Source organism: Phaethon aethereus (assembly GCF_964289735.1).
Source record: "Phaethon aethereus genome assembly, chromosome: 8".
Lineage (NCBI taxonomy): Eukaryota > Metazoa > Chordata > Aves > Phaethontiformes > Phaethontidae > Phaethon > Phaethon aethereus.
In genome coordinates this window covers 32,685,697-32,829,875 of record NC_138584.1, presented here as the reverse complement: position 1 = coordinate 32,829,875, position 144,179 = coordinate 32,685,697, and the positions used below count along the sequence as shown (strand labels likewise).

Genomic DNA, 144,179 nt, shown 5'->3' with positions numbered 1-144,179 from the left:
AAGGGTTCAGCCTCTGGTGCATGTGCTCGCAGACACCAGCTAGTAAAGCCATCACTCCGGGTGCTGGGAGTCACCCCGGCCGCTGCTGCCTGCTGCCCTGACTTCTGGCAATGGCACCTCTGTAAAACCCACCGGACTGGGAAAAGAAATCACCGAGCAGCCGTTCGGCGGTTGGGCCGATTTCTGCTCCGTGTACGGCTGCGCTGGCTTTTGTCGGTCAGCTCTTGTGATGTATTTTCATTTTCGTGCAGTGGAAACTGCATGCAGAAATCAGATATTGCATTACGTAAACTCGGGGTAAAGATTAAAACCCATACGACTAGTGAGACATCTGGATCTAATTGGGCTCCTCCAGGACAGAAGTCTATAGCTTTAGTCTGAAGAGAAGCAAAGAAAGAGCAGGAGTAATTTTCCATGCAAATACCCATCTGCGCAGAGGGGCCGAGTCTCCGCAAACACCTCCGTCGCCACGTCTTTGGCAAGGGCGGCCCATTAAGTGCCATACGGGCTGACCGTGTTCCTCTGTTGTTGCACGCGGTCGCTTACTTGGAAGGCATCTGCTATAACACAGCCCAGGGGTAAAAGTGAATTTCCTGAGAAAATTATGACTAACTGAAGCTCGGCGCGTTGAACAGAAGTCTCCCGTATTCGGCGCTGTACCAGTTATCCTTAACCACCAGCCACTTTTCCGTCATTTGCTGTATATTCAGAGACTCGCTGGCACTCAGGCAGCTGCCGAGAGCTACGCCCCGCTCAGCGACCCGGCGGGCAAATCCACCCGGGCTTCCCCAAGAGCGAGCTTTTGCCCGTCGCCGTCTCCCTCTCCCGTGCAAGGCTCCAAATCGCATGAGCTGAACGGGCACAAATTGTCATGGGGGACAGGGGGGAACAGTTGGGGCTCTGCCTGTAGGTGCAGTGGAAGGGAACATTTGGAGGAACTGTGGCCAAGATAAAGCCACGGGAGTGCAGGAAGGTTTCCATCCCCTTCTGAGGCTGCTGAAATTCAGGAGCCCCGGGAGAAGAGAGCTGCATGCTGCCATCGATGAGCAGGCAAGGGAGCAGTTTTCAACACACAGCGCTTGAGTGGAAAGCACGCACGGTTCCAGCAGAAGGAACTCAGGACTGACCTGCTTTACAAAGAGGCCAACCATACACTGTGGGGTCACTTGGTCACGCAATGCTTAAACGGCAAATTAGAGCAGCCGCGTTGTTTTTCCCCCGCTAATCCCGGCTTTCTGGTGCAGTGCTTCGCAGCCGGCGGCGGGGAAGCCTCCGAGAGCCCACCCGGCCAAGCGAAGCGCCGGGCTGGCAGGCACAGAAACACACGGCTCTCCCAAAGGCGGGCACAGGCTTTCCGCGGGCCAGCAGCCGCCGCCGCGCCGCTGGGTGACAACGCTGTGCACACACGCGCTCGTGCGCACGCCAGCGGCTGGCGGGCCGTTTGCAGAACGCAGCCCGCGGGTCCTGCCAGCACAGCGGCTGAGCACAGCCTGCCCGTGGGCAGCAGCGCTTCCTACCTTGGCTTTTAGCCTTTATTAACATCTCCTTTTTTCTCTTTGCCCTGAGACTGATCTAGATCATTTTACTGAGCAGCTGTTAGGATGCTTACACGATTTCCAAAACGTATTGTTTGCAATTCTAGTTTATTTTTATAACCAAATCAGACTGAAGCTCGATGGTGCAAATGTAAATTCTTTTGTCTCTTAGCATATTTTATAATCACCAATTTACATTGTTTTCAAGTGTGTTATTGGCTGACTGAGAGATCAAATGTTTCTGTGCCATATGTGTCCCTACAGAAGAAGCTGTCAAGGAGATTTAGGCTTGGCCTTTCAAATGCTTCAGAAGAAACGAGACTCCCCAGATCGATTTGGAAGCTTCCTTGCTGACTGCATCTGCGCTTCCCTGGCTGCACGGCTCACGCTGCCAGACCAATTCATTTGGCAGCAGTCAGAGGAGCGCCTGCGCTAACGATGCCCAACACACGGTATGGAAACAGTCTCCTTCATTAGAGCCTCAGATACTCCAAACATTTTCTCCACTAAAACAATTGCAAACCTCCTCTGCAGATTAAAAAGGGCTCCGTGCTGCGGAGCGGCAGCAAAGAGAAGGGGACGGAGCAGAGATGTGACAAGAGCGGTGAAAAGCAGCGGGGTTTGGTTCCATGTCCCTGATGCTTCTCTGCTACAAGTGCCATTGAAGTGTGAGGCAGCACAAGAGGGGGACATGCGGTCCTTGCCACCAAGAGAAGGGTTGGAAGCAAAGATTTGCAAGTGAGAGGCTCCAGGTTTCATTGCCAACCTTCAGCTCCAGCCATGCATCTTTCTTGACAGAGGAGATCAAAGCTGAACAGAGCACCCAGCTCACACCGTGGATGTGCCTGGATTGCGCAATTTCACTTTGATATACCTTTCCCTTACGAGGACAGAAGTAACGTATATAAGTTGACCGTATTTAACTGCCCTTTGCTGAGTTTGACGTGCAGCTCAGGTTTGATTTAGTGTTTTTTTTCTCCCTTTTCTCCCCTTAATGGAGAAGCCACAGCATTTGCTGGCATTTTGGATTTCTTTAGTTGTATTTTATTAAGCGGCGTGGCACAGCTTGCTCTGGGCAGGGCTTCTGCGCTCCCTGGGAGCGGCGTGCGCCTGCTGCTCTCCGCACCTGTACTGCCTCCGGGAGGTTTTCCTTTTGCTCGGCAGATCGCGAGCGGGAGGAATCAGTGGCTCCGCAGCGGCCGCGGGGGGAAGAGGTGCAGAAGCGAGTCCCACGGGAGCCCGGGGCACAGCGGTTTGGGCGAGAGCCGTTGGCCACTCAGCACTTCCAACACATGGACTTTAGAGACACGTGAAAAAACACTTTGGCATCTGTTTTTTCTGAAGATCCTGATCACCAAAGCTCCTCTCCCCCACCACGTGCTAGGGTGGAAACTGCTCCGTCTCCAGGCACATGGGTTGTTTGGGTTTGGTTTTTCCTTTTTGCCTAAAGAAACCCACGTGCCAGCGCTGCTATTTCTCACTGAAAACAGGGATCCTTGTCGCTACAGTCTGTGGCCAGACCCGGAGCACAAGCATTGCTTCCTCAGGCAGACGACACAGGGGTTCTACAGGTCATCGCCTGCGTTGCTGCCCTGAACCCATCCAACACAGAGGCTGCGGCTGGTCCAAACCCTGAGCACGGGGTGGACCGTGCTGCGGCTTTCCCCCAGGACCGTTTCGCTGTGCATCCCTGTGGGCAGGGCTGGCCGGTGCAGCCGGGCTGCGGGAGTGAGCGGGGATGGGAGCTCTGCGCTACCAACCCCGCGACATCCGGCACCAGGGCGCAAGCAGACGAGTGGCAACAGGCTGTGAGGATTCCTGGGTTTTTAATATGCTCCACACCAAAGCGGCTCTGCCAGCAAAACTGTTAGCACAGACTGAGCCGAGAAGAGACGTCACCGCTGTGAGGGAGACCAGATAAAGAGCCTTTTGTCAGCACATCTGCATCTACCTCAGAAGCGTGGCTGGCAGCGTCCTGGTTAGGGGAGGGTGGGATGTTTCACATTTCTGGAAGACTGAGCTGCTCCCTCAGGCCTGCCCAGGGACCCAGCCCGAATTTCAGCTGCAGTGGCACTGCCCTGCGCTGCCGAGCCCAGCCAGGGCAGAGCGCAAGATGGGGCGCGAGCGTCGCAGGGATTTGGGTGACCAAGGCAAGCAAACCAAAAGGGGAGAGTCATCTAAACTCATTCCCATTAACGCAACTACTTTTATTAACACAGCTTAAGCCGTAACAGCCTGGAGACAGAGGGAATAAACGAACAGAGTCTTGTGGATTTATTTACCTGGGGTTATTCTCCACCACCGCTGCCGGAGGGTGTCGCCTCCATGGGTGGTGGCACCAAGTCAGCGGCAGGAGCACGTCTAGTCCTCTCCAGGACAAAGTCAGCCAGTCGGGCCAGGAGCAGGAACACGGCTCAGTGCGGAGACGACGGCTTCCAGGAGAAGGGCAGGAAGGTGCAGCTGCAGGTCATTAACACCAAACAGCTACAGCTGTTTCCAAAGTGACCCTCTCTAGGCCCTTAGGTAAGATATTGCACATTAATGCCTGCAAATCTGGTTATTCCAAGGATTTTACCATCCACGTTCAACCAAATGAGCTCATCGAAACAATCTTCTATTCTTCAAAAGGGAGCCCATCATGATGTAAGAAAATAAAAGAGCACTGAACAGTAAATGTAGCCCAGACCACTTTAATATCCTGCAATGCTTGTTACTGCTCATTTCTGTGTGGAGGGTGTGTTGTGGGTTGTTTCTTATACAGAAGGCAAATGGAAATTAATTTACATCATTTGTTTTTTGAAAGGGAAAAATCCACATAAGCAAAAAATACTCATCCTTAATACACAGCCACTGCTTATTCAGGAACATCAACATCTAAAAGACAAGGGTAAAGTATTTGTGCTTCTTTTCCAGGAAAGTTTCCAAGATAGAAAAAAGCCTCTGTATTACTAAAGAATTTAGTCTCTTTGTTATTTCTAGAGCCTTTTGTTTAAGGAAAAAAAAAAAAGGACATATGCTAAACCAAAAGGCTGTGCTAATGAGCACCATACACAAATTGCCAGCAGTGCTGTGTGACGCAGAAAAGCAGCACAGCAACGTGCACACGAAGTGTTGACAGAGGCTGGGTTTTTATTTTCTATCCTTGGCAGTTCAATAGTGTTCTTAAATACAGAGATAAAATTAATATTCCTCTTTTAGTGACAGATTTGACAAGAAGAGGGGAGACAGGCTGACTTCCTTCACTCGGTGTGCGCTCCAGCACGGCGTCAGACCAAGCCTTTATGTTATGACGGTCGGACCGGTGCGGCCCGTTCTTTCATGAAGCTGTGAAAGTTTCAGTGCAATAGAAATGAGAGGTGCCAACATGACCTGCAGAAAGGGAAGAGACGGCTCAGAACCACGGAGCAGAGCGGCACGTGCAGCCTGCGCACATCGCGGCCACCTCGCGGGCATCTGGTGGGACATCCCAGGACACCCAAAGCTCGGCACTGCTGATCAAAGGACTGTTTTGGGTTCGCAACACAAGCTGCGGCACCAGCGAGAGGAATGGCGCGGTGCGGGATGCAGCGTTACGACCGCACGCAGGTTGGGAGAGGAAACCCAAGCACAGCTCTGGTGCTGCTGCTGCCACCCTCGCTGTGCCGTACTCCGCCGCACCATCGGCACAGGACGGTTAAATCGCAAGCTTAGTTTGTGCCTCTCAGAACGTGGGCTTTTTGCAGTCTTTTTGTCAGTAATGGCATAGTAACTTATGCAAAAAGAGCTCAAAGACTCTTTGCTGGGGAATATAAAATGAGGATGTTCTTCCTTCCAGTGCCTACATGAAAGGTCAACAGCATTTGTTAAATGATGCTGTAAAGCACACGTATTAAACTTAGTACAGAACAGGTCAGTGTCATCTTACATACGACTACATCCTTTTACCCCCAATTTATTTGTTTTGAACAAGTATTTCCCAAACTCGGTATAGGAATGAGGTCATTCTATCCCTAGTGATGCAACATTTCAATGAGAAGGTCACTTCAGGACTGGAACAGTGTCCTCCCACACCTGCAACCAGCCACAGATGTAACATAAACAAACAGGAAAACTAATGTGCCATTGCGGGAGCAGCTGTGAGGGATTCTGAATAAGCAGCACTTGTTCCACACACAGCTTTTTTGTTTAATACATCTATTTATACTGGGATTAAAGACACCAAAGCCCTTGCTTCCAAAATACCTCGCACCTCCACATAGCTCTAAGCAAAGCAGCGCTAAGCAAAGATTCACACTTTAAGCAAGGCTGGGAACCAGCGGTGGCAGGACTGAGATGCAATGTTTACCTGTGGGTCTTCATGTATCTTCTGAGCATCTTTCTCATAGCTGTCGATGTACAACCGCACGGTTGCCCCAGCACTGCCAGTACCGCTTAGCCTGAAGATGATGCGGGAGCCATCAGAGAAGATGAGCCGCAAGCCCTGGTAAGAGAGAAAGAGAGAAGAGCCTCTCAGCTACGAGCCTGTCAGGTACCCAAGGTATTTTCCATGAGACCCAGCATGGCTGCACCTGACCTGCACGATCCCAGAGCTCCTACTCTTTGGGGAGCCGCAGCAGGCTCCTCCGTTATCCTCTCCCTGCTCCTGGAAGAACAAGTGTCCCTCCTCACCCACGCTGGAGAACTTGCTAGAGCTCCTCAACATGAAGCGTCTTGCTGCTGTCAGGTCCCTCGCCCCTGTGCTTGCTTGGAAACAAGAGCCAGGGACTGATTCTCTGCCGGACACAGCATTACCAACGCACTGCTCTTCCACAAAAACAGGACGTAAAGAAAATACCCCTGTCATCCCACAGGCAAGGCAATCATTCCTGCAAGATTTCTCCATTATTCCTTGCCAGTTACTATGCTTCCACATTATGCTGTCAAACCAATCCATCTACAGGACATTTTTATTTCAGTAATCTCTGGTGTCAGGCTGCTCATCTCACGTGTACTTAATAACCCCCATGACTTCTGGAGCCTGGAACCCAACCCCTGTTAGGGCTGCCCTGCACTGCTGCCTGCGCTTAGGGACGTGCGCACGAGGAGTGCCATCAGCCCAGGGACAGACGCATCTCGGGAGGGTTCTCTTGCAGCAGCCCGGGGGTCTGGTGCTAGAGACGACACCTGAACGGGAGGGTTTGTGCCTCGTGCTCCGGAGGGGTTTCAACCCTTCTCTCGGCACAACCCGTTTCTCAACTGCTGACCCGTCACACAAAGGATCCCACTCAACTCAGCTCCGTCACTCCTTCCCCTCCAGGGTGGCTCTGCTCCCCCTCCGGGCCCTACCGGGGCTGGAGCAGCCTCCAGACCCTTCCCTCTCCAAGGCAGCAATTTCTCTCACACAGGGCAGGATCCCACCAGCAAACACAATGCAGAAAAAATCTTCCAAGGGACGAATGCAACGTTTGGCTTTAAAGCAGGTGAAAACGCAAGGGACAAAGATTAAGCCCAAAATATACGGCGCAACACCGCTCTGAGGTCACGTTCAGCCCAGGCGAGGCTATGCCCACCTGGTTTCTGGAGATGCTTCCATCCACGGGATCGTTGTACTCAAAATTATCAGCTTTCTCAACCGTGTAGACTTTGTCACCGCATGATAACTGCTTCCCCACAAAGGAGCGGTCAAACATCACAGTCTCCAAATCCTTCATCATTTTGTTAGCTGCATCGGCATCCACCTCTTCATAGTCATATCTACAGCCAGTCACCACAAAACAAAGATTAGGAAGGGGAGGCTGTAACAAGTAGCAATGTTTCGTGCTGCCTGTGTTTAAACACTGCGGTCTGCCCCATAGATGTTCTCTACTCCCTTCCTGGAGGAGAGGACAGGATGAAAAGAGAGGAGGGTCTGTGTGCAGCAGTATAGCTACGATCCAATACAAATCCGTGGGATACACTGCAACCTGTCACAGGCGTTCGCGTCAGGGGAGATGAAAGCGCAAACTGTGCCGTCTTGCGCTAGACATGTTGAAGACAGAGGGCTAGGCTCCAACAACGCTGACTGCAAAGAATTTATTTTAATCCTGCCAATAGGATCTCAACAGGTTCCTCACGATAACAATTTTGCCTGAACATCCTCGTGTGCATCCCCACAGCAAAATGCAGGCGTGATTGCAGCCCGTGATAACATACCAGTGCCAGCTTTGATCTCACTAACCCGGGTAAGAGAGGCAGCAGAGAGCGGCTGAAGCACACGTCGGGATCCGAGCCTTTGCACTCCGATTGCCAGTGTGATTTGCGCCGCTTTTATTTGCCCGGATGGCTAGATGCAGCACGTACAGGCTTGCTGACCTGCCTACCGCTGCCCTTAGCTTGCTATGCAGACATACCTCTGGTGCTAAAAGACTGCCTTTTTATTCTAGACTTCGGCATTTTTTCCACAGGTTTAAATGTCTCAGATGTATGCTGGCTTTGTGGTGGGGGGGGCGGGGAAGAAGAAAAAAAGGAAAAGGCAAGTTCTTTCATTTGGCAATTTGAGACAGAATTCTCATGTAGGTCTTCCAAGCTGAAAGATTTCTGCCTAACGCTTTTGCTCCAGATGGTGTCCCCATCTCTGCTGATGCGCAGGTTGGTTCTCACTCCTTCCCTTTTCATCTTCCAGATCTACTGCAGTTTAAATTAAGAGTATTTTGGGACTGCACAGAAACTCAACCAGGTAAATAACAGCCTAGGAGCAGGGCATCCATTCAGTAGGACACTGCCATCGCTGAAGATATTACAAATTAACTTGTGATTTGTGGTCTCAAGGAACATACTGTTCCAATGGCAAAAAAGACTCTTGCAAGAAAAAAAAAATCTCCATTAAAAAGATACCTTGCATATATACAACGTGCAGACTTTGATACTCTACGTCAAGAATAACAAGCCCTACACTGGACATCATGAAAGGGTCAGTTGAATACCCACTGTTTTATTTAACCCAGATATGTTGCATACTGCAGCAAACTGCTCAGGGAATTTTAAATTACTGCAGCGGGACAGAAACAGCATAAGGAGGCAGGAACAGCCCTGCGGCAGCCCATGCCGGTGCCATCAGCGCTTGGGGCTCTGACCTCGGAGGGTCGCGCGCAGGACAGAGGCGAGTGCGACACGTCAGGAGCGCTTTCCCCACCTGGTGAAGAAGTTCCTGCCGTATTTCTGCCAGTGATCCTTCATGATGTCCTCCACGCTCTGCTTGCGGGCGGCCAGGATGGACAGCCACGCCAGGACAGCCCACAGCCCGTCCTTCTCACGGATGTGGTCGGAGCCTGCAGAGAGCCACAGCAGAATCCCATTTCCCACCTCCTTTCACACAAGAGTCTGTGCTACGGCCCTACCTTGCCTTCTCTCCTCCATCCGACTGGCAGCCGTACAAGCTCACAAATGGAAGGCATTTCATGAGCTCGATCCCTGCTGTATTGTTAAAACAGTTCAAGATATCATCTGCTTTTAGCTATAGCCCAAATAAAACATTCGGCCCCTTTTAACACACACACTCATTGTTCACAGATCCTTAATTCTGTTCCCAAGGAAGTAATGAGGAATGAACAGTAAAAAGGTCATTAAAAAAAAAAAAAAAAAGGCAAATGCAAAGGAACAGCTCGGGAAGGACTAACATCAACCCCTTCAAGCAGCTGTCACCCACCGTCTGCCAGATCAGCATACTCTGATCAGCACATATTCTGGCTGAGCACCAAGAAAAATGTCAGCCCTCGCTGAGGAAGCCAAACCCTAACGACGCCAAAATTACGCTGCAACGGAGAGAAGAGCAGCTTGTTGGATGGCAAACAGCACCGCAAGGAGGGACTTCGTTCACGTGCGGCAACCAGAAGAGAGCCTCATGCTGGCTCTCGCTCCCACACGCCAGGCACCGAACGGCTGTAAGAGACCCTGTTTTGGCTAGAAGAGGACTCCTCCAAAGCAAGCACTGCAGGAGAGCAGGAGGCTGTTAGAGGCCAGCCCGGCCCGGCCCTGGGGGCACACTGGCCCCGGCAGCGGTGGGGCAGGGACTGCACAGCACCCAGGCCTGCGGGAAACCCGAGAGGGTGTTGCAACTTAGACAGCACCCTGAGCGCCTAAATTAATCGAGGGATCAAATGCCAGCCCAGAATACCTCCGACCCAGACTCCGTGCTTCTGCCGTGCGAGTTGGGCACTGCGCTCCGCCGATGCACAACTTCTGAGTTTTATCCTTTGAGCTCTGGAAAACTTCCAAACAGGTGTTAACGAAATCCCAAGGAGCCAGGGTACGCCTGCTAAATGCAGGGAACGCTCCAGAGCTGCCATTTTACCCTCTCAAGAATTGCCAGAGTAGGCAATCATCTGGGGAAAAAGGCTGGGGGCTGGGGCACAGGTTATGTGGCGCTTTACACAAATCCCACTATTGTGGATGTGGCGATAAATTATCCTCACGGTCCTTTACCGCGGAGAGAGCTGTAGAGAGGTGATGGGGAGGACTGCTACACAAACAGAAGTCCCATGTGATGTATCAGCTTATTGCTGGCATAAAATACCCAAGAAAGCAAGCAGGAATTCTGTCATGTCACATTACTCTAATTGCTCCTGGACTCCGGTCCCACCGGGTCACAGTTTGTTTCAATTTTTACTGGGTCTACTTGGCTGCTCCTTCACCTCTCTCCCCTTCAGTACTCACATTCTGCCCGGCTCCAAACAACTCCTCATTAACTTACTATCAAACAAGCTGCCTCGTCCCTTTTCATTCCCTAAAGTGCATTTGCCAGATGGACAAACCCCCTTTGCATCGCCGGGGGTGTCCAATGCTCCCAGGCCCTTTCTTAACCTGTCCCCCCAAAAAACTGCTGTAGTCCCTGGCCACTCAGATGTGATGCTGCGTGGCCAAAGTCTCAAACCTCTCTCTCAGCCCCTGCTGCAAATGGAATCAGTCACTTTTACTTGTGATGTAAAGTCTCTTACCTATTGGGGGATGGAGAGAAACTATGAGCTCATTGCTCATACGATAAAAGATGGAAACAATTTTAGAGAGCTGCTCATTAGAGACCATCTCCTATCAGCAGCTCCATGAATCATTTGCTGCTTTTTTGTTTTTATTTATTTACTGAAATGCTGCTGCCCTCTCATTAGCCAAAGTCCAGAACATAAACTTAACGCAAACTGAAATCATTCAGGGCAAAACTCCAAAAAAACCTTTCTTTACTGACGATTTCTTTACAGAGGTACCACGTTTTCTGAAATTCCCCTTTCCTTCCAACCTGAGGCCAAACCCCGGGTATCAGAATAGCATTTGATTGCGAAAGCATCACCACCGAAGACCGCCTCGGCCCCACAGCAAACTGCTTTCAACCAGAGTCTGTGATGCCATTTCCTCAGCTACAGAAAAGCTGGGGTAATCCTGTCACGTCACGTTCTGCACCCCAGTTCCACAAAGCACTTAATTTCAGGCATTTCAGGATTTAAGGCCATCCCTGCTCTGAGACACCCACGCACAGGCTAAAATGTTTTTCTGAAATACGGAGTGGTAGAATGAAAACACACAAGGTTTGAGTCTGAAGTCATCCAACCTAAATTCCCTCAAGACTCTCTGCCTTGCACGTCCTACCAGCTGCCCCCCATCTTCAGAGGTCTTCAGAGAATGGGAAAAACAAGATCTCAGGGAGAATTCCGACCAGGTAAAACTCAGCCTTTGTGCATGAATTAGGTGCTGACCTCCTGCACGCAGGGAAGGTCCCATTTCCACAGTCAGGGCATTAAAACCATGTGGTAGATGCCACAGGAGAACTCAGAAACTGCCGAGGCCTCCCGGGAACACCGGCATTTTGAGTGTGCCGCTCCGATGCGGAGCAAAATCTGCTCACTTTAACTTCCCTGCACAAATAATAGTTTTGTGTCACGTGCACACCCCTAGTAAATTCCTTAAGATGTTCACTTTGTTTTTCAGTAACCTAATAACTTGCTTAGACTGTTCAAAGGCAAGTGTTAATTTAAACTTTATAAATCATACCTTGTTTTTAGAACAGGAAAACGAGGGCCCTATTAAGCTCAGAGATTTAATAGTGACCTGAAACCTTCCCTAATAAAACTGCATGCTCCAAACCATATTTCTTTCCAGAAATGAAAACATTTAGAAGGTTTTCCTGGCCACCAAGAGTTGAAAAATACATTTAACACTGCACTTAATCCCCACAGACTCAATGACCGGGCTAGTAAAGAGGCCCTTAAACTTCCTGCGTATCTACATACGCCTTCCTAAATAACTGAAAGGAGAACTAGCTCCTGCCTGATAAAACTTTTAGCATTGTGTTCGTCTCCACCAGTGATTCTTGCGAAGCTTTTTTCAATTTTATTATTTTAGAAGCATTAAGAACTACACATGAAAGATAAATCCCAAGCTACCCAGCACAATAAAGATCTAAGAGGAGGAATAATACCATCATTGGTGAAACCAGGAACGCCGACTTACCAGTACCAAAACTTTCCTCTCCACACAGAGACAGCTTGTTTGCATCCATCAAGTTTCCAAAGAACTTCCAGCCAGTTGGAGTTTCATACAAAGCAATCTTTGTAGCGTGGGCCACCCTTCAAAGGTAAGAAGGCTAAAGTCACATCACAGCCGGACCCTTAGCGCTCCCAGGTGAAATACTGCAACAGGAGCTTCAGCTGCTACCAAGCGTCTCCTCTCGGGCAACACCGAAGGCAGGTCATGCCACTGTTCAGTTTTTTACAAGGAACAACTCTTTGCACAGCAATCCTCTACCTTATCCCGGTGTAACGCTTGGGAAATGGGGTGGGATGTGCACCAAAGAAAGATATAAACACATAGGTCTTGTAAAGCAATTTTAAGTTGTAGATCTCAAAGCATTTAACAAAGAAACTATCACTATCAAATTAAAAAAAAGGGGGAGGGGGGTGAGTAGGATCATTTATTTGGGCTTATCTGTAGAGAAAAAGAGCCAAGAGCGCAGCCCAGCTCTGCCATGTCCCCAGACAGGATTTCATTCATGCAACTCCCCTGGCAGCCAGCCCGCAGCGGCCCTGGCACCGCTTCACCATTCAGGCGGGCCACGCGCTCACACCCCACTAGAGACACGCGTCAAACCACAAAAAAGGGACAGTCCCTCTCCTTGGCAGGAGGGGAGGTAGATACTACCTATCGAGAGCCCCACTGGTGGGCATGCTCCGGGCAAAGCCACGGACTCCGGTCCGCTGGAAATAAGGGATACTGAAGATATTGGCTGCGATGACGGCGACGGAGTCGGAGGGGTTCACAAAGAAGCCGTGTTTCCCAAGAATCATGTTGCGATCCTGGTGAAGACAAGAGAGAAACAGTTCTCACCCCTGCTTAGCACAAAAAGGCTGCAATGGCAGAAGTTGTTCTCCTTGGCAGGCGCAGCCTATAAAGCCAACCACTCAGAGAGATTTTTGACTGCGCTGAAATAAATACAGAGTTATGAAAAAGTTAAATAGCAACACCTGTAGAGTATTTCACTTTCTTGCTGATTTTTCACAGCCCTTAAAGCTACTTAAATACAGTTTGGACTTCATTACTAACACAGTAGTCAACTATTGCCATGGTGGCAAACTGCAGCAAGAGGTTCACTTCTATTCACAATTACAGAAAGGAGAGAGGGAGGAAAAAAAGGTCTTCGCCTTCACCCTCCTCTGCTTAAAAGCAGCTTAGTGGCCACTCCCCCACAACCAACTAGAGGGCAAAAAGGTAAATACGGAACAGCCCATTTACCCCGTCTCCATCAAAGGCAGCTCCAAAGTCATACTCTCCCGTCTTCATGGTCTGGACCAGGTCAGCAGCGTAGGTTAAGTTGGGGTCGGGATGGTGACCACCAAAATCCTCTAGCGGGGTGCAGTTCACAGCTGAATTTGCTGGGGCTCCGAGCTCCTCACACAGGATTTTTTTTACATAAGGGCCCACAACTAATCACAGCAAAACATGAAGAGGAAACAAGTCAGCCTCTACCCTCAGGCAGCTCTGCACCAGCCACGTTACCACCCAGGCCTCCAGTCTGCTCACTTTGAGTCAGTTTATATGGTTTACAGAATCACAGAATCATTAAGGTTGGAAAAGACCTTCAAGATCATCAAGTCCAACCATCAACCCAACACCACCATGCCCACTAAACCATGACCCAAAGTGCCACGTCCACACGTTTTTTGAATACTCCCTGTTCCAACGTTTGGCCACTCTCTCAGTTAAAAAAGAAAAATTTCTTTACTAATAAAGAAATTAGTTACTTGGGGAAAAAAGAGATCAGCACCCACCTCACCACAACCCCCTTTGTAGTTGTAGAGAGCGATAAGGTCTCCCCTCAGCCTCCTCTTCTCCAGACTGAACACCCCCAGTTCCCTCAGCTGCTTCTCATAAGACTTGTGCTCCAGACCCCTCACTGGCTTCGTTGCTTTCTGGTACTAAAGCACGAGCACTCGCACCAAAAGCCCCAAGCAGCACGTAGGTGTGCTTAAGCCCGATCCACCCAGGCAGACAGGCTCTTGCCAAAGCAAGCTTTTCCACTGAGGGGCTGTCCCACTAAATAAGTGAGACCACTCACAGGTTTAGAAGGGAGGATGAGCCTACGCCAGGGGCTCAGCACGTGAGTCAGGACCCTACTGCGAAGGGCTTACACCCCAAGTGCACCGAGGTATTAGTACGACAGCCCCGTCTAACAGAACTGTGATTCACAGACATCCAGCAGTACGATAGGGTTTACTGCTCTCAAGCGTTAACAATGTAGACAATAAAAAAAATAAGTGAGTCCAGGATTGGGAATGACCTGGAGACAAGAGAAACAAGATGCTAAGAAAGCTAGGGTGCTCCTGAAAATGTCTATTGAAAGACACTCACAAGCTTGGCATATATATTAAATTATATAAAGCAGTCCAACGGTCCCATTTTTGTACTCCCATTTCTACGGGCAGACCATGCCTAACCACTGTGACCGCCATGGGACATCGACTGACGCAAAGCCTGCCAGGGCAGCTCGGATCACAGCGTCGGCGCTAACCTCCTGTCTCTCACGTGTGGACGGACATGTGCGAGCCAAACAGCAGCCTTCCCGAACCCCAAAACACCACCCAAGTCCAAACAAAAGAAAATAAAATAATGCCATAAAAAGTTTGCCCGCAAAAAGAAAAATGCAGCATGTTGCAAAACAAGAAACAAATTTACAAAAGATGGATATAAATACCAGAAAAAAGTTTTCTCTCTGAAGTAGGTGGCAGAGCACCCCCAAACCCAAGCCCAGCTGTACCTCCGTGCATAGCGTCTATGCGAATCTTCAGGTGGTTTTTCCCCGAAAGCAGTTCCTTTAACGCGCTGAAGTCAAAGATGTTCCTCAGCATATTCGCATAAGCTTCTACGGAGTCCACAATTTCCACTGGGAAAAAAAAAAAAAAAGGTAAATAGAGATCAACACTCGGAGCCTGAACTCTGCAGAAAAACAATTCTGCTACACACAGCAGTGACAGTCCTTAGTCCAAAGGGCCATGGCTCAGCATAAAGCTTTTGAAGATCCCATAGAAACATTTCATAAAGACAATAATAACGGTCCTATATTTAGATCTTCATTACAGGCTGTCACTGCTAATTGGGTTACAGACCAAATGGACTAACAAAATCCTTAAGACAAGCACTGTTCCCAGCTACAGCTCCCCGCACGACTTTCGAGAGGCCTCAACCCCACTCCACTTACCTGGAAAGTGGGAAGGGGAAAAAATAAAAACAGATCTCCGATTTCCACCAAAGTCAACGGGAACTGTGCACCTCAGAGTCTGAAAATCCCATTAACATAAAAATCCCACTACACAGAAATGGGGACAGAGAGAAATACCAAATTCTATAATCTTTTGATTGAATTTTTTTTTTTTATTACAAGCACGGGTCACCAGGAGATGGTAAAAAAATACTTGCAGTAAGTGCTTTTCAAAATTCTTTTTTTTAATGTATTTTCACATTTCACTGCTAACTGACAAAAGTCACGTGTGAAATGTAATGGCTTTCCACTCACAGAGAGAACTTTTAGACATGAAACCATGGGTGAAAAAAGTTACAAAGACTAAACACTAACAACTGTAATTTTTGATCAGGAAAATGCACTTTAACTGCAGAGCTGCTGGTTTCACACATACATGTTAATGGTAGCTTTACAGATAAAACAGTCTCTGATTTTAGTAAGTATGATGAATCAGATTTACCTACTGAAGTACAACCTTTTGTAGGACAGAAATAATGATATAATTAAAGTATCTACAGAAGGTAAGATGCAGGCAAAAAAAAAAAAAAACCAAACAAACACCCAAAAAACAATGCCAGGATGCCAGGGTGACCAGGAGCGAAGTCCTTGCTTGGCTCATCCAACAGATGAGAGTCCGAATGGCCACGTCTGTCCTTCAGAAATACAAAACGTCCTTGCCCGTTCATGGCAAGTCGACACTAACTCCACCTGAAAGGAAACCTTCCAAGAGGAAGAAGTCATTTACCTGTAAATGGTTTAAATTTGTTCTCCAAGTCAAACTGCTGTTTCCCGATGGTGCTCAGGTCCACCTGGAGATCTGGGCAGATGGCATACTCTTCAATCTTCTTGCTGATTTGGAAGATTTTGTCTGTGATACCTTCAGGAGCAGGACCTGCAAGATAAAACATTCGAGGGAGAAGACATTAAAGAATCAGACTGCAAGAGAAATGCACTTCAGAAGTACAGTAAAGCATCTGGGGCTGGGAATACCTCCCTTGGAGAGGAATATCAGGGTATGAGAGGAGCAGATCAATCATTTGCTCTGTTTAGGGAAACCCACTGCTCAGGGCACTGAACCTCTATGATATTAAGACAGTTAAATTAGGCTCCTCGGGGTCAACACAAGAAACGGCCAAACAGAAACAAAGCAAAGCAAAACGAACAAAGCGACCTTACCTCCATTGGCAATATTGAATTTAATGCCAAAATCCCCATTGGGCCCACCGGGGTTGTGGCTAGCCGTCAGAATGATGCCACCGATGGCCTGGATTTTCCTGATGATGCAGGACACCGCCGGGGTGGAGAGAATGCCGTTCTGCCCAATGACCAAGCGGCCAATCTGAAAATTAAAGAGCAAAACCAAACTACTTGCAAGTCCCAAATCCCAAAACCAGTACAACCACCGAACCCCTAAAGGCTGGCGACAGGTAAACCAGAGCCTCCAGGAGAGGTGCTGCTTCTCTGCCAGCAAACAGCTTGTTCCCGGGAGGCTGCTGACGCTCTCGTGAAGGTCAGCATCTGACCCCGCTCTGTTGTGCCTTTTTAGCGTTTTCCTTTATGAATGCTGCGGCTCAGCTGGAAATGGCAGCTTGCACTGAAGAGCTGAGTTTTCCAGAGGCATCTAAACAACAACGACGACAAAAAAAAAAAAAGCACCCAAACCCCTGTGGCTATGGTCTTGAACTTTGCTTTCAAAAGACACAATGGGACCGAGAGAAGCCAAAACAAAACAAAAATCGAACATCATCACTAGTCCCATGGGACCAGCTGCAGATTCTCACTCGCAGCGGGTAACACACCTCTTTCCCAGAAATTGAGTAATATCACTGAGATTAAATCCAGACCAGTGTGCTACAAGGTACCCAGGATCCGGTTGCTGGAGCTCATGTAATAAAACAGAAGATTAATATTTTTCTGGAAGAACACGCTCCTTACCATAGCCCCCAAACGAGGTGACAGAGACTTAAAAAAAAAACAGACTCCCCTCCATCAACCGAGGAGATGAGACCCTGGGTACAACTGAGAAAAGGAGGAAGAATTTCATTCAAACACCAGATAAACCAGAAAACAAAAGGCAGCGCTCCCAGACGGAAGGTCCACGTTCGGTGCTAAGCCAAGGGCGCTGGATGACTGCGATTCCTCTCCCGCGGCACTGCCCGGCGCTAAGCCCTGGCTTCGCTGCCGATGGGTTATTACGTGCTACAGCTGCCACAGACCGGCTGGGCGAGCCAGGCGCCGCTAGAGGAACCGCACCTCTAGCAAACAGCGAGCACAAAAGTGAAACGGCAGTTTATAAACCCAAACCGAATGCCCTTCTCTCAGCTGGTCATAGGAGCTAATATTACAGCCTTCACAGCGCCAGCCTACCAGGGTGATCGCACTAGTTTAGTACACACCATACATTTAATTTGAAGTAGCCCAGTTTACACGGGTTTTGCTTTTTTCCCCCCATTCTCAGTCCAAGCCAGCACACCTTGTCTCCTGTTTTATTCCAGCCTCCAAGTCTTCCTCCTCAGTTTCACCGAGGATTAATGAAGTCTCCAGGAAGCTCCTCTCTAAAACGTCATCTTTCGCCTCCCATCTTCCCTTCGAGGGTCACATCCAGCCACAACGCGCTGCCGCATCGGTGCTGTGCCCTGCCTCGCGCGCAGCTCGAGGGATGCTGCGGGGGACTGGCAAAACCAGGGATTTTCTCTCCCAAAGCACCCAGCCCTCCTGCAGCTGCTGCGTGAGCACATCGAAGCCGTTGTCCTCTCCCAGCCCGTCCTCCCTGCACACCTGAACCATGGCTTTGGCGTGTGCCTTACTGCTCCCGCAGCGAGGAAGGAAAAGCAGCAAAAAACTGGCCTCCATACAAGCTGTGCTCTGATTTGGGGTCCTCCTTGGCTGTCAGAGGTTTTCAGCTGTCATTCCGCACCCATCCAATGCTAAATCCTTTGTGGTAACCACCAGAAAACGTTGCTCAGTTTACCAGCGTGCTGAGCAATTTACACTTAATCTTTTTTAGTTCTCTGGAATTTCTTACAAGAAAAATCTAAGGATGTAATGACGCAGAAAAACCTTTCACAGAATGCTCCGAATGGACCTGTTCACAAACAGACCCGCTTTGTGCAGCGATTTTGGGTTACAGCACTTTGAAGCAATCCAGGCAACACTTCCACCACCCCGGTTTTACTGAAAGCCCCACTAAGACGCTGCTGTCTACAGCTCCATCATGTCATCAGCACAGTCCTCTTCTGTACGAGAGATGCCTTAGAAGAACAACCTCACCAATCCATACACCGTGCCACAGTTAGAGCCTCTGAACAGACCCTTCTATTTACACAGGTTAAGTGGACAAACTACCTTGGTCGTAAAATCACAGAATCATTAAGGTTGGAAAAGACCTCTAAGATCAACAAGTCCAACCATCAACCCAACACCACCATGCCCACTAAACCGTGTCCTGTTTTTTTGAACACTTCCAGAGATGGTGACTCCACCACCTCCCTGGGCAGCCTGTTCCAATGCTTGACCACTCTCTCAGTAAGGAAATTTTTCCTAATATTCAATCTAAACCTCCGCTGGCACAACTTGAGGCCATTTCCTCTTGTCCTATTGCTGGTTACTTGGGAGAGGAGACCAACTCCCACCTCACCACAACCCCCTCTCAGGTAGTTGCAGAGAGCGATGAGGGCTCCCTTCATTTTCTTTAGCCAAATAATCATCCTTTAAAACATGCAATGTGATGCTACTGACATAGCAAGTGCGTTTGGCACGATTCGGAAATCCTGCTGACCCCACTTTTGTAGAGGTAACAGTACCTGTCTCTGTCACACACGGACAAAGAGACTTCTGCACACTTAAAACAGGATAATGCATTTTTCGTATGTGAAAACATTCTTGGACTCATCCCTTCTATTCTATAGAGCAAGATGAGCACAATGCTGGTTCTCACAGGCATTAGACAGACTGTATAAAAACAATCAATGAAAAATACCAAAACCAGCAGTGAAATTAGATTTTGGCCAGACATGGGCCACACCGCTGGAAAGAAATCCATGAGAAAAGTCTCAGCTGGTGAAGATCAGTCTAATCTCTTCTTTACCAGCAGAAAATCTGTCCTAGTGTTAAGCAGTCCAAGCAGCAGGCCTGGCGCTTTGTGCACATTTTCCAGTTCTTCTGCTCAGCCCATGAACTGACTTAAGAGGAACACATTAATTTGAGATGCCAAAGGATTTTTTTTTTCCAAAATGGAAAACATGTAGATTAAAAAAAAAAAAAAAAAATCTCTTCCTATTCATCCGTTCATTACAAATTACCCTGTTATGATCAGCTAAGTTTTTCTGTCAAAGTCCTAAGAGCCAGGTCTCTTAGCATAAAGTTTTGCTCTGCACTACGAGATCCGGGACAGATAGCAGAGTCATTTCTTCTTAAAGAGCAAAAGGAAAACCCCAGTGCCCAGAGTCCCGCAGTGCACGAACCGTGCTCTCCTGCAAACAGACAAGCCTTCTGTTCTGCTTCCAAAACACAGATTTCCAACACAGCCAGAGATCACTGTAAAGGTTGCCACTCACTTGCTAACTCTCATCTTATTTCAGTTTTCAAAGGCTCCCAGCGTACTTATCACACAGCCACAACTTATACCTGTTGAGAAAAAAAAGCACAACCCTGCGTTTTGCCTTTTCGTTTGCTGAGCAGCGCAGATCAATGCTGGAAGAGCTTCTGCCAAGCTGCCGCTGAACAGCGAGCCAGGGCTCAACCAGTTACTTCACTTCTTAACACCACCAGGGTTTTATGATCTGATGGAGAGACTATGAAATCCGCAGGTGCCAATAGCTTGTGGCATGTCAAAACACAAACTGAGAACACACAAAAACCCAGCAGTATTTATTTTCTTTGCTACATGTCTATTCCCACATATTTTTATCCAACTGCATCACTTGGAAGTGAAAAACCAGTAATTTCTGTACTACCAAACTGATTTTCCATTAAAAAGTTAACTATAAGCAGTTGAATAAAGTCTGGGGAAATTAAATCTCACAGTGACTAATTTATTATGGTTTTCTGCATTTATCAGCTACACAACTATAGGAATTTAGTCATTTAACGTTTACCAACCCCGTTGGCAGCAGCCATTTGGACTATCAGTTCCACTGCAGACTTATTAAGGTATCTCCCATCACCTCCAATTACCATAGAAGATCCTTGTCGATCTCTTAGGTCTATGGAAAAAAATATACTCTGGATAAAATTCTGCAAATAGTTCATCTTGGATTCAAAATAAAAAGTCTTCTTCCGTAATCCACTGGTTCCTGGCTTCTGATCGTTGTAAGGAGCTGTTGGCATGGTCAAGAGAGGCAGAGGAGCGTCTTCCATGTTCTTTTTTGATACAAACACATTTAAAAAATAAGTTATGCCAAAATACAAAAACTAATCTTGACACCAGCAATGGCCCACCTATTAGGCAGAAGTTCAGTGAAGTTGCTGAGCACCCAAAAATAGCCCCTTGAACCTCGAGCTGAATGTGGTTCCTGTAACTGAAGACGTTTTCTTGCACTTGTTGTGGAGGATCAATGTCACAGAGAATACACAATCCCACGCTGCCGTCCCTCACTGAAACAGCTGGGTAAAGGGGCTTTTTGTCTTCTTTATCATCTGTTCTCCACAGGCACAGCTCCTTGCCATTCCCTGCTATCACCCACCGGACCCCAGCACCGCCAACTGAAGCGCTTCTCCCTTAGGGCAGGGGCGACGGAGGGAGCAGCGCAGCCCTCCGCTCGGACGCACCGACGTGCCGCCCCGGCGCGGAGCCCGGCGTTTTCGCCGGCCAAGCAGATCTGCACGGCGGGGCCGGCCGTCACGCCGCGCCCCGGGGCGGCGGGTCCCCGGGAGGTAAGCCTCCAGCGGGCACGGCAGCGCTCTGCTGGGGTTATTTTGTGAAGTCCGGCGAGTTAAAGGTCACTCTTAAAATGGAAGGCAACGGATCTGTTGCCTACAGTTTGCTCTGACAACCCGACTTCTCCACGGGCTCCCTCCCAAACACAGGGACATTATCCACGGTGAATACTGGGTCAACCTTTGTTTGACTAAGAAAAATCCAGAGTAGCTAAAAAGCCACGAGAGCAATGGTTTCAACTGAATACCCACACAAGTCTCACCGAGGGCAGTATATGCACCAGAGTTACCGAAAACACAAAAAAAACCCTATCAAATGTTTTGGAAAACTGCATCTGATAAAGCTATTCATTTTGGAGCGGCTTAAACACATACAGAAGAGACTCAGGTACCAAGAAGCTTTTATGAAGCATCATCTTCCTGAACATGGGGAAGCTAACTTTGAATGCTAGACTGAAATCAGAGTTTCCTCCAAACCTCTTCCATAACATTCACATTCCTCTGTCCAAGCCACTGGAAACAATTTATAGATATTACTGGAGCAATTAAAGAACATACACTTCGTAATGACTCGGTTTGTCCCGTTACTGAAAAGCAGAGGGGAAGGAGATGTGTTCACAGCTGAATTGTGAGCATTTACGAAGGCACCCACAGGGCTGTTTCCTGAGGCGCTGATTCTGTCATTGCTCCAAAAACCGACAGATTTTCTTCCAAGGGGTAAAGAGATGTTGTTATGTTCATCAGTACATTAAAAACGAGCTGGGTAATTTGTACGAGACTGAGGGGAAACCTCAGGAGCGAAGGCAGGAAAACACCTTTGGAGAGAAAGGCTCCACCTGACCTTCCGCAACGGCGTCAGGTCCCCGAGGGAGCCGCGTCTACTCCCTAGGGCGGGGATTTAATTCCCAAGGAAGGGGAATTTAATTCAGGTTTGCTCTCAGAAAGCCAAGCTATTTCAGCCATCTGCGGCAACGCCGAAGGCTGCTGCCCCACACAGCTGCCCACCCAGGCCGGCCCGAGGGGAAAAAGCCGGGATGCTGCAGGGCACCGGCCCGAACGCACCGCACGTGAACCCCGCGGCCTGACCCGCTCAGAGCCCGCTTGTTTCAGAGCCCCAGAGGCAATTTATTCCGCGTGGGCTCAGAATTGGGATTCCTGAATTCCTCTCTTTTCCCCACCAAACCACACTGAAGCATGTGCGCTGCAGAACTAGGACAAACACATATTTCACAGCAACAGCGAGACTGCCTGGGTCATGCAGCTAGAAACAGTTGTTTTGTATTTTACACATCCATGCCATTTCGGCGTCCCGCAGCTGAGACACCCTTTATTTTCACGCGAAGGCCCAGGTTTCCCTCTAGTGGCACAGAGAACAAAATCCAGCTCCCAAAACGAGCTATGAGGAGCCTCCCGCCAGACAGCGCCCTGGCAGGAAAAGGCCTAAGCCAGCTCTTCCCCTTCTTATTCCCGGCGAGACGAACTAACCACGGCGTTAAGTGACCCGGGGAGGGCACAGGCCACCTACCAGCTCCGGCGGCTGCGCGCAGGAGATGCGCACGGGCTTACGGCAGGGAAAAGGCCTACGCAGCGCTAGGAGTCTGCCCGTGTCATTAAGTGCACGTGTATCGGACAGAGGAAGCAAACTAAATTAAGCTTGGGAGGAAGATGTTGGTCGTTAGTGCGATGCTTATGCACCTAAGATGAAACACATTCTATCAAACGACACATAAAATAGGGCATATAAAGCACAGGGGCAAGAACCAACCTGCCTTTGGGTGCTTACCTGGTCCCAGGGCTTTCCACAACACCTGCATCACTATTTGGGATAAACTTCATCACCAGTAATTGGCCAAGCAGGACTGGTACAAGGGTTGGTAATCACATGGTTGCCAGAAGATTCAGAGGTGAAAAAAGCTCACCAAAGGTGGTTCCTGACCACCTTCAGGACTGGAGCAGAGGCTGGGGATGGGTCATTTGATCTGGGAGGCTTTGCTTGCATGACTGTGTTCATTACAGATCACGTACAGGCTGGAAAGGAACTCAGCAGGTCATCTGCTCCCTCCCCAGAACTGGTGCAGGATCACATACACCTAGGGCATCCTCCAGACAGCTCATATAACTTGTTCTTCAAATCTTTTTCTCCACGTAAGCTCTGCCAGTGCTTAATTAGCCTTGTAGTTAGAACTGCTTTCCCACAATGTGCTATACATCTGCCTTGCTGTGGTTTAAGTCCTCCTGAGCTGACACAGAAAACAAATTATCATAATCCTCTTCCTGACGACTTCTCACACATTAAAAAAGCCTTTAGCATATAGACTCTGACTGCCCTCTCTTTGCTACAGTGAACAACCCCAACCTCCTTAGCTTTTCCTTGTGGTCATATTTCCTAGGTCTCTTACTCCTCATGGCAGTCAGAGGTGGTGAGGGCGTTTTCCCCCTCCAAACGTCCGACCTGCCGCCGGCAGGGACATTTGCTAGCTTAGGTCCCCCTTCTACTGTCTTGCACTTCAGACATGCAAGAGCAGAGATGAAGCTATGAACTAACTGTTGACTTTGATTAATGATAGAGACAAACAAGACCATTTTGAGAGGACAAACTCCAGTAAAACATTGCAGAGCAGGCAGCTCTTCCCTTGGTTCACCACTGCCGGTCCCTGCCCCATCCCCTTTCCTCCATGAAGCAGCCCTTCTTCTCCTCTCCTTTCAGCTTCTTCCCATTCCTCTCTCCCACATCTCCCTCTCCCCATTCAGTGGGCAGATAAAGCCAACGCACCTCACTGTGGAGTTGTGTTTAGATGAAAACTTTTTCTTGCTTCTCAAGAATTTTTCTGACAGCAAACACGGTGATCAGCATTACCTCCTTATGCTCTTTTTCTGTGATTAGTCGAAAAGTTACACTGCGTGAAACCCCAGGGGAACAAATGGAGTCAAATGAGGTATTTTATACTTATTTTGCAACTTTCCTTTAAGACAGAAATCGCATTTCCCTAACTCCTGCCCACGGAAAAGCGCTAGTCCCTGCACTGCTGCCTGCGCACTCACCGTGAGAGGGTGCCAAGAGCCCTGAACAACGCTGCTGTTCAGCTGCCAAAACCACGCACTTTCTGCCCGAGTACAACCCCGGTGCAGGCAGCCACTGCTGTGTGTGACATTTGGCGACGCCAAGACAAATGGAGCCAAAGTAAAATAAATAGACCACCTGCAAGCCTATCAGTCATACAAGGAGTGTGGCTCCAACTGCAAAACTCTTTGTTTCCTTAAGAATTAATTCAAAATCTAGGTTTTGAAGTTGCTGTAGAGACTGCAGAGAGGCAAAATATCTGGCACCATCTTGACAGCGTGAGTGCACATACATGCAACCACCTACACAGGAGTCACGCCAGAATTAAGAGACATTGCTCTGTAGCTACATTGCACCCTGCTTAAAATTAAGCGACAAGCTAGATGGGTGGCAGAGCAAGGGCTCTGCAGGGCCAGGGATGAAACCACGCTCTGTAGGGCTGCTATATACTGTGACGGGCTCCAGGTTGGTCACTGTAGGTAATGACTGATTCTCCCTTTGCCAGGAGAGAAGAACACACCAGCCACCAAGATTGAGAAACTTTCTGTTCAAAGGCCAGCTCTGCAAAGCACACCCAAATCTGCATATGACCTTGGACTGCCCTGGCGCTTGCAGTCCTGCCCCTGCACCAGGAGACAGGAGAGGGATTCCAGATGGTTTACCTCGAGCAGACCCAGGAATGCTCCGGGATTTCTGGCCCAGCCTGCTGGGATATAGCCCCTGTCCCCAGATCCTCTTAGAAAACAGCACCTGAACCCAAAAAATTCAGAATTACCAAATGCAGACAAGGTTGAGGAGCGAAGGGAGGGCACCGGCTGGCTCGGCCAGACGCCAGCGTGAGGAGCAGAGACGCATCTGGTTAAACCTTGCAGGATCAGGGGCAGCAGCTCTGCTCTGGTGTACAGAGCCAAGCTGCTGTCTGGTAGCAAGCCAGTAACCCACAGCATGTATATGCGACGAGGAGGCGGCTGTATACGTAGCAGGGAATAACGCAGATAGACGGGGAGAGGGGGAGACAAACACGCGTGTTTTCTCACAGACTTACGAGGAGTGCTAAAGAAGCTTCGTCTGCAGGCCCAGGGGTAAAAAGCAGCTGAAGTACAGTAGCAAGAAAGAGGGCTGGAAGGACTGTGGAGAGGTCACCTAGGCCCTGCCCTAGGCAGGTTCAACCCTACCCAAACCATCTCATTAGAGGTTTTCCCAGGCAAAGATTCAATGACTTCCCCAGGCAACGCGCTCCTTTCATTAGTCTTAAGCTTCCAGAATGCTTTCTAACGTTTCTAACCTAAACCTCTGCTGTTGCAATTTTAATTCTTGCCCTAACCCCAGCAGGCCAGAGAACAATTTGCCACCTTCCCCCCTGCAGCATCATTGCAGACGTTCGCAGACTGCCAGCATGTCTCCCCATCTCTAAGGCAAGTTCACTCCTCCCTCACCGGCCCCATCTGCCCAACCTGGGGTCACTCCTGCTGGAGTCTCCCCCAGGCAGACCGCATCCCCTCTGAAGGGTGGCACCCCAGATGAGGACTTAATGGTTCCTGGTGAGACTTTACTTCCTGGGTTTCACTTACAACCACCTCTTTAAAAACCTAGGGATGACATTTGTCTTCCTGGCTAACGGGATGATGCTGCCAGCACTCTTTGTGGTCTGCTCCGATCATCAGATCTCCTGCTTTGTATGTCACCCTGCGACTTGCATTATGATCATAAATGTACAGATTACATTCACATTTCATTACTTCCACCTATGCATGCTTCTTTGCACGTCTTACTGATATCCTATGTTATTTCTGTTTATTTCTAAGATATGTTTCAGTTCATCATTTGAAGCATTAATCAATATATTGATTAGCTCAGACAGGATGGCAAGGACCCACCACAGCACATTTCTTGATCCTGATGCAGCTCAGTCTCGGCATAAGACATACGGGTAGCACCTATTCAGTCCAGCTCACCTAATCCCAAACTTTGCCTTGAGAAAGAGAAGGCATTAGACTTCGTCCTGCTGCCCTACCAGCACAGCCAGAGCTGAAGTCTCTGGTTATACGTTGTCATTGTTCCAGGAGATTACAGTTAAACCCCTGTTAGTACGAATTTCAACTCTCTCTGCTGGATTTGCAGAGATTAACTGCAAAGCACCTTAGCTCTTCCTTCGAGCTGGAGTTTCATTACCATAGAGTTTAAAATTCCAAAAAGGCGCTAGAACTGGACAACCTGACCACTGCGTTAATAACCTGCAACTGTAAACTGATAGAAGCCAATTAACTTTACAGGCAAAGAGAAGCTAGGCTAGTGTGAAAGCAGTCTGCAAGCGGTAAGAGCTGGTGCATGCATGGCTGTCTTCTAAAACGCACCGTAATCTGAAGCCAGGATGTCTCTGCATGGGAATGCTCCTGGCACAATTGGTATCTATTTCCTTACTTCAGATGTCACATCTCAATTTCTCCTTCTGCTTCTGAGAAAAACCGTAAGGTAAGAAAGACCAGAAACTGAGGTTTTACTTAATGGCCTGTAGGGTCTAGCATCACTGCGTCTAATTCTGGCACGCAGGGACTGCTTTTTGGAAGAACTTTCTTTATGATCACTTTAGTCTGATGTTTTTAATACCGGGAGCTTTTACTTAAAGGGAAGATCTGACCCTGAGGACGAAGGGAGTCTATTCTTCAGGATAACGCCACCGATTGCTGAATGAATGCAGGTCTGTAAACCAAGAAGGTCTAAGGCTGACTGCACAGTGCCGTGCAGAGACAGGAACAAGAAGAAGAGACGTCGGGAACAGGTTTCTTAAAAACTAGGTAAGAAAAAGAAGTGAGGCTGAGATCGGGGTGAGCAATAATGAACACCTCCCATCAGCAGGCCCAAAGTAGATCGCAGACGCGCCGGTCTCGCTATGCCCCTTCCACAGCTGGGATGCTGAGGCCGGGAACGTGGGCACGCTCTAACCAGGACCAGAACGCGGCTCGCCAGCCTGCACTGCACCGCTTACAACGGGCTCAGCAACGCCGTCAGAAAGGGAACTGGTCTGGAGGCTACAGCAGAACAGCACACAAAAAGGGAGCAGAGCTACAAAAGCAAAGCAGTGGCAAATAAAGAGCTGCTGGGCAATGCAACAGAGTTTAAACAACTTGGTTTCCCTGGGATAATTGAGTGGGGAAAAAGGTTAATAGCAGCCAAGCCAGGAAACCAAACTTTCTAGGGTACAGAGCAGTACTTCTAATAAAAGAAGTGCTTGTCCTGCAGCTGCAAAACAAAACCAGGCTAGTATTTAACATGCAAAGCACTGCCTGGCATTCAAAACACCTTCAAGCAATTCGCTTTACTGTAGCTACTTTGCAGAACTTTGTTTATTTAAGAAGGAAGTGGAGTCAGAGCAAATTTACTGAATAGCGGGTGACAATGTTAGTGAATCAACCTGGTGCTAGCTATATGATCCAACCTGGATTTATACCTTCAATTCTGTCATTTTTACATGCTTTTGACAAAGCTATTGTACAGCCACAATTCTACTCTGACAGCTGATGCTCCGACATGAGCTTTTAAGCTTTTATTCGTGTAATTAAGGAGTCAGACTCACTAACTATGTGGGAATAACATCAAGGAAACCTGGCACAATAGACCAAAACAAAGCAGGTAGGCTATGCGGGCTGCCAACAGAGAATGGCAAAACCAACAATCTCTATTTTAGTTTACTTACATAAATGCAAACTTATAAATAGGATAAACACTCCTTAATCACGCAACTACAAATTGAGTTGTTGCTAGTCAAATATAAGTACTTAGTTAGGTATGAACCATTCCAGACGGAGACAAAACTAAACCTCACCTTAGCATCCTTTCCTTTTACTTTGTAAAACTAACAATCATAAACTGTGGTCCTCAGCCTTCCCCTGTGGCTCGAGAGGACCATTCAACCAGATCTTAAAACCACATGATTTTAAAGTATTAATCCAATACCTCTTAATCCCTAGGAACAGAAATACGGTTTTCCAGCACTTGCTTTGGCACAGGTGGCTGGCTGGCTGATTTTAGATGAGCGAATACAGCCTGGTATAACGTACCTTGTCAATCAAGCAAACAGCAGAGCTATGTTAGAAAAGCCTGTAGCCCAAACTTACCTTCATTCTATCTTTTTTCCTTACTTCTCATTTTCATTTTTTTCACATTCATGCTGTAACTATATACACCAGTCCCTCCTCACATGCATTGTAATCATCACTTCTCTCCAGCCAAACAGCACTGCCGGTTCAGGTGTCCAGACCGGGCAATGCAGCCACCCCTGGCGTTTTCTCTGTATTTCTCAGTATTTCTCTGCAGGAGATAACAGAGTCTTTCTCTGAGACCTCACTGCTGGAATCAGGAGACCCCCAAGAGTCCACAGACAAATCCAGAGTCTGCAGGAAGAAGTTGCCATGCGTTCCCTGTTCTGCACTACGCTTTCTTACCGGTTAACAGAAATAGTCCACCCTTCTCTTTGAAGGGTCGGCGACTTCCAGTTACTTCACACGTATTATGAAGAAACAGGATTTTCATAGGCCCTTACTCAACTACACTATGATAACTATCAGGGAACTAATACTTGCAATTATAGAGAAAAACCACAAAGCAAGCATCCCCAACCATTCCAAAATAGGAAAGCAAGTACATAAAAATTTATTAAAAACTAGCATTTTGCATTCACTAAAGAAACTTTCTATTTTTAGTCACCTCATTTCTTGGGACCTGATGGGTTTGCCATACTTTAGTTTAGCAAAGCAACACTTGCACCATCTTATCTAGGCCAGTGCCACTCAGACAGCAATGGTATATCAAGTTTTCGATGGCTCTGTATTCTGCAGATCACTTCACTGTACCCCCTTCTGGTTACTTATTCAGGCTTTACCTGCTGTCTATTTGTTAAAAGAATTTGGGGGATATTTTGCTCTTCTCTTCAAAGCTCCCTTATGAGGTCTTCTCCCCCCTCTTTTTTAAATGGGATACTTAAAGCTACGATTTTGCTGTGCTTTTGTCCCGCCAGTCAAAAGCACAGCAAAAAAAAAAGTCCCCTCTTTGAATCTCTGATGGGGAAAAAATGGGGCAGTTTCATGGCACTCTGCCACGCTCTGGCAAGCCTATACCACTGCCTCTGTTCTGCTACAACAAAGGTCTAGAGAACCTGCCTCAGTAGATCGCTGGTAAGGCTATAATATTGCCAAATTTCTCCTTGAAATAGCCTTCACATTTTGTCTCAGGCCATGGCCATTATTTTGTCTTATAAATCAATGATTCAGAGCGAAAAGCTTTTAAAGTAAAACTTCTCACGTCATATACTAGTGTCTTGGCTCTTAACCCACGTACTCTTCCACCTCTTTTCTTCCTCAACCTCACGTTCCCTTTCTTGCCTTTCCACAACATTTCTCTGACTTCAGAGCCAATTCTGTCCCAGCACTTTGAATTCAGGTGGACAAACTACCAGAAAGCAAATGCCCGTTAGCAAGTGCACCCCTTGGGACCTGCTTCTGCGCCGCTGGCGGAAAGCTCAGAGCTGTAAAGCCGCACGTACACGAGGGTCTGCACGAGCAGGGTGGGGGGTTCGAGCAGTGACCGGCCCTCGACCCCTTCCCAGGAAGACACCTCATCAGGACCTAGCATGGCCTACCTTCAGGCCCTTGCTCACTGCTGGAATCAAGCTGAGACACCGATGACGGAGAACTCCTCGGTGCCTGGAAGGCTGCCACATCCCAGGGTGCACATCCAAAAACCTGCACAAACTAAGGCTTTATCCCGGGGAACAAGTCTCCCGGTCTGTTTAGGGACCCAAGGTCCTGTCCGTGCGTGCAGCCAGGCGTGAAGGCTGCACCTTTCACCTCCAACCCCTTCTTAGCCCAAATAAGAGAGGGTCTGCTGCCTTTCCCCTCGGGGAAGGCTGCACGATCCACCACTTCCACAGGCGCGCACAGCCAGGCTGGCACTGCTGAGGGATGCTGGGGCACGGACCGAAAACTGGAACAGCTACAGCCACGAAAGGCAAACTTCCACCTAGCTTAAAAAGAAACAGTTATTTGCTTCTTCATGCTGTAAGAAGGCGGCGATCTCAAATTAATTTTAATTTTTTCTTAAGAAGCCAGACATTTGAAGGCGTTGAGGCACCTGATGCTACTGGGAAGCCAAAACAGGTAACTCTAAGGTTTTACCCTAATGTCCGACCCAAGCCACCAAGCATTCTCCACTCACTCTCCCTGTGGGCCTGTGAGGAAGAAAGCTTGCAGCTGACGAGGGGGAGCCCCAGGAAAAGGGGCTGTTTTGGGGAAAACCCCAAATGTAGGGAAATTCCTCCCTTTGCAAATTCAGCCTCAGCGCAGCTATCCCTACCGGCGCCGCTCTCCCCGCCGGGCTTCTCTCGGGCTGACCAAGTGCCCAGACGAGACGAGGCACCAGGGATGATGTCTCCACGCAGTGCCACCGCTTTGTGCTGTTGGCTGGAAGACACAACTACGGTCCGAAGCACGAAAAAGCGGCAAAGGCAAAGCTGCGCTTCCAACCTCCGCGCTCGCTGACTGCTCCCGCCCCTACGGAAGGCAGATAAAACTACTAGGTCAATTTTACCGCCTGAAAACACGAGCCGTCGCCCGCGGTGAGCATCGTGGGTCAGTCACCGGTTTAACTTCCACGCCATGGACATGCAAAGCGCCAGCGATTTCCTGCTGCCGCTGTCAGCTCGTCCCCCCGCCGCGCCCCGCGCAGCCCGAGCGGCCTCCGCCCGGGCGGTGAAGGCGAAGGCCGGGGAGCGCAGCCCCGCTCCCCCCCAGCCCTACCCCGTTGGCGGCGGCGATGCGGACGATGAGCTGGATGGCGTCCCTCATGTAGAAGCGGCCGTCCCCCCCCACCACCAGCGTGGCCTCCGGCCGCTCGGCCGGCGGCAGCGTGGCCAGGATGCTCTGGATGAAGTTCTCGGTGTAGCGGGCATTGCTCTGGAAAACCGTCACCCGCTTGCGCAGCCCGCTGGTGCCGGGTTTCTGGTCGCCGTACGGCTCGGTCTTCACCGTCACGATCCGCACCATGGCCGGCCGCCGCTGCCAGTTCCGGGCGGCCGCGGCGGGAGGGGGGAGCCGGCCCCGGCCCCGCCATCGCTCCCGCCCCTTAAAGGCGCCGCCAGCCCCGGAGACGAGGTGGAGGGATCTCGCCCGCCCTCCGCCGCCTCGTACCGGCGGAAGGAGGGGACGCGGCGGCGGCGGCAGCCGGAGGCTGAGGGCGAGGGGCTCTGTCCCGCCCTGGCCTGGCACTGCCCAATCGGCCGGGCCCCGTGGGCGTCCCCACGGCCCGGCTCGCGCAGCCCGGGCCTCTCCTGAGCGCCACGGAGACCCCCCACGTGGGGGGTCGGGGAAGGCCAGTGTTAGCAAAGGCAGGAAGAAGCTGAGTTTTGTTACTATAGCCCTACTGCCCAAAAGAAAGGTACCAGTCCAGAGATTCAAGTTACGGCTGTTACACTTCCCCCCTCCCCCCAACTGTCTCCCATTATGAAGCGGGGGGGGGGGGGGGGGGTGACACCGGTGTGCGGCCTTAAAAAGGGACGTTTTTCTATCCTGGTGGTACCTGGGCTTAGAGCAAACTGGAAATGACTCCGCAGAGAGAAGCGAGATCTCTATTCTCATCTCCTCCAGGGCAGGAAAGGGAGCACCTACCACGGAGAGCTAGCCGATGTTCCCACTTAAAGAGTTAGATAAGGAAACTCTTCCTAGCAGCAAGAGGATCAGAAAAGAAAAAAGGTTCCACACTCTATTGCTGTGTCATGTTTAACAAGACCCTAACCTGCAGCAAAACCAAGTCTTTTCACATGCAATGATTTCTCAGCTAAGTACTTTCAGTTTTAACCATGCCTTTCCTAAAACGCAGAAAGAGTAGCATACGGATTCCTGCCACATCTAACAAGACGGATTTTAGAAACAAAAGAAATGCAAATAATGGAGTGCTCGCTTTGTGCCTTCTCATGTACACGCAGAGCGTCTCATGACTTCCCAGCTCCTTAGAGATGCAGCTAGGAACTTCTGAGGTACCCACACCTTGCCTGAGGCAGCATTTTACAGAGCTCAGCTGTTTGCTAGAAATTACCAAATATTTGTAGGGCCTCTTAATACAACTTCTTTTAGACAGTTCTGAAAATGAAACCGGTACCTGCTGTACTTGCTAAGAAAAAAAAGAAACCAGAAAGATCACCAGTAAGCCTGCCTGAGCACCAATTGCTGCAGTGTGTGAAATCACAGCCGGCCTCTAGCAGAGCTCACATTTTGTAACTGACATTTACTTGCCCGGTGTACGGTTACAGCAGTGTAACAGCAGAGTGCAGGAGTTGCTGGCAGATAAGTATAGCTTTTCAGGACTACTTGCTTGCCCTTGCAGATGAGGTCACATACATTTAACGTCTATTTTAAACTGAGAAACTTTTTAAGCATCCAGTGACCCAGGGTCATATTTTTTTCCCACATTAACCAACATTTAGAAGAACTAGAAAAACATAATAGGCTGTATATTTTTAGTACCTCAAAGTTGTTTTTCATTGCTATTGAAGCTTAAACATAGTGGACTTTAGTTCCTTATTTCAGCTCCCCTGGAAATAACTAATTGCTGTTAACAGTCAGGAGCCTAAAACAAAACCTTCATTTTCCTCAAATAATGTTATTTCCTTATCGCATACGAGACGGCAGACTTTATTTTATATAAAAGAGTATAAAACCAGTCAGTAATTATTCAGAACAACTATAAAATTAGTATTATCAAACAACCAAAAAAAATTTAAAAATTAAAAAACACTTTATCAGGTGACAAAATAAAATCATCAACCCCACCCCGTTATGCTTCTCACATCAAAACCACAAGAATGTTTAATTAGGAATCCATCAGACCCATTTAACAAAGTAAGTTTCTCTTCAGCGAAGCAGTTCCAGCATGTGATGGAACTATATTACATGTTGTTGAAAACAAGAGCATGTTTAGGGAAACTAGCCTTAATAAAACACAATCGTATTACAACTGTCAGCTATATTACTGAACAGCACTAATTTTTATGGTGTCTCAGTGTTTTCATGTGCATGTCTTTCATTAGACCGTATGTGATGAATGCTCTACCCTGTCAAAGGATTTTACATACTTACAGTTATTCCATCCCTAAGCTATCGCTATACATGTTTCTGAAAAGCCATTAGCAGAATTGCAATACCAGAAATAAGTAAGTACTTCTGTGATTCATTTGCTCTAACAAATCAAGCTGTGTGAAGTATAAGCATATGCCAGCTTTTTGAGAAGGACAAGAGTAGAAATTGCCTAGAAGATGCAAAAAAAATCTCCTGGTTTAGCCTGAATGCTATCGAGAAACAGCTCTCTAACTAGGATGTTTAACATAAGAGGGAATGTACACAATTATAAAGCCATTCTTCCTGCTCGTTCAGTGGCATCACATGCTGAGAAACCTGTATACAAGAGAGAAAACAGAGGTGAAATAGCTGTTTATTGTAGAACTGTGTGTATGTTACCTAAAGTGCTATGTAAGCAAAATGAACTCTTTCAGTACTTATATCACTAAATGATGAACATTCAGCATCTATAATGACAGCTGGTATTCAAAACTTACTGTTAAATTTAACTGCATGACAGCAAAATAGCCGTAAGGGGCACTAAGCCTACAGCTTATACTGAATGAAGCCAAAATTAAAATTAATAAAACCCTTACAGGATCAGGCTAGAGATACCTAAAGATGTTAAATGAGATTTCCTTTTTGCTTAGACTTTAAATTGGCTAAACAATAAAAATCTTACCATCATGGACTTTGGTGCCACTTCTACAGCAAAAACAGTAAGTCCCCTATTACTTAGGCAGTTCTTGCTCTGCTCATTGTTGACATGAATAATCACTTTGTTTTCAGACTGCAAGTGAAAAAATATGAAGGAACCTATTAGTCTTAATGGTCAAGTGTCTGTTCTTTATGTAACACCTACACATGCCTCTTACTTCCTCTGACTTTGCTATTTTACAAGATAGAAATGCTTAACTATGCTGATGTCTGTTCTCTTTGAAGAGTAAAAATTTCAAATGTACCTTAGCATCGTCAGAGCCCAGATCCATTGTCAAACATCATTTAAGACTTGTTGAAATAACTTAAGCACTTTTGAAGATGCAACTTGGGAACACCATTGAGTGAGAGGACTATTTGCCACAGAACATTACTGATGCTAACAGTTTACATAGCTTCAAAATGTGACTAGGCAAACTTATACTAGAAAAATACATAAAGGGATTTTAAGTACAAATTAAATATTTCTCACTCAAGTAATCCTTGAACAGCAAATCACTAGGATGGCGATCCTTAAAAGTGTCACTGGATGCTTGCCCAATTTCTGTACTTGGAACATCCCCTACAGGCCATTTATGGAGACAGGATACAGACCCAGAAGAATCTTTATCTGTCATTTTATGGCCATTCTGATTTTCAAAAATCCTATCCCTCCAGTAAAAGGCCATTTCCTCAGGAGCTCATATTACATGTTCTTAAATTCTCACCAACCATGCAGGGATTCAGTGGAAACTAGGCTCCTAACGACTGAAGTTAAATGCCCAATGTAAGCAGTAGGAGCATCCTTCATATTCAGTTTCCCTTCATAATAAATGACCAGGATTCCTCACAAATCAAAGATACATCTCACAAAGGTGCTTGTAAGAGACACTCATCAAGATGTGACCTATCCCAATCTGCTGCACATGGTTTGTTTCAAACTTTCTTTTGAAAAAAACAGGTAGCCTTAATAGAAATTTAAAAAAATATCTGAGAAAATTAATGTAAGTATAATCACTTAAAAAACAGACGTTCTTGCTGTGCAAATGTTTCCAAGAAGAATCCAAGATACAAAACTGAAAGCTTGGGTAATGGAAAATTCATTAACCACCAGTCTATCCCAGGCAATACTCAGACACAAGACCTAAGGACATACTATACACCCTGCTATTCAGCTGTCTCTAGATAAATTTCAATTTGACAGACTGAAGACGTTGGGAAAGATTTGATTCCTAGACAATGCTATCCAACATTCTCTCTGTATTGAGAAACTGAATAGAAACACGGTTACTTTACACAATCAGCCTTACGCAGCAAAGTAGCTACCATCAGACTGGTGAGGATTGACCGCCCAAAAAAGTTGTCTCTGGTGCTCACAGTACAAAGCGTTTGTGGACAGCAGTGTAAATATGGTAATTCTTGAAATATGGTATTGTTGCAGAAACATAAACACTAGATCGTGTTAAGCTGCTTATGACTTTGATCTGTCTGTTCTGGAATCACTTTGGTGAAGCCCTTATTTCTCCATGGCAGTGAGATAAAGGAAAACAAAAGAATTATCTGTTGCCTAAGTATCTTCCTGTAACAGGAAGAAGGTCACAGAGATTCACCTAGCACAGAGGGTATATTATAGTAAGTCTGTGCTTTGGATGATAGGAAATGCCTCATTAACTATTTCTTTCGGCACACAATAGATTTGGTACTGCTTACTTCGAGAAATTTGAAGCTCTGTATATGCAAGGTCTTTTAATCTCCCCAGCTCGCACCCTGACTAGGGAGTGTTAAAAGACAGACACCTTTCTCTGCCCACTGATTAAATACATATGCAAGACTAAAACAGAATCCCTCAGGAACTAGCATATTTCCTTAATTTAATTACAGAAATAACAAAGAAACAATTATTTCTATTGAAATCATCAGTACAATAACTGAAGACTATAATCAGACTGCTTGCACTGCAGGAAGCTTAGAAGAAGGAGGATGCATAAAATTGCATTTTTATGATTTCTTTCCAGACATTTACAATGCAAAAAAGTCTCCAGCCTACAAATTCTAATGAGATTTTCAGGGAAGTGCAACTATTTGCTCCAACACAGAACAGTGGTATTTATGAAACCGAAATGGTATAAATGGCAGTAGTCAGTGATTTTAATCAGACAGCATCCAGTTGCCTCAGTACAGACCTCATCTCCTTCTCTGACATATCCCCAAACATATAAATAACTCCAGTATATCTACCCTAAAGGGCGAAGTGCAGATCTAAACCCGTAGTTCCAAGGAGCCTCGGCATCCAGTCCTAATATTAGTCCACCGACCCTCCCCCTTTTGCTTGTTTGTCCATTTAAAAATATACTTCTTGCTGTGATCTTTTAAGATTTAAAGCATCTTAGGTTTAGCATCTTACTGCACTGTAGTTATTTACTCAAAGTTCCTGATATAAATGAAACTCCGAATGAACAGCACATTCATTACGATCTATGCAAAAAAATTCACAATCTCTGATTCTCACCAACCACTTTTGCTAGGATTTACAATTCTTAGCTTGGATTAGCAATAAAGTAGACTTGTAAGACTAGCCAGTTAACAATTAATCCATAATATGCTTCTAAAATACAATCAATGCAAATCACTGCTCTTCTACTTTCTTCCACACACTGAAAATGTTAAGTAGTATAAATGCTGTAGCCTTTGGTCTTTCTGTCATTGTATTTCCTGTTTTGAGTATTTGTTTTCTGGCATTATGAACATCTTATGTCTTCAATAATCATCAAAATATTGAAAAATTGGAATCTGAACACAAACAAATATTCAGATTCTATATGATAATTAAAACTGCTTGCCTCATTGTAGTAAGATGTCCCTTTCAACAGACTCTTTTGAAGTCTGAGTCATATGTCAAAAAGAGCTTTGCATCAGGCACTTTTTTTTTTAGTGAATTACATACAGAAACTTGGTATCAGAAATATCAGAAAATGTAATTCTCAAAAATCATGCAAGGAGGGAGGAATAACAGACATCAACACAAAGTACCTTACAGAAGTGTCATGCCATACCTTATTTTCAATAACAGAAGTGATTCTCCTGCCCGCTTTGTAGGTATAGATAATTATATTTTCACAGCCATCCATTACTTTGGCCTCTCCTTTATTAACAACGGACTTACAAATAGCCTTGTTCAGTTGCCAGCTCCCTGCCTCCAGATATATGGCTTTAATTCTGGGTTTGCATTTTTCTGCATAGATGTCAATGACAAAGGGGCATGCCTGCAATGGAGAAAATTAGTTTTATCATCACTTTATCTGTAATTTTTCCCCCTCAGATTTTCATCCACAGCTCCTAAATATTTTCATATATGCTCCAAAGTAGAATTACGCAAATACAAGTATGTGACTGAATATTCAATATGGAAAACCTGAGAGCTGTGGCAATCTTTTAAACCAAATGAAAGCTCAGGACAAACAAACGTTTTTTCAGGCCAGTCACAGTACACTCAATACGCAGTTTGGTGCATTCAGCTCCAACATAGCAAACCCTTCCTTGGATAGCAAAACGTACAGGAATTAACATGAAGTATGAATGTATTTCTGAAATGTGTGTCTGAAACAAATGTGTCTCCTTTATCTGTCACACTCTTGCTATTTCTGCCACTTCACACAGATTTAAATATCTGCAGTGTTGCATTAAGCACTCTGCTCTTACAGTATCTTGGCTAAGATTAGTACATGTAACAACCAGAAGTTTCCATTTTCTTAGACTCAGTAATAACAGTTTGGTTTATTTCAAACAGCTATTGGAATCCACTAGGATTTCTCAAGTTCTGTCTTTAATTTGTTAGAGGGTCAATGCTGCTGCAATATCAATCTCTTAAATCATCTGAAATTGAGGAATTAAAGGGTTAAATTACAGACACAAGCTAAGTAGATGCACATTTTTAGATGAATGACTAAAGCGTTCGGAGAGCTACTTTGTTCTTTGGAAAGCAAAGGCTATAGCTATAAACCACAGCTAGTATGTGGCATAAAATACCTTTTTGAAATTTCTAACTTGATAAAAACCTCCCCCAAATCTTCTTTCTTAGAGGATAGCTCCCTCTTACGTCTGAAATGCAGAAAGACAGTTTGTAGTTGCTCTGTTAACCATACTCGCAGGGAAAGGAGAAAGTGCTCATCATTTAAAAAAAATCATTCACCATGATCTCAAGATTTTCACTGAGAGAAAACTGTTTCTCAATCATACTGAGTGTTTTGGGGTCTGCATATATTTGCTTCACATACGTATATTTTATATGGTGACTACACTGACCTGTTGTAGTTTAAAGAAACAATATAATCAGACTAGGATTTTTTAAAAATCAGCTTTTCTTGGGAATGAAACATAAATGATTAAATTATCTGCACATTTAATGTTTTCTTTAGTTTTTCATAATTTTTTTCTCTTCATTAAAGAGATCCTCTTTCTTTAGTGAGAATTATAAAGACTAACACTGATACTGTTTCTGTAAAAATAAAATAAATTAAAAAAAAAAAATCTATACGCACACAGAAACATCAGAGAAATAATCTCTGGCCCTGTAAAGTAAACAGCGTGCCATCCAAAGCCCCTTCATTAAAATGTTACGTTGAACACCTTCAGATACTCTTGTGAAAGGCAACAGTAACAGAAATAGCCATGCCTGAAAATGACAAGTTCTGAATCACAGAGGAAAAAAGTTATCTTATCCGCTTCTGTTGTGGCTTGGGCCAGGAAAGTGACTTTAAGCAGAGCAAGTCCTGCATTTTGTAGATTTGCTGACTGGTCACAATTTATCATCACTGTCTTGTTATCACTTCCCACCAGCAAGGTGCATGAATTCTTTCAATAGGGAATAACCCAAAATTCTTTCCTCTTCAACCCCACAAAATACTGGCTTTCTCTAAAGCAAAAGGCAAATTTCCTCGTTCAACAATGTCAGTGTTATCCTAAGAAACAGGATACCATGATGACTGAAAGACATAGTGTAACCCCTGTATTAACAGTGTTTGGACTGGATCACTGACCAATTGAAATCAATTTATGACAGACAGAAACAGTACTGCAGTTAAACATGTGCACCAAGCTGTATGTGAAGCAGTTATTTTTGCTATATGGCTATCATACCTCGGTCATTTCTAATGCTTTATTGTAGCCCAGAGACAATAAAGTGACCCAAAGGTCACTAGGATCCCCTTCACGGTCATTGGCTTCCATGAGATTCAAATCCATAAATCCTTGTCTTGTTAGTTCATTTTTTTTCATATCAAAATTCTCTGTTTAAAAAGAAATATAAGGTAGCACTTAAATGTCTGTTCTCTCTGCCAACACCCTTTATTCTTCCAAAGCCAAACTCTCACTTACATTAACCAGGTTTAAAAGATGGAGCCATCTTGCAGCCTCAGGCTCTCCAATACTATTTGGGAAAGAATGTCCTTGACCAGATACGTGCTCTTTGCAGAGCTTCCCTGTGGATTTTAGATAATGACTAGAAACAGCTGGCCCCTCCTATAACCCAAAAGAGGGTGAAATTTCAAAACACCATGTTGGGTGGTTTTTTTTTTTTCTTTTTTTACTAGCAGTATTTGTTGTGGTTGAGATTTGCAGACTGGGTTATATTAGGAATAGGAAATGAAAGTCTGCTGGGGCCAGCACCCTTAGTGCTTGAGGCCCTTGATATAGAAATGATTTACTTAGTTCCTAAAAAGCAGTAAAATGCCAGTAATCCTAACACCTCTCTCTTGATAGAATATCACAGATTGACCACTCTAATGTCAGCAAACACATAATTGAAATGTCCTTGTGTCAGAGATTTTTAAAAATGGTTTTCTCATCTTCATAACAATGCTAAATCTTTACTATATATTATTAAAAAGGGATTACCAATTTAATAAATCTATCTAAGGGTACAGATGCTATAATAAATGGCTTGAACTTTGGTGTTGAGATTTATGATATTCTCCTGAACCCTTCAACTGATTAATGACCTGGTAAAACATTCACCATATCCTCTTCTTTCCTCTCTTACACACTGCACACACACATACACTCCTCCTACTCATGTTGAGAGCAGTGCAGAGAGGCGTAACACTGACAAAGTCATAAAGTGTGGAAAAGCATATACAGGGATGAAGCAGATGAGAAATTCATTTATTGCAAAGTATTTTTGTATGAGCTTTCCATCATTTAGGAAAAGAGTCCAATATCTTAGAGTGTTTTGGGGAGAAACAGTTAACAGGACTTGCCAGATTTAAAATATTTTGGCCCAAATTAAGCAATGTGTCGTAGCCTAAGAAAAGAATTATATCAAACATGACATGAGCTGATATATAATGATATGCCATACTAGCATTTCAGACATAAGTTGCTAAAAAACTACATTTCTTATAGAAACTTCTGATTTTCATACAGTGGCTTGTCCACTCACTTCAGATAAACTGCCAATGCTTTGAAACCACTGCTTTCATGCACTATATTACTAGAGCAGTCTACAGCCCCTAGTGGTTGTATTCTTCCAGCCCTGTTATGAGGTAAACGTGTCCATCCTCAAGGCCTTTGCAAGCTTAAAGCAATGCCGCAGAATTCCTTTTTTCTTCAAAATTGACATTTGTGACCTAACGCTGCTTGTGCAAGCTGGCAAGATGTCCAGTAACATTGATGAGATGTATGAGCGGACAGAAAACAAAGTACAGCTGGAAGAGTCTTAACTGTCTGTCAGCTTACTTGTCTCACTCATGGAAGTCTCAGAATCTCATGTCTGACGTATAGCACAATATGGACAAACTGACACATCATATATGAACCTTCACAAGACAGATTTTTAATGAAAAACTGCTTACACCTTAAGAAAATATATAGTTACAATAGGCATTTTCTAAACAATCACCATAAGCTCTAGATGTCATTTTTAAAGCATCATAGACACACTAATTAAATGTCCCTCTCAACACTTTGTGAGATATGAAAGCAGTATCAGCTTAATCTGCAGAGAGGAGATTGATTAAACAAACACCTGTTACAGCTTAGTTCACCATATGATCCTTGATTAGAAAACCTGTAGTTTTTGGCAGCTATAAAATCTTTCACCTACAAAACTTCGCAATTAGCAGTGGGAGGAATTTTCTCAGCACAAGGTCAGTGGCACACAAAACAGAATGAAGCAAAACAAAGGACAAGAGGTTGGAAAAGGAAAAGAAAAACAGAGAGAGATGAGAATACTATCTACACGTGTTCTTGGTATAGGCTACAAAATGCTCAGTTCTTTTATGCTATATACATAGTAGGATGCTACAAACAACAGCTTACAAGTAGATTGATAGCCCTAATTAGTTATATCAAGCACAGCAACAAACTTACCCTTGCACACAGCCCATGCTTCCTCATCACATTTCTCACCACTAGTTCTCAGTTCAAAGAAATTGTATTCCTCCAAACTCAGAAGGCCATTTCCATCCAAATCAATTGTTTCAAATATATCCAATAAAGCGGCTCTAAAAGATGAAAAAGGCAGAACTATTTCCAAATACTTCTGTTTCCTTTACTGCCTCATAACATTGTTGATAACTATTCAGTCTATTTGAGAATATTTTGTACAAACAGTATTTTAGTAACATACAGCTTTTAAAAACTAGATGTTACTGAGAGCACACACTTTTGCAATAGTTGCCATGTCTATCTGGGAATATGACTCACCGGAACTCTTTGCTCAGAGCCAGCTCTCCATCTTCACCTCTATACACCAGTTTTGCTTCTCCAGTAATTTGTGGTTTTACTTTCTTCAACCTACAGCCTGTTGTGAATGGGAGTAGCCAGTAAATGCCTGATCCAAGCTCCCCTTTCCATCCAAACATCTACTCTTAAAGGAAGACAGACAAGTTGGTAAGTTACTTCTCAAATTATACTTTTGTATAAATATTACTAGAAATAAAGTGATTAATTACTTGCAAACTCTGGTAATGCTAGGTTCTTTCCTTAAAGAAAACATGTCTACAGCAAGATGCTGTGTGATGCCATTTTAAAGATACAGAAACTAGTGACTCTCTTAGTTCTAACAGCAGTTAGAAAAACATACAGGACCAGAGATGAGGGGAGAACAGTCATTACTAGAAGTGTCTAATAACAGTCCTATGATTTTCAGATTTGTAACACACTTAAACTTTAAAACAAAAGCTGCCAGAAGCAGGCTGACAAAACCCACCAAATTTTTAATTTCCTGCCTGATTTATCAGCTTTGTTCAAACTAGCAACAAAATTTTCCTATTTAAAAAGTCACAAGTGACTTAAGGCTTAAGAAGCAGGCTGTGTTCCCTGTGGCTTGGAAGGGGGAAGTAACTGAATGCTGCCATTTTTCCTCCCTTATTTCTGCCATAGAATAAGAACATTCTGCGCACTGTGAAGTTCAAAATCATATAGATGGCAAGGAGAAAGAACATTAAGGGAAATTTTAATAAATTTTACCTTTGAACTTTTGTTTTTGAAGGTGCAGAAATACAAGTGAGTTTCCACAGAGCATCTATACAGATAACCAGCAACTTGGCAATACTTGCCAACACACCACATGATAATATGGTCCTCACAGGAATTTCATTAAACTTCTACACAAGTGGCTTGCAATTCAGCCCATCCAAAGGGCATAACTAAGACAGTATTACATCTTACCTTGCATAAGTTCTGTCAATTTTGAAAGGGAACAAAATTCTCTCCTCTAGTCTGATTAGGTACAGTTTCAATTCCTTCCAAACACATGGGAACTCACCCATCCAGCATTAACACATACACTAAAGATATAACTATTAAAAGAGGAATACAACAAAAATATCTAACCTCTTTGTTTTGTTGTTCAGTAAAGCTCACAAGCTGTAGATTTTCTTGGGTTTCATTTTCCTTCAGAATATACAAAGCTGTATCCACTGACAACCAGTGACAAAATTTTCCTTAAAAGAAAAACATTCCCAACACAAATGCTTAATAACGGCACAGAATTGTTTTAATTTGAGCCCCAAAGTAGATATTTCCATGGTATTTATAATATCGATCCCTGTTAATGTAAGATGGGGAAGGATCATTATATGCTATCAGGATTTCCTTCCTATTTAGGCCAATCAGATAAAATGTTCCAAGTCTTTTGATTCTCTTAGAGATAATGATTACTATTAATAGTTCTAATAGTAAAACCTTTGGTAGTTAAGGAAGCTATTTTCATTGTTTTCTACCATTAGTACAACTTTATTATTTATTACTTTTCTTTATACTGAGGCTCCTAGATATTTGCAATTAAGGATGTTAGCAAAACTATATCATCTACTCTTCTCATGTTCTGTAAAATACTGGTAAACTCATCTTGACTGGAAACCCAGATTATGTGTAAAAGCTAGGGATACCAAAAGATGTAAATCTCAGAAGTGTAAATTTCAATCATTTTTAAGATTTAAATAGCAAGAACCCCCTACATGGGCATCATGTATGATTTGTTTTCCTTGGGTCGGATTGGAATGGAGGCCTCATCTTACGTATGTTGAATAGCTGCCACCTGAATCTCTAATTTCTTGTAACTGCTCCGTTCCTGAGGGCAATTTATCAATGAGTCATTAAGTGGTCTTCAAGTTAATCAGACCACAGCAAAACAATGAAAGACTTTCTATATACAGGACAATAATGTTGTGCAAAAGTAGAATTTTTTTTTACAAAAGGCAAGTAAGTACTCTTTTGGTTACACAGAATGTCTGGACAATCCTGCAGCATAACTATTCTAAGGCACAGTTTAAGAGGGTGCCACATGAAAAAAGAAAAGCACAACACTGAGACATTCTGTTACTCAAATCTGTTAGTATTGGACCACATTTCCTCACCATTAGAAGGCTGTTGATCAGCTTCCCATTTCAACCAGGTAGTAATTGGAAAAAATCAATATTTTCTGTCAATTATTTGCAGTGAATTTTTTATTACCAACCTCAGTCAGAATCAATTACCAGCCTGTAGCACAACAGCCAGTCCAGATAACTCTAAAACATCTTTGGGATCTAATGGCTCCTGTTTCACAGGATTAGAGAGGAAATAATCTGCTTTGGGAAAAAACTATTCCAACATGGCAACTAGATAAAGCTCCTTGGTAAATCACTGGAGAACAAAGCCAATAGCATTTAGAAAAAAGAGCACAAAGGCTGACTAATAACAGGTGGCTCTAATGCTGGGCTTCACTCCTTTAAGATGAAAATTGAAATAGGCAAAGTAAGCTATAAATCCCTCAGACGATTCATAATCAAAACATTAAAATAACATACTGCCAAAAAAAGCTATAACCTATTTTAAGTATTTACAAAAGTATTTGAGGTGGCGAATACAATATTCACTAAGTTTTGTATTGTTGTTTCCCACAAAGTACATTAACAACTTAAAGAGAGATTCTGCAAACAGTGCTAACATTTTAATTTTGTAATAAGAAAATTCACAAATCTATGGCCAAAAATAATCTAAGAGATTGGCTGACTCAAGGGAGAAAGATAATGGGCTTAGCTGATCTTCACTGCCCAGGCAGTGAGCACAAAATGACTAAGCAGAAAATATGGTGTGACAAGTTAAGTTATATTTTTAATAGGACTCTGTCAGTGGTGAAAAGTATCGCAGTATCGCAAAGTACTGCGAGTGAGAAGGGGAGAAATGTATCAGCAGAAAATATTTTTTATAGAGGAAAATTCTCCAAAGAACTAAAAATACACTTACCTTCTACCTGACGAACATTTAAAGGCTTGATGGTGATACATACTGTAGACCTTTGAGGTATGTGCAACTTGTACTTGTGACTAATGATTTCACCATCTTCTTCTAAGTAGAAGCATCCTTTGGATTGTGCACGTTGCCATTCCTGCAAACCAAGCAAATATTAGATGTTGCCTTGATCTTTGATCAAGATTAAAGCACCTTCTCTGAAATATATTAATTTGATGATTTAATGACTCCTGCATAAAATACACCACAAGATACAGCACTGATCTTTTACTCCTTTTTTAAAATTAATTTTCTCAAATAGTCCTTTTTGTAGTCAATTTTTGCAGAAGGGTTAGTAACATTGCTTCACTTGTGAAAATACTTGAAAAACATACAGATTACCCCATGCTCAAATAGCTGAAGTTAAATTTGAATTGCCATGAAGAATCAAACTGAACTCATTATATTCTCTTAACTGTGTGATTTAACACTGAAAGGCTGGAATTTTGCTACATTAGTTCAGGCCAATGAAAAAAGGAATGGAATTTATTAGCTGAACAATGAGGAGTTATTTGCTCAGACAAGTCACAAACACAAGTACTGGTCAGATTAAATGGTGGTTCTTGACTTCTGTTAAAGCTACTGGAAAGACATAAACTGAAAAATGTTGTATTTCTGAATAATATGGTTCCTAGAGAAGCCATGATTTTGCCAAGATGCTAAAACTGCTACATGCTTCAAATGTCTTTTTTTTTTTTTAACAGCAAGTCCCAATTGTCAATTTAAAATATAATTTGAATGATTTTGCTTTAGCAAAATAAAAATAAAGTCCTTATAGACACATTGTATGCCTTGAGGAATGGAAGACATTCAGATGTCAAATCCATGTTTGCCTTCCCTGGTCTGGATTAAGTCCATGATTTCTAGTCATTTTCCAAGCAATGGAAGATAGTATTTCTGAGTAGAGCCTAGCAGAAGGAATCTTTCCGTGTACTCAGCAGAGAGCTGTATCCAGGTGGCTATACCTGTGCGTAGTGTTCAGTGTAACAGTTAAGCTAACACACATTTGAGAAGAGAGCCTGTAAAAAATGGAGGTGTGCATGCAGCTGCCAGTAAGGAGGCTGGCTACTAACTCCAGCTAAGGCCAAACAGTCTTCATCAGAGTGCTACATTTCATTTCTCCTCTTAAAGAATCAGTTCTATTTACAACGCATTCATGCTCAGTTGATGGTACTTTACAGTCAATGACCTAAAGGTGTCAGGCAAGAACTGGACTTTGCTAGTGTACATACACCCAGGATGCCAAGTAACACACTTGGTAATACATGCAGCTGTGATCCTAAATTTAGATTTCTCTATTCAGAACTCTACGTTTCTTAAGAATATAGATCACTCAGGGACTTATGGATTTAAGAGCCTTCAGTCCTGTACCACAGTTTTGCCACTGATTTCTGTGGGAACAGGATCAACTCCTCTATACTAAGCATTTCTCATTCAAACGTTACCAAATTCATCTTCACTATACTCCTTTCTGCTTTAAGAACTTTTTATAAATTAATCAAAACAAAAAGAGATGTACTTTGAGAAAACTCACCACCTGTATTGGCATAGAAGGACTGCAGAATCTAATACTATCTCACTTCATTTTCTGCCTCTGAATCACTCTCATAAGTTGCACCCAAATAGCACAAACTCAGCTATGAAAAGAATCTTCACACTACAGGAATAGAAATATATCATGTTCAAAATATCAATGTGGATAAATACTAAGAATTGCGAATTTTATCTACCTGGAAGCTCTCTTAATCTCAAATTACTTACTATTATGGTAAGACTACCCTGTCCCATCCAAGATGTTGATCTAAAGGCAACAGTTATTTCATCCTCAGTACACCAAGAGTTTTGGTAGCATAGTGCATCATACCAATTTTGGATGTCAAATTCAGCTATTTGTATTTGCATACAGTTGGCAATATGGAGTACTTTTAAATACAAATATTATATACTTTGCAACTCACTTTCTGCTGTTCTTTGGAGCTTTGGGATTTTTAAAGAAAATTAAGACTTTGCTACGGAAGTTCTAAGAGACTTTAGAAAGTAAATACACTTCCTCAGAGCACAGGCTATCAAAAAGACAAAGATCAGTTAAGCTATCTAAAAAGAAAGTGGGACATCCAATCTGTGGTGGAAACTAATATCCAAGTCCCTCCTGTCCCATAATCTCCCATAATCTTTTCCAGTTAAGATAATATGTGGGATCCGGAACCTTTGACCTTTGTGGAAACCTATCTTCTCTGCCATCAGAGATGCAGAGGGAACAGCAGGCTGTTACAGAAACAATGACATCATCTCACTAGCTACAGCTACACTGCAAAATAAAAGACAGCAAGAAGCAAGGTGAAGCATTCAACACCATCATCTATACTGTTTAGCTGTTGGCTTATTCCATGCCTCTGTTTCAGATGACTACAACTAGTGCTCTTCAAGAACATGTGTATGCAGTTTAAAAAATTTTTCACTTCAGATACCACTTTCAAAACGGAATATGGATGTAACTGTCAATTTGACTTCCTGTGACCTACATGGTCAATATAATTCCATCAGGTTTTATAACCTTGCACACTCCATGCCATGACCTTCCCCACAGATTGTAACACACATTCTTGGTTGGGATGGAGAGACATAAGATTATGAATGGCATTGGAAAATACAATTTCTTAAACCCACAACACTACTACATGGATTCTAGGAAAAAAAGCAAGCCAAGTGCCATTTAAAGTAGACAAAATCTGCCCAAGAGGGTGCTAGGCCTAAGACTTGAGGGCGTGAAGCTGCCTATGATACTTGGTCCACAGAGTCAGACATCAGTCCCTGGCCACCTTTTATGTAGTGGTGTAGACCTAATTAACAAGGCCACCTAAAAATTTTATACTGAACTTTATCCACCAGACTCCATTTGTAGTGATGGGCTAAGCAAAAGGGGTCCAATCACAAAGAATAGTTAGCAAAGAAGGGAAAAGAGACAAAAAGTTACTGGGACTTAATGGTGAGGGTTAAACACTGAGCAACAGATAGGGTTCTCTCAGTCAAACAAGTGGATAATGGGAGTTGGTATTAACATTAGAGTCAATATAAATCAGTGCTAGAATCTGAATATGTAGCTTAGTCTATTAAATCATTCTAGTACTATTCCATTCTCAGTAAACTATTTATTCCAATACTTGCATGACTCCTAACTTGTCTAAAGTGTATATGCAGTAAGTGGAGATATTTCCTTAAAACTTGACACAGCTGAGGTGACTGGTTGTGAGCTCACTTAGTCTCTAAGCTTAATACCTTACAAAACTGTTTGAAAAATTAATGACATTTCAAAAAAGATCAAAGTCAAAGGGTCTGGTAATGAAGCAACATGGCTGTTCTTTGAGACATAAAAGTGCGTAATATAAGTTTCAACAGCAGTCCAAATGTGTTATAACTATTCAAAACAATACCGTGACAATTTTCATGTACAAAAATTACTTTAACAACCACGTCCTATTCCACTATGGCAGTGGTCTTCAAACCATCATCTCACAGACGGAGAGTAGCTTTGTCCCATTCGTTTACCTTCCATTTTTCTAGCTGTTATTTCAGAGGAAAGGCTATCTTTTTTGCAGTTTTGCATACAGATGGACATTGTTAAAACAGGGACATCAAACAGTCAAAGAAAGCAGTAAAAATATCTCAAGAAACAATGTGCAGGTTAAGATGTCAGCAACAGTAAGCAGAAGTTTGACATCACTTCAGAAATCAAATACTAAACTGTTATTCTTGCAGAGATCATAAGGTGGTGCTATATTCTCTGAATTATCCATGCCAAATTACAAACAGGTATGTAAATTTAGGAAACTAAAAGATAACTTTCTGGTTTGATTTTAGTATCTCACTTCAAAGCATAACAGCAGTTGTCAAATAATAGCTAACAGTGGGAAATGTTTGTATTAGAAATGTTAATCATGTAGAAATGTTAGGGACTACCTGCTGCTGCCAGTGCTGGTCACTGCCCAAATAATGCATTCCACTGCTATTACAATTTAAGTTATTATTGAAATTGTTGACACACTCATGCACAATTGCAAATAAAAAGCTGTGTTTGTAAGAGGAATTGCTCCTATGATTAAATCAAAGAATTTCAGTTCAATGCTTTGTCTTGTATAAACCTGTTCCATATGCACAGAAAAAGTCTTGCTAGTTCAATTGCATGAGGCTGCTTCACAGATATGAGTGTGAGCATATAGCTGTTTCTTTCAGGTAAAAGCCTTTTCTCAGGTATTTCTTTTGCTACCCACTGTGCGTACAGGTCTTTCACTCACTTCAGTTAGTGAATGCAAAGGTGAGAATCCTTAGCAGGGATAATTTAACTACCCAATGCAGAGAGAAGATTTTAGAACACGATACACTGCTTGCTTATTGTGTTAATGTCTTTCAATCTTGACTAAAACGGACACAAAGAATACTTTGCAGAAATTCAAGATCTCCATTAGCCATCTTTTAATTAACTGTGATTCAGCTACAGATGAAGCCAAACAGGTCAGCATGTTGTTGATGCACATCTGTAGCACTTGCATAACTGTCTTTCTTTTTTCTCCCCAAAGTTATTTACATGGCTTTGAACATGTTACAAAACTCCACTGACAAAAAGAAAGCACATGAAAGAATATACTATGAATACATTCCATGTTTTCTAATTTTTTTTTAAATTTAGATGTTCATCGTGTTTTCACTTCCACTGTTTTCTTCTATCAGAAATGTAAAGTTGGCATTGGTCCACCTTCATGATGGCAACACTTTCTTACCGTCCCAAAAGGACATGTGAACAGGTGCAGAAAAAAAATATATATATATTTCTGAATATAAGATAAATAAAAAGAATTTTTGGGTGCTAGATTCTGATCCGCACCACAAATGAATCACTGTGTATTCATTCATTGGTTTTGACAGAGTTTGTATTGTGCCCTTAATAATTTAGGGTTAAAACAAAAAAAGTAGTTCTACTTACACCTTTTCATGTTTATTGACTGATTTCAGTTTTTGTATGATGCTAATCAATAGTAATCGATATCTGCAGCTGCTTTTTTTCAGTCAGTTCTTACTAGCTTGTACAATGGAAGAGGAATCCAATATTGGGAAACTGTGCAATGGTTTTATATACTACATATCACGTTTGAACAAGGTGAAATTGCAGGTTAAATTGCATGGAGGTCCAGATACCTAAACAGACTGCAAAAAATTCCTTTGAGATTATGTTTTTAAATTTTAATATAGAACAAATGTCACTGTATAGCAATGTCGAAGATATAAAGGACTTCAGAGTTCAATAACAAATACAGAGTTGTTATTTGAAACAAAAATGTAACTCATGAGAACAATCAGTTCAGTTTTCTAGCAGCAGTTATACTATGTGGTCATAACCATTTTTTCTCTTTTATACAGGAGTCTCAAGGTGCACATTTTTAATGTATTCTAGCAGTTTCCAGTTAATGTTTTATATTTTTACAGCTATTATTTTCTGTTGAAAGAAAACTAGTAAAGGTTCAGTCAAGAAAGGGAAAACAAAGGAAGAAGATCAATATTAACACTCTACAAATATTGACTTAGCAAAGTGACTTTGTTGTCTTTCTCCCACAGGAATTTATATTGAATGAGTGATTTATTTAAAAGAAAATACTGATAGAACATATTAGTCTAACTAAAAATCAATATTTTCAGGCTACAGCGTATATTTACAAAGTAATGTCCAACAAACTGAATATGCTCACAGATCTGTTATTTATTTCCAATTACCTTTCATATAAAGGTTTATGATACACAATCTTTCAGACTACTTAAGCATTTAAGGTTCTTGCCAACCTAATAAATTATTAAATTTTAAATTTCTCAAAAAGTCATTAAACGTTTTATCCAACAGTGGTTTCATTTATAAAAAACACACTTTGTTCTATTAAACCTTCACACCTGAAAAATTATTTTCAATAACGAGATGTCAGCAAAACCAACAGTATATAAAAATGTTAATAATAATATGCATCAAGAAACCTCTCGGTAGTTTATAGCTGCCCTTGACAAACTATTAATAAAACATAAGCTAAAAATCAGAGAAAAACGGTTTCTTTTTTAAAATGCAATAACATATGTGCCTAGAGGAAAACAGCATAATTTCAATAGGACTAGCTTACATGATACCTTCATTGTGTCTGGCTCAATTAGCTTTGTGTTTCTGTTGCTACTGGCACCCATGCTGATAGTGGTAGAAATGGATGCTTTGCAACTTTGAGCTGACGAGGGTCTTGAAGGAGTTCTGCTATCACCTATAGACATAGATACTTAGTTACAATTACATTATTTCATTTATAGGCACACAGAGAAAAACTGTATGACAAGAACTTCAATCCGATAAGCTGACTTCCCTTATAATTATGTAACATTTAATAATTCATTAGCCAAACATCTTTACTTCCCTGACTGTACATCCCAGGCGAATGGGCATACGAATGGCAGAACCTTGGAACCAAATCTGCCTGAAGGACAAGAAATTGTTACCACATAATTCCATTTACTTTTGAATCAAGGTAAATCTGTCTTAAGTGGATAGGTTTAACCTGCTTCTAATTTAAAGTTATTTATTTTCATGACAATGTCATTTCCCTGCCAGATAGCACATCACTTATGCACAGCTGCCCAGTGCAATCTCCTCCAAGCCTTTACTTTCTGGTTCCTTACATTCGGGCAACTCTGCTAGTATGATTGTTGATTTAGCTACATAAACTCAGTCTTCATCACTGTTCTGTGATTTCTGCGCCTCTTCAGTATTGCCTAGAATTGAAGCAAGTTAAAGTAAACAGCGGACACTACATGCAAATATTTCATACATGGTACCTTGGCAGTCTGTTAGCCTGTGGTCTTTTTCCAGGTTGGGAAGGTTTTTAAGTATCTTTGTAACTTCAGGAAGAACATTAAACTCTCATATTGATTGTGCTTGAAAAGTAGCCTTGATAATTGAAACAAACAGACTGCTTAATGATAAATGTTTAAGGTTTCATCTCTGATCTGGGAAGGAAATAAATTACTTCCTATATCGCAACATCTGAGCATTCATTTTCTCTCTTCCCTCTGGACTGTGCCACAAGACAGTCAACAAAATGCACTCTTAAGAATTCGAGAGCTTCAGATCATGGATGCAGCCGAAGTCTATTTGAACATGGGGGTCAGATATCCTACTGAAACATTTATGCAATTGCTACAGTAGAAATGAGTATTAGTCAATAACATCCTCACTAATCTGAGAAAAAATAAACAAATACTCAGCTGTTCATTGACCCAGAGCATGATCTCCAACAGAATGAAAACTCCCAATATGAAATACAAATACCTCTTGGTGCTACTTTGTGATCAGTTTTCCTCGAGATTCTTGGTGGTACTTTTGACACTGGCAGTATGATCCCTTCAGAGGAACTTTCAGCTTGACTTCCAAACTGCTGTTGTCTCAATCGACTATCAACTTCCAGTTTCTCTCTTGCAGTCTTACAGCATTTCTCACTGGTTGTCATGTATAAGTCACAAAACTTTAGATGAAGATTAAAATGTAATATTAGCAAGGAAAGGACAGGTCAATACATGTAATGCATTTTTTCTTAAAGCTCAATATTAATATTAATTTTCATGAATCAGAGTGACCACTCAAGTGACACAGTAAAATGGAGCCAGGAGGTCCAATACTGAAAGAAAATTAAGTGCAACTTTCAACCCAAGGGGTGATTTATATTTATTTCTAGATATTTGAAGACTGATTTTTTTTTTTATGTGGGATTTTTAATAGTGGATCGGTTTTCCTCCTATGAAACTGTATTTGCGTACAAAACTTTGTGGACTGTTTGTTAGGTTCAAAACTTAGTTATTGCTTCGAGATGATGTCAGAAAAACTGATAAGATGTTGCATCTTCAAAATTAGATGTTCAGCATATCCTGTAATGTGCCCCAGAAAAGAAATTATGAAATGTCACAGGCACAGCAACTCTCACTGATTAGCTAAGTTTGCTGTCAATTATCATCTTTATCCTGCCATTCTCTTAACTCTTATCTTCACACATGCTGTTAAGTTTTGCGCTAATACATGAAGTTGACTTGTAGCAAGTGACCTTTTCAAGGATAATAGCCAGGGCAGTGTGTTGTGAGATACAGTGTAGGAAACAGAAATATATACCAGCCCATGTTCCAGTACACAGTTAGAGGGGGCTGGAGTAAGGTCATCAAAGGACCAACACATGAAGATGCTATGTGTTGCATTTGATAATGCCAATACTGTCAATAACATCAAGCCAGTAACACAAGAACAAATAATATCACTCTGTTTGCCATACCTTGTTGTAGTCAAGTTTGTCACTGCAGTTAAAATCAGCTTGTTTAATAATGGCACTCACTTCATCCCGAGTCATTTTTTCGCCTCTCTGCAATGAAAAACAACTCCGTTTGGGCTCCTAATCAAGCATGCTGTTCACCTACAGCGCACATTTAATAAAAACGCAAAGATTCTTTTACTATCCTCTCAGGGAATCTTATCTTGCAAATAGATTTAAATGGATTTTGATTTGAATCATCAAAATAGAGGTCAACATTGTAAAAAATTACATCCCTACAATGCTACTAAACACTGAACAGATGAATTGCATCAGTTTATGCCATGTTGTGGTGTCACCTACCATGAATGACGCTTGCATCAATTTCAGAAAAATCTTCCATTAAGTGGGGAATCCCAACTTTCAGTCATTTTTACTTACACTGTAGGCTGCCAACAACCAAAAACTAACTTTGCAACAGTTAGTTTCACTTGTTTACATGAGCTATCCTATTATCCCTACAGCGGGCCAGTCTACCTCTGCAGTTTAGTTCACTGGAAGGATTACTCCAGGCATGAATTTGCCACGCACCTCTCTGTACCTGGAATCATTAGTGTGAAGCCCAAGCAATTTCTCCCCTTTTGGAGCCAAGTCTGAACTGCATGTCAGAACACCATCTTGAGTGCCCCACTCGCAGTGTGGGCATAAGGTACGTCTTTCAGGAAGAAAGTATGTCTTTCAGCAATTTCCTCTACAGATGCACAGGGCTGTTAGCAATGACAGAGCAAGATATGATTGCTGCACAGAAATCTGCTTCACATCATTTTTCAACTATAAATGCATGGTGTAAACTTTGGACTGAAAACTAAGCTGAACTTCATTGTTGGTAAACATGTGATGTGGACATATGGTCCCGGAGCCATCGTGGATTGCAACAAATCAAATCCAGATCCTCCCCTCTTTGAGCAGCACCAGTTGCTACTGCAGGTACATCTAGCAAGTTCTTCAGTCTGGGTCTGTATAATGCAATGCCCTGACTTTATGTAACAATACAGTTTATAGCTCTTCATGGCACAACTACAGTAGCACTCAACATCTGTTACTTCTATCTTCTGTTATATAAAGACTATTTCCTTACCATTGCAACTGTATCTTCATGTAAAATGAGGATTGAAGGTTCTGCCACAACGTTTGCAGTAAACAAGTAATTTTTATTGTGTCAACCACAACAAATACAGTAGGTAAATTGTTCAGTCCTTCTATCCCAGTTTGCTCTCCTCTGCATTTCCTTAAAGTTGTTTTATTCTCACTTTTGAGCACTCTACTAGAATTCTACTACTAGTCCATTTTTAATTGTCACTGCTCCCTAGTGTTTGTGCTGTGCAGGATGGTTGGCTTTTACAGTGAAGGAAGTTTTTTGGCTGTACAAAGCATAAAACCTGACAGAACAGAGAAAGAAAATCATTGTACTCATCTATGATGTACATCCACGCAGTTTAAAGTCAGAGCATCAGCTCTATACCAACTTGGATGACTGTTTTGTTTCAGGGGGTTTGCTTGCTTGCTTTGCAGATCCTCAGAGGACCTGCATTTTAATCTTGTCAACACTCATCACTCTAACATACTCTTGCTAATGTTTTCTTTCGAGTTCCATCGCCTACAATCTCATAATATCATAAAAACCTCAGCTGCTATTTTTTTTTAAATTCTTTTCTATCCTTTCAGATGAAGCCTTAAAATATGGTGGCAGTTCAGCAGCTAAATAAGAAGTTCCAGATATTTTTTAAATGTCATCATTTTAAGTCACATCAATGACGTGTACAGGTAAGCCTTATGACATTTGCGTACTTTGGGTTAATAACACATAATCTCTAACCAAAGTATTGACCTACCCTAGCACAGCTTATCTTAAGACCCCAATGAACTAAACATAAGAGCCAGTGAAATCGCTGTCAAGAGAGAACATCATAGCTATGATAAAACTAAAACACCAATGATGATATTTTGGATATTATGGATAAACGTTATATTTTAACTTTGTATCTGAACACACATAGACAACTTGTGAGGGGAGAACAGCGAGGGTATGTCATTAACTCTCTTGGTAGAAATTTGTAACCCCAAAGGGCTGCAGAGGGGCCCTGTAGAGAATAGAGAGATTTGCACTAACTGAACCAAGGGAGAGACATGTACTTCCTCTTCTGTTGCTCCACTGCAGTACAGATAGTGTTTCATTCTTTGAGAGTATTAAAAATATTTTCTCTGCCAGCTTCCACCTTCAAGGCACGATTGCTGAAAGAGACTGACAAGTTATCAATTGCAAGACTATAAGGGGGAAAAAATGGAAGAAAAATTAGACATAAAATTGAAAAAAAAAAATACACAAATCAGTTATCATGTGGTTTTTACACATTCAGAATAATTTCCAAAATCTCTACTGATGTTTAAAGATGGATAATTAAGTTTCTACTGATACTTACTGTTGTAAGAATTTTGTAAAGTTCATCATGCAATATATATCCAGTGTTATCGGTGTCTATTTTTCCAAATGCTTCGAGCAACTCAGTTTTTGTAGCTGGTTTTTCTTTTTTTAAAATAGTACAAAAATCATCAAAATTCAGTGTAGTCGTTTGTGAAGTCCAATATTTATTAACCGTCTTCTGAGATGGATTTCTTCCAGCCTGTTGAAGTACTAAACAATAAAACACAATATTAAATATATATATTCCAGCTGTCAGCAAAGGACTTTTCTCAAAACATCCTTTAATCACTTTTAATTTTCAGACTCTTTTTTTTTTTTTAAGCCAAATCAACCCAAGGGAAAAGCAGGTCTGAAGGACAATTTTGCTTATAGTCTCAATCCTCTACTGATACAGACTGATTGTGACCTTCCCCAGCCCTGAGTTCTGCGGTTTGTACCAGAGAGGTTCAAGCAGCCTGAAGGGCAGATGAGCTCACTCACATACTCTTTTGAAAGGAGTCATGAAACAGGTAGTGCCTGGCATCCTAGATCATCCCTCACTAACTATAATCCAGCACAGAGATGACATTGCCGCACTGCATATGCAATCACACCCACTTTCTTCTACAGAAAAGTCACAGACTGCTCTCTGGTTTCTAACACAGCAATATCACAGGTAATATTTTGCTTAAAGGCTCACATCTGCAGCCTCCACTTACTCGTGTGCACTGTTCTACTAAACTCAACGGGAGTTTGAACTCTCCCTTAATCATTAAAATCAAATCATTAATTAAGCAAAATATCCATGAATTCAAAGACAGTCTCCTCAAGTGACAAGTGTAAAATTCAGCCCAATGTCTGTATCCCCCACCTTAATATCAAGAACCTACTATTTGTAAGCTTGTACATTATTAGATCCTATTTCTACCAAGATCTACACAAGTCTTTCCATTTACTTAGCAAAGAACTGAGATCTACTGTAGAATAGACCTTAAACAATCTTTCATGTCACTTCTATACATTGGAACTTATCAATTCAAATTATGCAACATGAGTTCCAAATGTAAAGGAAATATGATACCAACAGACATACATTGCTATGGCCAACAGCCAATACCATACATGCAACTAGTCCTACTGCTTCTACATCTGCCATTCTTCAAAATTAATTTGCTGGATTTAGTTACCTTCTTAGAAGTCTTTACTGAAAACATCCTTTCATCAGTTTTCAGTGTGAAGAAGGTATTATGTTAAATTGAAATTAAATTCAAATGCAGTCTATCTGAAGCTGGAAAGATGCTTTTATATCTTCCATATAAAGTTTTTTAGAAAAATACAAGAGATCCTTCATTTCTAGCTAGGCTGGCAGCTTGATTTTTAGCCAGCTGACCAGTGACCAAGTATACCAGCTGAGAGCAGTTCAGCAGCATCTGTGAAATGAGGTGGTGGCATCATTACAATTCTCAGCAGGCAACCATGTCACCATAAAAACAAACAAACAAACAAAACCAGACACCTTTGTTGCTAATCTCCAATTGAATGCCAAGGACTAAATAAAGATTTCTGCCCTGTCACCTCTACAAGCAGAGTGAGGAGAATACAGCAAAGCTTACATCTTTACCCATGCAACGCTTGGGCACATAGCAATTGTTCAAGGACTTCAATGACAAGGTCAGCCAAGGAAGGGCAGTTACTCTGTGTTTGTTTACATGGACAGCCGAGTTCCCTGGAATGTCAACACAGCACAATATTCACTTACATTTAACAGAATATCCTTCAAATATACAATTCTGTATTTTTATATATCCAGGGAGATCAGACCTTGCCATAGCCTACATGCCTCCCACATTTGTATTTTTGAAAGTTCAATTAGACTGCACGTTTTTATTTATATTTCTTTATAGATTGATTCTGCTAAATACCTTAAGTAATAGTACAACACAGGAAATGAAGCTACTGCCTATAAATAAGTAAAATTCCTACAAATATAATTTTGTAGAGCCAATCTCTAAGTGAATATTTGACCGTTTATAGTATTAGCCAAACGTCATGTAGCAATAGATGCTTAAACACTGGCCCCACTCATTTGATAAATGCCAGAATTTACTTAAGATGCAACATAAGGCTATAATAACTTTCAATGTTTACAAGTTTTAAAAGATGTTCTTAAAGATCTCTGAACAGACTGGTAGGCTGAGCTACTAACTACCCTTAGAGAGCTGACCTTGAAACCAAAATGCACAAACACTTGCTACGTAGCAAACTGGCTTATGGATAGAGATGAAAGCCAAAGCATCTATAGAAGAGATGACATTTGTTCACACCACTCCTATCTTAAAATCCAGATTATCCAAAACCTTCATTAGGATGTTATAAAAGCACTTTTATTACAGCTGAGAAAGCCTGGATAACACTAAGTCACATGCTGGAAGAATGCGCTTGCTAATGGGTAGAACTTCATGTACTGATACAGGGAAAGAAGCTAAAATCAGCGCACCAGTGAAGCACACTCAGCTTTTCTAGTGGTGGATTCCACGTGGACATCTCATGTATTTTAGGCACAGGCAATGCAGCCATTAATGAGAAATATATTTCTTCACATATGCAGACAAAAATAAGGTCCCTAGAGTTATAACTAAATTATTTGATAGCACAGCATGTTTTTGCCTTCAGCTGTTGTTTGTTTTATTACAAACAACTGCAATACCATAGTACACATACCTTTTGCTGGCATCATAATCTATGAATCTTGAGAGAGCAACCTGTAATACCACCAATCCCAAGTGCATTCTGAGCTATACTCCAAAACCCACAAAAGAGAAAACATTACTTTTTTAATTATACGTTTTGATTATTTTTATCTAACTGAAGGTTTATGTTCTCATGCTTGCTCTGTTAACCATGTGAACTGGAAACATTTGTTCCATTAAAGCAAGCTAAGATTTTCACATAATCACAAAACTCCAGGTAGAAAAAGAGGACTGAAAGACACTTTCACAGGTTCCCTAAGACAATCCCCGCTATTACATGCAACCACGAAACCATACAACTTTTTTACGAAAGGACAAAAATGTTCTAAGAAAAAAAAAAAGGGGGGAGGGAAAACACCCCCACAAAAAAACAACCCCCCAAAAAACCAAACCCCAAGCATGGAAAGGCATAGTACACAATCCTACAACTCCAAGAGATGGCGAAGTTGATATTATATTTGCTTGAGAAATTTTATCTGGGATAGTGAAACCTATTCCACAACTGAAACAGGTTATTACTCAGTCTTGTCTTATCTTCTTCCTTATCTCACTCAGCCACTAAGATACATTATAAAGTACTCTATTTCCAATACACAGTCCTAACTACCATTTTTCAGGTAAACTTTTGTAACTCTCCTAATAATTCCATGCAAGGAGCTTTTTGAAATTCCACAGGTTTTCAAAACAAATTTTATTAAGCTTCACAGCTTTCGGTATCTACTGACACCTTTACTTAGTACAGCTGAAGCATTCAGAGATATCTCTTTTTCCTGTTGTATCGCTGACAGCAATACTACTTATACACAAATATAATACAGAAGAAAAAATGAAAATTTTTATTTTAGTCTATGGGAACACTGTAATTCAGTAGGAGTTCAAATTGGAGTAAGAATTCTTATGAAACACCAGTGTTCGAAACAGTCCTTCCGATCACATAAAGTTGGTAAAGGCAGTATTTTCACCTATTATTTTAGGGGTAAATTACCATATCCATGCCTCCAGTAACAACCTCGCCTATGAGTCTGCAAACCTCTGTGTCAATTAATGCCAGTTATCATGGAGTTTTTCTGTGCCAAGGCAATTGCCCACTATAAACTGAACTGAGACCAACTCACTTAATTGTTTGTCAGGGATAGGAAAAAATTTGCAGAAATGTCACAATCAAAAAGAAGTACCTAGGCCCACCTCAAGTAAGCAACAATGCTACCCATCAAATTTGGTGTTGTTCAACAACTCACTTAGGTCCCCTGTAAGCTGTCAGCTGGTATTGACTTTTGCCCATTCATACTGGTGATTTAGAGATAAAAAGCTCTGTACACTATTCCCACTTCCACAAGTCATCCAACACCTAGCAACAAAGATTAAGGATTTGAGGAAAATGGAGAACATTGAGGAATGGTAGTTTCTATAAACTTCAAAAAATCACTATGTGACATATTTTATAGCAGGTAAATGATGAAAATGACTTCAAAGATACAGCTGCCAACACTGGAAATATGAACCCTATCTAAAATTACTGTAAACTCCTTAAAACAGTTACTGAGTTTATGCATTGGGATACTCTCACTACCGAATTGCTGACTGCTGTTTGTAAACTACCCACACACAATAGTTATGGGGAACAAAATACCTAATCATTACCTAAACTGAGTTGTTCTTTTGACTTAATATTTTCTAAACTGCTTTTTAAAACAGTTAGATAAGCTGCTCGGCAATTCATGTAAAAGATGGCTTCTTCTGCATGCTGGGACTTCTTTGCCTGGGAACTTTCTGAGCGTGTGAGTTTCTGAACGGAGAGGGACGTGTTACTCTCAGGACTGCTCGCCATTCTGTGAAGAATACAATTGCAGTTAGAATTTGTTATTCTCTTGCCTGTTTAATAATGTCTCTGCTTTGTTCTCTGAAACACAGACTAGCACAAATTATCCTAAGATCTAGGTCATATGTTTTCCATTCTCTAAATCTGGGATGGGAATACTTACCTACGCTTGTTAAGCACCACAAGATCTGCAAAAAAAATTAGCTTGAGCTCTACTTATTGTTCACAATTTATTCTTTCTTGGCAGTAAAAAGTTTCATTTTATTGTATTTTAGTTTAATTTCAGACATTTGATCTCACAATGATCGTATAGCTATGTTATTTGAAAGCATAAAAACAGATTTTCAAGTTATCTGCGATACAAACGATTGCTATCCCTGTTTAGAAATAAATCACTAGGACTTGTCCTTACTAGACATTTCCACTAGTATTTCTACTCTTGCCACTTTAGCAAAATTCTCCCAATGACACAAATAATGAGAGAATTTGTACAGAAGTGCACTTGTTGGTTCTGATGACTTCACTACCACTGTCTATGCCTAGCATGATTTGTCACAATGGTAAATTAATGAATATAGCATACCTACCACTGTTTTGCTCCCAGTGTCACTCTCATAGTTGCTACAGTTCACTAGCAGTAGCAAAGGTGGAGTGTTTTTAGGGAAAATATGCCAATTGAAACATGGCTGCAGATGTGAGAGGAGCAGAATTATTTGAAAGACTTTTTCACCAAACAACAATAACAAAGTAAATATTAACAAGAAGGGATGCAGTGCTTATGTCATTGGCGAGAGCTCTGTGGCTGCATGATCATGTCACGTGGGGTCCCCTATTATTTTATATATAACAGCAGAGTAAAAGCACCCTTTGTCCTCCAGTGAAAACTACATGGGAGCATGTTTATATTGAACTGCGTATTTGTTGGGATTTTCTCCCTCACTCAAAAGTTGACTTTCATTTTTCCAAAACTGATTTAGGTGGAAAACTGAGTAGCTTTACACAGCTTCAGCAGAGACGCTGTGTAATATCATAAGCACCATATAACATTCAGTGTTAAAAAAGCGATATAATAATCATTAAATTGATTACATGCTTTTTTCTGGTGCCAAATCATACCAGAATGGCCTTTTGTTTTCTGTTTTTACAGTTAGAACTCAATAAAACGTATGGCTAATAGTAAAATCGGTCAAAATTGTAACCCTTAATCCTTGAAGTATGTGAAGTTAAGCAGACAATTCTACTTTTAAGAGTTATCTAAGATAATTAATAGAAATAAGTAAGTCTGAAGCTAAGAATGGGCATAAAACTCTGCACAACGGAGTCCTTTTAAGTACCACCCATATAATTGTACATGAATGGAAAAAGATACAACATTTTTTCTAAATTATTAGAACGATTCAAAGCAGTAACTAATACTGTTTGCTCACCAATGGCCAGTAAACTTTAACAGCAGTTTTCTGCTTTTACCAAGGCTGATTAAGGTTTTTAGAAGGCCATCACAGAGGGACACTAAATCGTGTTGTACTGTTGGTCTAACAGCCTCTCATATTATTTTACCCAATGCTGACTTCAGAAAATATATTCTAGTATAATAAATTGAATATCTCAAGTTCAGCAACAAGACAACGACATCATAGGGTCCCCTTCAGGACTCATTGGATTTTTACTCAGGAGGCCTAAATCACTCGCACCTTCTTGAGTTATATAGGTCTTTTACACTTGGGAAAGAAAGATAATAATCGCTTATCATGGATGAAGTACCCTATTTATAATACACAGGCCGCCTGCCTGACACTTTAATATTACACTGGCATTAGAAGGACCCCATAGGGACCCTGTGATACAGTCTGGTTACTGCAAACGGGTGTCACTATAATTAAGCACCAGTGTTACACACACAAAATGGAAGTGGGTTAAAGTCAAGGAGGAAAAGAAGAATAAATGTTAATTTTCCAGTAACTAGTTTATAAAATGTGAACTCTCGTTTATACTCCTTACACTTCCCATTACCAAGATATTTCTTACGTGGGCCTCGGTTCTGCCAAGAAGTGCTACCGATACATTTTGCTCGCTCAGGAATCCAGCGAGCAATAGCTTAGTGGCAGCACTGCCAGGAGCCCCATGGCTTACGTTGTTAAATTTTTACTGGACAAATGACACTTTAGACAAAATAGACAGAGGGGAGCAATCCAGCCTCAGCTGAAGTGGGAGGATGACACAACCTTACTATTAGTTTCCATTTTAGTTGCTATGATTTCGAACAAATAAAAACCATCTTCCAACTAGGAATTAAGCCATTCCCTTCTTGGCAATACCGACCTTTCCCGCCGCGGGTCCGAGGCCGAGGTTCACCTCCAGCCACAGCAAAGGCAGGCCATAGGGAAGCTTCGCGCTGCCGTTTCTTAAACTTCCCAGCCCAAGCGCTCAGGCCTCACTCCCCTGAAACGAGGAAACTCTTTTACCACATGAATCTCATTACCACCCTCTCCGGTGGGCGCAGGAGGCTTCTTGGGCAAAATCTACCATCCGCCATCACGCAAAAGACTTACAGTCCCCTTCCCCCAGCCAGCCAGAGCGGAACCAGCCCTCCTGCCCCGTTCCCCGCAGCCCTGAGGGACCGGCTTTGGCCACACCTCACCTCCCGCCCAAGCTGCCTTCGCACAAACCTTCCCGAGGGGGGAGGGTGGGCTGCCACCGGCCCGGCTCCTACCGTTACACAGCACCGAGGGCGGGAGCAGCGGAGCCCGCCGAGCCGCCCCGCAGGCCTGACGGGCGCGGGCTCCCGGGCCCAGCCCGCCCCGCCGGGGCCGCCTCCCGCCCTCTCAGCGCCGTTTCCAGCCGGCGGCGTTTGGCCGGTGCACGGCGGCGGCGCCAGGCGGGAGATCCGCAAAGGCGGCGGCAGCGGCTCCGACCGCCGCAATGTCGTAGGTATCGGGCATGGGCGGCGGGGTGGGTAAGCCCGGCTCTAGGCAGCCGCTCTCCGCAGCCCGGGAGCCGCTGGAGCGGGGCGGGCGGCCGCCGGAGCGAGGGTCCGTGTGGGACGGTGTGAGGCGGAGCGCTTCTCCGCGGCGGCCTGCAGGCTTCCTATGTGGCGGCGGGCTTGTTCGTTGAGGACAAATGTTCTCCTCGGAATACCCTGGAGAGGGGAGGAGCACGCAGTTGCGCGGGGGAGGGCGGGTTTTGCTTCTAGCTCCATCTTCCAGTTGTTGGATGGGACCGGGAAGCATTTAAGATGGTTGTTCCTCGGGGCAGAGCCGTTATCCGGACGGAGTTTGGGTGGGCGATGCTCACGGGTATGGGTAATACTTTCTGCATGTTACGTGTCTGTTCCCGAGTTCCCCAGCCCTGTGGTAGGGGGTGGAAGAGTGACGGGAGCCATGTCATGGGTGGGTTGTGCTGAGTTTGAGGCCTGGGTTTTGACCTGCAGGCTGCTGTGGGAAGGTATTGCAGATCTGCGGTGCTAAGGGCATGACGCGTTCCATGTCCTTTTTCCATCAGGCTGTATGTCTTCGTGTTGTCTCCTGTGGGAATAATTCCTGTTCATATTTCTCCTATTCTTTGTAACTTACCAAGCAATAGTCATGTCAGCCTGATGCTATTCTTGCATATCTTTGCTAATCACGCACTTCTGAAGAGCAACAAAGAAAATGTTACTAACTTCAACACCAGGAAGGTGAGGACATAAGACTCATGCTGCCTGTCATAAAATCATAGAATCTTTGGGTTGAAAGGGACCTTTTAAGGTCATCTAGTCCAACCCCCCTACAATGAGCAGGGACATCTTCAACTGGATCAGGTTATATAGACCCCCAAGCTATATATAAGCTTGGGATGTTGTCCCAGTTTACAGCTTCTTAAGCAATTTCAAGGATGACTTATGTTAGACCTAAGATAGATTCCAACTTCTGCCAATCTTTCTCTTGACCCCTGGAAGTTGAAGTAATCATGCCAGACAGCAGTAATACAAAGGAAACTCATCAATACACAAACTGATTTTTTGGTGTTTAAGTCTCTCAGGGGTTACATACTGAGTTTAACTACCATTTAAGCTGAACATAGAAAATGATCATGTATTTTTTCTGCTTTTCCAATTACTAAGACATTTTTGCTGGCAGGTTTTGAAGATGAAGCAATATGTAAGTAGCATAGAGGTGGGGTTGGTTTGTTGGTTTGTTTGTTTTCCCCAGTAAAAGCAGAAACTTAAGAGGAAGCTGACTGAAGTGGCCTGAGAATGCACTACAATAATCCTTAGAGTATTTTTGATGAAATAGTCCCCAATTTTGTATGTTCTTTTTTGTCCATTATAACTGTATGTGACTGCTACCATTGCATTCATTCATAAATGAATTGTGAAACAGAAAGTTAAGTGTATGTGGAATTAAAAACTATTAAAAAAATCCATTTCTTTCTATAAATTTAAATTACATACCTAGACTCTCACTGTTAAGCCGTTCCTCATATAAGTGATTTCATCAGAGCACTATTCAAGTGAGTAAAGGTCTCCCAGTATTAGCAAGGAACTGATGATATGACCTAGAATGATAGATGAACAATACGCTGTAGAAGTAATACGTAGTTCTTTAACCTGATAAATATTATGGGCAAAATAATAACTGCAGGTTGTACAGCTAGATGTAAACATGTGCCATCATACTCTGCATAGTTAAGAAAATAAGTTAAGTCTTATCAGGGGATTTTGAACCAATTCAAGGGTCAGAAACTTGGGTAAATAAGTTGTTGTGTATTATCATCAAATACATTTCGTCTTTCTATCTCCTTTTCTTGTTCACCCGCTGACATTTGATTCTACACCATAGCCACAGCAAGGCTTTTCCAGCCATATAAAAAGGATAAACCAAACTAAAGCTGGTGCTCTTCCTTCATGGTGTTTCCTAAAATATTTCAGGAATTTTGTTTGCACCTAGATGCGCGTATTGGTTTTTCTCTGTGTTCATCTTTTGAAAGGTCTGAGAGAAGACACTTTGGCCAACTGGGTCTTCATGTTAGGAGTCTGGATGAATTTTGTTTCAGTGGTCCTAGCCAGGGACTATGTGTAGACTAAGAGCACAAATTTTAACTTATTTTGAATGACTCTCAGTTGCCCAGAGATTTACCTTTTTACATTATGGCATCAGAAAAGATAGTCATTAAAAACAAGCCCACAGGCAAACCAGGCTGATGGGTAGGATGGATTGGGAAAAGCAAGGCAAAGTTGTCCTGAAGCCAAAATTGTAACCATGCAGCTCCTTCCAGCGTTGAAATGTTTGCCTGGAATGAGGCTGCCTCTTCACCGCCATAGCTCAGGGTGTTTGCAGGGGTTTTGCAGGCCAGCAGAGAGAAGTTCAGGCTGTCTGTTGCTGTACACAGTACTTGACAGACTTTGAAGAACGTAGTCTTGACCAGTCCACAACTTGCTCTCTAAGAAATTTTCTGTTTATAATTTAGTGGGATTTTCCTGTAGTTTCTCATTTATCTTCATCCTACAGCTATGTTGAGTCCAGATTCTGCTTTACTTTGCCTTCCAGCTTCTTTTGAAGTCCATCATAAAAACTTCCATCATAACATGCCTTAGTATAACATGCAAATGCATTGGCCCCTAGAGCGTCCTTTCAGAGTAGATGTATGAATAAATATAATGTTTCTCTGCTGCCACTGGGGTGGAAGATGTAATGGAGTCTGTATTCCTTAAGCAATATGCGTTTCTATTTAAAAAAGAAATACATTGTAAAGAATTCCATCAAACTGTTACAGCTTTGACTGCCCTTTGGCAAGAATTTCACACAGTTTTTTAATTTAAATGTTACCTGTTTACTTGGCTTTGGAAGAGAATACTTTTCTTCCCCTTTCTGTAATAGAGATAGTTGTAAAACAGTATTCATGTAGGACTGTTGCCTGAGTTATATTTCAAAAATGTGTTTTCATTCTATTCTTCCAATACTTGAATTTACAGTTTTGGAATAATAACATAAATTTTAAAAGGATATGTTTGGAATGAGGTCATATTAATTGCTTTCAAGTCAAAACAGTTTCTTCCAAGATGAAAACTGTGAACTAAGTTCTTGAAATATGATATATTTTCTAAATCTTGTTTAATTTGGTGTAATATATATGTTTCCTGGAGACTGTTCTTACAAAGATTTTACATTTTTTTCCTCATTGTTTTATGTAATGCTTTAAACTATTGGTAAGATTTAGGAATGTACTTTAAAAGTTTCAGTTGTCTCTGGGAAAAATAGTCTTAATTTATGTTGACCTTTCTTTCCTTTGAGCATTTAGTCTGCATTCAATAAAATTTTGATGACTGCTCTTTAGAAGACAGCTGTACGATATAAAGTATTATAAATATTCAGCTTTCCTCTTCTAGCGTTGCCATTAACAGCTGGGCATCCAGTTCAGCAGAGCAGATTTTGCAGAGAGAGCTTGGCATGTTCCTGAATCAGTATAGTGAAGAAGACTAGCAAATAGTTTCTTATGGTTTGGGGACCTGTAAAGACATAGAGCATCTGTTCCCCAGTTAAGTCATAGTCTGGTAGCACTGAATCATGTTAAGAGCTAAAATGATGGGAAGAACTACTTTTTTCACCTTGGCTGTACCTGTGTTTTAAATGCCTAATACATTATTTCTACTAATGGTAAAATAATTTCAACCCTTGCTCAGAAGGTATGTAAATTATAATGCTTTTGCATTTTTTCATTGCTTATAGTCTTTGAGAAAGAGACATATACAGTGTGATTTCACTTCAGTGTCTTGTTTTTTTATCTCTAGTATAAAATGGAGAATTGGATTTTCTTAGGCAAACACTTTATCTGACTAAACAAGCAACGTTTTTGGTACACAGTATTTTAATCAGTTAATGTATTTGCTTTGGGTGACGTTAGTTTTCTTGTGTGGTATAAAAACCATGAAACACGAGAAAGGAAAATGTCTTTAAAATTACCAATTATAGACCTTACTACCAGAAATCTTTGTGTCTAGATGACCATAAAACTTGTCCATATCTTTCTCTTGCAGAGTTAAGAGAGCATTAAAGTTGGACACCGTTAAAAAAGATAATGTAAGTATTTTTTAGTTTTTTATGATTTATTTTTTTATTATTTAGAATCATCTGGGCTGTATGTATGTATATATATGTGTGTGTGTATGTGTATCTATATGCACACATATAAGTGTATATAAACATCATATTTCATTAGAGTTGCATTTATATTGTTACAGATTAGATGTTGTATCTTATCTAATCTTAACAAGGCACAAAATTACTGCTGAAAAATATTAGTATGAAATTTATTGTATTACATTTGTCATAGAACTGCTTGGCTTTAAGTAATGTACATCTGCATGAATTGCTTGAAAATCATGGAGAAATGTGCATATTTTTATTGCCATCACTATTTACCCAAGAGCTGAATGAGTTAAGATCCTTGGCGAAGTCATTTATTAGAAATTAACTCCATTATCGTGGAAGCAAATGTTCTGCTAGGTAATTGTACATGTAACAATATGGGATTATGATAATGCTGTAATCTGCATATTATAAACTGCAAAATTGAAATGAAAACATTAAAGGCATTTTCATGTCAAGAATATAATTACCTCCCTCAGCTAATCTGGCATAATGAAACAATAAAGTACTAACACTGCAATAAATTTCACCACAGTTATCACAATAAAAATAAAATTGTACTGTTGCTATTATTTTTTGTAAATGCAGCTATAGCATACTCCCAGTACCAGCATGTCATGACATATGTCAGTTTATTATCTGCTCCTACCAACAGTGGGTGTTGCTGCAGACATCAATACAGAGGAGCTTGTGAGGATGGCAGTGTTTAAAGGAAGGAAAATTTTGGAAAAGTATAGAGAGAGAAATAGCTGGTCAGCAAATGAGCTCCTAATACATCTCCACATCCATGTCATTTTGAAGAGATTTGTTTATATGCAGCACGTATTTGGAGGTCTCACTGGTATTTAGCAAAAGAGAAATTTGGAATTTTAAAATTTTTCTAGATACTTTTTTTTTTTTTTAATTTAAACAAAGGTGGCAAAATACCGCAGTGGCACTAAAAAAAATCATTAGCAATTTAATTAGCAGCTTAGTGTACCATTACCCAACTTGTTCTGCTCAGAATGCAGCTGTGACTGTAATTTTGCATCTGTTTCTTGGGCTGTGGTAACGTTTTTGTAGATGAGTGGTCCAGCTGAAATTACATGCAAATCTTTTTCTGCCTTAAAGCTATTCCTTCCCTGCCCCCTCCCCATAAGATAGAGAGATAGTTGATGGTTACCTGCATTCAGGTTCTTGTGCAGCAAAAAGCTTAACAAAAGCTCACCTGAATGATAAAAACTTTTACTGGAATCTTTGTAATGTAGGTTTACACTATGATTTTTAGTTCATACGATGCCTCTAACAGATACATGTCAAAGATTTAAAGTATACCACAATTAAATAATGTTACAGAAGGTAGGAAGGAATGTAGGGTAATAAGCAGACATGGTTTGTGTGAAGTACCTGTTTTAGCTCTGATGCATCTGTTGCTGTTTCTACAATTTCTTTCCTGTTATTCAGGAGGCCCTCATTCCACCTGCTGGTCAGACTAGCCAAAGCATGCCTGAACTAACCATGTCAGAAATGAATATTTTTAGATTTTATAATGTTAATGTGGTATCATTTAAAAATTGCATAATGGGACTAATACTTCTTCCTGGAAGAGAAATTCTTACTGCCAAACAAACACTGTCCTTCTAAGTACTACAGTAACTTTTTCCAGGTAATGGCTCAAAGAGGTCTTAGTTATATCCAGAAATATGGTGGCTGAGGTGGCTGCTGTTCAAGCAGGAAAAATATCCTGAAAGTGTAATCAGACTGGAGATGCTCCCTGTTACAGAAGAGATTTGATGACATTTAAATGCCTGAAGTGGTATTGATACTTTACTGTAATTAAGATTTCATTTAAAGATGATTTGAAACATTTTTTAACCTGCTTGAATGTTGCAAATTGTTTGTGACAACAGACTGAAGATTTCCATCAGGTATTGTTTAAATACTGATAGACTGCAAAAAAGAGTATAAACAGCTGATGCGGAATTATTTAGGGTATTCAAGACTAAAACAAGACAGAGTAATATCCAGGAGCTATAAGAAAGCTAGGTAAGTGGGCAGCAAATTAAATCTTTTGAAATACGGTGTAAGTCGTGTTACTGATGACCAATACTAACGTTGTTAGGTTCTAAATTAAGGGTAACCACTTGAGGCAGACTAGGAGAAGAAAAACATCAAAACTGCAGCTTTGTGTGAAAGTGCAGTAAGATATATCAGAAACAGACTAGCAAGCAGCACTGGAAGTATAATGCCATTGCATAAATCAGTATTTTGTCTTCACCTGAATTAGAATTGAAGATACTGTTACTCCATTTTAAAGTATAGTTGCAGAAATTATATTTGAACCTATATAATTCTGTGGAAGAAAATGAGTGTGAACATAGGCTGTGGTGTAAGTGGCACAAGAAATGCCATCAAATGAAGGAGTTTAAAAGATCAGGATGTTTTAATAGGACTTCAGTAGTGAAGAGCAGGAAGGGGATCTAAGAATATGCTCTATCCTTTTTAGAGGGGATATTGAACATTCTTTATACTTTTATATTATCAAGAGGAATTTAATAATACTGCAGTGTGGAAAACTGAAAGCAAATAATGGAGACTTACCCTGTATAAGACACATTAACTTCTAGAGCTCATCCTAAAATTTTGATGAACTCAAGAATGTAGTAGAAGCAGTAATAAAAACACTCATTCATGCAGATAACAAGAGTATGTGCATCCATGTAGGTGTGAAAAATAGGAGTGTTGTGCTTCAGGACATTTAAATCAACTGTGAACTGTCTGGAATTGTGAAGAAAACTTCTGAGGGTTATGTAATTGTCCATTATACTTCTAGGTACAACTTGTATTCCTCGTGTTATATTTATTGCCTCTCTAGATGTATACTTTTTATAAGCAGTTTCCTTATAACACCTCAACAATTTAAGATTAATTAGATAAATGTTAATTTTTTCTATCATTAATTTACTCAGTAACGAAATGTAGCCTTTTCCCAGGTCCTGGATTCCTGCTGGATTGTAGAGGCTTTGAGTCACCTTTGTATATGTAGCTTTGTGATCTGATATGACTTAACATCCTGATATGACTTGTGACTTTCACACGTGTTACCTGGTGAACCTGATTATTGACCTTACAAATACTGCTTTTGCCACCTGTACACCCTTTTTGAGTTCTAAAATTGCTGTAGTTAGATTTCCCGGGGAATATTTGTGAGACCTTAAACCTATGAGGTTCAGGCCTTCTCAGGGTTGTCTTTCCATTCTGTACTGTGCTCTGGACTCAGACTGCCTTTGCTCTCAACCATGTCCCCAGCAGACCCTTTTCCCAGGCCATGCAGGAAATTCCCCTGCTCAGGAATCCTTACTGGACTTGAAGATCTGTATGCCCTTTGTTTAATCTGGTTTAAAAAGGAGTAGCATGAGGGTCCTATTCCAGCAAAATGGGACAACATATGATTAAGTATGAAAAGGGAGTAAATGAGTTTTTAATTCGAAATTGCAGTGGAAATGCAAGTTACCAAAGTGCAAATATCAAGTTGCCTATTTTACTTAATATTTTCCCCAACTTGGCTTAAGTACTGTGCATTCTTTAATGAATACAAACCCCAGATCCTCACCTAGTATTTTGTTCATGGTATTGAAACAGTGTAATAGCTTACCTATTATATTTTTTCTAACATTAGTAAATGGAATAATAAATGGAACTTAAAGAGATTACGGAATAATCATGTACAATAAAGCTTCCAGTGAAGAAATACTATATGAAATTGAGTGCCTGTTACGAGTGACATGAAGACAAATGATAGATATTCAGTTCTATGGATGCAATGAGGCTCAAGTTGGTAGAAAAGGCTAGTTGTTAGGGAAGTGGATGAGTCATTCCATTGCCTGCTACCGTTGCAAAAATAGAGATAAATAAATTTGTTCTTGAAACTGAAAGACCCAGGTTTGTAATAAGTTTAAAAAATGAAGAAATCTCTTACTCTGTTTTTCTGTGGGATTTGCTTTGATGATACTATGTTTCCAAGCAGGGAAAAAAAAAATCACTAAACTGTAGAAAAAAGGGTATGTTTCACTGCGGTGAGACAGCCCTTCTTTAAGCCTTTGAGAAAATTTTGAAAGGGACTGGAAAAAGTGGGTTTGCCCAGAATGTCCCTTTATTCTTTGCATGACAGATGTTAATACAAAGAAATCAGTTGTGCACTACCAGCATTCTCCTCTTTAGAGGTGGCTAGTCTTGTTCGGAAGCAGTAGTTTACATCCCTGCTGCTCCTTGAAACGAAAGGTAGGTGAGAATGGGAAAGCTCTCATTCTAAAGCCATGTGTTCCAGCCTGCTACATGGTGTACCTTCCAGCTTTTTGTTTAATTATTGAATCAGCTGGTGACATAGCAGTGGAGTACTGTAGGTCTGGTAGTATGCATGTTGCTTAATACTTCAAATTCAGTTACCTGGAAGATCCTCTAGCCACTTGATTTGTGGTTTTTGAGTGTAAGAGGACATTAAGATGTTGCTGATGTCAGTGGAGTCTCCCTTAAGTGCTACCCGTGTTCTAGTTCTGTGTATGTCTCCTTTTTGACAGTCATTGATGGTGTTATTTAAAGCAGCTAGGCTTCTTAGCTGGAATCAGGTTGTTACTAGACCTGAAGCCCTTTATGTGCAAACAGAGTGTGCCTTTGGTTTGTTTTTTTCTTCTGTGTATTAGCAGTGCAGTAACAGTTTCTCAGAGTTACAATTCAGCATTCGGTCTAGAGAGTAAACTGTGCCCCAGGTAATCCCAGTTAATATTTCAGAATTGCAGACTAGTTCTTCTGAAAACCCCTCTGCACAATTCCTTTAACATAATTAAATCACTCCTTTTATATCATTAGATATATTGAAATCCTAAGCTAGATACAAAATTTTGGATTTAAGACTCACTTGGGTTTTTTTTTAATTAACACTTTTTTTGAAAATAATTAGAAATAACTGTATTTTGATAGAATTAAAATCTAAAAATACTTGCTTATAGTTTTTGTGTCTTAAATTCTCAATACTATAGGAAAAAAATCAGGTTTTGACTGCTTTTAAAAAAAAAAAAAAGGGTGTTCATACCAAAATATTTAAATCTCTGGAAACCACATGCTTTTTGTTTATGAAAACTAGGAGCCTAGTGTTTGAAAGGCTTTTCATTTCTTTGAGTAAAATAATGTTAACGAGAAGGGGAGGGTGAAATAGTGGCTTGGTGGGTACCTGGCAGCCAGCGAAGGTCAACCCACCACGACATATAACGTGGGCTTTCCATAAACAGGAGTACATAAAGTTAGGAATTACTTAGAAAAATCTATTACCAGACAGTAAATGTTCAGAGAGGCTTTGTCGGCTTTGGGGTGCAATATGTAACTACTGGTAGGAAAAGTAGAGGCCAGAATGTATTTAGTTTGCAGAAGGGAAGTTTACAACTGTTGTAGGTTTAGGTGGACGTAGGTGCTTCTGTATCTTTATCCAATATTCATGTAGATTCTTTGTCTTTTGCTACATTTTAGCCACCTGATGCAACACCTCTGAAGACCAAAAAGAAAAATCTAAACTCTTACTCACCGACAACAGGAACACGCCTAATGAGTCCATTTTCATCTCCCACGAGTCATAATGCACAAAATCTCAGAAATCACCCGTCAAATGGTTAGTTGAACATTCTGTCTTTCTTACTGCAACGTTTTTCTGGTTATTGGCTTGATTTAGTAACTTATGTCTCATGCGGTATATTTGGTTTCTTTTCCTCTTAAAAGAATTTTAATCTCTTTTGGAAAAGCTGATGTTGACTTTTAAAGCTTGAATCCTTTCAGTATAAATCTTGGGGATGTTTATGAAACAAGTTTTTGCTTTCTATTGATCAATATTAAAAATGTTTAACTTTGGCTCAGAAAAAATACCTGCACTGGCATTTTTGTCATGAATTCCATTAATTCCACATGTTTATGCTAGCAATGTCCTTTGGTTGTTTTCTTTCTAAGTCCCAGCTTTCATCAGCAGAACTGGTACTTGCTACTGACAGTGACTTTGTTCTACTTCGGATTGGGAGATGTTTTGAGGTTGCTGTGTGCTACGTCAGATTATTGTAAGGAAGTCCTGGTTTACTCTTGCAAGGTAGTGCAATCTGCTGTTTATAATACACAGCTGAGGTCTGGACTCTCTCGTGGTCCAGAGAGCTGGAAAGAAAAGATTTACGCAGTTGATGTATGTTTAATTTTGTGGTCTTTTGAGAACTATGTTGAGATTTGCAATGCAAGTCCTGGTTTACGTACTTCCAGGTTTCTGGCGGAGGGACAAGCTTAGCTGTTCTTGCCAGTAAAATCAATGCTTGCATGTATGCATGCATACATACATATAGCATTTCTCAGCTCTGAGTCTTTCTCTATGAATATTGAAAGTTATGTAGATTTTATCAAATCAAAGCTAAAAGGGAAGTACAGTTAATTAACTCTTGTGCTTTGCATTCTTTTATGTAACTTTTTTACTATTGTTTTTAAGAGTAAGGCACTTCAAGGCAATTTTTAATTAATCTAACATAACACTGAATGTTATTGGCTTTCAGAAAATACGCCTTTTTATAATTATATTATTTCCAGTTCACTTTAGGACACATGTCCGCTTAGTTACACAGTAACAGTTTTTGACGCAGGCAAATTACAGCAGCTCAAAAAGTATATTTTCAGTAGACTAACCTGCTTTTATGGCTGTATAGGTTGTAGTGTATTTAAGTGTTAAGGAACCATGAGGTCACCTGGTGTGAGTTTTTTATATTAAAAAAAAAAAAATACAAAGAGACTTTCTTGTCATCTTTCGCATATAGAACCCAAGAGCTTTTATTTCCTTACAGTACAACTCCTAGAAAGATGGTTAAGTCTGGATTTCAAGACTTCAAATTATTTGAAGAAGAATAATAATAATAATAATCCATCTCTTCCTTTGTTAGCAAATTCCTTGTTCAATTATCTTCACTATTAAAAAAAAAATCCTGTCTGATTTTGAATTTGTCTGACTTTAATTTTCAGCCATCAGTTCTTGTTATGCCTTTTTGTTGGGTTAAAAAGCTTTTTATGCCCCATATATTTTGGAATTTATGTGCAGTAATTGAGGCCTCACTAACATTCATGAATTATGATGAGTAGAAATATTCTAAGTAGGATGGAATAACCACTGTTTGAAATTTATCTAGATGTCTGCAGACTTTTACACTAGCTATTGCACCATATGCTCTCATGATGGCTCTGCAAAAGTGTTTTTTTTCCTCCAGGAAAAAAGAGATTTTTTTTTATTATTAAAGGAATGTGATCAAGAAGTTTTGGGATTCTGTCAAAGCTGGCTGACCAACAAATGAAAATTACGGAAAGCGTTCAGACTGAAAATACTACCATCTGTGAGCATTACATCCATTTTTCCTTATTAAAAATAGCAGAGTACTTGAGGAAGCATGGAAGTGTTGGGTGTTTTGGTGGCAGTATAGCTATGCACAGTTACAGGGCTATGTGCCAAGGTTTTGCTTTCCTTTTTTTTTTTTTCCTAACTAGCAGTCATGCTAGGAACCTAAGCAAAACCATCTATACCCTAATTCTTTACTGTGCTGCCAGTCTGCATTATGACCTGGCTTTGTGTCCTCATTACTTGTTTGTCAAACAGTTTTAACACAGTCAAGTTTTTCGTAAGCACTTGCTGCTAGTCAGAAGATTCACAACTTTCCTACCAAGTTCTCTGCTGATTCCGGTTCTCCCCAGAACCAGCTGTTCTCTGTCAGAACTGTGCTTTTGGATTGGGCATTTGCCCCTGGAACTAGTACAAAAATGACTGTTTCAACCATTGACATTCCAAGAAACCTTTGGAGGAAGATTTATACTACTTTTTTTTTTTTTTATATATATATATATATGTATAAAAAAAATAATATTCCTCATTCTTCCAGTGAGTGATAGCATGTCTTAAATAGTTGTGCAAACCTAGTATATTCAAAGGACCTGTATTTTAGAACACCCTTGCCTTCACAAAATTTAAGGTATATGCAGTTGATGAATGTTTGATTTTGTAGCCTTTAGAGAACTATGTTGAGATTTGCAATGGAAGGCCTGGTTTATGTACTTCCTGGCTTGGGACAGAGGGAATAAGCCTTTGTCTTACCAGAAAGTAAGGATCTCTTCCACAGTGCCTACCCTGTCTTGTGAACATTTCCTCCTCTCAAAACTAATGGCTGCTTCTTGATTGATAAAAAGATGATTATTTGGTACAGTGGACATCTCCACACTCCTACTTAGTCCACATCCAGAAATCTTAAGTAACATTTTATCAGGCCTTTAAAGTATAGACACCTGCATTCTTAAAAGACTATAAACAGTTTCTTTTTTGGGATTATTGTTCTCTTCAACTAAGCTGCTTAAAGCATTGTCTTAAGTATTTCCGCAGATATCCCTGGTTATATGTTGGATTTTCTTCTTGGAGTGTAAACCAAGTTACATAGCAATTGAGGTTAAATTGAGGAAATTGAGGAAATTTTGAACTGAATAATTGAGGAAAACAGAGGGGTTACTCTGTTTTCCAACTTCCTTCTTACTGCCAAAAGTAACTCTTCCAGTGACTTAGTTTGTTAGGGAACTTATGTCTTTGACATGGAAATTTATCTACTCAGTTTTTCTACAGAGAGAAAAGTATTTTCAAAGTATTCCTAGGTCAGATTTCTGTGGCAATCTCTGCTGTTACCAGTAAGAAGGAAATTTTGTGTTTGCATGTATTAACTCCTATACCGATCTCAGGATTTGATGGTACTTCCTGGATGTAAATTAAGAGCCTATGTATCTTTTTTCTTTTTTTTTTTTTTTGCTTGTGGTAAATCTGAATCTCTTCATCCTGTACAAAGAAACCCTTCAATGAGAAAAGATGCCAATAGGTGTTCTCCGACAGCTCAGAGATATGGCTGTTAGTGCAATCAATTGGTATGCCTGTACTGGCATCTGTCATGTCATAGAAAGGTCAGCTCATACCACGCTTCGGTTAATTGGTTTGTCACGATGTGGCATCCCGCATTCTCACCCAGAATGGAGCAATAAGTATTCAGATTCGAGCGTGGCTGCACGTTACACCTAGCCACTGATGACTGCTGAATTAAGATTGCCTGTATCCTGAGGGAAGAATTGGATTAGAACAATCTATGTCCCCATTGAGTACAGTCTGAGGCACTGGGAGCGCTAAGCTCTCTGTTAGTGTTGCCACATCACAAAAGCAGTTCTGAAAAAAAACTTCTACTTTTTAATGTATAAATGCAGATTTTAATTTTGTGGCTGTCTGCAGAATATGAAACTATATCTCAGCATAGCTGAATATCCACCTACACTTTAACACTTCCCTTTGCAAAAAGCTTTTTAAATTGTCTGTAATGATAGCAGGCAGATATAAAATTAAAAATGCGATGGCTCTTTAAATATGTTCTCTTGAATATCCCTACATGTTTGTAATTAACTGCTTTAATGACCTCTTTCCTTTAGTTTTAGTTTATGCCTTTTTGGTGGCACAACAGATGATAATAAAAATGTTTAAATCTACTACAAGTTTTAAAACTTATTTCAGCATCTCTGCTTTTTTTATTATATGCCTTATCTTTTAGGAGAAAGAAAAAATGGGACAAAATGTCTTGTATTAAAATGCCTGTCTATTAGGATGTCAATTGGAAAAGTGAACATGTACTGTATTTCCATACTGATACTAAGTATGAGCATTTGGGAACATTCTTTTCGCCTATAAAAAGACTGATCACATGATCATAGCTGACATTTAGATGGATAATTATTCAGTAATGTAATATTAGTCATCTTTTTTTTTCTCTCCTATGTTCATATAGCTACAAGATGGTAGTATATAAGACTTCCTCTTATATCACAGGTTTCAGGTTGTCCTTTTAAACCAACAATTCCTTTTGTTCTTCTGAAAAGACTTTTAAGTGTTCGAGTGTTTTAATAGATTACGCATATCACATCTAAGTGCGGTGTTAGAGTATAAGCTGTATTCTATTTTTCTGTGACCAATATATAAGAAAATAACAGAATGAAAATTATTACAAAATTAATGCCATTTGCATTATGTGAAGTACACAAAGTTGCATGCATCTATCTCACTGAAGAGACAGATGGAAATTACTTGTCTTATGAACATGGCTTTCTTTTTAATGACAGTGTGGAGGAGTGCCTCAAAGAATACTAAATACCTACGGAATGCTAAGATTATTGAAAAGTAACATTTGTTTTAGGAGAAGACATGAACCAACACAGTTCTAAGATAGTGTGTCTTTATGATGTTGTCCTGTGTATGTCCTCTTGGGCTGCCTGATAATTCATATATTAGCTAACTACCCAAAATCTCACAACCTGTTTATGACATAAATTTATAAAATAAAAGAATACTAAATCTTCACTAGTTTCTCATCATTGTTGGCTACTGTATTATTAAGATTTATTTTAAATCAATTTATTTTTATTCAGATCAATCCAGAGTTTTGCCATTCCATAGTACTGGCCTAAAAGTAGTATTTCTTTGATAATTGATGACTGATTTAAGTGCAAGTTCTACTAGTACTTAAATTAAAAATGAAATCTTTTGGGGCCTTAATGTTAAGGTACTGTAGTGAAACAGCTTAAACTTTTATAGCACCTTGTCATTCTGAAGTATTTCTAAGTATTTTACAAAATATTAAAAGTTAATCTATCCTTGAGTGCTGATACTTGTATGTAATAATTTAGATCTAGCAAGAAGAAATCAAAGTGTTTAATGCTTAGTTAGCCTCTCTTTTTCAGTCTGATGTCAGAAAGGAGACGTATTACAGTGAAACATGAAAAGCACCTCATTCCAGAGGGTCTGTTCTAGGATCAATGCATTTGTTAAGGCCACGGTAAAGACCTGTAGTAGTTTTCTCCAAATCTTTCACTTAAAGGTGAGTTTCACCTTACAGTAACAGCTGTTCAATACAAAGTGTTTGTAAGAACTTGTATGCATCTGTTGGAGGGACAGTAGATACAAACTAATTTAAAACACCTTGTGAACTTCTTTGGCACCAGAAAAAAAAGATCTTTTTGGGGTTCTGGATAGATAAGTATAGTCTGATTGGCTACAAGTACAGTGAAGTCTAAAGCTGACTTACTGGTATGCAATTCCAAGTAACTAATTGTTAAATGCACTAATGATGTCAAGTTTAAGGGGAAAACTGTTATCAGAAAAAAAGAATGAATGCATGATTATGCCTCTCCCTCTTCATATGTATGCATACACTTCCACCATGTTATCTTTAATGCGTATCATGTGCAAATTCTTAAGCTGGAAGTTACAAAAACTCCACATTATATGATGTCTTCAACTTCAGCCACAACTAAACAGAAGTCATTTCTGCTTCAGATGTGACCTCTTTATTGCTGGAACCTAGACAGATGCAACACTTGAAGTGTTGAAAGGTGACTATATAGATTGTGTGGAGCATAATACTAGGAATAGTTACAGCCTCACTAGCTTCAGTAGCTTCACCAAAGACTATTGTACTGTGGGATCCTACCAAATGTGACAGTATATATTTTTAAAATATTAGTTAGGAGCCGTGCAGTACTTTTTTCTGCTAGTACATCACCCTCCTGATATGCTAATTGAAGGGCAAGCAGAATTGACCAGCTAATGTAATGACTTTAAAAACAATAGCAATTGATACACAAGATAAAATTTTAATCTTTTTATTCTAATATGATTTCTGTCTGAATTGCATAAGTTGTATAAATAGATGTAAATTCAGAAAGTCTTTTGTGATCAGAGGTGTATTGTTATACGTAACAATATACATAATGAGTCCTTGGTAAGTGGCTGTTGAATAATCTCAAGTAGATAGCAGCCAGTGAGCCAAAGGTGTTAATTTAATATAGCAGTAACTTTCTTAATCTAATCAGCATCACTGAAAACATCCCCCTGTCCACCTGCTTTGGGAGAGCAGTCTGTGTTAGATGCTTCTGTTGGAATCTGGTTGTTTCAGAATGCCCAACCTACAAAGACAGAAAGGCAGTCACCAGTTTACCAACACCACACATGAGCCTAGGTTTTATTAACCAAGCTATGGGAATGGACTTTTGTGGTAATATCCTGTTCCTGTTTCCTCACAGAAACATGCAACTGCTCAAAACATCAGTGCACTGAAATGTAGAAATATGACTCGCCATGCAGCATAATGGCAACTGGCATATGATTTATCATCCCCCATCATATGATGAGCTAGAATATTATATTGTCAATATAGCATGTCAGAGCCTTTGGAAGTAATTTGCAGTATCTCTTTGTAGTTGTTTACAAGATGGAGTTGGGGGCCAGGCACTTTTTATTAGCGGAAAATGGAGGTTTCATTGCTCAGTCATTACAGTATTTTCATGGTAATGCTCTATGCTAATCTGCTGTATTTAGGCAGTTAATAGGATAAAAAACTTCTGGGTAGAAGACTACTGTCTTCTATATTTCAGAATTATACTAACTTCCAGTTATTAATACTATAATCCCAAGGTTTCCACCAATATAAATGTACTGTGAATTGATGAGAGGTCAAATTACGAGAGTAAATTATAGTGAACTTAGCGTGTTTCATTATAAGAGAATCTGTCCTGCTTCGTAAGTGAGTTTTGGGGGTTTTTTTTCTCTTCCTAAAAGATCATGGAACAGTCAGGGTTCATACTAACAACTCTTTCGTGTGCTTCAAATACTCAGTATCTTATTTTTATCTTTATTGTTTCTTTCCTGTTTTGTGAACCTCCTAGGAGATGGAATTGAGCGGAACAATTCAGAAAGCAGATTATCCAGAAGAGGGCAGCCTCAAACAGAGGAGGATGCGTAAGTGTATTAAGTGTTTTGTGTGTGCAGTGCTCTGACTTTATTTATGAAAGGTTAATATTTCATACAGAACTAAATTAATAGTGATTATTTTTTAATACTTGTAATTCCACTGGATATTCAAAGGCACTGAATGGCAGGCTTACAGTTATAGGTACAGATTAATGCAGGGTTTGCAATACAACTGTCCAGCCCGTTCTGTCTTTCACTGGTAGTGTGGGGCATATGACAGTGTTAATTACAGGAGTCACACTCATATACATACAGGAGTCACTACGCAATGAGGTATCATAATTAGACTCCTGAAAAGAAAGTATGTTTTGCCTTTCCAGACTCTTCTGAAAGTGTACATTCATTTACCTTGTTTTTGGAAGCATTAACTGCCAAAGATACAGGGCCAGTCATGCAGGACGCTTTTTGATTAAAAACTAGCCACAGATGGTCATGGTGAAACTTCATTTTTGCTTTACAAAGTCTTTTAAAATGCTTATCTTTTCTACCACAATCTTATTTTAAGCTATAAGATTTCTGACATTAATGGACTTTGGCCAGTACAAAGTTAGTAAAGCACTTAAATAAATGTTTCAGGTGAAATATCTGATGAACTGCTTTCCTAAACTTGATAGATGTGAGGAAGGAGAAGTGACAAAATGTATTAGAAGTAAGGCTGCTAGTGTCTCATGTTGTCAGTATTCCTTGATCTTTTCTGTTATGAAAAACATACTTAATTGTTTACAGCATTGCCAAACCTCAGCTGAAAAGTGAATTGAAATTTTCTGTGCTATGTATTATGTATTTCAGCTATGTGTTATGTATTTCAGCCAAAACAAACATACCCACACCTAAGAGTTAAGCAAAAGAAATATTTGTTTAATCTATGATAGAACTTGGTGAAAAAGTGGAAAGTTGTGAATCTCTCTATGTTGGATTGTATCAGGGATGCCTTTCATCTTTTTGGGAAGTTACCCAATTTGGAAATCCTGGAAGTTACGAGTTTTTTTTAATATGGAAGTTGTGTATGCTCAGTAAAACTACTTGGAGTTTAAGCTTTAGTCTGACTAAAAATCTGAAAGTTTCCTTCCTCAGTGAGCATGTTCATATTTCTTGCTGCTAATACAATGCTATCCTAGATAGTCCCCCATCCATTTCCATCCTTTTTACTCAACTGAAATTGCATTCACCAGGGACTCCTGTGATCTCTTATTAGCAAAATTTCAAAAAGAAATCTTTATTCTCATTTTTCTTCAACACTGTCTACATTTTTGTTCTTGAAATCTTATTATCCTTTTGTGTTGTCCTGCCTTTTTAGTTGATGCTTCAGCTTGTCCTCTGGTGGAATCTTAACATATATCTTTGACATCCGTCCAAGAAAGTCTAATTCACAGCACAGCATTAACATGGCTAGACCACATATCATCTTCTCTCCTCTACAACGTTATTTGTTTTTATCATTCTGTGTAATGTGACTGTCCTGTATTTCATTCAGGCCCAGTGCCTGTGCATCCAATTCAAGTTGTTATGTAAATTATGTCTGTAAGGTCTGGGATACTTCCTCTCCAAAATCTGAGGTGCGTTTCCTGTTACCCCAGTTTGTCACTAAGAGCTCACCTCAGTGTAATGCAAACCTCCATTGCCTACATATTCCCTTGTTGGCCAGCTTCTTTGTACTTTCCTTGTGTTCCTACTTCTGACAACAGGTCATGCTGTAACTGCTGTTGATACTGACTGGAAGAAGTGTCACCATGCTAGTGCAGTATTCATGCAGGCCAGTTGACCAACTTTAAAAGAGTTGGGGTTTTGTACTGGAGTGGGTTTCTTTCATCATGTTTAAATATACATAGATTCTGTTATTTTGCTTCTGTATTCTGTTGTATGTACATGGCGAGTTGATCTTGGCTAGACGCCGGGTGCCCACCAAGCTGCTTTATAGCTCCCCTCCTCAGCAGGACAGGGAGGGGAGAAATTAAGATGGAAAAAACCTCATGATCAAGATAAAGGCAGTTTAATAAAGCAAAAGCAAAGGCTGCGCATAGAAGCAAAGGCAAACAAAAGATATATTCTCTACTTCCCATCAGCAGGCAATGTCCAGCCATTTCCTGGGAAGTAGGCCTTTCAGTATGCATAGCCGTTGCTCTGGAAGACAAATGTCATAGTAATGAATCCCCCCCGCTTTCTCTTAGCTTTTGCTGCTGAGCTGACATCATATGGTATGGAATATCCCTTTGACCAGTTTGGGTCATGTGTCCCAGCTCTTTCCCCTCCCAACTTCTTGTGCACCCCCAGCCCGCTCACTGGCAGGGCGGTATTGCTGCAGTTTGGATTAGTCCATGACAGATGTGCTTCCACCCCTGGGGCAGTCAATTGCAGGTGTATTGGACAACCCTCCATGTGAAAGCAAACTGTGGCCTGCACTCTGCTGCCAAAGGAATTGAAAAAATACATCGGCAATGTCAGTTGTAGCATAGCACTTGGCTGCCTTTGACTCCAGTTCATATCAGAGCTCTATCATGTCTGATACAGGAGCACTCAGTGGTGACGTTGCTTTGTTCAAGCCACGATAGTCTACTGTTAACCTCCACCCTCCGTCAGACTTTTGCACTGGCCATATGGGACTATTAAAAGGTGAGTGAGTCTTGCTGATCACTGTCCAGTTGATGAATCAGCTCATGGATGGGAGCCAAGGAGTCTCGGTTTGTGCGATATTGCTGCTGGTGCACCATCCTGGTAGCAGTTGGTACCTGCTGTTCTTCAACTCACAGCAATCCCACAACAAAGGGATCTTCTGAGAGGCCAGGCAGGGTACACAGCTGTTTGATCTTCTCTGTGTTAACAGTGACTATGCCAAAAGCCTACTGGGTACTCTCCCAGTAGGAGAGAGTCTATGCCAAGTAGTCTATGCCAAGGATACAAGGGGCCTCTGGGCCGGTCACAATGGAGTGCTTTTCTCACTTGTCCTCTGTTAAGCTCACCTCAGCCTCCGATACAGACAATTCTTGGCATCCCCCTGTCACTCCAGAGACCCAGATGGCTTCCATGCCCTATACCCCGATGGCACCAGCATAAACCATGCACCAGTGTCTGCTAAAGACTTATACTTCTGTGGGTCTGGTGTGCCAGGCCATTGAATCCACAGAGTCTGGTATACCCAGTCATCCCTTTCCTTCTCCTGGCCAAAGGCAGGGACCCTCTATTCCTGTTCCTGGTCAGAGTATTCACTGCCTGACCCTTGCAGTGCCAGACCAGAAGTCCTCTCACCAGGATCAAGGGAGGTGATTTCAGTTCTTCTGTGTCTGGGAGATCGCTGATTGCCACCTTGCATCTCTACAGCAACTAAGCTGTTCTTGGGTGGGCCCTTCTTAACAGCTGTCTTCCCTCTCAGTTAGTGTACATGAGCTTCCAGCTTAAAGGTGGGCTCACCATCCCACTTCCTCATATGCTCCCCTTGGTCATGCGGGAAGAACTAGAGTGTGTGACACGGAATGTGCCTGGGGCCCCTCTTTCCCTCTGACCAGGATAGGACAGGACTGATTTCTTGGGGCACCCCTGATAGCCAAGGTGCTGGCCCATAGGGATGAGGAGGTACAGAGATTTTCTTCAAAGTTTTTGAGCCAAGAAGACACTCTGTCCATGATTGGTGTATCCATATCCGGGCAATACATCACTGCCAAACTGTTAGAATATGACACTGGGGCACTTTGAATCACCTTCCTCCATATGGCCCGTGTACACAGGACATCCTCTGGATCTTTGGAGACCTCATCATCGTCATCTAGATCACTGTAGATGACTTCAGCACCGCTAATTCTCTCAGGTACTGGATGCCTTCATCTGCTTTAGTCCACTTTCCTGGGGAGTTCACAAGATCTTCCTTGAATGGGTATCTTGCCCTCACACTTGAGAGATGCTGTCTCCAGAGACTGCAAATTGCTGTCTCTTTTCCAATTCCTTTCTCAATTCCCTGGTTTGTAGCAAGGGGTCCCAGTTGTTGGGCATCCTTTCCTTCCAACTGATAACTGTCGGCCCCGTTATCCCAGCATCAGAGCAGCCAGGCAGCAATCTGCTTACCTGGCTGGCAGATGTAACCTTTCCACATGTCTCGAACTTCTGATGAGGTCAGGGACCAGGTAGTTTCCGCTTCCTGTCCGAATTCTCTCACTCCTTCCTCCAATTTCTTTGCCAAAGGACCACCTTCTCGATCAAACCTTTCCTCTGCTTCCTTCTCCATTACTAATCAATGATATGGACCCCTTGTTTTCCTTGTCCACTGTTTCTTTTTCACTACTGGGGCAGTTACTGCAGTTGTTCTTGTTTGGGTCCTTGCCTCAACCACGGTCCTCTGAGAGTACTGAACTGTGGCTCAATAGAATCATAGAATCATTAAGGTTGGAAAAGACCTTTAAGTTCATCAAGTCCAACCATCAAAAGGCACAAGCCAGGCCCCAGTACAGTGCTAGAAGCTGCTGGTTTCCATTGGGGTAGGCAAGGCACCCTTCTGTCAGGTGGCACGTCAGTCTGCCAGGGTTGCTTGCCTGTTCTGGTGTAAGGTCTCAGGCTATAGGAGGTGATAACCACCCTAGGAACCTACCCAAATCCTTCCATGCACCCTGCCACCCAGGGACCGGCTGCCTCAGGGCACATTTCAGTATCACCTCACCCAAAAGTTGCCTTCTCTTACACCAGGACGACACCAGATTCCACAAGCCCCATAATGTGCTAACAGTGTTGATTAGTAGTATTAAACAGCTCACGTAAGGGTGAACAAGGACCTTGGGAACTGTATAATAATGCCATCCACACCAATCCCGGGTAGGAAAAGGGATTCCACAAGATAGCTCCCCCAGCACAGCAAGGCCATCAATGCCAGGGCAAAGCGCATAGCCGTTATTTGTATTAACGTGTTCCTGCACTCAGGAAAATAAAGAGATAAGCAGCGCAGCCAACAAACTCCGTGAGCAGCACAGGAGCTTGCCACTTAATAACTGCTGTACCTATAGCTATAGCATGCTTAATACAAAACTGCTGTTGTCTGTCTCACGCCCCACGTTGGGTGCCAAAAAAAGGACTGTCGTGGGTTGGCCTTGTCTGGACACCAGGTGCTCCCCGAGCCACTCTATTACTCCCCTCCTCAGTAGGACAGGGCAGGGAGAAAAAAATATGGAAAAATAGCATGTATTAAATATTTGTATCACAGTTGTACCTGGTGTCCCAGGCGAAAATTCCCTTGTGGCTAGATAGTTTATGCATGCATTTATTTTTTTTTTTAACAAATAATATTTGTGACATTTATTGAACTAAGTGTTATGTTTCTTATGTTTGAAGTTGTAGCTTTTCCTTTTGATTATTGCACTTGAACTCTCAATGTGTTTGGGATTTTTTCTCTTAATGGATGCTTTCCCTCACCATTAGCTTGAAATTTCTTCATTGTAGGACAGTAAGTATCTTCTAAGTGATGGAGTTTGACAGATAGTAGAATTGTTTGGATGGTATATTAGATAGTAAAAAATAAAATCTTACAGTTATACCAGTGGAAACTGATTAATTGGCGGGTTTTTTGGGGTTCAGTAAATCCCTTGGTCAACACATATAGACTGGTTTCTTAGTGACAGCAACCTTGAATTGCAGAACAATTTGAGTAATCATAGTCATCATTGACATGCAAATGTTTGCATTCAATAATTCAGTATGTTTTTAAAAAATTGCCAGATTTGCAGAAGCCAGTGACCTGCCAGTAAAACAAAAAGTAACACCTACACAGTAATATTCATGTGAACTTCCATACACTTTATTTTTACAGGTGGAAAATATATTGTACAATACACTAACATTAGCATTTTCTTTTCAGCATAACCTTCTGTTCCCATGTTGAAATACAACAGTGATAAGTTTTTCTCGTACTGTAGTTCTGTTTCTAAATTTGGGATTTCTTGTAAGGGTAATTCTTCCTTCTGTGAGAGGAAGCAGTAAATAGATTATTTCTCTGTTGTCTCCATTTGATTTCAATGTTTACATGGTTCAAAGAGGAAATAGTCTAAACATTCATTGTAGGAATTTTTTTCAATACATATTCAGTGCAAATCTTTAATCATGCATTAAAGTCTGCCATTTAATCTGATTGGATATTTTTTTAATTTTTATTGCAAAACCCACTAAACTCTGAAAGCTGACCATCTTTACACTGGTAGTAAAATATATTTGTGGTTTAAAAGTGGAGATAGTACAACAAAGCTGAACAAATAACATCACACGATGTTTGTCCCTGTTGGGCTGAGTTTCAACTTCTCATGTTTCCTATGGCTACCAAGCAGTGTCGTACAGTCTTAGAGTCCATGGGTTTGGGGAGCTCGTCCTCTTGATTAAATTAGGAACAAATCAGTTACATTCCTGTTTTTACCATTGTCTTCCTGCACAATCATAAGAAAATCCTCTAATATTGCTGAGCCTGAGTTCCTATCCTTAACATTAGGATATATGTATTTTTCTCGGTTGGCATATAAATCCTAACCAAAGGCAAGTTATATTTGGTGTTATATGACACAATTGGGTTGCACAGCCCATCTGTTCACAGCTTATGTAGATCCATCCTGATTACAATGTGAGGAAACTCTGGGAAACATTGTAAACACTGATTTTCAGCAAGTGGTGATGGCTAATTGAAAATGTTTATTTTAACTTTTTATGCAGGTTCATGGAATTGCACTCCAAAGTGAAAAATTCATTGGTTAGAATTCTGAAAATGAGAGCAAATCTGACAAGCCTACAGGTCTGGTTTACACTGATTTATTTTTTAATCTACTTTTAATATAGGTTTTGAAAGAAAAATGAAAATCTTATCTGCAACATTTGAGTTTTAAGGAATAGGGAAGCAAATAAAATATGTGAAACAAGGCAGGTTTGACTTGGAAATCCAGAAAATGCAAAAGAAACCACAGTTTGGGTTTTTTTAAACTAGAGGAGTTGCTTTTCCAAGCACACCATTTTTTATTTGTATCACTCCTCATTTTGTACATGAAGAAAAGCATATGAAGTAGTTATCAACTATTATTTACAACTTGAAATATGAATTATTACTGCATAGATTTTTATGTCCTTGAAGATTAAACATCCCTTTGTGTTGAAGTGATTGTACTATTTAATTTACCACTAATATATCATCATTTAATAGTCTGTTTAATGCATGCTAAAATGCAAATCACTTTTCTGTTTTATTCACATTTTGTTTCCTGAATAAATTTAGCACAAGGTTGGTTGCTGTATATCAATATCTGAGAAAATTCAGTGTACTCAAAGTATTGTGTTGATTTATTTCACTTGCATATGTGGTCTGACAATGTTTTGTTTACAAAAAAGACTAATACTAATTTAAAATATTTTCATTGAAATGTTTATTTAGAAAACTCTATTGAAAAATCTTTTCTATTTGTCCTGAGATTGATACTGTATGGTTTTAGGTCTACCATGAAATGCTGAGGAGTGTTCAACAGAATCTAAAACGTTTGTAGATTTCGATTTTACTAACATATTATAGCAAGCTTGTACATGTGCCAAGATTGCTTTTCTGGGGGTCAAGTGTTAATCTGTTTAAACAGCTGAAGACTTACGAATGAAGCGTAAATAACAAGAGATTTTTAAGTAACACTTTCAAAGGCACCTGAATGCCATTTTCAAAAATAGCCTATGTTCTTACACCTTTAAACTTTTTAGTCCCGTTGACTTTCTGTGAGGTGGGGTCTCATGCACCATCTAGAGCTTATGAAAAATTTCCAAAAGTTCATTCTTTCAGATGTTTTTAACAAGTTGTAGACATCTAAGTAGTTAGTTTAGGAATGAGATCTAACAATGTCTTTAATTATGGGTTTGTTTTTTTTTTCCAGGCTTTAGAGGGCAGTAGAGAGCTTGAAAATATTATTGGTGTCTCAGACTTGTCTTGCGTCTTGCATACTGAAGTGCAGAAAACCCAAGTATTAAGTAAGGAGGTTTTTCAGTAATATTTATCCCCTTTATTACAATCTAACAATGATCACCCCAAACGTTTTCTAGCGTCATACCCCACTCTGTGCTATAATGGAGTGTTATACCCCAGGACTCCCGAGTTCTTTTGGTCAGGACAAATGCACCTTAAATGTCCTTGTGCATCCAACCAGGGACATAAAAGAAAGGCAACCCCAACGGCCGCTCTTCTAACTCACGGGCACAGATGGGGAGGAAAAACTTGCAAGAGCAACACCTTTTCTTATGTAAATAGTTAGATACTTAGTGGGTAGTTAGCTAGTGATTAGGCTAAACGTTTGCACTTTGATTGCATTGCCTTTCTTCTCTTTTTGCAAGGAAGTTGTTTTGTTTGTTTGCCTGTTAGGAGGATTAGGCTGAATATAGGTTTCCAGGCTTTAAAAACTGCTATGCATGTGTCTTTAAATGATGGACATACCACATTCTTATTGTGTTGGGATAAGTGCACTTTACAGGTGGCACATCTGTAATACTTCTCCAAAGGAACCCAGAAAGCCAAATATTCTCCTTTATATGTGTCCATTTTTTAGGAAACTTTATATCCTTACTCCAAGTCGGAGGTCCTTGGGACATGTGAATCCTCAGCAGCAAAAAGTGCATTCATACTTCTCTTTCCAACTAACTGTCTCTGCAACAAGAAGGGGAGTGTGTGACAGGGAAATATTCTAATGCAAAAAACTTGCATTATGGAGAATAGCAGGGAGAAAAATCTATTGGCTTTCAGGGAGAAGAAATAAAAATCTCCCTTACCAGCTTATTCCTTTAGGAGTCCAAAATGGTGGAAGGTAGCTGTAGGCACTCAAGAGGTCCTAATCTTTATGCCTCAAACAGCTTGTTCATTTGTTTTCACAATAGCAACACCTTTTATCTGTACCCACATGGCATGTTTGTGGTGCAGGTGTGTGTCTCCTACCACTACTTCTCAAAGGTTCGCATATATAACATTGTTCTTGTAGCCTTTTCATACCAACCTCTGATAATCTAGTTTCCCGCTGAGCGAGGAATATGAATAATATATGCATGTACATAGTCCCTGTGTCCAGTCTTTGGAAAATTAGACAAAGAAGATAAAACCGTTTCTTAACCTGCAGAAAATGTGATGTTTTGCCAATATATATTATTTTACAACCAGTCTAGTTGCTCAGTTTTCTGCGGAGTGTAAAAATGCTGGAGCTATAGGAGAGCAAAACCTAGGGTGACTGGGACTGCTGCTTTGTTCACAGTTGGAAACGGTGGCCAGTAAAGCCACAGGTGCTAGAGAATTTTTCCTACCAAAGAGCACTGTGACTCTTCTAATGCATTAGGTGCATGCGCCCCAGCAGTGGAATTTATGCACCACACCATTCCAGCAACTCCTGTTGTTTAAATTACCATTTCTTTCCTGACTTGTATTTCAATGCTCATTCGGTTTTCTTTTTGCATGTGTATACGCTGTACTAGTTCCCACTGTAATGCATATAACCAGATGCTTTCTTATACAAAATGAAGTGGTCTGAAAATAGTCGGTGTTTACATTACTACCCTACACTGTGGATAGGGCAGCAAGACTGCCGTATCCAGGAGAAGGTTGCAAATGAGATGTCAGACCTATTGTTGACATTTTCTGTTAGGTCCACTCTGTTAGCTTCTTGTTGCTTTCAAGATGGGAAAGAATCATCCTTTCCCCCATCTCTGAATTGGGCACCTGTCAGCACTAGAAAACAAAAAATGGGAACAAAATGTGGTACGAGGCTCATGAGCACAACTTCTCAAAATTTGGTTCATTTTGAAATTTTTTTTTAATTTATTTTTTTGAGCACAATCCATAGGTAAGGGTTTTTTTTTGTCATCGCTTGAAGAAAAATACAAGTGCTTTGCAGGTAGAAAAGGCAGCATAGGTATTATTGTCTTTGAAATCTCTGGGGTGACATTTATTTATTTGACTAGTGAATCAAGCAGAACAACTGCAGCTGTTGAAAAAAACCCATGGAAATCTTCCTGCCCGAGGTAAGAAACTTTTTTATAACTCCTGTGTAACAGATGTTTTGACGATTCCTTTTAGTTGATGCCTTCTTACTTCTTTCCACTTGAAATAAGTTGGGTAACCTTTAGTATGTGAAAATGATGATAATCAAATGTGTTTCTTCTGAAAACTTTGGTGCTACTCAGATGTAAATTTCATCTTTTCGGCTATTTTCATTGTATTGGGGATTTCTCCATCGAAGTGTAAAGGAGAAATAAATTATTAATGATCTTGCACTTGAGGCATGGTCTAGGAATAAGTGCAGTCAGGTCGTAAGAGTTTACATACCTTTTTATCCTTGTTCTTCCTTGCTCTCCTCCCTCCCCCTGCATTTTCAGTGTATAAGACAAGTAGCACACAGTTTTTGCAGCAAAAGCTTTGTCACCTTATATGTATCGTGAGATATTTAGCACACTCCAGGGGACTGTGAAATCCTAACTATTAGGTTTCATCATAACTAGTGCTGTGAAAATATTTGAAGTTGGTGGCATTTAATATAGTGTGGCCCACATAGCCACTTTAGTCCCTTGTCTAGCTGGGAAGGTGGCGGGGGGCATTACACGCAAGATTTATTTTGTTTCTCTCACACCCAGTAAAATCAACAAACATTCACCGCTGATATTCTGATATTTCTGTTATCTTCACACATTCTATCTCAAAACAGAGGAAAACCAGAATCAAAACTGGTGATGGCATCTCTACTGCTTTGACTGCCAGCTGTCCCAACCAGCAGGGCCGCTTCATATCACAAGCAGCCCCTTTGATTTTGGTTTTATTTGCTCTTCCATGGGCCTTAATTCTTTCTGCTCTGGGCAATTCTTTTAAGGGAAAGAAAATTGATCAAACTTAAGTTTCCTTGGCTCCAGCAAATTATCACAAAATGAAAAGGAGTGACATCACTTTTTAAGGAATTTGGCTCATTTGTGCAACCTGCTATTTCTGATTTACAGCTCCCTATGTCCTTATGTTCAAACGATCACAGCCCCTGTCTGGCACTGATAACGGAGAAGGCTCTGGGCCATTGCAGATTTAAACAGTCATTGCTTCCTTTGTGCACTGCTTTTTAACGGTCACCAGGATGTACGTTTATAGTTCCATCTTTGCTCTAGAAACTAGCTCCTAACGCTAAACATGTATCCAGTCTTGTTAGATGAGAAATTAGATATTTTGTGAAAGTAGGACAGAAAGTGGAATTATGAGCTTAAGTTGACCAACTTTGATGAAGTTTCAATGTCAATTTTGCTTTAATAAAGAATAAATTCAATTTTGCAGTCTTGAACATACAGTACTAGGAGAGGTGAAGATAAAAGAAAAGCATGTGGAGATGTTTTCCTTTGCTTTTAGTTTTGGATGTGGTTTTTCGTAATGATTTTTAATTAGTTATGCTCAAGACTTAAAACTTATGACTGTTTTGTGGCTTGATACAGATGGAATGTCACATTATCATCACATGGCGAGGCATGAAATTTATTTACTTTACATAAACAACCTCTACTTAAAACTACTTAATGCAAAACATTCCTTGCTCAATGGGCAGCATTATGTAGGACTCAGTATATCATTTTGTGTGACCAGCATAAAAAATGGCATCATTGTTTGTTCATGAGTAGCATTTACAGTAAACAAAATGTTTTTGAATAGAATGTAAGCAAACTGTAAAGCAGCTGCCAAGAGATGAAATCTAGTCAGTATGTTGCAGTGCAAAACATTTCTTTATGTGTTTTGAAAATAAATACATAGGTTGTGATATGCATATTTTAAAGGAATTAAATTTAGTAAGTTCAGAGTTTCAAGGAGTGAAGATAACATTCTAAGCAGGAAAGCTATTTAAGCTGGTTGTTACAAATTACACTAATACTTTGCTTCCCAAAAAGAAAAACACTGGCATAAATTATGTCCATGACTCTGTCTGCTGTCCAAGTGAGAACAACAAGAGAGTGATACAGAAGATCAAATACTTGCAGTGTTAAGGAAAGCTATTTTCAGACTGTATCTTGTAATGAAATTAAAAAATACTTTCTTTTCTCTGTTGTTCATTCTGCCAAGGCCATGGGCAAATATGATCACATCTATGAAGTTTAGTTCTAAACATTCCTAAGTTTCCTATTGTTTTTAATACAAGTGACTGAAGTTTGCACTCTTTGCAAGGGTAGTGGTGGCTTTCCAAGAGACTAGATCAGGCTTAACTAGATGAATTTTCATTTAACGCCACTTTAAATTACTAATGAAAGCAAAACTGGAGAGATTAGGGACCAAGTAATACTGAGTTCCCACTCACCAATCCAATTTTCTGTGTATATATGGCAAAACATAAAATCCCATTTCAGAAACACTGCAAAATATAGATGCCTCCTTAATAAGCAGAGTTCCTTCTCAAAACTCGTAAGATGGTAAGAATACAATATCCCCTAAGTTTATCCCAATTCATGTCAGTTTGAGTTTGGACTTTGTGTTGGGTCTTTGGGTATAAGCAACTAAATAGCTTGGGTCTGGATGGCTGGTGAGTTGCTGTGAGTGAGGGTAAATCAAGTTTACAGTATATTTTTACCTCATTCTCAAAGTACAATGTGTTTGTTGACTTTTAGACATACTTGGGTGTCTGTCTCCCACCTGTCCTTCTTCCTCCATTGGGATCTTCTGGGGAAAACGGGAATACATGAGACTTCAGATGTATATTTTCAGGAACATATCTGTGGATTTTTCTGACTGTAAAAACCCTAACCTAAAAAAGTAAGGTTTTTTTCTCAGCCCAACTTTGTAGTCACTTGCAGGGAAAAGATGTCATTATACCTTTTCTGGGAAAAGTAAGTCTCATGAAATGGCTAAGCAGAAATTTATTAAATGAACCAAATGAATTCACAAGTAAATTTATTCAGAAATGGAGTTTCTTTCCAGAGTTTCCATTCCTGGAGAGCAAATGGAACAAATACTATGATTGCCTTTGCTTAAAGCAAATACTCACTTTTCAGGGAAATGATGATCTGGATGCAGGGGCTGGACCTAGGTGTTGGGAAAGGCCTTTTTATCTAACAAATCTGTAGGCCTCTTTCTTAAGAACCAGTGCATGAGCTGACTGTAAGGATGAACCACATGCTGTGGTTTGTGCGAGCCCTGCTCCTAGGCATTTGTGATAGAGGCTTTTCTGAAGTTCAGTTCTTCCACATTCTTAATCTGTTCGGAAGAAGCTGCTAATGCTGACACAAACAACAGTTCCTTAGTTCTACCAAGGTCCTTTCAGTTAAATCCTAGGCTTCTTTCCAGCAAACGTTTGACAAGATCTCTCCAGCAGCCTTTTTGTGGTGTACATCATCTCTAAAAGTAACAGAGATGATGCTGAAGGACTTTTTTTCAAATAGATTATTATTAGATGGAGATTTAGAGCCTGTGTTTGCAAAACAATATGCTTACTTCAGTTGTTCGCTTAACACTAAAGGTCAGGTTTGGTGTTTTGCCACACGTCGGAAATGTCTGCTCTGAATTAATGTCCCTGCATAGTGTTTGGAAGAGAGATGATGGTCATCAGTACTCTTGCACTTAAGTCCTGCATCCAGCCAAGATACGAGTTACCCTCTTGGCCTAGTCAGAAAGGCTGTAAAACTAAGACAGAAATTTGAAACTGGTGAGGGGTCTGGAGCACAAGTCTTATGGGGGGCGTCTGAGGGATCTGAGGGTGTTCAGTCTGGAGAAGAGGAGGCTGAGGGGAGCCCTCATCGCTCTCTACAACTACCTGAAAGGGGGTTGTGGCGACGTGGGTGTTGGTCTCTTCTCCCAACTAACTAGTGGTAGGATGAGAGGAAATGGCCTCAAGTTGCACCAGGGGAGGTTTAGATTGGATATTAGGAAAAATTTCTTCACCGAGAGGGTGGTCAGGCATTGGAACAGGCTGCCCAGCGAGGTGGTGGAGTCACCATCACTGGAAGTGTTCAAAAAACGTGTGGATGTGGCACTTCAGGACATGGTTTAGAGGACATGGTGGCGTTGGGTTAATGGTTGGCCTTGATGATCTTGAAGGTCCTTTCCAACCTAGTGATTCTGTGATTCTGTGAAATTGAATTAAGAATTAATATTTTCAGAAGGTCTGAAAATACACTCGAAAGCCTGGTAATCAATTGCATTCAAGTTCAGTCAGCTTAGTCAACCTTATGCCCAAAGCTGCGTAGGCCAGAGCTGATGCTTACACAGACTAGATCTGTAATGCAACTGCAGTATGGAGTACATACCTGCCTTTACCGCAGGACAGAGAACCTTGGGCCAAGAGATTTCTCGTGGCCAAAGGTGGCACGAAGGGGCTGCGGGCTGGCAGCACTTTGCGGGATTTTCTCTGGAAGAGCAGTCACCGTGACTGGCACAACTTAGGGCCTTAAGAGGCAGGCGAACGGCAGAGATCGGAGAGCGAGATTGTGCAGATGCACTGCACATATTCCCAGCTGGTAGATGACTCCTTGGAACTGAACCCAGCTGATGGAAGCGAATGTTATGTTCTATGTAATTGGTGAGGCAGCTTCAGGAAATCGTAACTTTATGTGGAGTGGGAAAGGAGCCCGGCCTTGTTCGTCTGCTCTTCCGTGTGCAAGAACTATCTGTGCTTCTGCTCACAAGGCTTTGCTACAAGTAGACACAGGGAAAAGTTAATCTCAGTTACGTTTTTAAGTTATACCTACGTGTGAACACTTGTAAATGGGACTGCATTAAGCAAAACTGAATCAAGACTACTTCAGCGGTGAACATGTGGGTGAGCACACCAGACTTAGTGCAACTCGCCTGTTTTGTTTACTCGTAAGTTATTTTGAGTGTTCCCATGCAGAGACCCAGAGAAATCATTCTGCCCTCCTGTGCTGACAATCAAAACTATTTGGGAGGTTGCCCCAAAGCGCATCTGGAGGAGTGTGTTGTAGTCTGGTCTGTGTTGTGTGGATTAAAAGCTGTTGTTGCTTGGGTTAAATTTGACTCTACATCTTCTCTCATCCTGTGCAAAGCGAGTCTTTTAGTTTGTAACCATGCAAAGTCCTTTAGAGTCTAGAAGAGGTAACAAAAACTACTTATCCTGGCACCCAAAATCTGCCATGCTAGCGATTTTGCTAGGACAGGGGAGTAATCTTGTCCACTGAAAGGTAAAGGAGCTGGCGGGCAGGTTTCTGTCTGACCCCCAAAGGCTGCGCTCTTTCCCAGCAGGTTATGGGTCTGTTGGATTGTACCCGCACCTTAAGAGTGCGTATTTTTTAAAATACAGCCTGAGATTTGGGAAGTGTCTGTGTCTGAGGTCACTGACATGATGAGCTTTTTGGATGGGAGGAAGAGGGCAAATTACAGACCTCTCCAATGATTGAACATCCTCTGCTATGTAGATGAAATATTAAGCTATTAACTTTTGTGGCAGATACAGAAATGCACATGAGACATATGACTGTAGGCCTCAGACGTATATACATATAGAACTGTCAACCTGCATTTTATATTTAGGTGTCAGCCACATTTATTCATGGATTTCACACTTGTGTTTATACTCTATTTTCCTATGTACCTTTTTACAGATGCAATAGCTATTAATTTTTAATTCTAGTAGATCTAGACTCTAAAGTCATTAAGCTTAATGAAAAATTAAAAAGAATTGTAGTTCTTTCAACAGCTACATGTAGCTACTCCTACATGAGAATAAATACTGCTTTCTCCCATGTATATAATTATTTTAAATAAAAAAGAAAAGAAACATTAGTTTGGACTCACTTAGTAGCAATTATATGTTTAAGAGGTGTAAATAACTTGCTATCCAGACATTACAAATATCCAGGTGCTCTGTATGTGCTGATGACAACAAAATTGAAAAGAAAGACTGTAATAATTCTGACTGGTTTTCTCTGCAGAAGATATTGATTATTTGTGTGTGGTGAGAGATTTGGAAAATTCAATTAAAGGAGTTGTGCAAAGGTTTCATAAATTTTCCTTGTACAGCGTGTACACAGACATTGTTGCGTATTAAATCAATGCAGCACTTCACAATATATTTTCTTTGAAACATAAAAATAAATAACATTTAAACAGTTCTGCTTACTACAGAAACAAATTTTATTTTCTGTGAAGCATTTAGTCATGTGCTATCACTGACTCATACACATTTGCCAGCTGTAACAAATTTTATAGACGTTTTCTCCAGAGACATAGCTCATATACTATGAATTTTTAAATGAGCAAATGGTGAAGAAGGGATGTCAGCAATATAAAAATTGATCAGTTAAAAGATAAAAGCATAAGTAAAGAGATTTGTATGGTAGTCTTAATAGGTTTTATTAAATAAAAATACTATAAAAAGACAGTAATGAATAGACTGAAGGTTTTAACTGTGGTTGAGGTGGAGAAAAATTATTCTGGCACATTTAGTAGAAGATTGGTTTTATATCACCTGACAGGTGAACATTTTTTTTCTCTCTGCTTTTTAGATCTGTAAATGTTTTAGAGCAGTCAAACTTGGGAAAGAATGGCGGTGGAAGTAGGAGGGGAAAAGAAACTTGGGAAGATTCTGCCCTTTTAATGCTTTTGCGGGCCGGGGACAGGAGGCTCCATGGCAAAGGGCTGCAAGGCTGCTACCACCGCACCCGCGCAGGGGTGAGGTTTCTGGTGACTCTCCAGCCGCTGCCTTACCCTCTGCAACCCTTATCTTCATTAGCTCATACATCCAAAACAAAACAAAACAAAGCTTAAACTGCTACAAGCAGCATTGTAAGTTTTTAGAGCATATGACCACTAAATAATATTATTTGATTATTTGAATATCTAAATCTTAATGCCATCTGTAGAAGTATTACTATAAAAAGGGCTGTTTTGTCAAAAATTGCTGTCATGGTATATATTTGGAAAGAAAGCAGAGTTAATGATGTTTTCTATGAATCTGGGCAGCTTACATTTTTTAAGACAGCTTCTCTGAGTGAATTGCAGATCTTGGCATTGTTGTTTTGGCATGTGTGGATTCTTTAAGTAAGTACTGCATAGTCAGAATGCTGCAGTTGGTGATTAAAGGGCTCATAAAGACCAAATTGGGAAGTTGCATTTAGCATAAAGAAACCAAAGAATAACAACTTGTAATTAAATGTCAGTCTTTTTCTGTTGCTTGTCATACAAGACTGGACAGTTTCCTATTTTAAGCACTAGTTAGTGGTAGGGTTTTGATGATAATCTGTGTAAACAAATGGTGTTTATTAGGTGTAAAGCTGAAAAGGTGTACCTGAGGCAAAGTTGAATCAGATGCCTTTTTTATGGAGTAACCTTACGTCTCGTAAGCTTAGGATGGAACTTCTGGCCTGGTCTGGGTCAGCTCCAGGTAAGGGCACTGGCACCTCACGTTAGACCCACAGGCAGGGCTTCGCGTGGCATCACGCAGAGACAGTGTGTGACGCCTAAGGAATCAGAGCGTGCCAAATGAGAACCGAGGGACTGAGAACCTTCCCCACCGCCACCCAGGTCTCGGGTAGCTTTGATGCATCTCTCTGTGTAGGTTTACATGCAGCCCCTTTCCTCACAGTAGGAATCTTTTTATCTATAAGCTGCTGTAAATAACTGTTTGTTGTTCTCAGTACCTTTAATATAAAGCAAATAATTCTGAATTCTCTCTTCACCCTTTTGTGGTGGTGGAATCAAAATGCAGTATGAACTGTTAGCAGCCATTGAGAGTACTGAGACCAGAGCTGATCATCTGCAGAAAGCCATTCGGAGACCTTGGCACTCAATGCACCTGCTTCCAGAGCCTTCTTTCCCCTCATGTTCTCATTCCCAAAGTTCCTTTCTACCCTTGCACACTTTTCCTCTACTTCTTCCAGCTGTCTGCTCAGCCCTTCACTCTGGCCCTGCCTTCCTTGAGTAAGGGGCTCAGGTGTGGCTGCCTCTTTTTGCCATCCCCTCAGAGGACTAAGGGGATCATAGAATCACAGAATCTTTGAGTTGGAAGGGACCTTTAAAGGTCATCTAGTCCAACCCCCCTGCAAGGAGCAGGCGCATCTTCAAGGTTGTTCCTCTCATGCAATCCTTGACTGGATTCTGTGGAATCTGCTGATATGGTCCTTGTAGATTTTTATTTATTCGTTTATTATTAATAGCAAAAAAGAAGGACCAGCTTCTAATACTGGCAATGCGTTCTGTTCTGCTTTGTCATCATTGGTAATGATATAGCATATGTGCATACACTCACAAGTAATTAAGACAATCTCCTAAATTACTGTTGAGACAGTAACTGTATGACGTAAAAGGGATTCTCCTAACCGCTGTAGTAACTAACTTACTTACATTTGTGTGGGTGTTTTCATAAATTCTGTAATAACATCATTGTTGCATTTATCAAAACTGATCTTCCTCTCCCCAGAGTATGTTCAGACCGCCGGCAGCTCTGCGTTCCTCCAGTTGCTCCTTGACTGAGGTAAGTAGCCCCTCACTCTGCTGTGTGGCTTCTCCAGCTGCCACATGCTGGTCGTATAATCATAAGGACTGAAGTCCTTAATTTTAAAACATCTGCAGAGTGATCGAGTATGTAGGCCTGCAGTCAAGGCTGTCACAGCTTGATGGGAAACCAGCTGCTGGTCTGCTTGTGGCATTTCTTGTTCCTGGTTTGTTAAGCAAAATGACACGTTGGATCTATAGAAACTCTCTCCCACTCTAAAACAGCCGATGATAGCATTTCTCCTCATCAAGACTGTCAGCTTCTAACTGGAGGTCTTTTCAAGAATGGCATTTCAGGTCTAATACATGTAAGGAAAGCAAGAACATTTGTGTACTTTTCTTAATGCCACTACTGACACCCTGCAATTCACCGAGGAGGCTGCTTACTGCAGCCCTGCTACGCTATTGATGGCAGGGGAGCTTCACTGCCTGGGCTCAGGCTTTGCTTTCCTGCAGCGCTGCCGCGCGCATCCTTCTTCATTCTGTTGTTATTGCCAGAACAGCTCCGCCAGCCCAGGGCCTCCAAGCGCTGTGCTTCACAAGAGAGGGGAGTGCGCTGCAGGGCATATGGTCCAGCTGAAGTAGCAGCAGCCACAGCAGCCGCAGCCCACTTCCAGCCACCCCCTGCCCTGTGCAGACACGTGTGCCTCACAGAGGCCGGGCTCGCTGCTGCTCAATCCAGCACATCAACTTTCTTAGCATGCCCAGAGCAGAAAGCATAAAACAATATACTAGCAGATACCACAAGACACATTTTTTTTTAATTCTTCCACCTCTGGCTACTTGTCTTTGCACTGTTGTAAGCAGAAGCTCAGTTAGCAACTGCCCTTGCCTATCATCGTGTATTACCTGCACATGAGAAAACTGGTTGCTCCTGTCTTTCATGAAGTCTAGTGAGACAAAGATGTCTCTAAAGATGAGAATGTCTGCAAGTTATATCAATTCCCTGTATAGTGTGAGAACATGTCACCCTGGGAACGTTTGTCTAATCTTGTAACTGAAGAATATGGAAAAGAACATCTATAGCTTTTACAAGCTGTATGACTGAGCGCAGTGGTGAGCTCAGACACATACATTTTCCTTCTCAATGAAGGTTAAATTTTATTTTATAATCACAAATAACCTAGTAGAAAAAAAGAAAAGTTTTACAACCCTGCCTTTCCACAAGCCAGTATCACCCTAATACTTTTTAGCTGCTTAGGCCAAAGGTTCTTTCTATTCCAACTACCCCACCGAAGGCTGGGAACAGAGTAATTGAGGGACAGAAACCAGTGCAGGAGAGCAGAGCCAGCATCCTCTTCAGCAGCTCCTTTTTACCATTCAGCATAACTTCTGAGTCCTACAGAATGCAGAAAGTGACTATTCCATGGTACAATAACCAGTTTAAGTCTTAGACTGGCTTATTGGCTTCAGCTAAACTTACACTGACCACAACTACAAGGCTTCAGTTCCAAGTTTGCTCAGAGACCACTCATGGCACTACTATTAGGTCATTCTTGTCTAGTCAGTGAACATTATGTTTGCACCTTATGGCCAAAAGAAAAAAAAAAAGACTACACATTTACTTTTTCTCTATCCCTTCCCAAGCACGGCCAACACTGTAAAGTCCTTTGCTTGCTTTCTTACTGTTTAAAAAATATAGTTGTGCTAGCTAAATGATCTTTTAGCAATCATTTTATCATCTGTAGAAAACATTGAGAAAACTACAGCATTTCCTTAAAACATCTTAATACGTTACTGCCATTCAAGGGAGACCATCTGTTGCCCTGCATTGCCTTAGGATGTACAAGTGTATTTTTTATGCAGTGAGGCTAGGATTGGACCTAGGACAGACATGTAACTCTGAACAGATCACACAAATGATCATGCTGTTGTCTAATTGCTATTTATTTTAGTCATTCCTTATCTTCACACAGGCATTATGCAAAAAATGCATTCCACATCAACCCAAAGTTCTACATCTGCTTGACTGTACTTAAAAGGAGAGAAGAAATGACTGTAAACCTATCTCCCCAGCAAATACCAGCGCGGGATTGCTCATTGCGCTAGGCAGGTGCACATCTAGATAAAATTTCTGGCATCTATTTAGACTTAACAATGTGCACAAGTAGATAATCTCAATGTAAATAATACATCATGGTTGTTTTATGCAAGCATGTGTACAAAATGCTCTTAGGTTTGCTGCTGCCTGGAAAATAAACTGTTTTCTAGATGTTCTTACTGCAAAAGTAGAATTATGCTGTGTTTAAAAAAAAAAGTCACTGTAGCCCTCCTTACAAGAACTGGGTGAGGAGAAACTGTTAAAAGATGAACTTTGGGTGCCAGGCCTCCAGTGAGAAATGGTTGCTTCCGGCCAAGGGCGCGGGCGTGTGCGCATAGGCTCATATAATCCATTCATCACCCCCCAAAAGGTACCAAAACACAACTTAAACAAAGGCACCTGGTTTTGCAACCGCCTGCCTAAAAATTTATGGCTTTTTCTAATGAAGATTAGGCTCAAAAGACAGAGGAAGCTCTGTTGTGCAAGGAATTATTCTGAGCCCTGAACATGCTCAAGCTGTTTACAAGCCACGATCTCCCTTCCTGTAGCTGCCACAGTTCAGGATGTTATTTGTCGTCTATGAAGATGTTTCCTCTATACACGCTGTATAAAGGTATCAGCTTCAAGCCCCCCATGTTAACACACGTGGCTCTCCTAATATTTGCTTTTTAGGTCAACATTTTAGCTGACTTTTGGTATTTAATGATACATGGGGACAGTTGCTATAAACCACTTTCTTCTCTTTTTCATTATTCTTTCTACCACCGCAAAGTACTGGTACTCAAAACAGATAAACTGATTTTTACAAATAAAACAATAAATGTGTTCCAGTTTGTGGTTAAACACATATGCACTCAATCTTTGGGAGTTTTTAATTAATAAAAATGTTTTTGCACTTTAATATCTGTGCAGTCTGATCAGAAAAAAACATTAGCAATTGTTTGAAGGGAAATGCATCAGTCACTCCGCTTACCTTCCACACCACTCTCACTGAAGCTTTCTGTGCTGTTGGTTTTCGTTGTGTATACAGGACTCACCAGATGATTGCTTTGTACAGTAATGGAAGGTTAGCCTGAACCAGCACTGGTTTATACAACCCGACTGTAACCTCTGTAGCTGGAAATTAAACTATTATTGATCTGAAAGGAGTCTGTAAATTAACTGTATGCCAGTCTAAATCAAGTTGATCGGTGTAGTCTTAGAAGGACAAAATAAAACTTGTAATGAAAATAACAGTGAAGGTGATGACGGACAACAATGAGTTACAGCAGTTAACTTACACTGTGGCAATTATTAAATATCATCAAATTTGGTATTTAATCATTTTCTAGGGAAATACAAAGTTACATACTAAGATTCTGCCACAAATACTCCTCACACATGCCTTAGCTATTTAAGCAGTTACTGTTTCTTCGACCTCTTGCTGTACCAGGCTTTTGCCTTTCAGAAACAGCTGGGTCTGTTAAGAACCATTTCCAGTTCCACACAGGGTGGATCATATGACTCTCACTTTATCACCCCTGGAGGCCACCTCAAGGACAAAGAAAAGAGATACACTCAAAACTAATGTTTTTATATGGGGGGAAGGATCGCACCACGAGCTCCCGATGAACACAAAAGAGCAGGCTAACTAGAACCTGAAGTTCTGCTTCCTTCCATCTTAATTTGCTGCTTCACACGTCATTTCCCTGGAAGTCGCCTGACGTTTGGCAGCCTGTCACCCAGCCGCGCTTGAGGGGAATGCTGCGGTTCTGAGCTTCCCCAGCTTCTGGAGACAAAGATTCCCATTTATGTGTCCTGATGCACACCAATGCCACTCGGCCTACACTTCTAAAAAGAAAGGCCATGCTGTGGGCAGAGCTCTTGCATGCCATGATTAGTGTCACGCCCTCAGAAAAATTCTAAATACTTGTGAGAATATTTAAGCTTCATTGCTTTATAGAGAACTGTTACAGTGTAGGTAAACTGCTAAACTGTACTCGCACCCCACATGGTCACAATTCCTATTCAAGCGCACCTTTTTCATTTTATCTCAGCTGCCATGGGCTGTGGTTACTTTTTCCACAACAAATAAAGCTGGAAAAAAAGGGAATAAATACACTCAGCCTGTAGCCACTTCATTTGCAGTATTCATAACTGGCACAGTTGGAAGTTCCCAGAACAGCTGATTCACACACTCACTGCCGGTGCTGCAGAGACAGCCCCAGAACGTGCCGATGTCAGTGACAGTTTGGTATGTGACAGAGCACAGCGAGGTCAGGGAGAAGCCTTTAAACAAGGATGGGTTTGCGCCTTTTTTTTTTTCTTTTTATATATATCATGTGAGCGGAATGAAGAAAAAGGATAGACTGACTCCTAATTAAACTATACTGCCATGAATTGCTTTATGATTTATTTTCTTACTACGTACTTTGTTACGTATATAATTATTCAATCAATTCGTATTCTCTGAACTATTGGCATTGCTGAAGGAGCAACTGCAGAACTTAGTTCAGTTTACATCTGCAAATTACTATGCAATAAGGGGTGTTTTGTATTGTGGGTTTTTTCTTCTTGTTTTGTTTTTTTTGAAAAGCCTAGTGCCTGCACTGCAGTACCTCAGCTATTATTTTAGTAGAGCCAAGATTTTTTGGCTTTTCAATCCTATTAGAAACAGTTGTTACGAGTCGTAAGACTACACTGGTGTTAAAACCAAGTCAATAGCTGCTGATCTACAGCGAAGGAAGAAACATGCTCCAACCCACCGCACACACAAGAACCTTCCCAAATATAACAGCTTCCACTTCTGCGCCCAACTTCAGTGCAGCTCTGCGGTTTATGCGATTCTTCAGCATTCTGAAAGTACTGGCAGCGTGGAAAAATAACACATGCTCAAACACAAGACAACCAAAGGCCTGTGGGTGAACTGAGGCTGCTACAGAATTGCTGCCCTGATGTGCTACAGAATTTGGGCCCATCCTGTGGCTGAGCATACGGAGCTCAGCCAGCGACACAGCCGGAAGGTTGCGTTTCCCTTCCCTGAAGAACCAAGTATTTAGATGACAGCATTCAGAGAGTTCCTCCCACTGACAGCCCCGCACAACAGCCTGGATGAACTGCAGCATGCCATACGAAACAACGATGGAGGACAGCGACTGACTACGCAACACGGTTGATGTCGTAAAACAATCCAGCAAAACCACCGAAGAGCCGCCAGTCAAGAGTTTCTACTTAACCTGCACTACTTCACTTGCTTACACTCTTTATGCTGGGAAACGTGTAAGCTTAATGCTAACAAAAGTTTGCTGTTTTGCTAATACAACTAGGGTATTTTAGCATTAATTCAAAATTTGGTCCTTTATTAGGTATTTCACGTTTACAAATAGTAACAAAAGTATTACACTTCTGAAGAAAACATACCAAATCGCTTTTCCAAGTGCTCTTCAAAATTCTTCTCCTTTACAACAGTCTTTGATTATTTCATGTTTAAATATGCATAATGTGTTTCCTGATTTTCATTAGGTTACAGGAATTGTATTACATCATAAACTGTTTACCTGCAATTCCAGACACCATTCACTGAAAATACTCTGTCCTTTCACAGTTTAGTCTCAATTAACTGATTTTCTTCTGACTTCTACTATTCTTTGAGTCCCAGAGTATGACAACATTAAAATACACCAAAAATATTAGAAAGTGTAAGCAAGAGATAATGGACACAGATACAGGGAATAAATCCGGTAACCTCTGTGGAGGATGCACTGCAGCACTCATTAGAGACAGGATGCCCATCAGGGTTACAGAAAGAAGAAACTGTAAGATAAGGAATGATATATTAGATAATGGTGATTTAACGCCTCAAGCGAGTAAGCTGTTATTTTCCTTACTTGGGTGCTCTGTATTCTTCAATCTATATATAGGTGACATTGCAGAGAAATTACAGCACACCTCTATGCTGGCAAAGCGTGGCTTTCCCTGTTTGGGGCTTTATACGCAGTTATGGACATAACACTGCTTTACGCAAGTACTTCCATACCATGAAGTGCTGCAACAAAGAGTTACCAGAATTAAAATCGCTTACCAGACTCCTGACAATCTTTGGAAATGACTTAAACCAAGAAACATATCCCTTCAGGGAAAGGCAGAATGGCTTCAGCTGCAGGTCCTCTGCTGAAGTCTTCTCAAATATGGAAAATGAAGCCACGCAGACGGACAGGAATGCCAGCATTGTCACAGCGTAGGCCAGCAGCAGGCCGTCCCTCAGCAGGAGAGGCAACATGCTGTTAAAAGAGAATTAACCCGCAGAAGTGAGTGTACATTCCAAGTTGTATTTCAAAGAACATAGAAGCAGAAAAAGAATACATTTATGCTTAGTAGCATTGGGGAAGAACATGGTTTTAAAATAGTATTAATAGTGTCCAACTCACCTGAAAGTTGACACAAGTAAAAACCACGTAGCCATAAAAGGGATTTCATTTATGATTAAGCAGACTGGTCTAAAACAAAAAGAGGAAAAACAGACATGCAAACACTGAAGAGGCAGCGCTTTGTCCTCCCAACTTTTCGCATGGGTGCTGCACTCCCACTCCTCTGGCAGGCAGGGCAGAGCTCTGCACACTCCCCACTGCCACGGGCTCAGAGAATCCAGGCACAGGCAGCACCCAAAGCACTGCGTCCTCTGCTGGGGCGCCCCGCTCCCCCCCATGCCCCACTGACCCCCTGCAGGGGCCTGCAGCAGGAGAGTCGCTCAGCACAACGCTTGCGGTACGTGCCGTTGGCACGCACAGGCAGCCAGGTTGCTGCCTCTTCTGTGCAAGGCTTCGAGGAGCACCTCTGCTGCAACCGCAGGCAGCTGCCTGCGGAGGCAACGGGAGTTCCCTAGCCACCAGTTTAGTCTTTCTGGCAGGTATGAATGAGAAGCGTTCACAGGGCTGCCTCACCAAATCCTCCTTTATCAAACATTACTTTCAGGTACGCATAGGACACCCACGCAAAAGAGCAAAGCTGCTGACTGTCCCTGCTGCCCTCGCCTCCTTTGGGGCAGGGAAGAAGATACCGACCAGAATGACAAAGGGAGAGAAGGCCCCTTTACCGACGCTGTCAGTGTGGTATCCATCGCCCCGTTCAACTTGCCACCGTGCTCCAGCCTTGTCGGGCAGCTAAGCGCACGTCTCCGCTGCCTACGGCGGCATTGCCTCAGCAACCCCAGGGCCAGGCTGTCCCTGGACAAACGGCTACGCTCTGTCGTACTCCAGGAAACGCAGGCAGAACCCGGCCTGGAGACATGAGCCAAGCGGGAGAGACCAGCATGGCTGCACTTACATTTGTTTACAAGTTATTCAGAAAAGCAAATGTATAGGGTTTTTAAAATCAGATATATTCATAAGGGAGAAAGCAGCATACACTAACAATGTGAGGAAAAGAAGATCAAAATATACCCACAGAAAAATAATTTACTTACACTGACACTAGAAGAATAGATTTTTCATGTACTTGAAAGGAGAACAGGAAAAATGACAATGCACAGCTAACCTTAGAAAAGGAAATCAGAAGTGTTTTAGTATATGTGACTGCAATGCAAAGCACTGGTTTAGTTTCTCTGCTGGCATAGACTTTACATAAGTATATCAATTAGAAAAATCAGGTCATTTAGCTAACTGCTACATTTACTCCAGTGCAACTTGCAAGTACATAGCTGCTTCTGTAACCACTGATACACACAAAAAAATACATTGTTTGACAGGTTACCCAGAATTACTCAGCAAACACTTCATGTAAAGAGCCCTCACTCTTGCTTAGCTTTACTGACAAGAGTATCCCCGCCAAGTAAACACAGTATTCACATACATAAGCACTGGCAGAGGTCAGTCATGGTGAGAGATGCCCACCTTTTTGACATAAAATTTTGCTCATTGTCATGAACAGCCCATACACCAAAGTAAACAAACTGTCATCTTTTCCCACCAAATGAAAATACACTGTAAAACAAACCCATTCTTAGAAAGGATAAATGTTCATTTTAGGCAATGTTGCAATAAACTCTCAAACAGTAGTCACATAAAATTAAAAATAGAAATTATCTTGTAACTCTTGAAACCTTAGGACCAGCTCCATATCATTTTGATTTCATGGAAAACTCGTGTAAGTCATGTTAATGTGCTTAAATTCAATGATATAACGTGACTAAGAAAAGGCAAACATTTGGGAAAATAGTATCATTTTCTTTTCAAACTGCTAATGAGCTTACAATGTCCACCTCGGGACTTTTTTATTGAATTTTGCAGCCAATGCAGTACAAAAAACTAGCACTCTGGAAGCTAAACAAAGAGAGGAGAAATTCCAACTCAATATAAGGCTTTAATGTGTACAGAACCTTCTAAAGACTCTTCAGAGGAAGATAATAAAAATACAGCATTAAATAAAGAAAATTGAGGCAAAGGAAAAAAGTCTGGATTTGGAAGACCAGTCAGATCCCCCTGGACATGTGATAGCACAACACTTTTTATCCAGTCTCTTCAGCAGAAACAAAATGGTTTCTAATGGTCCACGCACTTCTGCAGGTCACAGCAACTCTAAGTAGAACTCTTGGTCACACACCTGTGCTCAGTGGAGGATGTAAAACAGGGAGTGATTAAAGACATACACTTACCAGAGCAAGTTTAAATCCTCGGAGAGAAGGCTGGACAGTTAGTTTTATACAAGTAGGAAGCAGGCTCAGGAACGTTACAGCAAAACTAAAGAATTTTTTAAGAAAAACATAAGTAATTACCTCCCAAATATCCTATAATCACTTTTGAAAACTATGTAAGTTAGGAATTCAACTATAATATTCAGAACTACAAAATCACTCAAGGAGACTCAATCTCAAGAGAAGAGCACCGAATGGTCTTCACTGACATAAGCACTTCTGAAAAAGGAATAAAGCATTTCCATTAGTATTTCAGACCCTGTAGACCTAGACTCAAATTGTTCACTTACTCAAAAAACAGAACTGTGAACTCTGACTTCTAAGAGCACTAAAAGAGGTAATTCTTTGAAGAGGAAAGCATGCAAAATTTTAACTCAGTTTTAACCAACCAAGCAGTTTAAATCATTATATAAACAAGCAGGAAGTTTTTCAGTCCTAAGTATTCCTAACAGTACTTGGGGAAACCCTTATCACTTGGGAGAAATGTACCGTATAGGAAAGAAAATATTTTTTCAAGATTTTAAACACCACTTCTCATAATTCTTTGACACAAATTACTCATTTTGCAAAAAATTATGCAGATAAAAACTACATAAAGCACTTCGGTTATGTCTTACCTGAGTTTTAGTTGAGTTTGAGGTGATACAATATCCTTTATCTTTATAAGGACACTTAGACTGCACCAAATATTGGCTACTTTATCCTGGAAGGAAAAAAAAAGGTAATTAATGATAATTACACTAATTTAAATTTATTTTTGTGACAACAGTGGGGCTTGGGAGGTGGGGAATTGTTGGTTTTTTACCGGGACACTGCAAAAAGACACTTGCAGATATACATCATATTCTTCGATGTACTTTAAATTATTCTGATCTTCAAAAATGCAAAGTTTCAAGAGACTCAATTAAAACATGTTCTAAAATAACTGAGACATCGTTCTTCAGCACAAGAGACCACTTCCTAAATCATGAGATCAGACATTTTGTGAAAACAAGGCTCTGAAACTATGTGTCCCTGTCTACACACTGGCATATATGAATCTTTTTTCAAACGTGAAGACATTCTGTATACTGTCACATTTCATTACATACCTGAATGTATTTAGCTGTGCTTACTGCTTGCTAGCAATGACAGAGTTAACCTCTAATAAATCAAGAAGTCTAAAGACATTAGCAGTTGTGCTAGGATCACTTTCAAAATTAAATTTGTAACTGCAGCTATCATGCTCATGAAACTCATCCCTAAACAGCTGCTTGAATCACAGCTGTGTAGACATAACAGCAAGAAAGCTACTAGCACCAACAACTGAGCCATCTTCCTCATATGCTCACTAGCAATACAGAATATGCACTTCAAATCTGCCGAGGATTACAAGTGAACAGAGGGTTTGGCAGCACCAGCAAACACACAGGACGCCTACTTAATAGCCAATACGATTTTACAACCATCAGCATTTTTACTGCTTCTGTAAATGGGAACCAATTCAAAGAACCTGTTACACGCACTCCAGTATAAATTTACTGTGCATTGCTTACGTGGACAATTTCTCATTTTATCTAGATTAGCATCCAGCAAGTCACTCCCCCGATCAACCCAGAAAATATTTGGGCTAATATTAGACTAAAATCCTTAAGCTCTTTCAGACTTACTGGTTATTGTCATTTACGGATTTTATTTTTAAACTTGGTACTGAATAAACAGTGTGGTGACCAAAACTGTTTATTTATAAATTCCAGATAATTCCCAAGGAATAGGGTCATTTGTTTTGTGCTGGGAGTGTCTTCTGTGGAGGGGTGGTTTGGGATATTTTTAAATAAACTAGCAGAGAATACACTGAGAACGCTTCTGTACTGCTGCCTAAATAAAGTGCTGCCTTTGGTACATCAGCATTAACTTTTGAAGAAAAAAAGTGCCAGTCGTGGTATTATTTATACCTAAAGAAGATTAAAAGAAAATTTAAGATAATCAAACTATGTAAGCATTTGCTTAAATCCCTGTGACATCAAAACCTGGAAATTCAAAGCTTCATTTTATTGGTTAAACTTGAAGTTGAGAATCTGCTTTTAGAAGTGTAACATTAAGACTCATGCCCTAATTAAGCAAAACAACAGCAACAACTCACTGTTGCTGGGAAATGAGTACCCCTTCTTTTATCAGCAAGACTCCTGTGGCGTTAGCATTAGGTAAATGAGTAGTTGCTTCACTGGCTTAGCTGCAGTACTCAGCACCTTGCAGCATGCAAATGTTCATAGCCTGAGGAAAAGCAAAAGTACAACTGGCCCTAAAACATTTGGAAAATATTGTGGAAACTTGCACTGAAAATACAAGGTAGGTCAAAAAGGAATTCTAAGCTGCACTCAAAACACTTTTTTTTTTTAAAAAAAAGCTTTTTTTTTAAATAACGAATGCAGTTGAAAAAAGCTGAGCAGAACCAAAGACAGAGACTGAAGCCATTAACTTTTAAGGTTACATCTTCTGACACTGTCAATTACTATGGAATCTATTTCAATGGAAAAATGTAGGGATTGAAGTATGGGTTTGATGATGGGATAAGTGTTGTCTACTCGTATAATATCCTGGAAGATGCCAGCTGAGCTGGGGTTAAATACTGGATTAAATAACTGGCAAGAAATGACTGCTGAAGAAGCCATCTCAGATTACTAGTTCTGTGGCGTGTCTCCCACATGAAATCCCTAAAGGTCACAATGAAGGTTTCTCAAGGGATCTAAGAATACAGAACATTGACAGCGGGGTGGGGGAGAAGAAAACATGCATGCCTCAAACAAGCCTCGGTCAATGGGAAAGAGTCTTCTGAGTACTTGCATGATTTGTTCCATGTCGGTACAGAACGGGAGCCAGCAGACAGCAAAGGAAACAATCACTGTCCCTGCTATTTTACTTAACAATACTAACCTGCAATCAAGAGAAAAGCTTACATCAGAAAAGATAAATCCAGCCACTGGTAACAGAATTCAGTTCTTAGCTTACAGCATAAACCTTTTTTTTAAAAGGGATACAACCGAAGGTAACAAACAAAAAGAGCTACTGGTACCACAGAAAAAGTTCATCATCCCCAGATTAGTGAGAACAACTCCATGAGTTTATTTTGGAGATGAATACATTACAACAAGGGTAGGTATCTTCCACTAGAAATTAACTCAGAGATGCCCACATGCAAATAAGGAGAATCCCATTCTGAATGTCAGGCTGCCTGGATGTATTCTTGAAAAAGATAAAACGGTTTAAAGTCACTTACCCCTTTCCTTTCAGTCCCTTCTTGAAGCACTTTCCAAGTAAATAGCAAAAAAAGGGCAGAGAATGGTAGAGTTCCATCTGCTTATAATTTAAGGCCAAGCAAAATGCCACAGACCCCAATAGGTCCCAGTCATAAGACAAGTAAAGTACACCCCACAAGGCAAGGCCAAGGCTCACTGAGTTGTATATGGTTTTTTATGTCAAGGACAAGAGACACTTTTTCGTACTGGAAGTCAGTAATGAATGCCCTGAGGGACAAGCATAAAATTGTATGCAAAATAAGTTTTTCCAAGTTAATTTTAGAAACACATTGCCAGTTGTGACTATGGTGTTCACAGACAGAAATAATTTTACTTCTGTTTAAAGTGTAATTCCAAGGCTTGATTCAAAGCCTGCACAGGGAAATACGAGGACAAATAGTGTGTGTGTGTTAACTACACATGTAATGTATATTCAGTCAACCAAGCTTTTGGTGACTGCTCTAAGATGCATCAGGATAAACTTTTTTTTCTTGGTATTTATGTAATTTAGGATAACGCTCTCAAGAGTGTCTCCTCCCAGCTCCCAAAAGATAGGTGCAGAATATTCAAACACATCAGTATTTAAATTACATATTATTTAGTTCAAGAACTCTTGAGGTTTTTGTGATTATATTAGGCTCACATCGCACCCTCATCCATGACCAGTTCCCTCAGCTGCTAATACTGTACAAACGATGAATAATAGTTACTAAAAGCAATGTTACTTCCTTATGACTTTGAGAACAGGTTCCCAAGCTCAGCAGTTTGAAGAGACTAAGCTACACTTACTATTAAATTGCAACAAAACATTAGCTTTGTCTTTTATTGTTATTTTTACATGAGAGAAACCATTAAGACATACTTGTATTGTCAGAAATTTCACACCACTTTGTTTTCTCTCTGTCAATAGAAATAGCTGTGACACCACATTCAGACTGTCTAATTTCCCACTCAAAATCACCATGTTCATTTGAGATGTCATCAATTTCACATCAACAAATTGTTATACCAAAAAGGCTCTGACCTCGCAGAGACGCGCAGCAGCAGTTAAATCTATTGACGTCCTGGGAGCTGGTCACAGACAGTGAAGTTATTTACTAGGAGTCACAGGGCTAGAACAGACCACAGGAGACTACACAGTACATCTGTCTGCTTCAACACAGCGTCTGCTACACCTACGTCACCCCTGAAATGAGGTTTGCTGAACCTTTTCTTAAAGATCTTGATGCTGCAGATTCCACAACGTCCACAATCTATTCCAGCATTTCACTGTAATTAAGGTTCAAAAGATTTTTCCGTGTATTTAAAAAATCCAAATATTCCCTATGGTAACTTAGGGCTATCACTTCTTGCCCCATCCAACATAAGACACACAGAACAGATTATTGCCTTCCTCTTTGTATATATTTTACATATTAGAAAACTGTAACCCTGTGCCGCCTTCTGACCACCAGCTTCTCTCACCTATGATGAATTGCACTCACTCCCATCCCCATTCTTGTAAGTTATGACTCCAGATGATCTACATCTTTAAGAGTCAGGCCAAAAATAGAATGCCAGAATTCCTGAACTGTAATTCAAATATTCACTAGCGTTATGACTTTTTTTTCCTTCAAAATCTGTTTTCTAAGATATATTATCTTCCAAGTTCACCATGCACTCTCTTGGAAGAAACCCACAAATTAGTAAACTATCTGATTGTCAAAACTTGATTTAGTAGTAGATGCTGAGACTCAATATCTCCTTGGGATATTTAAATACCTACATTTATCACAACTCCAGGACTGTGTCCCTCTGGCTCGACAGCACTGAGCAGCACAGCCTGGAGTAGCCAACTGACAGCATTTGCTTGTTGATGTGCAAAACAAATATAAAAACAAAATCTTATTAAAAAAGACCCAGCTATGAAGGTGTCTGCCACCAATATTGACTAGTTAGCTCTGACGGCATAACTCATATTAGATGCCTAGCTTTTAAATGGTTAGGCATTAAGTGAAGTGCATCCAATCTCAAGGAACTGTAAACAAGACAGAATGGCACACTTTATAGAACTTAACATTTTACACAACTACACTTGACACACTCCTCTGCCACCTCAAGAAGATCTAAGGTGATTCTCTTTCCAAACACAAATCACAAGAGCACGAGCCATCATTCTTTTCACTGTCATAGTACATTGATGTTTTACGCAATCCAGTGACTGACAGAAATATGAGCTTGAGGCACAGAAAGAATGCTGTTCATGTTTGGATTGCTGTGTCCCAATATCAGCTATTTATCTCAAATATATTTCAGGCTTACAGTTTTCTTTAACACCTCTGCTTTCGGGTAAGCAGAAGCCCCTCAGATGACTTCGTATACAAAAGTAACCTCCACCCAGCTAAAGACAAGAATTGAAGAACAGCGTTACTTTATAAATGGAAATTCATTTCATTGCAGAATAAGGATACTGGAAGTGTCCATGGTCAACAAGAATGAGGCCTGGATAAAGCAGTATACAGAGAGCACTGGAAACCTGGAAAGAAGGATCAAAAAAAAAAAAAAAAGAGAGGAGAAAATAATTATTTTTAAGTTAGACATTAGACAGAGGAACCTATACTACTTCTCCAGTACAAAATTTTGCCCCTCCATGGTGCATCCTAGATGTAGGAATAGTCTTGTCTACAAGTAATCGTCTATCCATAATATTTTGAGGAATAAGAAACAATAAAGATTTTGCATAAATAAGAAAATATTGAATGGAGACCAGACTGTCCTTTGCCCACAAGCTAAAGATCACCCACACCCATCTTAAAACTTGGAACCACTCCAAAAATCAGAAGACTTACTATTCCAAAATGTATTGGTTTTACCCTAAGGAGTGTGTAAGACAAAGCAGTTCCTATATTCCCCTATGTCACAGCACAAACCTTGGTTTTACTACCCAAGTAACAGATTGAGATAGAAACATGATTCAAGAGTTCATGGCTACTGAACTTCAGAGCATTTTGTTATTGTTATTGAAAACATTAACATAATTGCTGCAAGATAAGTTAATGGCTTTCTTTTTTAATGGAAAAGCCTTTAATACGAGATATACTGACTGTCATCAATTTTACATCAATTGAAGCCATTGCCATGTTCTACATTTTAATTAACTCTCATACTGTTACATTTCTACTCTGTCTTAACAGTATGTTTTTCTTTGGTTTTTAATTTACACACGTGCAGATACTTGCCTTCTTTTTAGTAGATGTTTCTTTCAAGGAAGAACAATATAAAATAACTGCAGGAATATAAACCAGCAAGTCAGCAACAAATACTGAAAAATAAAGATTAACTTTACGTTAGAATCCTCCCACATACCTCATCTTAATGCTTACAGTTTTAACTTCTTAATGCACCACATTTTGGTTGTATTTGGTGTAAAACAACCCTCAGATGATAGTAACTACACAGTGCTGGAGTGAGACTAGTAGCCTATCTGTTGAATGTGGAGTTTGCATCTGTACCCTCATTGAAAACTTCACTTGAAAACTTCACGTTAGTCATTCAATTCAACTGAAGTTCAAAAGTCCTGTGACTACAGTTTCAGCTGAATATGATTTTCTATTGTCTTACATTGCGTTACAGTATGTTCCGTTGCTTTAAGATAGTTCAGGTTTGGCAGTTACACCAAAGCTAATTTTTTTCAATTGTTTTGGGAAAGACAAGGAAAGATACAGGCAAATAAACATTAAAATATCAGAAAGTTCTTCAGAGTAGAAGAACTGGGTAGTTCTACTTCAAAGGACAAAAAGAAATAGGTCTACAGAATTTGATCTTGTTAATGTTTCTAACGCTATCATTTCTGATGTCCAAAAGCTGCTGCTTCCATATGTTCAGCTGTTTTGGCTTCTGGCACAGCCTCAGTCAATAAGGGAGCACACTCTAGTTCCTCACATGCTGAAATGAGAGAAGGCATTCTTAATTCTCAAAAGAAATCAACTACTACGAGACCCAGTCAACTTGTTTGATGGAACAGATAGTCTGGAGACACAATTAAGAAACTCTAGATTATAACAATCTCCAATGTATCTGTGTGAATTACTAGTGATGTGAATAAATAGACTAAAATGAGTTATTTGGCTTTGATCATCTGCCTACAGCAGATGTATGTAAGAGGGTCAACAACAAAACAGAACCAGTAGGTTCACCTGCCTAGAATTATGTCAACTCCTGCTCATGCTTAAACCACCAAGTAAATTCTTCTTGAGTGTTGTCTTAAGAGCCTGAGAAAAAAACCTCAGATTATTTCCATAAATCAGTTTCAGGAAGTGTGCAATTATTCCAAGAGAGAAAGTATACGTTGCCTCTTTATAGTCACAGGCTTTGGAAGAAAATGTTTAAAAGATATCAATTACTTGGCAATGAATTGTTTTGCAGGCTTAAGCCACAATTAGACAAATATATCCAAGGCGTTAGCAAAACAAATACACTGACACTTAAAATAAAGGTGTAATACCAACAGCTGACATTGACCATTCTGAATTATTTTAATGCATTATTCTAATGGCTATTGTTAAAAAGTGTTCATCAGTTCTCCTAGATCCATCAATGGTTTGTCAAGTGAGTTGATTTCAAAATTAATAAAGACTATTTCAAGGGTAATTAAGTTCTAGTGATTTTTTTTTTTCCAATTCAGTCAATTACTAGAGACCAAACTGAGAGGTTTGTGAAGTACAGAAAAGCTGTTGCAATCAGAAAGCATTTTGTGGAACTCCACTATTATGCAAAGCAAAAGACAGATTTAATATGAAAAAAATAGTAACAGGATAAGATGGCATCTGCCACTGCTTAGAGAACAAGAGCTCACTGGCCACATGGGGCTTGCTGTCCTACTGATAGAGCTACTGAATTAAGTTATCTACAAATTTTTTTTCTGCACTTGTTTTATCCTTTTATTTGTAGGGGAAGTTCAAAATAATCAAATGGTCAGAAGAGTGACTGCAGGAAAATTAAATTTAGGATAAAAATGGTAAAAATACATTTTTACTTTTTTATTAACAGAAGTTTATCTCTAGAAAGTGGTGACTATTTGAAAGAAAAGAGGCATCTTCAAAAATATCAAATATCTCTCCCTTTCAGATAAAGTATAACAGCTCATAATAAAGATCAGAGACCTCAAGAGGCTATTAAGTCAGTGAATGCCAGCCTACATGCAAAATAATTTTACCATAAAAGCCAAGCTAAGTTAAAAATGAAAAACGTATTTATCAGGATGGAAGGGAAAACAACAATACTATTTTCAAAATTAAAAAATGGGGCTATGCTACAAAAAATAAAAAGTAGCTTTGGTTTAGAGTTTTTACTGAACCAATTTGGTTGAAAACTTGTTTGTGTATTTTACATTTATCAGCTTCACAAATGATGGCAGAAGAGAAAAGAACAGAGGAGTCTTGCTCCTAAATGGACTTGCAAAGCCACCCAAGTCAAATAATTGAGCATAAACTGATGAAGACAAAGAAGTTGCACGATATTAAACACACTAAATTAGTAAGGTAGACAAATCTGTACATCAACCTAAGGAAATATAATCTTCCTACCTGTTGTACGCATAAATAACTTATGTGGCTGACTCTCATACCCCCGAGATGTGTGGAGAGCAATCCAATCAGGATTTATTAACTTTGCACTGTAAAACAAAGTACAGACACATCAAAATGTAGACAGTTCTCATTTCCCTTTACACTCCTTTCAGCAATAAAGATGACATGCACAGAAGCATATTCCAAGAATTAAAATGAATGAGAATATTTCAAAGAGCAATAGTGATCAATGAAAGATTTTCCTTACCACTAGATCAGTTCACACTATAGAGTTTAGCCGCTATTCCACAATTTAAAAAAAAAAAAAAAAAATCTTTGAAAACAGGAAAAATGGAATACAGTATTTATTAGGATAAGATAACCACCTTCAATCTAGTTCCACTGACATTTAAAAAAAACAATTGTAAATACCTTTCATACTTAAGTATTAAATATAAACCATTTACAGTTCACATAGATGCCCCACATAACTGTGCCTGTGCACTTTAACCTACATTCTTATTCCATAAGTCTCATTCCAACAGCAGTAAAGCCCTTGTGGAAAAAGTATTCCAATAAGAGAATTCTATTTACATGATATCCAGTCATCAAATGTCACTTGGGCTCTCAATACAAGAGAGCTTTCCCATGCAACGCACCCAATTCCTACAGCACTCTTCTCTGTGCATCACTGATCCAACAGTGGCTTCTGTGGAAAGCTAAATATCTAAGTCGCATCTAAATCTGCTAAAATTTAAGGACTTGGCAAAAAGAAGAATGTAACCCTTCAGTCCCCCTTGCAATAATTGCAAGACAGAAAAATAGCGGTATTAGTTTTAAGCAACAACAATACACATAAAATCTATTTCCCTAGCTTTAAAGTAGCAAACAGTACTTTTCATTTCATCAGCTGCCCAGATCAGTAGCTTTCAGCTACTAGTTTCTATCCTCAGGAGAGAAAGAAAGAAAAAAAGGTTAAAAAAAGGAAAAAAAACCAGAGAGGTGAATTTCATGTTTTGTATTCTCCACAGAAGCATGTATTTAAAATAATGAACTTACATATAAGCACATAGAAAACTGTGATAGGCAGTAAGAGGTGGATAATCAAGGCCCCAGTACAGTAGGTTGTTATCACTTGTATTGAAGTACCTAAGAAAAAAAAAAAATTTAATTACAGAATCATTAAGGTTGGAAAAGACCTTTAAGATCGTCAAATCCAACCACCAACGCAACACAAGAGGGATTTATATTTCCAGCCCTGTTTTGGCCCAAGGTAAAGGCTAAACATTAAACCAAGTATTTTTATCAATGTATTCAAAATCCAAAAGGAAGTTAGCAACTTCTATATCTGCTTTATTTTACTTTACATCAAAAAAATCTCAAGCAACAAAACAAAAGTGATTCAGAGTACGCTCACTTGTGTTTGCAAAACCGAGTATTTTAAAAAGATGCTAGAGCTTACTTAGCTGGAGAGGGGAAAATCCTTGATGGGAACAGAGTTTGACAAAAATCCAGAGACTAAGATAAAGACTGCACAAAAATAGTAGTACACATCTACTGGAGCTCTAGATTTGTTTATGAGGTAGGCTTTGCAGGTCCTCACCTCCATCTACAAACCAAACCTACATTTTTTATGCATGTGAATTATTCCAAAAGACAACGGTCAATTTGCCAAAAAGGAAATAAAAACAACGCAGTTAAAAGGAAGTTTCAAAATAAATTATTTTCCTTACATTAAATCCTAGATTACTTTTTTCCTGGACTTGGACAGCACATATGTGACAATGACTTCTGAATAGTTAATCTGCTACTCTCTTAGACTGTAATGTACCAAGTTGTGAACTGCTTCTACTCAACAGACCTTAATATCAAAATTCTGAAAAAACATCAGTTGAAGCTATACTGCTGGAAAGCAACAGAACAGAAGTGGAAAATGTTCGCATAAAGGTATTACACGGACAAACAACAACCAGCACAGGTCTGGAAGAAAACTCAGCCACAGCAGGCGCACCTAGGCAATTCTGTCAGCACGAATGTAGGAGTCAAGGGGCTAAAAAGCTCCTTAGAAGGTAACACCAAGTTATCAGAGTAACACCTCCTGAATAACCAACACAAGGTCATGAACCTCAATCGGATGTCAGCCACAACCATTTTGCCTAGTTCTACCTCAAAACTCAGGCAGACCACGTGAGAGAAAGGAAAAGGATTTTCCCATTTGTAATTACGTTGTGTCGGTATTTCTATGGAAGGATGGCAGCAGTTAAAACTAAGTCACCTCTTCCCAACAAGTAACAGAAGGTTTTATCCAAGGAAAACAGAAGTTACAAAAATAAAGCATCAGACCCTCTATATCTCACAGTAAAGCAGACGGACTAGTCTACTCAAAATGCCAAAAGCTCTTGGCTTTTCCAGTTTCTCTCTTCAAATGCAGCCAATTTTTGACATTTATTATAGTAAATGACATTTCTTTAATTCCTTATGAGTTGCCTGAAGTATCTTATGAATTGATGATAAATCATATTTCTTTGTGTTGCGTCTCTGCTTCTTATTCTACAATGCAAGATTGCTCATGCCAAGGCGGTTCAGATTCTTCATGCTGATTCTAAGTCTGCAACTTAGTAGTAAACTTTTCAGTTTGGTTTTGAGGGGTTTTTTGTTGGGTTTTTTGTGTTGTTGTTTTATTTTTTATTATTTTTATTTTACCTTCCATAAACTCATAGTTTAAACAGAAAAAATTATGCCTATACCCATTAATATTTAGCAAAAAAAGTTTTCACAGTTTTAGTTAGCAATAAAATAAGAAAGGATGTCCTTAAAGTAGCTTTCACTAAATAACATCAAGACTCCAAATAATAATATAAAAAAGAAATATTTAAATGCTGGCCTCTGGCTCAGAGAAATCTGACACAAGGAAACTACATACAAGCTGTGCTGTGGCTTACTGCAGCATTGTTTTTTTTAATAAATCTTTGTTTTGGATCAAAGAAAATAAGCATGGAACATGCAGCTATATTACCTATAAATGCCTGTTTAAAAGTATCCATGACAATTAAGTCTGTGAAAAGATCAAGAGATCTTACAGGACTATGTCCTCACGAGAGAGCTGCTCTCTATATTTATTTACCTACACAAATTTACAGAAGAACACACGCTTGCTGCGTAGGTAGCTTTTCTAAATACTAAACAAATAGCAGCACTAGAAGCGATTAGAACCTCAGCTTCAAATTGGAATGCTATTTTTACATACCAGAGTGTAACGTTTTTTCACACTGCGTATTTCTATAATACAGGAAGGGAAAGACAGCTTATTATTCTAGAAAGTAACCCCTTGCACGTCAGCAGAGACATCCTTTTCCAAACACCCAAGACTGAATAGGACTTTGCTATATTAAAGATTCAATTCCCAAAGCAGACACAACCCAAAAAACTTCTGTTATAAATAAAACAAAGAGCAAATACAACAAGACTGAGATGCCCAACTGGCAGCCCATAGGCTAAACCCAGCCTGCAATATAGTTTCATCTGGCCCCTGGGAATGGCTAGAAACAATGACTGCTATAACTCTTGATCTTAAGTACATATAATACCGCATAGCAGAGTGGATCAAAGCTGCCAACTCTATTATTATGTCAGATCTCCATTATCCCAACTCTGGCACAATGAGGGGTTTGGATATCCCAGAAAAATGTAGTAGGGAAATTATAATACAGATAGAACAAGACTGAAGTCACAATATAGAGTCATCTGCAGAGTTCCAGAGTGCCATACTTTCAGAATTGGCCCCATATAAATTTACAGAAATACAACTGAATTAATATTCTTTTCTGTCATATTGGTCTGTTACCCAACAGATAGCAGAGGAAAAAATTTCACCAGACAAAACAGAATGCCACTATCCCTGCTGGAAGATGACCAGGAGTTCCAATGTATTCCAATTTGTGTTGTAACATATATATGGACTAAACAATTTTTACTGTTCCATGCAAGCTCCAAGGAATATTAGGAACAAGGTAAAAATAAATATTTGGAATCATTTTCCTATAGTTTTAAGTGATCTGTTGTCTTGGTTTCAGACAGGATAGAATTAATTTTCTTCACAGAAGCTAGTGTAAGGCTATGTTTTGGATTTGGTATGAGAAAATGTTGGTAGCATGCTGAAGTTTTGAGTTGTTGCTAAGTAGTCAAGGACAGTCCAGCTTCTCGTGCTGGCCTGCTAACAAGAAGGCTGAGGGTGCATGGGAAGCTGGGAGAGGACACTGCTGGGACCAGGCTGGCCAAAGAGATATTCTGTACCATATGACATCATGCTCAGTATATCAGGCTGGGACGAAGAAGGAAGGGGTGGAGGGACATTGACAGAATCACAGAATCACTAGGTTGGAAAGGACCTTCAAGATCATCAAGTCCAACCATTAATCCAGCACCACCATGTCCCCTAAACCATGTCCTGAAGTGCCACGTCCACATGTTTTTTGAACACTTCCAGAGACGGCAACTCCACCACCTCCCTGGGCAGCCTGTTCCAATGCCTGACCACTCTCTCGGTGAAGAAATTTTTCCTAATATCCAATCTAAACCTCCCCTGGCGCAACTTGATGCCATTTCCGCTTGTCCTATCACTAGTTACTTGGGAGAAGAGACCAACGCCCTCGTCGCCACAACCCCCTTTCAGGTAGTTGTAGAGAGCGATAAGGTCTCTGCTCATCCTCCTCTTCTCCAGACTGAACACCCCCAGTTCCCTCAGCTGCTCCTCATAAGACTTGTGCTCCACACCCCTCCCCAGCTTCACTGCCCTTCTCTGGACACGCTCCAGCACCTCAACGTCCTTCTTGTAGTGAGGGGCCCAAAACTGAACACAAAGTGTTCAGAGTGATGGTGTTTGTCTTCCCAAGAAATCATTACGCGTGATGGAGCCCTGCTTCCCTGGAGATGGCTGAACACCTGCCTGCCCATGAGGAGTGGTGAATGGATTCCTTGTTTTGCTTTGCTTGCGTGTGCGGCTTTTGCTTTACCGATGAACTGTCTTTATCTCAAACCATGAGTTTCCTCACTTTTACTCTTCCGATTCTCTCCCTCTTCCCACTGTGGGGGAGTGAGCGAGCAGCTGCATGGTGCTTAGTTGCCAACTGGGGCTAAACCACAACATCTGTACAAATTAAGTTCACTATCCCTACATCTAGATTCCAGGAACCCACATTTTAAAATCTGTATTAAGAACACAGGTGTGAACAATGAACTCAGAGGTGTAAAAAACAACCAGTGCCTCCAGCACAAGAATTCAAGTCTCCACCTTCACTGGCATGCCCCTGCCTTTTAGCTTAGGGGAGATGAGCAGAATTTCTTTTGGTTTTGTCAGTGCTGATAATTATGAGACACTTTGTGTTTTAAAGAACTGGAAATCAGGAAGCTGAACTAATCTTTTTTCTAAACCAGGAGAACAAGCTTCTCTACAATCTCTCATATAAGCCTGCTAAAAAGCGCTTCTTGATCTTTTTGATCACAGGGTGATATTGTATTGTTACAAAAGGGTTTTTAGAATAGTTCAGAGAACAGTAGGTGTTGCAGAGATGTTAAACTTAAAGGTATATTAAAGTAAGATAGGAACCAAAGTTTCATTACATTTACCCCTTTGTAACCTGAACTACTACAACAGCACTACGTACCACTGCCTGATGGGTAAATTGTAAGTCACTTCTTGCCAGTGTCTCTGAGCTTCATAGTCTCCATACATAGGTGGTTTTCCTGCACCTAAAAAGAGATGACACAGTATTTAGGAATTTATTCGGTTTATGCAGATTGTTCTTTCTCCAGACATGTATTTGCACATTAATACATTATTATTTTTATTCTCCATTCCTCCATGGTACTTGAGAAGAAAAGAGAGACCTCATCTGCATACCAGTCTAACAGGGAGGAAGAAAAAGAAAAGTTACGCGTTCTTTTGGTTTTCTGGCTATTTCTGCAATAGGCATTTATCAAGATATTCCACTGTGAAGAATTGCTTCCTCATCTGACAAAAAAATCATTTGCAACTGGAGATGAAAAATGTGGTACATTCTCTGCAATAAGAAAATGTACATAATGAACATCATATACTGATTTTGTGTGAATTACTTCGCTTTCTTAGCATGTAATAATTGACAACATTCTCACTTGTGTTTCAGCCATGCCATGGTACCTTGCCATTAAAAGTAACAACCACCCTTATTTTTAAATTTACTTAGAACTAAGACCTGCTGCAAGTCCCCCAGTCCCTCTCCTTTTCCTCTTCCGCCTGCTGTGCAACACTAGCAAGAATACCGCATCTGTCCCTTTCCCCATGATTCTTAATGAAGAGTTAAAATGAGCCATTTACTAAATCAGGCCATCAAGTACAGCAAATAGGTTTAAAAGATGTTTTTCTTATAATGTACAAATCTTTCTAAATAAGAACTGCTCCATTTTGGTTTACAGGAATTCTCTCTCACACATTTTTCAACTGAGTGATTGTTATGTAGCAGTTCTGCAAAGTAAATTATGTTAAAGGACACTTTTCACACATGCATACGTAAGTCTCTCAGGAAACCAAGATTTTTTTTTTTCCCCACAGAAAAAAGCTTTATCAGTGCAAATACTTCAGATGTCTACTCATAAACAATTCCCTCAACAGAAGCCTAACTCTGATAATGGCAGTATGTTAAGCATCTTTATCACAGAGTTTATTTACTTCTATTAACTTGTGCTTATTGAGAACAGAAACTGGACTGATAGTACTTCCCATAAAATATTGACACTAGCCAGACAAAGATTTAAGAGCTTCCTTAAGATATAGGAAAACCATGTATTTTTTTTCACATGATCTATGTTTGTGAGAGTCACACAAGCTCAGATATGTGCTATTTATTCCTGCATAGTGAAGAACACAGATTATGTCCACTAATTTATTCCCAGGTAGCAGAGAGAGTAGATTATCTCCACTATACAACACATTCAACTAAAAGTTTCCCAAAAAAGTGAGGTCACTGGAGAATACGAGTCTGATCAGTGCCCATTCTGTAGCCATAAAACCAGTGGAACAAAGAACTTGTCACAGGATTACTGAAATATAACAATAGGTGTCATGCAAATTTTAGAGTGTGTGTGTGTTTGCGTATATATACACACATATATAAACACACACATTTTATTTCAGCTTCTCCCCCTTTCAAAAAAAAGAGGAAAAGAAATAAATTGGCTTCAGAATGATCAAAAAGAGATCTCAATCCAAAGGTTTGATTACAAAAAGCCAAATACAGAAGCTGATCATGCATCAGTTGAGTATGTATATTTATCTTCTGTCTACAGCAAGCATCAAGTATACAGACAAACAGAACTGAGAATTAATAAAACAGGAGTATTTTAAAAGTGTCACAAATACTTAAAAATTAGAGTGGTCTTATTCAGTTTTATTGTTACCTGGAAACAGACATTTTTAAGGGTCTGAAGCAGCCTTTCAACATGGCTATTTAGCTTCTACTTATTTAGCAGGAGTTTGGCAATGCATTAGTCTATGAAGGCAAATTTTTCTTCAGTAATTCTCCAAGATCAACTAATCCTAAAGTCATTGTAAATGGTAACCTTTCAAAACTAGGTATTAGTCATCTGCTTTCTCACCATCACAACCCTAATTCCAGAGGCAGATCCAAAAGCATGCTAGGTGAGGCAAGCAACAACACACTGCAAACGATACAGTGACCCAAGACCATGCAGTAAATGAGGGCAGAATGAACCTCTTCACTTCTGGCCATCCATGCCACATGTGGTTTCACAGTATGCTGAACCAGCATTTCTACCAGTCTGCTTCAGAGAATGGTGACTACTTCTAACTCTTTGCTCAACTTCATTGCACTGAGCAGCAATGAAAGCAAAACAACAGGACTAGGTCAGTTGAAACACCACCCTGCCCATTTTTTTTCTTGCTCCTGTCATTGAAGGTTTATTACACATAAAGGAAGTCAAAGATAAAAAAAATAATTCCAGTTTACTTATGCATTTGACAGCACTTTGTAAGATTCAGGTTTGTCTTTTTTTTAAGCCAGCCAACACTCAATATTAAGCACGTGCTTTAATAATTTGCTGGACTGAGTCAGACTCAGCTTTTTCTATTCCAAAAGAAGGTCATGTAGTAAACAAGGTTAAAAAAATCATTATTGTAGTTCAGGCATTATTTTAAGACTCTCTTTCAGAATCTTGAATGGTTTGAAATTAAATCAACTTTAAAAAATTCTAGTTAGCAATGTAATTGTAAATACTTGCAGTGCAACAGAAACTTCGTATTGTGTGGTAAAAGACAGGTGTTTGTTTTTCTGCCTATAGATGTGTAAAAGAGAGCCTCAGTTATCTACAGAGCAGATCTCTCATAACGGCATTTTCAGAAAGCAAACCCAAAATAAAACAACTGTGCAAAAAGGTATGCATGCAAGGTATCTTCAAGCAAATTCCTTCAAGTAAATGAAACCCAGGAGTTACCAGTTCAAAAATCACTAGAATCCTACTGAAGAGCTCCAACTACTCCGAGGATGAGGCTCCCAATTGCCTTAACAGAAAACCAGAGTTGAATTTGACTGAACTTGTGATTCTTTTAGCTGGTGGGGATTGAAAGTAATGGTTCTTTTTAAAAAAATAATAATAATTTGGAGAGAGAGCAAGCTTTCCGCAAGGTTATGTTAAGTGTAGGAATGGCATTGAGAGGTTTGGAAAAAAACTTGCTAGTTCTTTGCAAGCATTATGAGATGGGGAGGAGAAAAACTCATCTATTAAGAGTATAGCTCTAGTTCACGCTGTAAACAATCTTAAGGAAGTATAGCTACAAGGCAAAGCGTAATCACTCATTCCACATCACATTTACACTGTCTTCATTATCACCAGTACAGTTTTATCTAAATATAAATTAAGGCTCTATCTATTATAGAACTTAAAGGACAGGATTAAACAAATGTACAACTGGACTGCAATAATATTCTGCAGCTACTGAAACAAAGGCACAGGGGTGAACAGTCAGCTGTTCTTTGGCTCCTCCTAAAACTTACCAACTGTCACCCCCTCAAAGAAAAAAAAAAAGAAAAAGGTGTAGGGTTTTTTTTCCCAGTGTTTTGTTCCAAGCTGCTGTGACATTAATTGTGGCACACTTCAGAAAAAATAAGAACAAGGTATTATACGAACCTTAGGGAAATAGTGAGGCACTAAAGTACGACAATACTTGAAATAACACATTGCTTCCTATTTATGATTTTATGTGCAAGTTTATTTTAATTTATAACAAGCGCAATAATTCACCTTCATGTGGTTGTTTTACAGACCGTGAACACGTATTACCTGAGTAAGAACCAAGCGATACAGTCCAGCGTACAGTAAGTGCCAGTAAAACAGTAATTGTCATTAAGCTCCACTTCTCCATACCTGGTCTTTGTAACAAGCCAAAAGGTACCTGAAAAAACACCAGAAACATTGCTAGAATACTGTCCATGGTTTTGCTCCTTAGGCCTTTAATGGCACTCCTGATAGTCCCGGTTTTCTCCCTATCCAGAAGCATTCCGTTACTGTCTTGCGTCTGGAAGCAGGCTGCAATCAGGAGGGGTTTTCAGTACTGGAGAATTTCTAAGCACAAAGCCAAATGCTGCCCAGAAGCAATTTCTCACACTTCTGAGCTAGAAGCTGAAAAAGCATCTGACAAAATGCATAAAGACAGCAAGAAGAAGGGTAAAAGATTTCAAACCACTTAAGAGAATTCAGATACCAGATCACTACGCTGTACATACACGTACACACTTAACCATCACCTTAATAAGCGCCACACAATTTGTGATGCAAACACGTAGCATGTTTCACCTGTAAGTGTCATGAGAAAAGCCTACAAGATAACAGTAGAAAAGATTGTAGTGGTAGCCAAAATACCCATGCCAACCGTGTATGTTAAGTAGCTCACAAACTAGTATTTGCCACTGAACAAGAGAAAATCTCTTCAAAGAAGTCCATAAAAATCCATAGATTAATGACTCACTAGAAAAAAAGTTATTGTTAACAAGCATACATTTTTAAAAAGTGGGTAAATATCCCAGTATTACATTAATGCCACTTCTTTTCTCCATTAAGAACACCATGGCCAAACTATGCAAAACACAGATCTGGTATAGGTTTCTCTGTTGGTTTAAACATATTCAAAAATTATTTGAAAGATATTTGTGTACTGGCAGGTCTTATGCTGGACCAGGTATTGTCTGCTCTCCTGCAGCCATTATAAAAGCACAGAGCCCATCATAAACCGTGTCATGCGTTCTAACTAACTCCACAGAAATACAGTCATGAGCCGGTATATAATCAAAAAATTACATATGCACTGCTGACCTAGGAATGCAGACACATGGCATTAATGAAGAAAAATCCCTGATTTGAACCCTACTTCAGTCTCGCTGATATTCAAGAAGGGGCTCAAAATTCTACCTCTCCCTTCCCAAGCATAAGCACACTATCCATCAGCTGCCTCTCCCTAGAGGATACACAAGATGAAACCTGCCAGGCTCAAGAGATCTTCTCCACTCTTCTACCCAAAAAGGCAGGGGAACTCATCTCCCACCAAACTGTTCGGCCATAGTAAGGATCCAGTAACAATAAGAAACACGGCTAGATCTGTCAAATTAAAGGCTACATTCATCAAACTCAGAAATCAAGAAACAGGAAAGTAATGATGTTGTCCTATGCAAAAAACATGAACTATAGAATATGCAAACTTTGACCCAAAGAATCAGAAATATTTTAGTCTGAATTAGAAAAAAATTGAAAAAGAATATACTCCAGTCTTGACAGTGAGAGACAGCAGTAAATCCAAAGGCTGTACTTCTGCCAAACCAGCAGCAGTAGCACAATTCTCTCCACCGTCAGCAAGTGGTACATTACAGAAGAGTGGATGAGCCTGGGTACACTGCCAAAGACTTCCGTTGCAGAAGAGGCATCATCCAATTTAAGTGAGTTTAATATACTTGCCTCTGACAAAAAAAAAGCAACCAAAAAAAAAAAATCCCACACAGCAGCAGTACTGAACTGCTGGTTTAGTTAACAGACATGCGATATCCAAGACATGTTTAGGTTTTTCTGCTCAAACTAAATTTGTATTTATTTCCTCATCACAGAAAGGTATGACCCAACACTACCACCAAGGGAAAAAAAAAAAGTTACTTTAACAATATGTATCTATGACAGCAGTAGATCACCATCTATAGGTAGAAACATGAACACCGATATGTGCATGTTTACAATGCTACACCTGTGCCTAAACCACACGATAAGCACATTTATCTAAATAAAATATACTGAGGTCAATGCTGTGGATCACTTTACCCTAAGTGAACTCTCGTGCTTCCTAAACTTGGGTCCAATAAGACCAGAGTCCTATATGACTTCCAAAACCAAAGTGTCACAAGGCTGGCCTTCCCCTTCTATAAAATACCTTCCTTCTATCCTCAGTTAGAAAAACTATTAATTAAATATACCTTCTTAATTCCTATGTAATGCCAGTCTCACCTACAGACTCCTGCATTTCTGTTCCTCTCATTTACTTCTGCCATTCCCTACGTTTGGAGCAATGGTCATTTTCTGAAGTATTGAGCTGCTTCTTTCTCTCCTCTCAAAAGTGGGTCTTAAAGTATTCTTTCATACTTCTTATTCATCTTTAATAATTATTCCATACCTCCCCAAAAAAAAAAAAACCCATGCTTTTATTAGCTTCTAAAGCATGGATCTCTAAATTTTGCTATCCCATTGCTGACAATGTTAAACAAATAAGACTTTTCAGGAGATGGCAAAGCTGGTTTGGTCAGACTCAAACTTTTTACCTTCTGCCTCTGGATGAGCAACACCAGAGGGTCTCTCAAGCGAGATGCCACCTGTAAGCATAAGGTGAGAATTACAGCTCCAAAAAAATACTATCCCTCCATGCTGTCTACTATGAAGGCTCGGCTAAACAGCACCGATGCAAACCACCTACTCCTCGCCAAAGGGGAACGTGCAGAACTCAGGCACAGATGCACGACCTTTGACAATAACTCGTGGGTTTTTCAGAGATGTCAGCACGCAGCTCAACAGCACCCTTTCCTCCCTCGAAAAGGCAAACACTGAGCATTTCACTGGCTGAAGGAACACCCGCTCCATAAGCCAGCCGTTCCCCTACGCCTCGGCAGAAGCCGCATTTACTTCTCGCACGTCCCCACTCCCCCCCCTCCATCCCCAGCCGCCTCAGAGAGGCGCGAGGGCGAGCTGCTGCGCCCGGGCCCCCCCGCTAGCCCAGCCGAGCTGCCCTCCCCCGCCAGCGGGCCCCGCGCCTCCCCTCAGCTCGCTCCCGGCGGCCGCATCCCCTCGCCCCCCCCGCAACCGCCGTCCGCAACCCAGGGAAGCGACGGAGGGGAGGCGCGGTACACCCACCCCCCGCACTGACACGGGCGAGCCCCCTCCCCGGGGCACGGCAGCGGCGGCCAGGCGGCCCGCCGAGCCCTGAGGTGAGCCGCCGCGACCCAGCCCCGCCCGCCGCTCCGGCACGAGCCCGCGGCTCCTTACTGGACACAACTGGCATGCACGCGCTTCCGCGTTCGAAGCGGCTTCCGGCCTCCGCTGCCTAGCGCGCGCGCCCGTAAGGCGCCGCAGCGCGCATGCGTCAGGGGTGGGACCTGCGCCTGCGCAGCTCCGCCCGCGGCGCGGCGGCGGGCCGCGGCGGCCGCGGTTGTGGCCGTCGTCCCGCCGGGGCACTGGCGGGGGGGCTTTTGGGGGGGGGATCGGAGCGGGCCCCTGGTCCTCCTCGGAGGTGGCGGGAGGCAGGTACGGCGGCTCGACAAGCAGCTTTACCTCAGGAGAGACGGCGGCGCTTGGTGCTGAGCCGCGGTTGGAAATGGTGCTAGCAGCGCGCAGGGGCCTGGCCTGCGCCGCCCAACCTGCCCCGGGCTCGGTTTTACCCCGGCCAGCCCTGTCAGAAGTGGATGCTCGTTCAGTTTTTGTGTCCCTGCTCACACGCATCCCTTCATGGCACGGGTAGAGCTTATGTCTCAATCGCGGCAGCCCAGGGAAGTGGGAAAACGTAATGGTGGGGTATTACCGGTGACAAGCATAAGTCTTGACATGCGGGAAGGCTGACTTTTTATTCTGGCAAAGAATCTAAGCATATGTTTGTTCGTTTTTGCAGAAGGAAAGAGGCAGCTGGAAGACTTGCTCTTCAACCATGACGGATTGCTGGGAAGCAGCTCCTCAGCAGTTATGTCTGGGAGACAATACCTAGGAACCAAGAAGAAGAAAGATCTTGGGCACCATAGGCCTCTCTTTTACAGCCTTTCAGTTTTTACCCACTGTGATTCTCTTTAAAGTTTCGACAAAGTGCATAGCATAACATACATGATCCTCCTCGATCAACTTTACACAACCCTTACCAATATTTAAAAGTACGGTCTCTGTTTTTCTTTAGATTGCTATGTTTTTTCTTCTGGTTGTGTGTCGTAACTGAGGCTGCAATATGAAATTTAGTAGAAAGCTGATTATTTTTAAAACTGACACCACATACTGAGGTTTTCGTGGACAGACCTTCCAGGTGAACGGCCAGCGGTGCTCTCCTTGGACTGCAGTCCCAGAACTGAAAATTGTAAAGAGTTTAAACCCAAGTGCTACAAAATGGAACTATGGTCAAGAAGTATCTGATCACTTATAATAGAAATGTTTAAGTAACCAGAGGTGATAGGAAAACAAAATTCTTCATAGATTTTTTTTTTTTAACGTGCAGGTTTTTTTCAAAATCTATGATTAGGCAACATACAGTATTGCATACTTTCTTTTCTTCCTTGAAGTTTTTCCTGTGCAACATCGTATAGAATACTAATTTCCACTATCCCAAGCATTTGTGAGCTAAGTGCTGGATATGCTGGTCCCTCTCAGGCCTGCTGTAATTTCAGCATTTTCAACAACTGTCACTTGTGAGTTTAACTTCAGGCAAGAGGGTATGAGGAGACTGGAAGTTTGTGGTCTTGTACAGGTAAACGTGAAAGTCACACTCATCTGCTGGCCTGTCAAGGCACTTGGAGCCACGTTCCTATTGAAAATGGTGGATTACAGTCATCAAATTTTACATAGTTCACGTAAATTGGTTACAGTCACTCACTCATATTGCTGCTCAATAAAATGCTTCCCTTTTAGGATGTTAATAAGATCCTGAGGGATGTCTGGAGATAGAACAAATCTGTAAAATAAGCGTAAGTCCTAAAAATCGGTCGGCTACAAAGTAGATGGGAAGGGTGACGCCTCCTGAACCTCACCGCGGCATTGGTGTGGAGCAACGTGCCCGAAAATGTGCTGTACAAAGTGAATTCCCACCACGGCAGGTCCCCATTCCGATTCCTTTTCTCCCAGCCCCTCTCTCCTTTCCTTCCACTCTTCCCTCCGGGATTTTTCCATGCCCGGAATTCCCTAAAAGCCCGAGCCGGAGGCCGGGGAACACGGCACAGCAGTACTAAGCCACCCCCAAGGTCGTGAGCGTTGCCTATGGGCTCCTACTGGGGGGGGGGGGGGGGGAAACTACCAAAAAAAAGAGGTTTTAGGTTTTACCTTGCGGATTATTGATAATTCGGTGCCGGAGCCGGCGTGGACAAGCCGGAGTGCAGCACTGCACATTCCAGCGCATTATTTCAATTAGCTGAGCGCTCTTTGTTGCAAGGTGGAATCATTCACTCCCCGGGAAAGCTTTTTTATTGAATGCTTTCTAAATACTCGCCTCGGTCACGTCGCCGGCAATTGAGCCCCTGTCACTAGTATTTCTGCCGTGACTTTGACCGGATCAATGACTGGGAAAGGCATTGAGGACACATCGATACCGCGGGGTAGCCGGCAAGCGGGGCTGGGGTTCTGGTTCTCAGTAGTAAGGAGAAACCGGTAACGAGCAGATAAACGGCTTTTTCTTAACGCTTGGCGTTCTCGGGGAGGCTTCAGCGAGTCTGCTGGCTCCACTCCTCCAGCCCGAGTTGATGGAAAGCCGAGCGGGAAGGCAAATATCTCCTGGGTATTCCATAAATCTGGAGTGAGATGCGGCCGGGAGAACGAGAAAGTCTGTCCTAAGGCGGGCGGGAGGAGGCTGCTGCTGTAAAAAGTTGCTTTCCAACTCATCCAGGATTCCGTTCCTGAGCTGAGCCGTGATGCAGGAGCGAGTGGGGAAACCACGTCTGGAGAAACCACTGCCCTGCAGGGAGATTGATCTCCCCCGGCCTTTTTTTTTCTTTTTTTTTTTTTCCCCGAAATACTAGCACTTCACAAAGTAATTAGAAAAGCTTGAGGTCTGGGGTTGTTTTCTTAAATCCCTGCCGTTCTCTGAGCAGGCAGCGCCGGCGGTATGAGGTGCCGGGGGACTGCGGAGCTTCGGGGACGCCCTGCCAGGACGAGACGCTCCATCCCTCGACGGAGCGGCCAGGCTGAGCGTTTTTCCCCTGTCCTGGCTCTTTCCTGAAGGTAAAACAGGGATTTTAACTGAACCTGGAGTTCAAGGACGCTCCCTCTCACATTTCACCGTCTTAATAAAGTTGCGAAGCGCCTACTCGCTCAGCTTGCTTACCAAATCCTGAATTAATAAAGTTTACTTAGTTATTTAAATAGATTAAATGTCACATCTTAAATGGAAGGGGAAGGTTCTACCTTACTGACCTATTTTTCATTTCTGATTTAGAAAAAAGGCAAGATTAGCATGGATATTGCGTTTTCAAGGACCTCGCCACTATTAAATAGACTGTTAAGTGCATTTTATGGCTGACGAGTCCGTTCCCAGCTCAGTCTGGAAGACGCGCTAAGCTCATCTCTGCCTGCTACATTGAACATTCACTGACTAAAATGCCTGGTGCGGGTGGAGTACGCGGTGTTCTGCACCTTTTAAGTAGGTAACGCTTAATGTTTTAGGACTAGTAAAACGTAATTCAATAAAAGTCCCTGGAATAGAAGTGTGGGCTCTCAAGAAAACTGGATGGCGAGCGGCTGGCCACTTGCAGGGACTGGCGGCTCGGTGAAGGGGTGAGCTGGAGGGAAGGGCTGCGGAAATGGCGGGGCGGCTGCGGGGATGCTCACGGCTCCGGACGGAGTCTCCCCACGGAGACTTAAGCTCCGCGGAGGTTTAAGCGGGCGAGTATCAAACACAGCCCCCGGGGGATGCACTAAACGACGGCGCCGTGCACGAGTCCAGCCTTGTCCGCGGCCGCGGACCCGCCGGCTCGGGCGGCGTAACTTCCGCGCGGTACTCGCCGCGTTTGCTCAGCCTCTGCCTTTCCAAGTCGTTTGGTCGTGCACCCCCAAAGCGGCCGGGGGGAGTCCCCCTCCCGGGCCAGGCTGAGCTCCCGGGAGCAGGCGAGGACGGGCCCCGAGGGACGCCCTGGACACGAGGGAGCCCCAGGAGACAAATTGCCCTTGAATTCCCCGGTCCCCCGGCAGGAGCCCCCCCTGCATTCTGCTGTCTCCAGTGGGTGATTTCCCCGGCCTCCTCTCCGTGAGACAGACCGAGAGGGAAAGGTCTCTGGACGGGCATCTCCCCCCGTCCCCAGCCCCTCTCGGCTGCCCTCCCGCAGGTCCGGAGCGGGGTCTTCCATCTCACCGGGGACACGGCCGCTGGCCCGCGGGGCTGCCCCCGTGTCCCGGTTGTGCTGGCCGTACAGCTTCGGGGATGGGGTGGAGGGGAGAGCCCTTACGCTGGGGCTCCTTCCTGAGAAACAACGTCCACGCGCGAGAAATACACTTTTTTTTTAATAACGGCGAAAGATCTTTTCTTGCCTTTTCAAACCCCCGCCAGCCTGTCACTTGCAGCCCCGCTCCGCGCCCGCGGAGAGGTCACTTATGCTATAAATAGGCGGCGTGGAGAGCCGTTAGCGCGGGGGCGGCGGGAGGGGAAGCGCAACTCCCCCGACCGCGCAGCGCCCCGCTGCGAAGGCGTGAGGGTTCCCCGAGAGACCCCACACCGGCCGAGGAAACGGCCCTGAGGGGCCCATCCCGTCCCTTTTTCAAGCAACGTGGTGGTGTCGAGGTTTAGGGCCAGATCCTATCTCCAGCCCGTGGCACCCTCCCCGGGCGGAGAGGGCACACGGGGCGGGGGGGGGGGGCGGGTCGCGGGGATGTGGTGCTGGGTAAACTCCGGGCGGCGCGGGTGGTCGTTTTCCCGGTGCCGAGGATCTGGTTACTTCCAATACCCCCCGGGGACCGCCATGACACCTCTTACACTAACGGGCATCTGTCACCGGCCGCGTCAAGTGTTGCCCTATGAGTCCGACACGTTTGTGGAAGGAAAAAGAAGGGAAAGAACAAGAAAAAGACTTTTTTGTTGACTGGCTGAAGCGAGTGGCTGAGGAAAGTTCGCCGGGAGATGCTGTCCCAGGCCCGCCGCCGCTCTCCCGCCGTGGCCGCGGAAGGCTGCGCTGCTCCCCACTGGGCACCACCGTGCAAACTGCCCCCCCGGCCAGGCTGCAAACCCTCTCCCGTTTGGGAACCGATTTCTCGCACCCCCGGGGCCCCCGAGTCCCGCCGGTAGCTTCGCGCCATCCGCCGGGACGCCCCTTCCTGCCGCCCGCTGCAAGACAGCTCCCAGCCCTGGTCCTGTCCCGGGCGGCTGCGGGCACCGGGGCAGCTCCGTGCCCCTCGGGGCTGCTCCCGGCCGCCCGGGGCTGCGGGGGATGCTCCCGGCCCCGGGGGGGCGCGCCCGTTCCCCGCGGGAGCCGCCGCGCCCCCTGCAGGCCCCGCCGCGCCACTGCAGCTCCCTGCCGCCGCCGCCACCGGCAGCCCTCACCTGCCCGCGGGGCCCCGCTGCCGGCCCGGCCCCGCGGCTGCGTGGAGGCCGCGGCTGCCCCGCAGGGAGGCGGCCGCCGGGCCAGGGGCCGTGCCGCCGCCGTCCGTCCCGAGCCCCGCGCCCTCCCGGTGCTGCGCGGCCCCGGCGGCCGCCGCCCCCTCCCCGGGAAAGGCCTCCCAGGCCGCTCTTGGGGGCTGGGGGGTAGGGAAGAGAAAGAGCGGACGGGGCTAACCGGGGGGAAGACGCGCGTCCCGGGGCCGCGCCGGCGACGGTGGGGAAAGCTGCCGGTTCCGCCGGCGGCGGCGCGCAGATGCCGGGCCCGAGGTATTGCTGCTATGTGGGGAAATACGAGCGAGTAATTCTATAAGCAACAAAGGCCGGGGAATGGAATGAGCCCCGGTTATCCGGTGTCCCGGGAAGCCCTGGCTCAGCAGCTTCTTGAGCCCGAAAGTGAATTCAAGAAGAGGCGCCTTTCGCTTTTCCCAGGGGTATCGGCTAAATATAGCGATAACCTCCGCGCGTCGCGCAGGAATCACCTGCCATGTGCTGTTTGTGTAAAAGCGATTAGCCAGACACAACTGTGAAACGACTTCTTACTTTTATAGCCGCCACGCACAAACGGATTTAGCCCCGTCGGGTCTCGCCGCGCCGGGCCCTGCCTGACACCGACCCCTTCAGGTGCCCGATCTTCCCGTCAGATGATTTAGCGAGTCCTTATTTATAAAGTTCAAACGATCTCGTCACCAGGCTTGCTTGTTTTATTTTAGCCTATGTATGCGGAGGTATAAATATTTACTTAGGAAGAAATAATATCTACTGTTTACCAGGAAAGCAAGGACACTTTGATTTTTATTTTAATTTATTTATTTTTTTTAAACCGCGGGTGTTAGAGGTGAAATAAGCGCCTGGTTCCAGCTCCTCCCGCAGCGAAGCCCGGCGCCCGCTGCATTTTACGCCGCCGGTTTTCCTAACAAAGACAGCGCATTATTGGGGCGAAAAAGCAAAATTCACGAAGGTTTTTCCAAAGGCGATGAAAATGCAACGTTTTGCGAGGGAGAGAATAAAGTACCAAGCACTGTCAGCGCCCAGGAGAGACCGAGATCTCGCCAGACTAAATCTCCAAAGCGGGGTTTTAAATATTGTAAGGCACTACAGATTTTTTGTTGTTTTTTTGGTTTGTTGGTTTGTTTTTTCCTCTCGGCGGTCTCTTTATTTTAGCCCCGAAAATGCACACGAATGTATATTATTTCGCAGCTGCCCTTAAAACTTAGTTACTAGGAATTAGCTGGAAAAGGCTGTTCCTTTTCCGCGGGAACGCAGAGCCGCTGCTTTAACACCGAATATTTTCCTGACCTGAACGAAAGATCCGCGCTCAGGCACCGCACGGGCAACGGCTTTGGATTTATTTTTATTTTTATTCCCCCCCCGCAAAATAAATAGTAAACGTTGCTTCGAGGAGCTTTATTTAAAACCATTTCCCTTATAACTAGTCACGAAAGCCAACCCAAAGCCTACCTATTCCGGCCGGGAAGGGGCAGGAACCCGCAGCGCCGGGATGCGGAGCCGAAGCCAGGCTGAGAAGAAAAAAAAAAAAAAAAAAAAAAAAAGAAAGAATATATTTAGGGAAAAAATCAGGGCACGGTTGAGGGAGTCTCGCATCTGCCGGGGAAGGTTTAATTTTGGAAGAATCGGTGCGATGCTGGTCCCGCCGCGGCGGCCGCTCCGGCAAGGAGCGGGGGCTGTCGCTGCGTGGCCGCGGACGGCGCATCCTGAAACCGCGGGAGGTACCCGCGGGGCCGTGGGAGACCCGTCCGCACCGCACCGCGCCGCGGCCGCCGAAAGCCAAAGCTCGGCGGCGGGGAGAGGGCCGGCGCTCCGCGGCCGCACCGCTCGGTTCAGCAGCCCCCGCGGCTCGTCCTGCGGCGGGGTACTCAGAGATACGCCTCCAGACGGACACGGGCAGAGCATTTTAAAAATTTATTTACAAAGTTGTGTACAACACGAAGGGATAACATTTAGAATACATATATTCATTCATATATAAACAGACTTCTATAATAGAATGACAGCGTTTTCCTCCTTTGTCTCTTTTTCTCCAAAATTCTTTTTTTTTGTTCGTTCGTTTAATATTTAAAATTTCCCCCGCTTATTATTATCTTTTTTAATACTTTTTTTTTTTTTCCTCGTTTGTTCGTTTTTTCCGGATAAAACCGCTCGGAGCGCCGGAACCTTCAAAAAAAGTGAAAGTTCGCAGCTCCTAATCGCGACCGTCATTTTTCGCCTCTTTAGAAAAATAAAAACCCCGAAAGCAACGTCAGTGATTTTTGATACAAATATGTACAAGCGGCGGTGGCGGGGGTGAGGGGGCCCGGAGAGCCCGAGCGGGGCGGCCGCGGAGCCCCGAGGGGGCGGCCGGGGCTGCGGAGACCCCCTGGGGGGCTACGGCCCGGGGGCTACCGCCCGGAGCTACCGCCCGGGGGCTACTGCGCCGGCCATTTGGCCTGCACGGCGGCGGCGGGGGCTGCGGGCTGCAGGAACTGCCCCGCGATGATGTTGGTAGGCACGCTGAGGATGGGGGCGATGGCGGCGGTGGTCCTGGCCAGCGCCAGTGGCTGGTGGGCCATCAGGGCCGACTGCACGGTGACGGGCGGCCGCAGGAAGGTCTGGGCGCTGGCGGCCGAGCTGGCGGCCGGGACGCCGATGATGTTCTCGATGCTGAAGGAGGGGCGGCTGCTGGGCTCCGACTTGACGATGGAGCCGGCGGCCCCCAGGCTGTTGAGCTGCAGCTGGAGGCTGGGGCTGAGCTGGGAGTTGAAGGCTTTGCGGCTGAGCTCGCTGGACGGCAGCAGCGGCACGGCCGGCGGCAGCATGGGCCCCACCGGGGGGATGTAGGGGTACTGCAGCGCGGCGGCGGCGGCCGCGGGGTGCGTGTAGGCGCCGGGGTGCAGCCCGTAGGGGCGGCCGTAGGGGCCGGCCAGGCCGTAGGCGCCGAAGCCCTGCATCATCAGCGCCGTCTGGTCCCGCAGGTGCTCCTGCTGGTGCCGCTTGAAGCGCTTCCTGCGGCGGAGGAAGCTGCCGTTGTCGAACATGTCCTCGGACTGTGGGTCCAGCGTCCAGTAGTTGCCCTTGCCCGGGTTGCCGGGCTCCCGGGGGATCTTGACGAAGCAGTCGTTGAGGGAGAGGTTGTGGCGGATGCTGTTCTGCCAGGCGGGGAACTTCTCCCGGTAGTAAGGGAAGCGGTTGCTGATGAACTCGCAGATGCCGCTGAGCGTCAGCTTCTTCTGCGGGCTCTGCAGGATGGCCATGGTGATCAGGGCGATGTACGAGTAGGGCGGCTTCACCAGGCTGCTCTTGGGCTTGCTCTGCCCGGCCGCCGCCGCCGCTCCGCCGCCGCCGCTCGCCCCCTCCTCGCCGCCCCCCTTGCCGCCCTCGGCCGCGCCGCCGGGGCCCGCCTCGGCCGGGCTGCCGCTGCCGCCGCTCTCCGCGCCCGCGCCCGCCGGCTCCGCGGGCAGCGCCAGCTCTGCCGCCTCGTCCGGCGGCAGGCGCGGCAGGAGGGCGGCGGGGCTGCCGGCCTCGCCGTCGCTCTCCTTGCCCAGTCCGTCGTCGCCCTCGCCCACCACGTCGATATCCACATCCTCGGCCGCCGGGACGGCGGGGCCGGACATGTCGCCGGCGCTGCCGCCGCCAGACAGGGTCATCCCCGCTCGGCGGACGGGGCGCGGCGGCGGGGCCTCCCGCCCGCACCCGGCGGCGCGGCGGGCTCCCCCCGCGCCGCGCTCCCGCCGCTGCTCCGACCGGCCCCTGGGGCTAGTCCCGAGCGGCCCGGCTGCCCCCCGCCGCGCCGTCCCCGCCGGGCATTGGGCGGCCGCGCCCGCTCCTCTCCCGTCCGCGGCGTCCCGCGGCGCGGGGCTGCCCTGGCCGCCCGGTCACCTCCGGCTGCGCCCGCCGCCGGGCATCGGGGCTCAGGCGGCGGCGCTGGCTCCCGCCCGCCGCGATGGGCGCCCGCGGGCGCCGGGCACGGGGCCGCCGCCGCCGCTCCACCGCTCCGCTCCGCGGGCCGCGGCCCCGCCGCGCACCGCTCCGCCGCCCCGCGCCTGCCTGCTTTTTTTCTTTGGTGGTGGTTTGGGGTTTTTTTCCCCTTTTTTCCTCCTCTTTCCTGGGGGTTTTTCTCCCCCCTCCCTCGGCGGAGGGAGGGGACGGAGCTCCCGGCGGCCAGGCGGGGCGGGGGCAGGCGGCCGGGGCGTCGCGGGGCCTCGCTCGCCACTTTGGAAGCGCAGCGGTCCGGACTGCCTGATAGATTACTTTCCCGTTAAAGATATACTCGGAGGCGGCGCCACGTGACCGCGTGACGTCAGGCGCCCCGCTGTGAAGTCATGCAAAACTCGAGTTGTTTCATGGACTTGTCAACAAAGAGCAGCGGCGGCTCCGCTCTCCGGCCTGCCCGCCCCGTCGGGCCGCCCGGCCCGTCGGGCCCCCGGGACCCACCGGCCCCGGCAGCCGCCCTCCCCTCCCCCCCCTCCGCAGCCCCGCGCGGAAAAGTCGCAGCGCCCGGGACTTACCGTCGCTCTCGGTAGTGGCGGGGCCGGAGGCCGCCCCGGCCGGGCGCAGGCTCGGCGGATGCGTCGCCGTAATCGCGCTTAAAACCAAACAAGTTTGGGCTCTGAAAGCACTTTTCCGTGGTTTTCTTTCTTCTTTTTTTTGGTAATTTTTTATTTTTTAATTTTTTTTTTCCAACAGCAGCACCAGCTGGGAACGGAAGACCAAAGAATGGCTATTGATTAAGCTATTAGGTTAGTTGCAGGGAAAAATAAAAAAAGGCGTAAAATAACAAAGGCAAACTATAAATAAAGAAGCTTTTAGCCGGGTTTTTCTCCTCTTTTTTTCCTTTTTTTTTTTTTTTTCCCTTTTCCAGAGGTGTTAACGACTTAATCATTGCGGGCGTTAGCATATGAAAAAGTAGGAAATGAGGGAGTGTGTGTGAATGTGAGGACCGTATTGACGCGGCCCCAGGTAAGCCCCGGTCCGGGGAGAGGCGCCCGGCGGGGCGGGAGGGGGCCCGGCCGCCCACCACCGCCCCGCTGCGCCCCAGAGAAGGAACCGCCACCCGGGACCTCGGTCGCGGGTGGCTCCCGGGGCTTTGCTTTTTAATTCGTACCGCCCTTATCCTTCTCGTTGTCCGTGTTGTCGGATTTCGGTAAATACAATTAAATGAGAGAAATGCCCCAGGAGCGAGCAATTCCCTACGAGCGGTTCTGATGTAGGAAAGGCAAATAACCTCACTCGCACACCCACGCACACTCGTGTCCTCGCTCAGGCTCTCCCGGGAAAAAAAAGACCAACAGCCACAGCCCCCCGTTTCATTTGTTGCGCTTTTCTTCGACACAATAAAAGTCAAATTAATTGATTCATACCATTAATTACGGCGCTTAGCGTGAAAAGAAACGTTTCCCCTCGATTAGGACTCTATTGTGCTAATCCCCTGTTCAATCACGGCTGCCGGCTGAGCGGCCCGGCCCCGCTCCGCGCCCCTCCGCGGGCCGGGGCCGCTGCTGCGGCCCCCAGGGCTGCAGATTGGCGAAGTTGAGGAAAGTATTTAGGAGCCCACCAGGCTGGAAAGTCTTTAGGAGCTCAGCCGAGCGGAGTGGGGAGCGAGAAAAGCTTTTCTAAAAAATGAGGAAACTTTGCCCGAAATAAGCCGGGAACCCCCGAACCCACCGAAGTTCAAGGGCTGGGACGTCAGCAACAATAAAATCATTACAGCGGCCTACGCGGAGGCGGAACCCCACAATAATGACACCGCCAGACACAGAAAGTGGGCGCCCATATAGACAGACAGATTTAGCAACGGGAGAAAAACAAACTGTATTGTCCGGATCGATACGGAGTCAAATAGAGACACGGCAAGCGCCGGGGAAAGGGGGGATGGAGTAAGTTATGATAGAGGGGGAGAAATTAATTACAACTCAATTTGATTCTAATATGGCCAAGGCAGGATCCTGACTGCGAAGCGAGTTAAAAATAAATCCGGAGGCTGAGCCTCGGGGGTGGAGTGGGATCGAGGAGGAAAGGCAGGGCTGGGGCAATTTCTGCTTCTGTGATCGTTTTAAAGGAAGGAGAAACCAAAGGTGTCCCCTTTCATCTCCTTAAGCCCATTACTTTCGCTAATGAGTTATATAAATCGTTGACCTGACCTGGATTAAATCGGCATTGTACTTCGTTATAAACGGGGGGGGGGGGGCGATAGAGGTAAAAAGGGGGACTGGCAGGAGAGGGGCTGCGGGTGAGAAACCCCTGTAAAAGCAACACATGGAAGTGGGGAGGACCCGGACACAGACAGACATCCCCCGGCCGGGCCCGGGGACACCGCCGGCCCCGGAGGCCTGGCCCCTCCCGGCTGGGTTTCTCGCTAAAAATGCAGATTTTCAAATATATCTGCTTTTAAAAAAAAATTAAATCAAAGGCCTCTATTTGCAGTGTTTGGTTTCTTTTTTTCTTTTTCCTTCTTTTTCTTTTTTTTTCTTTTTTCCTTTTCAATTGTAATAAATCGCCTGCAAAACCGGCAGACCTCAGTGTAAAACGAAATTGGTCATGTTTTCCAAAACGGTTTCGGATTTATTTGTATTGGAAATGTATAAACATCCATTCTGTAAAAGGCAACACGTTTAATTAACGATGAGAGAGCAGTTAGGGGCAGAAAGCTAGTAAAATTGTGTGATAAATTTATGGCATTGTTAGCGTGCTTTTAATTATGGCTATTATGTTAATTATTTCACATTAGCATGGAGTTATCAGCAGCATGTCAGATTTAATCAAAACGAGCCTTTCTCTAGGAAATTGTGCTTTTCATTCGCCGCGAGGAGAACGGGGGGTCCCGAGCCGAAGCCGCTCCCCCCCCCTTCTTTATTTATCTAAAAATAAATAAATTAAGGCTTTTAAAAAGAGGACTTCCCAGTGAAAAGAGTGGCTGGACGTGGTCCTGGTGCTGGTGCAGGCGGCGGATCCCTTTAGGCTACTGCGAGCAGCTCAGGGAGGCGGAGGAGGGAAGCGACGCTCTTGTTTTTTAGGAATTCACCATTTTCACCCCCTCCGGAGAAGGCACTTTATCATTTTGGATCATTCTGTCAAACAATATGATGTTGCTCATTTTTATCTGTCCCGTTGTACAAAGCCCCCGTTCGCGCTGCTGGCCGGGACAACGCGCCCGAGTACAAAGGAATAAAAGGGACAAGCCAGGAGAACGCAGGATGGCTGCGCGGATCGGAAAGGAGCGGAGAGGAGGGGAGTGGGAGTGTGGGAGTGTCAGTGCGTGGGTGCGCGGCGGGGGCTCGCAGCGGGCCGGGGCCGGCTCCCTGCCCCGCGCGGCCACGCGGGACCGCGGCCCTGGCCCCCGCACACGCTCCGCGACCCCCCTCGGGTCCGCCCCCCCGCTCCCCTCGCCGGGCCGGTGGTGCCGGGGAGGCGACCCCGCCGCCTGCCGAAACGCCTTCGCCTCTTCCGTGCGAAAAATAAAAAATAAAACATGAATTAAAAAAAAAAAAAAATTGCCGCTTTGGGAGCAGCCGGCAGCGGGGCAGGCGGTGAAGTTTTGGGGGGCTCCGTCCGGCGCCGAGGTGCGGAGCGGCCCCCGCCCCGCCGGCAGCCCCGCTCCCCGCCCCCGCGCCCGCGGAGCGCCGCGGCAAGCGCCGCGGCAGCCGCCGCGCAGCCCTCCTGAATCAGGGCTTCCCCCACGGCGCTGCACCCCGGCTCGGCCGCTCCGCGCAGCCCCGCGCAAGCCCCGCGGAGCCCGCCCGGCCCTGCCCGCGCCGCGGCGAGCCCCCTCCTCCGGCCGGCCCCGCTCCCCCATCCCCGCGGGAGCGGGGGGCTGCGCCCACGGCAGCTGCTGGCTTATTTTTAGAGCATTTCCATTCCTCCGGTTAATTTTAGATCGATTCATTATTTAGCCCCAGTTCGCCTTTAGGGAAACCCAAGCTGGGGGGGGGCGGCGCTCCGCTGCCGTGGGACTTTTCCCCCGTGCGGGCTTGCGCGGCCGCGCAGGGGAAGGAAACTTGGGGGCTGCTGCAAGGGGCGAGGTACAGGCCGCGCCCCGCGGAACCTGCGCCCTCCCCGGCGGAGCACCGCGCAGGGGCGGAGCGGGCCGACCCACGGCACCCCGCGCTCTTTGCGCGCTTTAGGCGCTGCCTTTCCCTCTGAGCCCTGCGCGGGAGCCCGGCAGGTCGGGATTCAGCGAGGCGCAGATTTTCCCTGTTCTGCGGCCTTTTCCCCCCTGGGGGAGGGGGTGGTGCAACCCCAAAGTTCCTCCCGCCCCTCTTAACCGCGCCGAGGCACGGGGGCTGCCCCGTGGGCCCGGCCACGGGGGACCGCGGGTGGGTGGAATCACCGAGCGCTCACGCCCAGGGACGCGGTTTGTAGATGCGTGTCTGTAAGTGCCTGCAAATGCCCCCCGAGCACCCCCCCAACACCCCGCAAGCCCGCACCGTGTCCATCCTCCCACGGGTGTCACACTGCGCCTCTCTCCCTGCTCCCTCCTTGCTGTTGCTGGCAGGTTCAGGCAAACCCACGCCGGCCGTGGCCGTTTTCCTTTAGGTGTGTTTTTGCCCCGGCCGTTTCCCTCCCTCTCCGCCTTCCCCCTCCCCAGGGAGCTGGGCTGTGCGGTGTGTGGGTGCTGGTGGAGGGAGACCCAGTGGTGCTGGCTCTGGGTCAGCAGCGCTCAGGTGTCCCCATTAATGCAGCCTCTTGGGATTCATAAAATAAAATTGTCAAGAAGAGCGGAGCCCAGTCCATCTTAGAAGATTCAAGTGCTTTGCAAAGCAGGGAGAGAGGAAAATTAATCAAATTTTAGTTAAAATACAGCATTATTATTGGGCAACTTGGGCTGCAGGAGCAGAGGAGCTCTGTTGCCTTTTGCGCAAGACGGCCGCAAAGTTAGCTGAGATCCCATTCGGAAAAAACCCCACCAACGCCAAAACAATTGGCAGTTATTCAATCAAAATTCATTTATTCTTCAGATTGTCATTTTGCAAATCCCCGCTCTAAACAAGCCCATAGGAGTCCCCAGCCTGTGCCTGCAAGCACCTCCCGCCCGCTCTGCAGTCCCGCACAGCCCCGGGGGGCCGGTTCCTGGAAGGGCTCTGCTCACGTCCCCATCCATCCCCCCAAAAATGGCTAAAACTCACCCTCTGAACACCCGGTCAAATCCCTGCCCCTGGAGGAGGCTCCTGTACTGCGAGGCATAATAAATACACAGGAACAAAGAGGCAAGTCTCAAAAAATCCCTTAAATTTCCTTTTTATTTGACTTTATGGAGGGAAGGGACGGATGGGAAGGGGTGACCCCGGATCAGGTCCTGGGGTGGTGTCGGCGGAGGCACGTGGCAGCTCCTGGCCCAGCACCGGGGATTTCTCCGTGCAGGGAGGGAAGAGGGGAGGCTCGATGGGCTTGGGAGGGAAGAGATGTTTTATATGAAGATGCCTTTATTTGTCTGAGGAAGGGGAGTAAATCAACATGACGTAGTATTTTTCCCTTCATCTATGCATGGCTTAAAGGGATGGTGCAAGTGGTGCCAAAGTGGTAGCCAACGTGGGGACATGCCTCAAAAAGAGGGGACGCAAGCCAAAAAGAAAGGCCACAACTCAACATGAGGGTCCGCAGAGACGCAGCGGTGGAAGCTCATTTCAAACCGCTGCCCGTGTGTGGTTTTATACTGACTTTGCCAGTAGGCGGAAGGTGTGAGGAAGGCACAGCAGGTTTTTTTTCTTCAGTTGATCCCCTTGCCCGTGAGATGCAAATGGCTGAGAAGAACCTAAGAGGATTTCCAGGGATGTGAGGAAATCCCTTTGCCGAAAGTGGCAGCGCTGGGAGCCCTCCATGGGCTGGCCCAGTTAGCGTCAGGCTAACATCTACTTAGCTCGGAGACACTCCCGTGAGATTTTGCACATCGTGAGAGCGCCCGAGGAACGCCACGAGCCGATTCAGGATTTATTTTTATTAATCAGCACAGCCAGGACGTCGGCGGGAGCCAGCTCCTCCTCCACGTGCTCTCATGCTTCCCAGGGCTTCGTTTGTTTGTTTTTTCCAGGGTAGTTTTGTAAGCCGTTCCTCTGGCTCACGTATAACACCCTCGATTCCCTTTATTAAGCACGGAAAGACAAGCGGTGAATTATCGCGGTGGTTAATAAAACTACTCTGCTAATATTTTTCCCCAACACATTGAATATTATTGATACATAACGGATGAAACCCCTCCTGACGCGGGCGGCCGGCACAGGGCCCATGCATCACCGCCGCTCCACGCGCACCATCCAAATGGTGCCTTGGTGGGGCGTAAGTGGTGCACAGGCCTTTTATGGGCCTTCTGCA

General features: G+C 42.8%; 5 protein-coding genes across 6 annotated transcripts; 1 reads left to right on the top strand and 4 right to left on the bottom strand.

The window, feature by feature from the left end:
• Positions 1-4,814: 4,814 nt before the first annotated feature.
• On the bottom strand, positions 4,815-31,227 carry PGM1 (phosphoglucomutase 1; the record flags this gene model as incomplete). Of its 2 annotated transcripts, none has more annotated exons than XM_082002891.1 (11): positions 4,815-4,904; positions 5,860-5,994; positions 7,064-7,247; positions 8,665-8,800; positions 11,970-12,085; positions 12,657-12,811; positions 13,248-13,438; positions 14,770-14,895; positions 15,998-16,144; positions 16,429-16,591; positions 30,982-31,227. In XM_082002891.1, 11 exons carry the CDS (start codon positions 31,225-31,227, stop codon positions 4,815-4,817), a joined length of 1,689 nt encoding a protein of 562 aa, XP_081859017.1. The 2 variants fall into 2 exon arrangements, with proteins under 2 accessions (XP_081859017.1, XP_081859016.1); XM_082002890.1 differs by lacking the exon at positions 30,982-31,227 and adding an exon at positions 20,353-20,610.
• Positions 31,228-33,555: 2,328 nt separating this feature from the next.
• On the bottom strand, positions 33,556-60,114 carry EFCAB7 (EF-hand calcium binding domain 7; the record flags this gene model as incomplete). The annotated part of the gene is made up of 13 exons (XM_082003220.1): positions 33,556-33,630; positions 33,977-34,084; positions 37,044-37,253; positions 39,127-39,275; positions 41,356-41,489; positions 41,692-41,849; positions 42,823-42,932; positions 44,719-44,860; positions 50,926-51,050; positions 52,112-52,304; positions 53,100-53,186; positions 55,556-55,767; positions 59,928-60,114. 13 exons carry the CDS (start codon positions 60,112-60,114, stop codon positions 33,556-33,558), a joined length of 1,890 nt encoding a protein of 629 aa, XP_081859346.1.
• Positions 60,115-62,570: 2,456 nt separating this feature from the next.
• ITGB3BP (integrin subunit beta 3 binding protein) lies at positions 62,571-100,526 on the top strand (the record flags this gene model as incomplete). Its single annotated transcript, XM_082003085.1, has 9 exons — positions 62,571-63,058; positions 67,118-67,160; positions 72,729-72,867; positions 80,001-80,073; positions 86,755-86,833; positions 87,945-88,038; positions 90,007-90,066; positions 98,430-98,483; positions 100,420-100,526. 8 exons carry the CDS (start codon positions 62,571-62,573, stop codon positions 98,480-98,482), a joined length of 1,029 nt encoding a protein of 342 aa, XP_081859211.1. The 3' UTR covers position 98,483; positions 100,420-100,526.
• A 3,612-nt stretch (positions 100,527-104,138) lies between these two features.
• Positions 104,139-125,447, bottom strand: ALG6 (ALG6 alpha-1,3-glucosyltransferase; the record flags this gene model as incomplete). The annotated part of the gene is made up of 14 exons (XM_082002798.1): positions 104,139-104,336; positions 104,605-104,803; positions 104,951-105,019; positions 105,985-106,055; positions 107,173-107,257; positions 107,829-107,914; positions 109,989-110,124; positions 110,468-110,653; positions 112,937-113,001; positions 113,705-113,787; positions 116,051-116,139; positions 117,092-117,181; positions 121,696-121,780; positions 125,366-125,447. The coding sequence occupies 14 exons, from the start codon at positions 125,445-125,447 to the stop codon at positions 104,139-104,141; spliced, it is 1,524 nt and encodes a 507-aa protein (XP_081858924.1).
• Positions 125,448-134,334: 8,887 nt separating this feature from the next.
• On the bottom strand, positions 134,335-137,521 carry FOXD3 (forkhead box D3; the record flags this gene model as incomplete). The annotated part of the gene is made up of 1 exon (XM_082003007.1): positions 134,335-137,521. The coding sequence occupies one exon, from the start codon at positions 137,519-137,521 to the stop codon at positions 136,304-136,306; it is 1,218 nt and encodes a 405-aa protein (XP_081859133.1). The 3' UTR covers positions 134,335-136,303.
• Between the last annotated feature and the right edge of the window lie 6,658 nt (positions 137,522-144,179).